This window comes from Nannobrachium achirus (genome assembly GCF_963921795.1).
Source record: "Nannobrachium achirus genome assembly, chromosome: 1".
NCBI classification, from domain to species: domain Eukaryota; kingdom Metazoa; phylum Chordata; class Actinopteri; order Myctophiformes; family Myctophidae; genus Nannobrachium; species Nannobrachium achirus.
In genome coordinates this window covers 38,821,018-38,963,116 of record NC_137810.1, presented here as the reverse complement: position 1 = coordinate 38,963,116, position 142,099 = coordinate 38,821,018, and the positions used below count along the sequence as shown (strand labels likewise).

General features: G+C 42.6%; 3 protein-coding genes across 7 annotated transcripts; 2 read left to right on the top strand and 1 right to left on the bottom strand.

Annotated features, from left to right (window-relative positions):
* The first annotated feature begins 20,474 nt into the window (after window positions 1–20,474).
* On the top strand, window positions 20,475–34,914 carry LOC308282255 (uncharacterized protein). 2 transcript variants are annotated; one of them, XM_080722601.1, is made up of 15 exons: window positions 20,475–21,108; window positions 24,484–24,595; window positions 26,223–26,278; window positions 26,786–26,823; window positions 27,744–27,784; window positions 28,357–28,504; window positions 29,033–29,195; window positions 29,399–29,621; window positions 30,573–30,592; window positions 30,883–30,925; window positions 31,340–31,382; window positions 31,745–31,907; window positions 33,608–33,641; window positions 33,777–33,817; window positions 34,562–34,914. In XM_080722601.1, the coding sequence occupies exons 1-15, from the start codon at window positions 20,508–20,510 to the stop codon at window positions 34,597–34,599; spliced, it is 1,764 nt and encodes a 587-aa protein (XP_080578727.1). In that variant the 5' UTR covers window positions 20,475–20,507; the 3' UTR covers window positions 34,600–34,914. The 2 variants fall into 2 exon arrangements, with proteins under 2 accessions (XP_080578727.1, XP_080578726.1); XM_080722600.1 differs by having other exon boundaries at window positions 30,570–30,592.
* A 1,359-nt stretch (window positions 34,915–36,273) lies between these two features.
* On the top strand, window positions 36,274–42,409 carry uba52 (ubiquitin A-52 residue ribosomal protein fusion product 1). 2 transcript variants are annotated; one of them, XM_080724055.1, is made up of 5 exons: window positions 36,274–36,318; window positions 36,768–36,879; window positions 39,534–39,620; window positions 41,338–41,440; window positions 42,258–42,409. In XM_080724055.1, the coding sequence occupies exons 2-5, from the start codon at window positions 36,777–36,779 to the stop codon at window positions 42,349–42,351; spliced, it is 387 nt and encodes a 128-aa protein (XP_080580181.1). In that variant the 5' UTR covers window positions 36,274–36,318; window positions 36,768–36,776; the 3' UTR covers window positions 42,352–42,409. The 2 variants fall into 2 exon arrangements, with proteins under 2 accessions (XP_080580181.1, XP_080580182.1); XM_080724056.1 differs by having other exon boundaries at window positions 36,292–36,333.
* Window positions 42,410–46,067: 3,658 nt separating this feature from the next.
* On the bottom strand, window positions 46,068–133,701 carry LOC308293194 (homer protein homolog 3-like). Of its 3 annotated transcripts, none has more exons than XM_080735629.1 (10): window positions 133,319–133,701; window positions 129,931–129,985; window positions 100,821–100,977; window positions 99,768–99,899; window positions 98,774–98,881; window positions 77,373–77,512; window positions 74,058–74,217; window positions 57,388–57,498; window positions 52,466–52,546; window positions 46,068–49,945 (listed from the first exon to the last, which is right to left on the bottom strand). In XM_080735629.1, exons 2-10 carry the CDS (start codon window positions 129,951–129,953, stop codon window positions 49,760–49,762), a joined length of 1,098 nt encoding a protein of 365 aa, XP_080591755.1. In that variant the 5' UTR covers window positions 129,954–129,985; window positions 133,319–133,701; the 3' UTR covers window positions 46,068–49,759. The 3 variants fall into 3 exon arrangements, with proteins under 3 accessions (XP_080591755.1, XP_080591756.1, XP_080591757.1); XM_080735630.1 differs by having other exon boundaries at window positions 74,058–74,214; XM_080735631.1 differs by lacking the exon at window positions 129,931–129,985.
* Window positions 133,702–142,099: the final 8,398 nt, after the last annotated feature.

The window sequence follows — 142,099 nt, the reverse complement described above, 5'->3', positions numbered from 1 at the left end:
AATTTAGAAGACGCTCTTATCCAGAGTGACTTGCAAGTTTGAGATCGGAAACGGTAGCGTCGCTCAATAAACAAGGTAAATAATCACATGAATAAAGTGCAGAGTGAACTGTGTAGTGCCTCAAACTAGTATACACGTTGTGAGTCTGTAGATCGGCTATTTTAAGTATTCAAAATAGTAAATAAAAAGGCAAAGAAGTTTAGGATAAGGGGTAAGGCATGGACGAAAATAGGGCCCAGTAGTGTGTATAGGTAGTATAGGTGTAAACAAAGGCTGAGGTGTCATCTGCATCCACAAAATGAATTCCCTACTGAGACATACCGGTAAACATCAGTCCATCAATCAATCAATCAATGGATCAATGAATGCTGTGTGTTTCCTCAGGGTCTAGAGCTAGCTGGCAGAAGCCAGGGGAAGCACAAGCAGAGAGTCTGGCTGAAGATTTCCACCAGCGGGCTGAAGATCGTGGACGAGAGGACTGGGGTGAGTGACTCAGTCTTACTGGAGCCCGTTACCAAACACGTCCTGGTGCCTCACGGCCCCCCGGACTTCCCCTGAGCCCCCAGGAGGCCATGAACCCTTGCTTAGAGACCGCAGCCAAAAGCAACACATACAGTAGTTACACAGCAGGATGTTCAATATTAGGTTGATTTGTGCCATACAATTTATGTTTTTATATCATTATTATTATTATCAACCTGCCCCCACCTTTCACATTCTTCATATCCAGGGAGGCAATAAGTGATGACTCACATCATGTACTAGTGTCTGTCTGTCTGTCTGTCTGTCTGTCTGTCTGTCTGTCTGTCTGTCTGTCTGTCTGTCTGGTCTGATCTGTCTGTCTGTCTGTCTGTTTGTCCAAGAGATGTTTTGTCCTCCTATTTTAGTCTTCTTAGAAAGTAGAGCGAGCCGAAATAAAACATTCTATTCTAAAATAATGTAGTTCTACAGAAACTCCATCGTGGCTTGTTGTTCCAAAGAATAATCATATTCACGGTTCCTTTGGGAAATAATAGTGTTTGAACTTTATTACTGCTGTAAAGCTGCTCTCAGTGGTCGGCAGAGGGTTTTTTAAACCTTTGGGTTTGACTTTTGTTGTTATGTTGACCTACCCTTGGATTGAGTTCACTTGGGTTGGTATGTTCAAAAAATAACCGCACACTGTGGAAAATATTATAAATATTATACAATGTCTTATTCCTGAAGTTCATGGTGATGTGGCCTCTTGTTGATTTAAGCGGGAAGAGCGGGAACGCATGTGTGTCGCTTAAGATTTTAACCACTTCAACCATTTTTATTTTATTATTATTATTATTTTTTTCTATAATATTTTTATCCCATGTTTTTTGCAACCCATTTTTCTCACCCAGTGCCAACTACCTAACCTGTAGTCCTGGTTTCCACTCTCCCCCTGCCGCGCCCTATCACCAACCCCACCTAGCATTATTTTATTCTTTAGCTATTCAAAAATATCAGATATGAATGTAGAAAGATCACCATAGTGTCTTCTTTGCAGTCTGCACCTTGTCCTTCTTAGTCTCTCTAGTCATCTCATGTATGCCCTCTGTCCGCTTACTGTCGCCTCCAGTCACTCTGAACAGAAACTCACAATCATGTACTGCATCTCAAGGCTTTGTTCAGACTGCAGGCAAATCTGATTTCTTTCTCAAATCAGATCTTTAGGATTGAAGCTATCAGCTTAGTTTTGATCACGTCAACACTCAACAGTCCAAACAATACCAAAGAAACCAAATTGACCAGTTTCTAAACCATATTCCTGTGGTTTGAAATGAGATTCATTAATGCCTGATTTATACTTCGTCTTAATGGTATCGCTCGCTGAAAACTGCCAATCTGCCATAAACAATCAGATTCCAATCTGGGTCAGCTAAAAATCTGATTTGTGCTGCCAGTGTGAACATAGTGAGATCACAATGTTGTTTGCAAATCATCAGTTAAGATTTGTGTATTCCGACATCATCAACCTGCACTGGTTGCTGTGGTAATGAGCTTGTAGATCTGCTATTCTCGCGAACCACTCCATCATACGACAAACATGAATCACACTTCAGTGGCCAGAATGTCTGAGACACATCTTTAGCAATGGGATTTGAATCACATTTCATACATGTGCGTGCGTACATACGTGTGTGTAGCTGTTGGTGTTCAGACTTATATACTGTAACGTAAAACCATGATAAAACCAATCTATTTCCAATCTAGATATAGGCCAGAAGTAGGGCATTCACGAATAGTGATTTTTAGTATTCAAATTATTCGAATAGTCAAATATTCGACAGGAAATATATTTACAGTATATTTTTTCATCCATTAAAAACACGCAATTCTCGGTCTAGTAGTGACAGTTGTATTAGCGGGCTCTTCCTCCATCATGACATCCAGTTTGCAGGCTGGCTGTTGTTTTTCCCACTGGTAATTAGTTCCAGGAGATGAAACGAAACCAATCCATCCACCAGGGGCATTGACAACTCATTCTTATGACTTCTTATCTAGCCAAGCTGTATAAACCATGAAGAAATAATATACAAAAAAAGAGAGGAAAAAAATAAGTGAATATTCGACTTCGGTGAACAACGTCAAACAGTGTCTTTGATTTTCCAATATTCGGTGAATGCCCTAGCCAGAAGGTGTTAAAGGGAGACATCCTTTGGACATTGTGACATGACATCTCTGTCTCTTTCAGGTGGTGGAGCACGACCATGACAGTGACAGGATCAGCTCTCTGAGGAAGGACGAGTCTGACCCCAGAGCGCTGGCATACATTTACCACCAGCCTCAAGGATACTGTCTCTTCTACATCAAGACCGCCAACCTGGTAACACTGCCCTGGAACACACTCACATCTGGGGATGGGACCATATGAAAATGTCATATCACGATTATTGTGACCAAGGAAATCACGATTTATGATATTGTCGCGATAATCCAAATATCCCCAACATCCATTATCCTAGGGCGGAACATTTGCCAAACAATAGCAGATCTACAAGCTCACAACGCATTGTGTTGCAACACGTTGTGAGCTTGTAGATCGACGATTTTTTGGTAGAGAGTGAAAAAAAGACTATCAAGTACGTATTTTACAAGTACCTTTTACCAATAGAGGGTTTAAATGGTGCCGGATATGCAGCTCAGCAAATAAAAGGTGAATTGATCCCAGTGCATGACGGAGGACGATTTTACGATAAATTAAATCTCCACGATACGATTATCGCGTGTATCACGATAAACAATAATATCACTTAACGTCCCATCCGTCCTCACATCCTCCATCTATTCTACACATTTGCTGTATAAAGCATTCAGCAGTGGTCTAAATACATTTACTCAAGTACTGTACTTACAGTAAAGTACAATTTTAAGGTATTTTTTTCTTTACTGTAGTATGTCCAATTTTCAGTACTTTTACTTCAAAGCCACTACATCTCAGAGGCAAATATTGTACTTTTACTCCACATGTCCAAATGTCCTTGCTTAGAAAAGCAATTCAATTCAATTCAATTCAAAGGAGCTTTATTGGCATGAGAAAACTATTAGGTTCCGAACGGAACCCTGTTTATTTAAAACCGGAGGACAGGGTCCCCCTAAGGGGATAACAGCGCCATCTGATGGCGCAACAGAGTAAAACTCATAAGCTCCCGAACGTCAAATACAAAATGTCGGGAGGGCTGTCAATCACAAACGAGGGCACCGCCCCCCGAGTGTATAAAAGCCCCCTGGGCCAGCATAGCTTCCTCTAAAGCCGCACCTCTGCCCGCAACAAGCGAACCGAGGGGCTTAAATCGGGGGACCCTGTCCTCCGGTTTTAAATAAACAGGGTTCCGTTCGGAACCTAATAGTTTATTGTCAAACCTCCAGACAGGGTCCCCCTAAGGGACTCATAAACACCCCGAGAAGCCATGCACCGACAGAACTGTCGTGAACCCAGACCACAACCTGAAAGAGTCACCGTCAACCGACGTGACCCCTCCCAGGAACCGGCCGACCCAGACCCACAGGGCCTGGGCGTGTCCAGACAGTAAAAAGACCCTGACAGACCGAGATCTGCCTTATGCACTAATAGCAGACATAGGTCTGCCTTATAATACTACAGTAAGATAAGGAAACAGTCAGGGTCCCCCCCAAGCCACCCAGGAACAGCGGCACGCTGTCCCAGGAAAGGGAGAGAAGAGAGCCGTCCCACTACACAGTAGATGGGGCAGCAGCACCCAGGACCGAATGCGCCAAAGCAGAAAGCGCAAGGTCCAAGTGATAGTAGGTCGCAAATGTGGAGGGCGAAGACCAATTCGCCGCAGCACAAATCTCATTAATGGAGACCCCCTTGGACAAAGCCCAAGAGGTCACCACACCCCTAGTGCTATGGGCCTTAAATGCCACCGGCACTTCAGACCCCGCACGGGCGTAAGCCAACTTAATAGCGTCCACAATCCAACTTGACAAAGTTGGTGTGGACACCGCTTTTCGTTGCCGAGCATTCAGAACAACAAAAAGCTGAGAAGTAGACCTGCTGTCCGCCGTCCTGTCACAATAGGCCTTCAAGGCCCTAACAGGACATAGACAATGAAGACGCCTATCCTCCTCCGAAGCAAACGGAGGAGGATGAAAAGCCGTCAGAACAACAGGGTCCTTCGGGACCACCCGGTTCTTCGGAACAAAACCCAAATGAGGTTTAAGAAGAACCCTAGAGTCATTATTGAGAAACCTCATACAATCATGACTCACTGAGAGCGCATGAAGGTCGCTCACTCGCTTTGCCGTGGACAAAGCCAGCAAAAGAGCCGTCTTGAAACTCAAATGCTTCAAGGAGGAACTCTCAATAGGTTCAAACGGTGCCTTGCATAGGCCCACCAGAACCACCTGTAGATCCCAAGAAGGGAACAACACTCTAGTCACAGGTCTCAAATGGTCGACACCATGCATGAACTGGACCACCTCAGGGATTTTAGACAAGCCTTTGCCTGCCACCCCCAGGTGACAGGCATCCAAGGCCGCTAAATAACCCCTCAAGGTAGAAAACGCCAGACCCAGGTCCAGGCGGTTCTGCAAGAAATCCAACACCCTCTGGGCTGGAGCCAAGTGAGCCACCACAGGAGGATCCTGAAGCTCACACCAGTCCAAGAAGGCATTCCATTTTCCATCATACAAAGCCCTAGTAGAGGAGGTTCTAGCACTCTGAATAGTAGCTACAACCGCTGGTGAGAAGCCTGCTGCCAGCAGATTCTCCCTCTCACGGGCCAAACCCACAGGTCTAGGACCCGCGGGTCTGGATGGAAGATCTCGTCCCCTGCCTGGCGTAGCAGATCCCTGTGCAATGGGAGCTGCCAAGGGGACCGATAGAGCAGTGGGGTGATCAAGGACCTCCACACTCCCCAGGATGGTGCCACCAGAAGAACCTCCAGGTTGGCACACCTGATCCTCTCCAACGTGGGAAGGATCAGCTGCAGGGGCGGAAACGCGTAGAGAAGGCCCACCGGCCACTCGTAAGCGAACGCATCCGTCCCCAAGGGAGAAGGCCCCCTTACTGAGAAGTAAAGGGGACACTTCGAGTTCTCCTGGGAGGCAAAGAGATCGATCCGAGGCTGCCCGAACCTGGAGAAGATCTGCCTCACTACTGCCGGATGGAGTGACCACTCCTCGTAGCGAGGCTCCCCCCTGGACAACAGATCGGCGCCGCCGTTCTGAAGTCCCGGAACATGGGAAGCCCTGATGGACCTGAGACGCGGCACGCACCATAGAGCCATCTCCCGAGCCAGCTGATCCAGCGTGCGCGAGGATAGGCCGCCCTGTTTGTTGAGATAATACATGGCCGCCGTGTTGTCCGTCCTGACTAGGACATGGCAACCCTGGAGAAACGGTTCGAAGTACTTGAGCGCCAAGTAGATCGCCATCAATTCCAGATAATTGATGTGAAACTCCAACATAGCCGGAGTCCACAGACCCCTGGCTGAACGCCCCTCGTGGGTGGCACCCCACCCCGAGCGGCTGGCGTCCGTGGTAATCACCTTGCGTGACACCACCTCGCCCATGGAGACTCCAGTTGTCAACAACGCCTGATCCCTCCAAGGAACCAGAGCGTCCAAGCAGACCTGGCTGACAACCACTTTCCTGTAGCCCTGCCGGGAGGAAATCCTGAGTGCCAGTGTCCACCGCTGGAAAGGTCTCATATGAAACCTGCCCAAGCGCAGAAGTTGCACCGCTGAGGCCATCAGCCCTGCTAACTTCATACACTCCTTGTATCTGACCACCTGGTTCAGCTGAAAGGAGCGGAGACAAACCAGAAATCTGTCCACCCTCTCTGGTGAGAGGCGGGCAGACATCTCCACCGAGTCCAGAGATATCCCTATGAAGGAAATCTGCTGACAGGGTGTCAACATGCTTTTGCCAAAATTGACGTTGAAACCCAGAGACTTCAGGTGTGATAACACCAGATTGGTATGACGCGCCGCTTCTGAGCAGGAGGCGGCTGAAATCATCCAATCGTCTATGTAGTTTGCGAGTCTGACCCCCTGTCGCCTCAGTGGAGCTATGGCCGCTTCGGTCACTTTCACGAAAACCCGCGGGCTCAGGGAAAGGCCGAAAGGGAGGACCGTGTATTCGTACAGGCGCCCCTCGAAGGCAAACCGCAGGAACTTCCTGTGGGGGGGATAAATAAGGACGTGCTGATAAGCGTCCTTTAGATCCACTGAACAGTGGAAATCCCCCTGCCTCATTGATCTCATCAGAGCCTCTGACGTCAACATCCTGAATTTGAATTTTTTCAAGTGCTTGTTCAGAGCACGTAAATCCATAATCGGACGTAGCCCCCCCCCTTTTTTGGGGACCAGAAAATAACGGCTCCAGAAACCTAGACGGCTCTGATCCCGAGATAGCTCCACTATAGCGCCCTTGCGCAATAGCGAGCTTATCTCCTCTCTCAAGGCCTCTGCCTTCAAGCCACGGGCTCGAGTGTAAATAACCTTGCTGGAGAGAAAGGGTACTTCCGCGAACTGTAGCCTGTACCCCCGTGTCACCGTCCGAAACACCCATTGATTCGGATTGCAACATTTCCAATGCTCCGCACACCGAGCCAGCGTGTTGTTGAGCAAAGGAGAAGCCTTGGGGTTGTACAGAGTCCGCGTGACTAAAGGGTCGCGAGGAAGAGGTTCCGTTCCCAGAAGAGAAGTTTCCGTATCCGGTGGCCACCTCGCTGCGCAGCGAGGGGTCTCCGTGTCCGGCACTTTCATTTCCGTATCCGGTTGCCATCGCACCGGAAGGCGCGTGACCCCCGTATCCGGTAGGTTCGTTTCCGTATCCGGTAGAGACCAGAAACGTAACGCCCTCCTGGCCCCGCTCGTTAAGGATGCAGGGGGAACACAACGAGGAACCCGGGGGACAGGTTTTATTACATAAGAAACACAATCCCTGGCTTGGGGAAGTGTGTTTACGTTTAATACCTTTTCTAAGGCCTTTATTTTCTTCCTTACGGGAAGACGAGGCCGACCCTGGTTGTTGTGAAAAGCTGACTTCTTCCCTAACGTTAGCACCAAACCCCTGTCCTGTACTAAACTCGGCACTGCAGTGCCGCTCAGTGGAGACAGAGGAGTATTGCATAGAAGAGGAGTTGAAATGCTGTGAATAGGATCTAACGTAAGAGGAAGCATTTTGCAAAGAGAAACCCCTGGCTTGTACCCCGTCTGCCTGACTGGATAAAGCGGTGCTTTCTGAGCTGATAGAAAATCCAACCTGGACTTCTCTATACTGGCTGTATTCATGCAAAATGGAGTCGTCTGTGCTAATGCAGGAGGAGTCGAAATAAACAGGCATTGTTTCATCAACATACTCTTTATTTTTATTGGCACTGGACACAGAGGAGGAGGCAAACATATTATTTTCTTGGCATGAGAAATAATTATATTGTCCACCCGCCTGCGTTTGATAGGGGGGGTCCCCTGAAAATTCAAGGGGGCCCCGCCAAGGTCCAATGTCACTTCCGCGACGGCTTCCCACGGGCCCTGTAGGAGCCGCTCGGTTTCCCGCCCCTGTGAGGGGGGCGAGGCTGTGAGCGGGCAGGAGCCCTCACCTCTCCGCGGGTGGGCCCCGCAGAGGAGGAGGGGGTCCTGGGGGGATGGGGTTTTCCCCTGCTGGAGGAAGAGCGCCCTCTGTCAGCCTGACCTTGGGCCTTCCCTCGTCCCTGCCTGTCAGGTTTAGGCTCCTGTTTGGGCTCGGTGGTAGCCTCCAGGAGCTCCAGGGTGATCCTCTTGGCCTCCACCTCCTGGCGGAGGAGATCCAGTCCACCGCCCATCAAGGTGGTAGGGTGTCCGGGTAGGTCCTGCATGACCTTCGCGGTCTCCACCCCCGAGGAACCAGGTAGCTTGACTTTGTTGAGCCACCTTTGCCTCTCCGCCTGCATCGAATAGTCCATGCCATGTCCAAGCCATTCGATGGCATGGACATTCAGGTCCACCAGCATGCGGAGGGTCTTGTCCAACTCGGCTGCTGTGTCTTCAGGGACCCCCTCTAGCTCACCGAGGAGGCGCCTGGTAGAGGTGAGCAACAGCTGTGTAACGTTCAGTCCTCTGGCGGCCAGCGCAGAGGATCTGTAACAGTTCCTCACCAAGGCAGACTGTTTGTCGTCAAAATCAATGGCGAATCCAGGCGCCTTGTTCCCGACAGCCAGCTTGAATGGACAGCGACCGCCCGGTCCCGTCCGCTCGTGCTCTGGCTTGATGTTCCCCGCAAAGGACTGAGCGAGCAGCTTATCCATGGGGGGACACAGGGGGATCCCTATGCTCTCCGCGTTGAGGCAGTCAACAAGGAAAGGGAGCTTCGGGGGGTCCTTGTGAGTGGACCAAGTGGAATGCAGGGCCTCCGCAAACCCAGGCACCACAGGGATCTTCGCCATGCGTGGCGGTGGGGAAGGCTCCACGTCCTGGCCTAGGATGGGGACTCTGTCCCGGGGTCCAAGCGCTGGGGCTTCGAGCGGCAGCTCCAAGTCACATCTGATGGCGGCGCGCTCCAACACCGACAGCTCGTCCAGCGGGATCGAGTCTGGGTCGGGTGCTGTTGTTCCGCTCCCCCCTACTGGCGTAGTAGGGGGGATGGGAGCAGTATGGGCCGGGGAGAGCACAGCGGAGGAAGGAACCTCGGCATGAGGGACCTCCTTGGCTGCGTCTCCGCCCTGTCCGGAGGGGAGCTGAGGGTCTTCCTCCTCATACTCACCCTCGGACCCTTCCTCCGACATCCCAGGGTCGTAGTCGTCCTCCGCCTCATCTCCATCGCTGTCGTGCCAGGAGGACTGCATGGCGCGCTGCTGGGGGACGGAGAATGACTGAGGAAAATCACCGACGGTGAAGTGGCCAGAAGCACCGGGGTGGAACTCCTGGAAGGCGGCCTTCGTGGCGGGAACTGGCGGTGAAACCACTCCGAAGGCGGCCTTGCATGTCCTCTTCTTGGGCACGGCCCCAGTGCCAGGAGAGACATGAGCAACAGTGGAAGGGACCTCCGGTGGAGCGGGAGTGGAAACAGGTCCGCTAGCGCCGGGGCTACCGGTGCTAGAAAGGGCCGCATCCGCCGGAGGCCCAACCTCGTGGCGAGTAGCAGCGCTGTGGCGTACAGCGCTGACCGGCACACTAGGAGGGGTAGAGGGGGAAGGTCCAGCGACGAGAGCGGTGGCTAGGCCGAAGCCAGCGGAAGCGATCTCGTACCGGGCCCGGAGGGCTACCTCGTTGTAGCGGAGGCAGTCCACGCAGTTCACCCCCAAGGCTGGAGCTGGCGGAGACAGAGCAGCCAGGGCATGTCCTACCCCCTCGCAGACGATGCAAAAAGGGTGAGTGTCCTCCCTTGCGATGAGTCCTCTGCAAGCAGGGTTCCCACACTTCTTGGGCACCATAGCCAGCAAGTGGCTAGGGCTCGGTCCTCTGGGTCGTGGCGCAGACATGCTAGCGAGCTAGCTTAAGCTAAGCTAAGCTAAGCAAGGCTAACGCACAATAGACCGTCGAGAGAAGAAGCGTGAAGGAGAAACAGAGGAAACAAGAGAAAACAAGGAGAATAACTGAAGAAATTAGACGTTAAAGTGGGAGAATATTCTAAAGAGGCCTGTGGCCGACTTCCTAGCCGTCGCTTTAAGCTTAAACTTTAAAATAATAATGGCTGAGTTCGCAGTACTCTAGTTGCGGTAAGCAGAGGTGCGGAAAGAGGAAGCTATGCTGGCCCAGGGGGCTTTTATACACTCGGGGGGCGGTGCCCTCGTTTGTGATTGACAGCCCTCCCGACATTTTGTATTTGACGTTCGGGAGCTTATGAGTTTTACTCTGTTGCGCCATCAGATGGCGCTGTTATCCCCTTAGGGGGACCCTGTCTGGAGGTTTGACAATAAACATACGTTTACATTGCCAAAGCAAGTTTCAAAACACAATAAAAACTGTTGAAAATTGGGAACATAATAATTAGGGAATGTAAGGAGCCCGTTTCTACTACCGCGACGTGAGGCGGGACTACGGCTACTATGACGCAATCGACCGTTGCGGTCCAAATCGTTAAGCAACGTGGAAAGGGACATTCTGCTTCTGGCATAGTTCAGACGGCTGCTGTGGCGGCCGTTATCATCTGCCATCGCCGTACTAAGCTTAAATAGGCTATTTACAGTTGGAGGGGGTACAGCATTGTGTAAACAGAGCTATGTCACATTTTGTCGTTATGTACAGTATATACAGGGTATGAAGCTTTTTGGAACAAATATCAGCTTTCTTTTTTTCTGGGCTTATGATGCAACGGTCACTAGTTTGAATCCTGTGGGGTGTAATGGTGGCTGGGAAACCAAAGCAATGGGATTGTTCCTGCCAGTACCTGTGTACTGTTGTTATTGAACTGGGACAGTATGGTACTGTACTGGAGAAATGTTAAGTGTGCGCAAACTAAGTTCTGTTGTTGTTAAACTAGGACAGTATGGTACTGTACTGGAGCAGCAATGTTCAGTGTGTGCAAACTAAGGTTTGTTTTGCTGTTGAACAGGCAGACCCTGTCCTGGATGACATCACGGCCGTCTGCCAAAGTCTGGACCAGGAGACAGCTGGGACAACAGACACACACATCCAGACAGAAGGAACACAAGACAATGTCAATGTAAATATCACTGTTGATGCATGTAAATATACATTCAATGATTTTTCTTTAAAGCTTTGAATTTTCCAATACTAACCTTTAATCCCATTCCTGTTCCCCCTCCAGAACAGTTCTTTATTACTTCTGGCGGACGACACAGCAGATTCTCAGCCAAAGGTAATATAATATACATGGGAAGAAATGGAGAGAGAGAGAGAGAGAGAGAGAGAGAGCTTTAGAAGTATTTAACCTCAGCCTAGATCGGCCCTATGCCCTATTTCTAAACAGCCCGTTAATAAACACAAGTTCTCTCCCCATTCTTCAAGTAAACCGTTCCAACCCATTTGTTGAGGGGTGGCTGATCCAGTGTAGCTCTAGAGCATTCACTTTGTCATCTGAAGACTTCAGTTCCATTCTTAAAAAAATAAAGAAAAAAATAAATAATAGAAAACGTTCAAAAATAAAAAAAAACATGGCAAACATTCATATTGTTTTTGATTGATTGATTGATTGATTGATTGATTGATTGATTGATTGATTGAAAAAAATATATAATCCAGAGCATAGCACCAACACATTTATTTACAAAGTGGTCCTCGGTGTAAAACAAACAAACGTGACACATGGAAATAAATCATTCTAAAATAAACATGTAACAGATAAAATCCTCTAATGTGTTTTATGATTTTGTGTCTTTGTGTTTATAAAGGTCCCAGATGGTGTAGACACATTCAGCCCTCTACCCGGCTCCCCAACAGGACCACCAATGCAGGTATAATATAAAATGTACCGTGACTTAATGCAGTGGTTCTCAACCTGTGGGTCCCCAAATGATTTTGGGGGGTCCCCAGATGATTACACTTAATGTGCAACATTGTTTTCCTCACTCAACAGTAAACAAACCAACATAACGTTTAAGTGTATAGAGGGTATCTGCACATTTCTAAAGTGACAATTTAAGGACTTTTTAATACCTCTAAAATGACAAATTAAACATTGGTCAAATTGTCAAATATTAGAGGCAGAAATTGTGAAAATAGGCGGTGTGAGCATGTAAATCTTCGATTTTCACAATAGAACCGATGTTATTCTAAAAGTAATGGCTCAACTCTTAGTGCTCATCAGGGTGGGGGTCCCCAGTTAAAATATTATTATTTTGGGGGTCGCGGCCTGAAAAGGTTGAGAACCATTGCCTTACCATACCGATATGTCCATACATGGTCATGCCAATATAGGCTACAGGTTTTTGGGCATATACTAATATATATACTGTATACATACAGTATAAGGGCATAAAGGGGACACAGGTAGACAGACAGATACAAAGACACAGACAGACAAGTACAACGGGTACCCTGACAAAGCCCTGTAGTGGCTGTAGTGGCTGGAACCTCTAGTAAAGATAGATCACCATAATTGTTGTGTGCTTACAGACATCATCTAGAGATGAACTGATGGACATCTTCAGTGTTTCTGAGCCGAAGGAGGAAGAACTACAGCCAACCATCACCTCCCCTCCCACCTCACCCAATGGTCCACAAGGTGAGTTAGTTAGTATTGTACATGACCACACTACATGAGTCATAATCAGCAGGTGACAGGTGACAGAGCAAATAACTAGCAGTATATTGGGCAATTTCCTAACCTAACAATAGCTGTGTTTTCCAGAACTCAGCACGTACTGTACTTCATTTAGAGAGACCTTTTGCGACTGTAGGGAGCAGTTAGTATCAAAACCTCCGCCTCATGTCAATGAGTGAGTCTCATGTCACGCTCCATACAGTATATGGCCATTCATTTATTATAGAATTAATTTTCCGCATTGACTTGAATGGGGAAATTTAAATGGTAAGACAGAATTAATTTGCACTTGTGTCACGGCAACCACACTTGAAAATTAATTCTGTCCATGTCCCTTTTATGCCCATATATGGAGATCCCCGATGTCATCAATATTAAGCCCATATCTGGGAATGCCCATATATGGATAGATTGTGTCAGTCTCATGATAACCAGTGGTTGCCGTGACGCAAGTCACACTTCCAAATGAATTACGTCCTTATCCCTTTTATGCCCATATATGGAGATTTTATGCCCATATATGGAGATTGTGACCTCACCCTGCTTCTTGTAAAATCATATATAGAAAATAACATGGCTGGTTACCTTCCAAACCTGCACCCACAATCAAAAATTACAATTTCGGTATATATATATTTACGATACCAGTTAGTTGACATACCGGTACTTGTGCTCTGAGCTCATCTGCCTGCAACAACATCTAATAATGAAAAGAATAACATACCTCAATGTCAATATTATCATTACTATGCAGGAAGTCATCACACTGCAAACATTTAATTGCGACTCACGTCCTCACATAGCCTCTGCGAGTGTGTGAATGTGTGTGTGTATGCATGTGTGCATACTGTATATGGATGCATACTGTATATGGATGCATCAGTGTGTGTGTGTGTGTGTGTGTGTGTGTGTGTGTGTGTGTGTGTGTGTGTGTGTGTGTGTGTGTGTGTGTGTGTGTGTGTGTGTGTGTGTGTGTGTGTGTGTGTGTATACTATGCATGTGTGCATACTGTATATGGATGCATCAATGATTGTGTGTGTGTGTGTGTGTGTGTGTGTGTGTGTCTGTGTCTATGTCTATGTGTGTGTGTGTGTGTGTGTGTGTGTGTGTGTGTGTGTGTGTGTGTGTGTGTGTGTGTGTCTATGTCTATGTCTATGTGTGTGTGTGTGTGTGTGTGTGTGTGTGTCTATGTCTATGTCTATGTGTGTGTGTGTGTGTGTGTGTGTGTGTGTGTGTGTGTGTGTGCACTTATATGTATTTGTATACAGTAGATACAGTATGTGTATATACAGTACACACATGCTCGCTCGCACGCACACATGCATGCACGCACGCACGCATTCGCACACACACACACACACACACACACACACACACACACACACACACACACACACACACACACACACACACACACACACACACACACACACACACACACACACACACACACAGCATATTCCCATGACCACATGGATCAGGTCCAGTATGGTATCATGGTTGTTGGACAGTGTCAGTGTTTACTGGGCATCCATCAGAAGCCGTCTCAGGAAGCTCTGTTCCCACGTTACACTGCACAGAGACTTTATTTACAAAGACCCCCCTCCTCCACCCCCTCCTCCACCCCCCATGGAAGAACAGCACATGATCCCTCTTCTGGCAACGCATGAGGGAACCCATCTCAAATATTTAACTGTCATAACAAATGATTGTAGAGGTTTTTTGGGGGCAGCTATATCTGAGTGGGTAGAGAGAGGCCGCCTGCGAATGGGAAGGTCGCTGGTTCGACTCCCCAGGGCCCGCTCAGCATGCGTGTCGATGCGTCCCTGAGCAAGACACTAAACCCCTAACTGTTCCCTCCCCATCATGGCCATTTGAACAGCCATCAGCTGGGGGAAGCTGTAAAAGCAATTTCTCTTCCCCCGGGACCCCTTTTCCTAAACTGCAAGGCAATTAAGCTTATTCATCTGTATACATTACACACACACACACACACACACACACACACGCACACACACACACATACACACACACCTGTTTTTGCATCATAATTGATCAGGTAGTAGGAGATACAGTAGGGGTTCAGGTCATGTGGCATTTGATAAACAGCATCATGGCTGTTACTGGGATTGAATCTATGACGTTAATAGGTGCGTCAGTCGCTTCCTGTATAAAAGACTGTACGTGACAATGTGCTGCCGCTGCTACAGAAACATGTCCCACAATACTTTGTATATTTGCCCAAAAGCCTGCAAACAAATGAACAAATACAATTTACAAGAACTTTGCAAGAGCAGAGAAAACGGTGTCTCTGCCAAGGAATGAAGGAGATAGGAAGGAGAAGAGGAGACCAGGCTAGATAAACATCCCAGCTCTTCTTGTGTTTTCTGTCTCCTCTCTACTCCAGGTCCCCCTCGGCCGACCCTGTCCAAATCTCAGATCCTCGCCAACTACTCCAGCCAGCCAGCAGGGGGCTCTCCATATGCATCTCCCACCAACATGCCCTGGGGACAGCAGGGCCCGTTCCCCACCAGCCTGCACGCTGGCACCACCAGCCCCTGGTTCAGCCCTGCATCACCGTGGCCCGCCCAGCCTGGGGGAGGCATGGCGCCGTGGGCGCCAGGAGGTGGCATGATGCTCCCAGGAGGTGGCATGATACCCCCAGGAGGGGGTGCCCCTCTCCAGTCTTTTGGTAATCCTGGGGTCCTGTGGGGTCAGGCCACCCCTGTTACTTCTCTGACCACCATGTATGTTCCGTCCGGAGGCCCCGGGCCCCAGCAGCAGCCTGCGGCCCCCACCGCCACACTCCACCAATCCTTCCTGGGATGATGAGTTTGCTTTCTTTTTGCTCAGAAGAACACGTCTCTGTGTGGTCCAGTTTTATACATTTACATTCAAATGTTTGTTTGTTTGTTTGTTTGTTTTTTATTTGAATTTAGTTTTTTCTAGTAGTCTAGATCTGTGGTTCTCAACTTTCTCGGGCTGTGATAACCCAATATACTGTAATCATATTTGAACTTGGGACCCCCCACCATTCAACTTGGTTTGACGATAAATATTGTGAAAATATCACCGTTTCGAGGCGTTCTGCTATACTGCTATTTTCATATATTTCATATTTCTAACAATTTGGCCAATATTTGACCAGTTGTAGTATAGTTTGTCTGATGCAATAATGGTCTTTTTCTTTCTCCTGACCGACAGGTTAAGAACCACCGGTCTAGATCTGGTGGTTCTGTTTCCTTTTATTGTGTTTTACTTCTCTCTTATGTAAAAATCTAAATATTTTCCTGCTACACTACAGTATGTATAAACAATTAATCTGCTGTATACAGTATGGTTGTTTTGTAAAGATATTATCATCAAAAATAGTTAAAGAAAACAAACTAAAGATGACAAAGGACTTTTAATTTGTTATGAACAGAGCACGTTAATTAAATCATTTATCAACTAGGCTATAACTGGTCAAGAACTCTGGAAAATGAGTTGATGGTAAGTCAGGTACAGCTGATTGTCATTATTTGGCTGTATCGGATTAAATCGGTAAACTGATTAACCAACTAATGATCATTTTAATTGTAAAGATTTTATCCTAATAAATTGTCATATATATACTGCCAGGTGGTTCTTGGTTTCTCCCGCACAAACACTAGCAACCTGGATGAAAAACGGACGCTAAAATAAAAATAATGTTTCAAAAATATTTTATAAAAAAGATTAAGCTTCATATGTGTTTCTATTAAAGAATTACCACAAAAAGCGTAAAATAATGATAAAATAATCATTTTGGCCATTGTCAGGCTGACTTTGTTTACATCCCTTATCAATCCATATAAAAGAATAGAAGAGGGATGTAAACAGTCAGCCTGACAATGGCCAAAATGATTATTTTATAATTATTTTACGCTTTTTGTGGTCATTTTGTTATTGAAACACAAATATGAAGCTTAATCTTTTTTATAAAATATTTTCGACATTTTTATTTTAGCGTCCGTTTTTCAAGAAAAAGTTGACTATAGCTCCTTTAACTCAGTAAGACGATACAAACTGTGTATTTAAGATATTAAGAAATTATACCCTCGCCTCCAAAAAGGGGACAAGTACGCACACAAAATACTCAACCCCAGTACAGATGCTCCTGATCAAATATTACTCACCCACAAGTGAAAGTTGCTCAGCCAAATTTGTACTTGAGTCTTGCTTTTAGAAATACTGAAGTATTCAAAATGACAAAGTACATTTTCTTTTGAACACAAATGAATTCCTGCATTAAAATGTAGACATTTCCCCCCCAAGTTAGGATCCCGGGATCGCCTTCCTAGAAACGTACTTCCTTGCTGTCCAGTCACCATTACACAGTTCCTCTATTGTTGGTGAAAGAGTAAACACTACACAGTATGTCACTGTGTTTGCCACACAGTCATTTATAAAGTACACTATTTCCTCATTTACAGTGAGCGTAGCTAACCAGATCACATCAGTCTACAAAGTTACAACACACTGTGCTGAACATGGAGACATTGATTTACAGCAAACTTTGGTAGAATAATAATCCTAGCAAATATGGTAAGTACAAATCTACTTTGTGTCCATCTTATTCTCTTTTATTTAATCAGGCTGTGATTGTCTTGTTCTGTCATACTGACTCTCTCTCTCTCTCTCTCTCTCTATCTCTATTGTAATGTTTTAAATTAGCAGTTTGGTGTTACCAGCAAGGTGTGTAATTATGAGTTATGAAAGTGTAATGCCTCTCACCACATGTTGACACTTTAGTGATCGTCAGTCCCAATTTAGACACTGAGAAGTCCAGTATACGAGCAAAGGTCAAAACCATACCCGCTATACAAGCCATGGACCACCATAACTCTGAGAGTGTATACATTTGTACACTGTCAGACAGACTGGCAAGGGTCATTTTGGTTCACATAACTATCAATCATTTACCGTTGCTGGGGACCCTCTGGAACCCCCCACGGACCCCTGTGGGTCCCCGTACCCCACCTTTTGAGATCCATCCTTATACAGCCCTGGGGGACTATGGTCAACTAAATGGTTAATATTTGACAGGGGCTGTGAAACAGTTGGACCAGATTCAGATTCACTTTGTTGTCATTTAGATGCACTTATGCACTGTATGTACCTGGTTATGTACATAAATAAGTGTGAAAAGTAAAACCCTATACGCTCTGAAGCCAGACCACAGGGCTAGCAGGTGTGAGTGAGTGTGTGTGAGTGTGAAGCAGGCTGTTGCTGAAAAAAGGAGCTCTCATGTTCAGAGAACCTACAGTACCCTGGATAAATAGAGCCATAGCATCCCTCTTCTGGGCCTGTCTGTTGTAATAGACTAACTGATTTGGCAAATATGGCAGCTACAGCAGGCTCACAACGCATGGAGTTGTGAACCGTTGGTGAAGGTGTTGGTGGTAACTAACACATTCATATTGTCATGAAAATACGCCTTCAAGTTCTCAGTCGCCATGACTGATTTCAGTCATTTGGATTCCACCGAATCCCACAGCATGTCTTGTATTTATAGCATGTTGCACACTGACAATAGCAGATCTACAAGCTTCTGTGAGCTTGTAGATCGGCTATTTTCGGTTATCAGTTATTCTAAGATGAAAGAGGTCAAACTAGCAACAGAGTACGTGTTCAGAACTTAGAAGCATATCTTCTATGAACATGAATGGCCTCCAGAAAGGTCATAAAACAAAGGTTAATGCCTCAAATCTGTGATTTCTTCAACTGACTGACTGTCCGGTATACTGTAGGGTTAGAATGAGAATACCTAAACATCCTTTTATTATTGCTTTATTCCATGTGTAAAACTACAGTTTCCCCAGCCAGTGTTATGGGATAAAAAGAGAACGTGGTTTGCTTCAGTAAAAACATCTCAGCCTTGTTTGAAATCTTGGCTCATTTCAGCCGCGGTGAAGCAAATCATTGACGTTATAGGAAAGTAACATGTGTAAAGAATAGCACCGCTTTATTCAGATGTTATTCATTGACTTGCTGCCGCTACTGTGCAGCATTCTTATAGCCTCCCTAATAGTCTCTTATCCTTATCTCTTTGTGTGTGTGTGTGTGTGTGTGTGTGTGTGTGTGTGTGTGTGTGTGTGTGTGTGTGTGTGTGTGTGTGTGTGTGTGTGTGTGTGTGTGTGTGTGTGTGTGTGCGCATCCATGTTTAGCGCGTGTTTGCCTGGTATTTATTGCACAATGTTATTGACCCTTCCTTTTCTAAGAAAAAGGAATAGAAGTTAAATACCATTCCAGTTTCACTAAGGAAGTCCTGGATTATAGCTTAAGAGGCATATCTGGACACACACACACACACACACACACACACACACACACACACACACACACACACACACACACACACACACACACACACACACACACACACAGTACATTTACAAGATCACAATATGTCACAGCGTGACACTGGAACACAACTATAAGTATAAATCAGACATATAACCCCAACCCTAACCTATAAATGTATCTAATTTCAAGCTTACTCAAAAATATTCTACTTCTATTCTAATTCTACTATGCTTATGGGGACATTTGGCACTCACAAGTATAGTAAAACAAGTACACACACACTACACAGCCCTTTCAGTCTGTATATTGCTGTGCATTGTGCGTTGTGGTACATACAGAGCAGACACACAGGTTCCATCTACTTCCTTTGTCTTGTGTGATCAGAGCGACGCTCCTTAGCAGAGCATGCAGCTCATTGGTCCAAAGTGTGACAGCGAGGGCCGTTGCCATGGTTACAGGTGCAGAGCACACTAGGTGTGTGGTCACACTGCACTTCCTGCTCATCCCGTCATCTTCTATCTGTTGTCACTGTCGGTTTGTTATGGTTACATTCTGCATGCTTAAAACACAATAGAGCAGTGGTTCTCAACCCACATGCGTCTTTGAGGGGGTTCCAGGGGGTCCCCAGCAAAATGAGCTAACATAGCATCAAAATCAGTTTAACCATTCTAATCGGCTATTTGAAAATAGATGCTCTACAAGCTCATGCGTCGCGAATATGCAATGTACTGTGCTCTTGTACGGTTGATCTGCTATTTTCAAAACAATCTTTAAAATGTGTCTACCCAGAGTCCCCACCAGCTCAGTGGCCTTGTGGTTAGAGTGTCCGCTCACAGATTGGGAGGTTGGGGATTCGATCCTGGGCCGGTCGTACCAAAGACCCCCAAGAGTTATGGGCCAAATGGGAAACGGCCTTTTAGTGCCACTGTCAGACTGATTTGTAAAATGTGGGGCAGAGGTTCTTCCTTGGCCTATACTGTGCATTATCATTCTTCAACATATTGATGTTTCTGTGTGCGTAGGCACTGTTGCGCAATCTTTTTGTGCACCGAAAATAGCAGATCTGCTATAGATCTAACAAGATCAAGTTCACAATGCTCTAAAGTGTAAGCGTGTAGATGGTTAGGGTTGAAAATGACCACATTTATTTTAAGGCATTCAAAAAACCAATGCACTAAAACATGCATGTCCTCACAAGTATTCAAATACAAACTTGTGTGAGATGTGTGTTTGTGGTGTGTGTGATGTGTGATGTGCTGTGTATGGGAAGGAGTTGGGGGTTGCCTTGCACTGCTACGTTGCTAACTTCCGCTCTACAACAAAGCAACGGAGCAGCAGCTGCATTTGAGTTTCACCTCTCGTCTCGTTGCCAGGCGGGGAGCGTGGACGTCAAGGCTCTGAGGGACAGACTCCACGCCAGCGCTCAGATGGCCCACAGCAGCCGTGGGGACACCGGACCAGCCAGATATCCCCTCCCTGGATTTGGGAAAGAGGTCCTGATGCGGCCCGGACACGCGGGTGTTTCACAGAACGGCGTGGCCCGTCACAAACTGCCCCCTATGGTTCCTTCCCCTTTCCCTTCAGGTGGGTCAAGCCCCTCCCCCAGGTTCTCTGGGCCTCTGAGGACAGAACCAGGAAGCGCCGGGCCTCGGCCGCCCCCGCCGGTGGGAGTGTTCCCTCGACCGCCGGCCCCTGGAGGCCTGGTCAGGGCCGCTCCTCCCCAGCCAGCCCCTGGAGGCCTGGTCAGGGCCGCTCCTCCCCAGCCAGCAGACTGTGGCCGGGTCAGGCCGTCCGGTGAGCTGCTTCAGAACATCATGCTGAGGCACCAGAGGCCGCCCCCATCCTCCTCCTCCTCCTCCTCCTCCTCCTCCACCACCCAGGCGCCCCCCAAACCCCTGACCACCGTCCGGCCCCTACCGGCCAGCCAGAGGAGCCAGGTGGAGGTGGCGCCACTGAGGAAGCCCCTGCCCCCCGAGGGGCCCCGGCCGCCCAAACCCAGGCGGCCCCCACGCGTCAACCTGGAAGGATGGGCCCTACGAGGGCCGCCACCGCCACTGCCGCCGTCACCTGTACGCTCTGCCCGCCTCAAGAACAACGACGGTAATTCACTTTCAGAAGCAATTTTTCTTAATTTTTTGTCTGAAATATGGAGAGTGTGTTTTCTCTTTGTGATTGGTGATTATTTGTGGGGAGGCCAATACTGGAATGATACCGGTATGTCACCGTCTAATAGAATAGGCATTTTGAATGAGATGAAGATGTTTATTGGGACTCACTGCTTGACTAAGTTAACAAAGCATTACAGTGACCCAGGAATATTTGTATGTGCCTAATTAGATAATGTGCTGATCAAAACGTTAGAGGTGTAATTAAACAATTACACCAATTACATCCACAGGCAGATTATCTAAAGTTGTCAAAGGTCCTGAATGCTGATTGTCCTGTTGCATGACATGTGGTGCCATCCAAACTTTCACAGCCAAAATGCAGTCATTGCAGATAGATGTACACAGTAGCTGAGTAGGGATGGGATGATAATCGATATTATCGTTTATCGTGATAAAAAACACCAATAATCATATCGTGGAGATTGAAATTTATTGTGAAATTATTCTCCGTCATGCACTGGGATCAATTCATCTTTTATTTGCAGAGCTGCATATCCGGTACCATTTAAACCCTCTATAACTGTTAAAATTATAGAGGGTTTGTACTTACAGTCTTTTTTCACTCTCTACCAAATCTCTTCGCCAAAAAATAGCCGGTCTAAAAGCTCACAACGCATCGCAACTTTTTTGGCAAATGTTACGCCACAGCATAATGGATGTTGGGGATATTTTGATTATTGCGTTAATATCGTAAATCGCAATTCCTTTTGTCACAATAATCGTGACATGAAACTTTCATATCGTCCCATCCCTATAGCTGAGAGTCAGTCATCTGAATAAAAATGAAAAGTTAATTCAAGAGAGATAAGAAAAGGTTGACTATCCAAACTCTCCCATGTGTTAGGGACCATTCAACAGTTTTCAAAAGGCTTTAAAATACTAGAATACGGGAAAGCCTCTGACCCTGCATGGGGCCATGTTACACTGAATTCATACCGGCAGTGTTGAGCAGCAGATGTTCACAAATTGTGAACATTCGCAAAATGCAATAAATTTAGCATGACCGAGGTTATGAATGACACACTCTCATAAATAAGTGAGTTGTGCTCCAGTCAGAGCTCCAGAGGATAAGAGCAGCAGCTGCAGCCGGCTGGGAGCTCACAGACAGGCAGGAGTCAGGAGAAGTGCACACTTGATGCTCATCTCTGATTGTTTGTAAAGGATTTATACATTTTTGTTAAGAAATAGGCTAGGTCATGCACTGTAGTTGCTCAAACTTGATTAATCTACTGCTAGTTTAAGTATTAATACCTGAGGCTGATTCTATAAATGCCATCTAAATCAATAGTTTACACACTTTCAAGATTTGTCAAAAAGGTTCAAAATAGCAGATTTACAAGCTCTCAGCGCAGCACAAAGTGATGCGTTATGAGCTTTTATATATATAAATATATATATATATATATATATATATATATATATATATATATATTATTTGTTATAATATTTGTTCTGTATTTTGGAGTGTATATTCGTCCAAACCTAGTATAGCACAGCATGCTTCAGATATATATATATATATTATTTGTTATAATATTTGTTCTGTATTTTGGAGTGTATATTCGTCCAAATCTAGTATAGCACAGCATGCTTCAGATTTGCTTGTCGCTCTGTCTGGAAGCGTCAAAATTGCTGATAAATTGTAGTGTTCCAATCCAAGCATGACAGTACATTTGATTCAAATAGACTATATGCTGGGTTGAACTGTATAGGAACCTGTATAGGACGAAATAATGAACAATATTCTTTATTTAGACAATTTGGATAAGGTAATCTCTCATTCTCAAGAGAGACAGCAACAATCACACAAAGTTACAGACGAACAGGACAATTGAAACGGAGAGACATGATAACATCAGAAGCGGGTGCAGCTAAAGGTGATAAAAATAAAGCGTCAACCCAACCTCATCCTGTTTTGCATTTATATTTGTCACTGTGGTTGAGCACACCCCTCTTACCTCCCTTTTGTTTCATAGTTGAAGGCATAACGCTTATCTACATATTGGTTGTATGGGGTCAACTAACAGTGACCCGCAGCAACAAGCTGTGGTTGTACCGGGCAACTCTCAGTGACCAACAGTAGAAGGCTGTGGTTGTACTGGGCAGCTCTCAGTGACCAACAGTAGAAGGCTGTGGTTGTACTGGGCAGCTCTCAGTGACCAACAGTAGAAGGATGTGGTTGTACTGGGCAGCTCTCAGTGACCAACAGTAGAAGGATGTGGTTGTACTGGGCAGCTCTCAGTGACCAACAGTAGAAGGCTGTGGTTGTACTGGGCAGCTCTCAGTGACCAACAGTAGAAGGCTGTGGTTGTACTGGGCAGCTCTCAGTGACCAACAGTAGAAGGCTGTGGTTGTACTGGGCAGCTCTCAGTGACCAACAGTAGAAGGCTGTGGTTGTACTGGGCAGCTCTCAGTGACCAACAGTAGAAGGCTGTGGTTGTACTGGGCAGCTCTCAGTGACCAACAGTAGAAGGCTGTGGTTGTACTGGGCAGCTCCCAGTGACCAACAGTAGAAGGCTGTGGTTGTACTGGGCAGCTCCCAGTGACCAACAGTAGAAGGCTGTGGTTGTACTGGGCAGCTCCCAGTGACCAACAGTAGAAGGCTGTGGTTGTACTGGGCAGCTCTCAGTGACCAACAGTAGAAGGCTGTGGTTGTACTGGACAGCTCCCAGTGACCAACAGTAGAAGGCTGTGGTTGTACCGGGCCGCTCCCAGTGACCAACAGTAGAAGGATGTGGTTGTACTGGGCAGCTCCCAGTGACCAACAGTAGAAGGATGTGGTTGTACTGGGCAGCTCCCAGTGACCAACAGTAGCAGACATCTTATTTTACTATTACTATTTACTATTACTATTTACTATTACTATTTCTAAAATTTTACTGTTATCGGCTCTGGCCGTAAGAGGTGGCTTAGAGCAAGTCAAACTTACAATCATGGGTAACTATCGGCTCCATCTGGCACTGGAGTCACTCAACTTGCTATAAGTATGTCCCCTTAATGTTGTACTGTACTGTTTTGTTTTGTTTTGTACTATATTGTATGTATTGTATGTTTTGTAAGGATAGCCTTACCATCACTTTTGTACAGCCTGCCCAGGGACTACAGATGAAAATTAGTTTATGGCTAAATCTGGCATATTTACATTGATGTTGAAAAACTGACATGTTGATCAATGTGCTTTGTCCCTGACAAATAAATAAATAAATAAACATGTGGTTGTACCAGCCTAGCCTGGAAACCAGATGAATCTGCCAGTGCGGAAAAAGTCCTAAAACAGAACGGTGATGATCTTGTGGTTCCTGTCCAGGTTCTCTGTCATCTGGAGGCAGTAATGTGTCTCTACCTGGGTTGGTCAGTCCTGTTGGACCCCCGAGACCCCCCTACAAACCCAGCAGCCTCCCCCGCCAGCCCACCTCTATGTGAGTACCACTGGTGGAAAGTAACTAAGTACATTTACTGAACTTTATAGAATAGATAGTAATAGTATATACTATAGTCGATAGACAGGAAATGAGAGAGAGATGGGGAGTGACACGTTGAAAAGGTCGTCGGGATCGGGACTCGAACTCGTCAGAGTCGCCAAGGCCAGCGGTCCGAGCCAGTTCTGTACTTTCACTCAAGTAAAAGTGTTGCAACCTTTACTTACTCTGTGTGAGTGCTGTCAAACAGAGGTGTTACCAGTGAGACTTTGGAAGGCTCTGTTCCATTTAGTGTAGCACAGTGGTTCTCAAACTTTAAAATTTCAAGGACGCCCAAAATTCTGAGAGTGTACAAATGGAACCAAATGGGTCGGGTCGGTCCATTTGGTTTCATTTGTGCAGTACACTCTCATTGTTACCATTCGGAACCCCCTCAAGGAACCATTGGGGTTCCTGAAACCCACTTTGAGACCCGCTAGCAGAGTGTTGTGAGCCAACATGCACAATATCAGCACCTTGACTCTGTTTGACCAGAATGGAACACAAGCCTTAATTAGTATAGCTGGTAAGACCTGTGAAGATGCCCAATTTCTTTCCAATATGTCTTTTTAACTCTGAAAGTGCACATAAAACAAAATGGTCCATTTGGTTTTATTTGTAAACTCTCAGTTAAAACAGAGTTACAAATGTATAAATCAACAATGAGGATTTTATTGTGTGGACCTGTAAATGAATAGCCTACTCTGGATTTAGCTTCTAAATCACCCATAAACCGGAGAAGACCTATCTATACTATAATTTTGTGAATGTCTGTCTGTCTGTCTGTCTGTCTGTCTGAAACAGCGTTTCTCCTCAGTGGCTGGAGCAATTGATCTGAAATCGCATCACAATTAGCATATGAACACACCTAACATAACTGTGAAGCCCGTTTGTCACTTTCACAAATCGTATGCTGTATATTAGCATTTTTATGGTGTATCTACTATCTATTCTGCATCTAGCATGAGGCACATCTATTCTGCATCTAGCATGAGGCAACATGTTTAACCAGCTCTCTCTGTGTGTGTGTGTGTGTGTGTGTGTGTGTGTGTGTGTGTGTGTGTGTGTGTGTGTGTGTGTGTGTGTGTGTGTGTGTGTGTGTGCAGGCAGGCGGGTGTGTGCGCAGGCGGGTGGGCGGGTGGGCGGGCGGGCTGGGGGGGGGGGGGGTAGCCATTAAACGAAACAGGTATTTCTTACATTGATGCTCCTACATATTATCATGCAAGCACCAGTTAAAGTTACTTTCCATCCCTCATATACTGTATGCACAGTGCACATCCCATAACCCACACACTGCACATCATTTTGGAGCTCATATCTTTGAACGGGTAAGGGCTAGTAACCTATAGTTTGGGAATAAATGAAAACCATGTCTCTGTACCAACAAACTGCTGCTACAGCCTAAAATTTCAGAATGATCTATAGCCTACTAAAAAAGAATCCCAGATGATATACAGTAGATTTGTAAAGTCAATGCTGTTGACTTTACAAATGCTAATGAAAAATGATTGCAACAATGCTTTGGTCATAATTATATGTATTACTGTATTTGTTTTAATTCACCTCTTCTTTTGTCCACGGACTAAAGTCAATTTGATGATGACCAGGACACCTATGATGACATAGATACCTTGGAGAGGAATGGTATGTGACATATAGCTCTTCTGCTTTAAACAAATAAATGTGTTTCCTATTATTAATATCTATTGTTAACATATTCTACATCCATGTATTCTTTCAAGACAGATTTCAAAAGATCAGTTTAACACACATCTCCCTTTCTTTGTGCTGAGCTACTGCAAGGGCAGTGAAATTATTTAGTTAAAAGACTTGCAACTCAATTGTTTATTGCTCCATAACTTTATTCAAACACTGTTTGCCCTGTCTGAATAAAGTTTGCAGTAATAGAAAAGGGAGTTGCAGCCTTTTTCCTAAATCCTTTCAATTAATGAGCATACCATGTTTTTACAGTGTTATAGGCTACATTATTTATTCTAGAATCTAGATATAGTATATTAACACATAGTTTTTATTGTCAACTTGTTTTAGTCCATTATACTGTTGTTTTCTTTAATCTTATTCCTTCTATTGTTTTTATCTTATTTATATAGCATCAATATAGTTTCTGTTTTATTTATGTTTCATCCACAGATACCTGGACGGACAGCAGTTCACAGCATTTGACTGGAGTGAGGACACAATATTAATAATGTAGTAGCTACAATCATAACACCAGATTCTTAAACATCAACATTTTTAGGATGTATAGAGTTTGGAAACTATGCAGGTACAATAGAGCAGTGGTTAAAAGATCTATAAGTTCACAGTGTATCGCAATGTGACACATTGTGTGAGCTTGTAGATGTATTTGTTTAATAGCCAAAATAATAAAAGTGCTAAAATGATTTTGATGCTATATTAACTATTTTAGCTTGGGGCTCTGTGGAACCCTCTCAAGGACCCCATGGTCCCTGCACCGTCCAGACCCCACTTTGAGAACCACTGCTCTAGACAGTAAACCCCTTAACACTCACAGTTTTGATGGGCAGAAGAATTAATTGCAGTTACAAGTGGTTGCATGGTGGCACAGTCAGTGATCGCAGTGACACCATTCTCCTTATTCGCAAGAATACTAATTACAATCTAACTCAAATGTCTCTCCTCTGTCTGCCCTCAGTTTCCTGTCTCTACTCTCCTATCAAAATGAAGAATTAAAAACTGTCAAATAAGAGAATAAATAAATGTCAGCTACTGAAGCTAGGTTTATCCAGGACAATTTCATGTTGAACGTGCACTAGACTAGCCTTCTCATGGTGGCCCATGTAAAGGGCAATTAGACAGTACCCTGAATCATGAAGACAAGATGTGTTTAGTGTTTAGAATAACTATGTGTACGTGACCGTAAGAGGGGGATGACTAATTCTAATAACAGAATAACAGACTAGAGTACCGGTATGTGTGGTTATTTACAGCAGACATGCTTTGCTAAAAAAGTTTACAGAAGTGGGTTGTGATAAACTAGATGAGGCAGGTGTTTAATGTAAGCCTCAATCATTGTATAATGATTATCTTCACATCTTTAACCTGTTCATGGACCTTTTCTTTTCAGGGGAGTGATGATGACAGTGAGGTATATGAACTCATTGATGAGTAAGTGTAATACTAATGCAAATACTACTTCTTATCCAAAAAGATATATGAATGAATTAAATTAAATTAAATTATAGAAATGAAACGCCTAGAAAACTGTTTTAGGTACAGACTTGTGCTTTTTCTCACTTGCACTCTCACCCACACTAAATGTGCAGGTGCCAGTAGTGTGAACTGAAGTAGACCTCCTAGGAAAGATACAGGGAGGAGGACCCAAACGCTTTTTTGATCAACATTGTCATATTATTTTCAAGGGCTTTAATGCATCAATGTTATAACAGATGAATGCAATTTCTTTTATCCGGGGGCTTTAGATCCGGGGCTATTCAAAATACGTCCAGGGCTGTAGATCCGGACACCCACCCTAACAATATCCTGTTGCTCAGTGGGGTCTGAAAGTGGGGTCCAGGGACCCCCATGGCCAAATACAAATTTGGTGTCCTTGACATGAAAACGTTTGAGAACCTCTGCTGCTATATAGCACCCTGCTGTACTGTATCTATTAGGTTCCCCTGATATTTGGCAAGTTTTTGTATGCTCAGTGTGATATGTTTCTCTTCATATTCTGAAAGACACCAACTGGAACTGAAGAAGGGGTTCTCTGAGGAGAAGAAGACAGAGGTGAAGCCGCCACAACAACAACAACAGCAGCAGCAGGAGGACAAGAGACAACAAAAGGAACGACAGAAAAGGGAGAGTGAGTTGCGAAAGAAATTCCAGGTAGGATAGTGGAAATGTCCATCTGCTGCAAAGACCATGTATCTGTCCATGAACAGTAACCAGTGAGAGCTGTAGGACACGTTTGTCGTTCTCAAAGTGGGGTCTGGGGACCCTCAGAGTTCCCTGAGTGGCTCCCAGTCGGTCCCCGGCAAAAGGAGGAACAGTCTAAACACAAATTATATTTGGCTAGACAAAAACACCGATCTACAAGATCGCAACATGTTGCACTTGTGAGAATGTATATTTTCTATTTTTCCAAAAGATATATAAATATTTTATGTAAAAAAGAAAAGAAAAAAAATACATGTTTAATTTATTCCAAATGCATATCACTTTGGGAGTCCTTGACAAGAGAATGTTGGGGAACCAATGCTGTAGAAGATGGTGAATGTAAAATGAGTGTTAACTCACAAATGGACTCAAAAGGGTTCATTTGTAAACCCTCAGAGTTTAGTTAATATTAACACTCTTGTATTGTACTGTGTAAGTGTTAACATGCAGTGTTTGTGTTCGTCTCTCCTGCTGCAGATCAAAGGGGAAGTGGAGGTTCTCTACGTGGCCCAGGTGCGACAGGACTGGAACGGTGGTGGCAAACTAGACCTGAACGTGCAGCAGGGAGACAGAGTGGAGATCCTTCGGGTGAAGAACAACCCGGGCGGCAGGTGGCTCGCTCGCACCCTCAGTGGAAACTGTGAGTTGTTTGGGTTTGGCCTGGGCCTGGGCCTCCACCCACCCTAAACCCAATTTAGAACTATTAGCGGACTGAAAATCTAGTTTCACAAGCTCAGAATGTGTCACATTGCAAGCCTTGTAGATCAGCTAATATCATTGTTCATTGTACTGAAAACGTAAATGGAGCTTAATGCTTATGAGAGTTTATTGGTCGTCTTGCAGATGGTTATATCAGTAACACCAGTGTGGATGTGGACTATGAGGAGGTGAAACGTAAAGTTCGTCAAGCCCAAGGGTTGGACGCATCTCCGCTACCACCGCCTCCACCCGACCCGGCCCGCTTACCTCCACCTCCACCCGACCCCCGCCTACCGCCGCCTCCACCCGACCCCCCTCTGACTGACGACATCTACTACGATGTGGAGTCAGGTGACCACATGGACAGGTGAGGGTCATAGGTCAAATGTATTTTCTTAGCTATTATTCTACCAATTACATTTTTGATTAATGTAACTAGAGATACATGCCCCCATTGGGGGCCTTCACAATTTTACATCTACAGATTTATCAGATCGCTACTCCAGTGATGAATTTACCATGGATTTATATAGGAAGGGGAGCCCCACGCGGCCCTCAAGTATTAAAGAAAAGGAAAACATACGGTATAGACTCAGGGTGTTCCTGCGCTTGCCATCCCGGCACAACGAATTGGGGGATTCTCGAATTATAGTAGTAAGAGGGATTCTTTGTTTGTCCCTGTAGCAATCTCGCATGGCCTGTCATATTGTGATGTCACAGGCCATGCCTCCGGTAATATTGTGATGTCACGTGAAGCATGACAATATTGTGATGTCACGGTCCATGCCTCTGGTGATATTGTGATGTCACGTGAAGCATGACAACCAAAAAAAAATGTAAAAAGTTAAATTACTCGTCCAGTGAAGGTAGGAAAGATAGCCTATAACGTGGCCATGCCTCTGGAGAATATTGTAGGCTGATTGATTGGTTGATTTTGAGTGTTCCTGCGCTTGCCATCCCAGCACAACGAATTGGAGGACCCCTCTCGAATTATAGTAGTAAGATAATCAAGTTTGAAATGTATGTAATAGATTTTTACATTTTTGTTGTTAGATTAGATTTAGTACAGGTGTCTATACTGCAGGTGGAAAGATACCAGTGGAGAGAATGAACCCTATGATCTGAATAGTCATTCCCTCGTTTCCTAAAATGTTAAGTACAAGAACAAAACACAATTTCTGGTGAAAGATATATAACAATTTAGGCTGAGAGTTCAATGAGGTGATATGGTGTATAGATATCTATTAAGCCCTGTACATTCTGTATCCTGCCCAAGTTGAGTTCTTTATTGTTTTTTTCTGTTTTGTCATTTCAGCAGCAACTGGGCACAGGAAAACGGTGAGTGCTGACTGCATCAGAATGGCTCATATTCCCAATGTTTATGATAGACAGTGGTGGTGGTCAAGTACTTTTTATACATTTTCAACAGGACATTCTTCATAATGAGTACTTTTACTTTTGGTACTTTTACTCAAGCACATTTTGAATTCCAGACTTTTACTTGCAGCCGAGTATTTCTGCATTGCAGTATTGCTGCTTTTACTTAATTGAAACATTTGAGTACTTTGTCCACCAATAGATGAAGACTGAGTGAATCAGCTATCCATCTCTGTCTCTGTCTCTCTCAGTTGCTATGCCAGTGGATTTCCCCCCGCCTCCTCATGAAGTCAGGTACCGGCATGTCCAATTGAAGTTGAGCAGCCAGCTCATTTCATTGTGTTTCAATTCAATTCACAATGTCTTAAGACTGTTTATCTACATATACAGTAGAGCAGAGACCCACTATTTTCATTTAGCCTAATTGTTTAACATAAAGCTAAGAATCATTTTAATGTAGGTGAGCTATTAAAGCTCAGCTTCAATTTCGAACTTATTCTAATTAATAAAATGATATTTTAACAATCTGTATGTTAGATTAAATGATATTTTACCAATCTCTATGTTAGATTGTTAATAAATGACTAGCACTTCTGCAGTTGTTGGAGGTTGTCTCCTGTCTATTACTAAAACAACTGATCGACTTTTTGGCAAGCAACACTGTTAGCACTACAAGGTAAAGCTTGTGTTGTTGCCATTTTGTTTCAGGATGGATCCTAAAGTGGAAAGGGATCTGAGAAAAAGGTTTAAGGTAAATATCTGTTATAGTCCTTGTAGTTATAGGATGTGTAAATGTAGAGGACAAATTTGTGCAGATTATACAGTGTAAAAAAACACACCCCAAGGAGTAGGGACTATTCTATTCTACCAGTGGTCAGAGCATGTACAATAAATGAGGCTGCAGGTCCAATCAGTACCAAACATGGCACACAAACACTGTTCAGGAACAGAATGGTCACACCAAAAAAACGGAATTGCAGACATATGTGGCACTGTATCAGTGTTTACAGCACTGTTTAACACTTCAAATTGCAATCACTCCATGTCGTCGCTAAGATAATAATTGATGGTTTCAGTCCTACACTGGTTTAAACCTGAATGTTCTCTTCCCAGTATGAGGGACCGCTGACGGTGCTGCACACCATGATGGTGGACCCCAACGGCATCATCAAGAAGCCAGGGGCGAAGGATTTGGCCGTCGCACAGGGAGAGATCCTGGACATCATCCAACTGACCAATGACAAGAAAGCCCTTTGTCGGAACCAGTACAGAAGATGTAGGTTCAACGTCACACTACTCGCTGTCTGAAAAGTCTTATTTTAGGTCACCTTTTGGGTGAACTACTCCTTTAATGGGTCTGTGTCTGTAAGAGTTAATTAACACTGAGGATTTTACAGTGTACATTGGGGTCCTGCGGTAGGAAAAACTAAGCAAAACAAAAGCAGTTATACGGGGGTCCAATGTCTACTTCTCTGCATCTCAAACTGGGGGTCTCAAAAGGTTGAGAATGACTGTTTTAAGTAACACCCATCTTATGTCAGCCTGCATGTTTAATACACTAAAACACCATCTAATTACAAATTCAATATCAGCGGTGCAACAGTTTATTGAACTAATCAATGATTTTAACAAACAATAATTGATTTTAGTGATCTATGGGACGCTGCAGGTCGGTTATTGTTGTATGATAAGTAAAGTATCGAGTATAGGCCTTAAGTGGTTAACCAGACTAATTGATTCAGTCGATTATATTATAATAGATTGTTTTTGTGTTCATATAAAATAAAAGTAATTGATAGCCCTATTCAAGATATACTCATATTTACCATTTGTACAAGGGAGGAGTACATGAACTGATTGATCACTCAATCAGAATCAATGTTTAGACATAGAAATGATAGAAATAACAAGCGTGGGTAAAATGAATAAATAATAACATTGGTCATCAGTAAACAGCTGTTACATTACAGTCACTATCATGGCTTGTACTTCAGCAGACAGTACTTCATGCCCAGTGGATCCATAATGCCCTCTTGTGGCAGGGGTTATGAATTATTTTCTACCCTTAAGTTCAAACCAGACCAGACAGTAGAAATAAGGTCTACAAGGGAGAGAACAACTGATGTAGAAGAAAACATTCACATAATACTGAAAGTATTGTTCATCCAGAAGAGAATGTTTCACTGTCACATCATTTTTGGACGCATAGCTTTGTTGAAAATTAAACCAATGTGCGATGGAGTAGAAGTTTATCAATTTACAATTTGGGCAACAATATACTAAAGTTATGTGTAAAGTATATTGAAACTATAGAAACTACAGGATACCAGGTTAACCAGCATCTGTCTAAGTCTAAATTAACCTTTGCATAAGTCTGCATGCTCATCAAGGCTAGACAGGGGTGTCGCACCAAATTCTGGGCCCTGGGTACAAGGATTCACTGCGGGCCCCCCATGAATGTTAACTATTGAAAAATAGCAGATATACAAGCTCACAGCGCGGCACCGAGTGCCGCGCTGCAAGCTTGTAGATCTGCTGTTTTTTAAAAAGTGTGCAAGAAACCCATGTTTCCATGTCAATGATGCTCAAACTTTTTCATGTGAAGGACCCCCAAAATGATATGAATTTGGCCACGGACCCCCATCTCAAAATTTTTAGTTCCAGGGACCCCCCCGGAAGCAAAATTTGAGTTACAAATGTCCGCTTAAAAATACATATTCAAAGATTTGCACACATTTTCACGACTTTTCAAAAATAGCAGATCTACAAGCTCGCAGCGCGGCACACGGTGCCGCGCTGTGAGCTTGTAAATCTGCTATTTTTCAATAGCTAAAGTTACTAGGGCCCCTCCACCTTGGGCCCTGGTAACTGAGTCCCACTTTCCTACCCCTTGTGACGCCCCTGAAGGCTAGATCAAGTCATACAGTAGTTAATGCATTGTTATTTGAAGTCTTCGCCTTGTCTTTTTACATACAGATGGATATGTCTCCAGGGCTCTGCTTCTCCCAATGTAAGTCTCCTCCGCCCGTTTGTTCAAATAATATTTAACTAAAAAGCTGCTCTGAATTTGATTTCTCTGCTGTAGAAAAAAGGCAAGTTGTTTTTGTCGTCCATTCATGTGTTTCAATGTTCTTTTAATGTACAGGGAAGGGGACGATATTTATGATGACGTGGACACTTTTAACGGTATGTCCTCCCAGACACATCATTTAAAATGTTAACGCACTTCATTATTACTTCAACAGGCAACTGATTCTTGTTAGTTGTTTTTACTGATTTTCCTAGTGTAATTCTGGGAAGGAAAATCAAAGATTCACATTTATACATAATATAGAAAGAAGGTATGCACATGAGGTTTTAGTTATAGTTATAGATGTAGTTATAGTTTATTTTGGTGCTTTGAACAAACATTTATAAGTACTGTATTGCTTCTGAGTAAAAAAAAAAAACAGTAACCAGGTTAGACATGAGGTGAAAAGAGTAGCAAGTATGAACCTAAGGTTAGATACTGGATAAGGTCCAGGTAAAAAACAATAACAACAAAGCAGCAGGTACAGGACATGAGCTACAGTACAGTACTGGAACGGTAGATGTATTAGTCTCATCTGCAAGTAAAGTGACATTGTCCACATGAGGTTAAAAAAAAGATAAAGATAAATGCTTCCACATAGGAAGGTAGTCCGCATAAGGTCAAATCCACAGATAAAATCCACATGGTAAATGGTAAAAGACTCAATGAGAGAATCCATTTGCTTACACAATCTCTTTTTGGAGTTATGGAGGGGGTGTCCATGGCTTTAGCTTATAATGCATAATGAACTGGGGGTCCTTGAAATATAAAAGGTTTGTCTCCTATACCCTCCTTTGGTAAAAATGAAGCTTTTTTTATTATTATTATTTCTCACCTGTTTTGATTTGGTCTCTTTGCAGATGGCTCTGACATCTATGACAATGACAACATGCACTGATCCATCCGTCACTGTCTACTACAGCACTGCTTCTCAAAGTGGCATCCGGGGACCCCCAGGGGTTCTTGAGGGGGTTCCCATGTAAATTATTGATGAACAAAATGGAGCCACTGTTGCCTTACTGTGAGCTTATACAAATTGAACCAAATAAAGCTTACGGTCCATTTGTACACTCTGTGTGAGAGTTATGGGGGTCTGTACCAAAGGGAATTAATTAAAAGTTTGAGAACGAACTGTCTACAAGAAACTGTGTAATGGAATGACTATCAAGCTATTTGAACAACAACAACCCTACAGAAGGACCCTAATGTTGAGAATTGTGGTAAACATTACTAATTGACTTTTGATGCTAAATTCTAGATCAATTTACAATAATACACTATTTGCTTTGTCTATTGCCTATGATATGTTGAGATCATTTTAAATAAATAAAATGTCTTTTTGTTATTTGATTGAGTCATGTTTTTATATTGATTTGAAAACCACCTTGCGGGCTCTATACTAGGCCCCCTCCTTTTTTAACTCTGCAATAAACATCTTAGGCGAAAATAGCAGATCTACAAGTGGTCAAGGCATTACCACATTTAATGCAGCCTGACAGACAACCTTTGCGCCTTTGTGTCACACACTGTTTCCTGTCAATCTCAACTGTAGGCTACTATTCAATAAAGGCAGAAAAGCCCCCCAAAAAAAAAATTCGATTCAGGAGTCATCATCGCAGTCGGCAGGGCCTGAGGGCCAGCCCTGACGATGTTCTCATCATATGTCATCTTCTATAATATGACACTTTCAGGGGTCTTCAACAGGGGGTCCGGGACCCCTAGGGGGTCCTCAGAGTTACTACAGGAGGGCCAGCACCAAATCCTTGTGTGATAGGATAATTCTTTTCAATTAAAAACTTGAACCCTCACATCCCTAATCTGTGGAGAACTTTAGCCAAAAATAGCAGATAAGCTCTCAACGCCTCGCGCTGCTAGGTGTTGAGAGCTTGTAGATCGGCTATTTTCAGCAAATAGGTTTGGTATAGAGGTAAAAGAGAGCAGACCAAGTAGCCTACAGAGTGAAAGGTAAAGTTAACTAAGTATTGACAATTTAAGTGGCTAAATGTCTGAAACACAAATCCAATATAGACTGATGACAGTGCTGTCAAGTGTCAAACAAGTCGATGGAAATAACGCATTTATACAATATGTAGAGGGGGTCCCTATAGTATAGGCCCCTATATATATATATATATATATATATATATATATATATATATATATATATATATATATATAGACCTATATTTATATATATATATATATTTTTTACGGTAGGCCTACACATTTTGGAACCAGGCAAAGACCCGGCCATGCTTGATGCTAGTCCTCACTAGACCACACTTTGAAAACCACTCACAGACCCGTAAAAGTGTCCATTTGGACAATAGATCAGTGGTTCCTAAAAGAAATACGAGATTAGATGTTTGCCTGGGACCTAAACTAGTGAAAAAACACAGCTTCTTATTTATTTATTTTATTTGTGAACTGAAATTTCCCCAAATGGGTGCTGTCTGCTGTGCTGACCCCGCAGTTTTGGAAATGTTTGGACCCTATGGTTTGGACCCCTGGTTGGGCCCCGGACCAGAAGTTGAGTGACAGCAGGAAGTGACCCAATAGAAGTTCCGCTCGCAGCGCGCATGCTCTCTCTTTCCGTGGAGGCTCAGCTGTCGGCCGGGTGGGTTCTCTTCTCGTGCGTTCACATAAAACACGTTTTTAGTTATGAATAAACATACACAGACTGTTATAAACACACTGTTTGTTCTTCGTTAGAGTTTATGTTCATATTGAACCGTCGGGAGTTCGTCGTCACACCGAAAATGACTTAAAAAGCAACGTTATTTCTACCCAACATGTGGCGAGGCCTCGAGCTAATGCTAATGCTAGCGCTGCCAGTTTTACTTTGACGGGCCGACATTACCTTTAGTTAATGTTGGCTTTAATTAATTAAAGCTCTTGTATTAACGAATCCATTTGCTTATTTATTAATTAAATGTAACGACCCCCTCTTATGCTTGTTTTCTGTATAACGGGTTACTCCAAAAAAATAGCAGATATACAAGCTCACAACGCGTCTCATTGCGACACGTGTAATATTTTACTAACGTTGATGTGTTTTGATCTTAGCCTGTCAAGATGCAGATCTTCGTGAAGACCCTGACGGGGAAGACCATCACCCTCGAGGTGGAACCCAGTGACACTATTGAAAATGTCAAAGCTAAGATCCAGGATAAGGAAGGTGAGTTGTACACCGTTAAATCATTTATCCTGTTGCGTTAACACTTAAAAGGGTCAGTTTTGTACACTTTGGGAACTTGTTTTTGACACAAACCCCAGTGTTTCTCAAACGTGTACATTTCAAAGTCTCCCCTTAACTCTTAACAGCATACACATGTACACATTAATACATTTGTATGCTGTTAGAGTTACAAAGTTGTGTGGGTCAATTTAGACCCCTTTAAAGGAACCCGCTGAGTCCCTGGGATCCACTTTGAGAACCACTGCACTATACTATAGCGTTCCTATGTCTTAATTAGGCCAGCCATCCTGCTGTGAGATTGTAGATTCATTGTCCATTTTGGCTTTGGGGATTTCATTTGGTGTAAAAGGGGGAAAGGAGGTGACCCCTGGGGTACAAACTAAGTATAGGGTGTGCCAAATGTAGTTCTAATGCTGCATTCACACTGCAGATATATAGTTGAACGTTTTGCTTGCTTGGTCAATGTTATCTCAATGGAAACCAGCTTTAAAGATAGAGGACATACACAGAACAAAGCTTTGAAAGCTTTAAAGCTGGTTTCCATTGAGATAACATTGACCAAGCAAGCAAAACGTTCAACTATATATCTGTAGTGTGAATGAGGCATAAGAGTGGCCATTTCTTGGGTAAACACAGCCTTACACAGGTGTTCTGATTAGACTATAGCATTAGTTCTATGCAATCAAACAATTGAAACACCTGTGTTTTGACCCAAGAAATGGCCGCTAAGGACTACAATGACGTAGCCGCTGGCACACACTATAGCGGGTGGGTTAAGTGGGTATACAAATGAAATGCTTGATTAATGTACTGTAACTTAAGTGTAGCCTCCCGCCACTATGCCAGTCTGTCAGAGTGACTGAGTATAATCCAGTGGAGGCTCAGAGAGACCCAGCTCTAGGAAGCAGGGCTGCCTACATGAATGGGCAACTCTGTGCCGAAAGGCCTGGAACACTTGTTCATCCTGAGACAACCACAGGTAGTTTAGTTACTTGAGTAGATGGCTATGGTTAGGGTGACCATACGTCCTCTTTTGCCCGGACATGTCCTCTTTTAGGGGGCTGTCCGGCCTGTCCGGGGGGGTTTTATAGATTCCTTCAAATGTCCGGGGTTTCGCGCATATCAGCGTTAAATCATGGGCATTTACAATGCACGTTCAGTGGTTCGTTTGTAAACACAGCGTGAAAGACGGATTTCCACCCCTTAACCCCGGAACGTGTATTATTCATACTACTCTGCTGTCTCCGCTGCGATCCCTCCCTCCCTCCCTCGTTCAGATGCGTCGCTGTTCAGACCAGACTCAGAGCAGAGCTCGGCAGCTTGCGCTGCGCAGAGCCGATTCAGCCGAACGATAGCACTGCAAACGCAATTAATGCTGGTTTACACTGATGAAATGCACGACAAGTGCCAGTGTTTTCGTCTTGGTGACCAAATGAGAAGCAGAGCGTTCACTCTGCAGTCTGCATTAAAAGCTGGCACTTCTGTGTCCATTCCATCACAACTAAAGGTATTTAGACACTGCAAAGTACAAGACAGTCTGTGCGAGGTGAGAGCTCTTCTGCTAACTAAATTGACAGAATATGTTTTTGTTGTAGGCTACAACCTTGTAAAGCTGAAGATACGGTGGTTTGAAGAAACCACCGTATATTTTATTTAGTTTCTTTGTAATACAAAGCTGAACGTTCATACAGGAGTCAAGAGCACTTTAAATCAGTGGATCTGTAAAGGGTCAATTTGGAACCCCCTCAAAAATAAATACATAACTAATAATATTAGTGGTATAGGGCAGTGGTTCTCAACCTGTGGGTCGGGACCCAGGGGGGGTCTCCAAATTATTTTGAGGGGTCCCCAGATGATTAACTTGATGTGCAACATTGTTTTCTCACTCAACAGTATGAGTACCTCTAAAATGGCAAATTAAACAAATATTAGAGGCAGAAATTGTGAAAATAGCCGATCTACCAATGTAGATCTGCTATTTTCTCAATAGAATAGAATTATACAAAATGTAATGCCTCAACTGTAGTGTTTGTGCTCGTAAGGGTGGAGGGGTCTCTTGTTTAAATATGATTATTTTGGGCTAATATATATGTGTGCGTGCGTGCGTGCGTGCGTGCCAACGTGCGTGCGTGCGTGCGTGTGGTATGCCGGGTAGAGTGTCCTCTTTTTGGGGATTCAGAATATGGTCACCCTAGCTATGGTCCAACAGCACAGAACACTTTTTCTGCTAGAAATGAATTCAAGGAAATCGCACAATGCAAAATATATTTCCATAACCACAATGTGGGCACAACTGTGACTAGCAGCTCTGACTGTATCTTAGCCTTGTAAGGTTGCATTTTTAAAATGTTGATATGTATAATATATGTTTATGATATACTAACTTACTGTAGTCAGTCTGTGTATCTCTGTGGCATGGAATTGGACATTCTGCATAATAAGTATTTTACCTTTAGGGCTGTGAGTTATGCCAAATTGCCGATACTTGGAGTATTTCTTTTATATTGCTGCTTATGTACAACAAATCTTGTACTACTTGCACCACTGAGAACCATTTGAGTGGCTAAACACCCTCTGAAATGGAGAATGGCTCATGCTGGTTCATGATGGCTATTTTGTTTTGATGTTTTCAGGTATTCCTCCTGATCAGCAGCGTCTGATCTTTGCCGGCAAACAGCTGGAGGATGGACGCACCCTTTCAGACTACAACATTCAGAAAGGTGAGAGATGAATTAACTTTCGCTGCAATGCCAAGGCCCATTAGCGCACAGATGTGTGCAAATCACCTAGTCCAGGTGCAGGTTCAAGTTTAACTCCATGAAAAGATATGATTGTTATACTTATTAATTAAGAGAAAATTACACTTGTAGCCTCCCGCCACTATGCCTGTCTGTTTGAGTGACTGAGTATAATCCAGTGGAGGCTTAGAGAGACCCAGCTCTAGGAAGCAGGGCTGCCTACATGAATGGGCAACTCTGTGCCGAAAGGCCTGGAACACTAATAAAGTGTTAAGTCTAATCTGTTCTTATATTTCCCAAAAAGAAGTAGTAGTATCACAACTCGATAAAAGTAGTTGTTGAGTTGAGACTAAGGAATGTTTTGATCAATGTCTGATGTATTTTGTGTAGCCATACGTTCTCTGTACTGCCTAATACATCTTGGAATATCTAAATTCTTTGAATGGACTGAAAGAGAACAATAATTGGTGATTTCAGTGAAGTGATTTTTGTGTAGAAGGAAGAGGAGAGGGCGTAGTATAGATAGAGGACTGGGGGACACCTTGTCGATTTTGTCATACAAAGGCGTTTTTCACATTGAAGATGTCCGTTTGAAAGTAGTTTTAAATCAAGACTGTTAAAAGAATGCTATGCTGTCTAAACATAATTTATACTCTGTAGTACGACAGTGTCATGTTTCTGTTTAAAATGATTGTTAAATATCTATACTGATAGTAAGCATTGCTATAGAATTTGTGAAGGCGTTAACCGCTGAAATGCATTTTAAGGGGTTACCCTTGAAATACATTTTTAGGTGAGGATGGCAATTTAAACCAATCAGGGATCAAATCAAACTCGTACAAGATGAAATTGGAAGTGATGAAACAAAAAGGGCAAAACTGAAACAGGAAAAACTACAATTGAAGTCGATAAATCGTCTTTGTTGCATGCTCTCTTCTGATTGGATATTGGTATAATGAGAATATAGAGCTTTAACTTTTTAGCAAACTTCATTGAAGTAAGCAATTTACCCCGAGTGAGAGGACATTATGCTCTCATAATGTCCGCAGTGATGGTGTTATCGGACGAGGCGCAGCCGAGTCCGATAACACCATCACTCAGGACATTATGAGAGCATAATGTCCGACCTTGAGTGGTAAATAGCTTTTCTACCACTTTTTCCCGTATACATGAAAGAAAACACATAGTTGTAACTTGCAAGGATCTTAAGTTACAATCATTATTGCCTATAAAACTTCCGCGAGACAGCAGATAGTTCCACAAACAACATCTTCTACTCACCAACAGATGGCGCCAACTCCATACTAATCCATGCGTGTAGCTTACAGCTAAGCTAATGTCAGTTAGAAGTACCGTTCCGGCCGTAAATAGAGGCTGTTCGCTTCCAGAAAGGCATAGGTTCAGAGAAAAGGGGCTTTAAAGTTGGCGGATTGCATTGGATCCAAATAAATCGGCGACTATAGCATGCACGTTAGTAAACATAGGACCGTTGCCACCGTCATTTGTTGGTTGGGGGAAAGGACCTCCTGAAGTCCCCGGATGTACACTGAGGCGCATTGATCTCGGACACACAACTTTGCGGCAGTTGTCCTCTGATAACCTCCGGAATTTAGCCAATCAGAATCCAGTATTTGAACACGTGACTCGAAAAAGTGGTAGAAGCATGTTTAAACCTTGTGCTCTACTCTCTCTCCACCAGAGTCCACGTTGCACCTGGTGCTGCGTCTGCGTGGTGGTATCATCGAGCCATCTCTGAGAATGCTGGCCCAGAAGTACAACTGTGACAAGATGATCTGCCGCAAGTAAGTACAACAAAGAAAAAAAAAATCATACTACAGTTTTATATGTATCTTAATAAAAGCTTCAGAGAAAATGACATGTAGCCTCCCGCCACTATGCCTGTCTGTCTGAGTGACTGAGTATAATCCAGTGGAGGCTTAGAGAGACCCAGCTCTAGGAAGCAGGGCTGCCTACATGAATGGGCAACTCTGTGCCGAAAGGCCTGGAACACTAAAGTCTAATCTGTTCTTACATTTCCCCCTCTAAAGAAAAATAAAAAAGCTGTATTGCAACTCAATTAAAGTGTTGGGGGGGGGGGGGGGGGGGATTTGTTTGTCTCAAACACTTAATGTCTTCCTACTACTAATACATCTGGGAACATATAAATTCATGGAATAAGCTTGAACTGCTGAGAAAATAAGTCTTAACTGTCCAACACATACTACTCTGAAAACCAACCCTGATACTATCCCAATATGGACAACCCTAAAGTTTGAATTGGTATTTTTTTCAAATCCTCCTAGTTAATCCATTTTAGCCCATTAATTGAATTTGGATGTAGGCGGAGAACTAAGATCATCTCGCTCAGAAGACTGTCTGAGGGGAAAACGCTGTTGTAAAACAAGCTGCTGTGATTTGTTTTGCAGTTAATTACTTAACATGTTTTCAAAAATAGCGGAAATGGATGACCTACAAACTGACAAAGCATTGAGGAGTTGTGAGCTTGTAGGTCTATGTTCGCTATTTTTTTATGATTATGCGAAATAATTATGATTTACGTAAGGTTCAAAAGATTCCCCCCACCCATCCCCAACCATGACCACTGACCTTGTGTTTCAGGTGCTATGCCCGCCTCCACCCTCGTGCGGTCAACTGTCGCAAGAAGAAGTGTGGACACACCAACAACCTGCGCCCCAAGAAGAAGCTGAAGTAGATGACCTGCGTGGTTGTTGGCATTATCTTTTTGTTCAATAAATGGTGAAATGGTTCAATGATATGCGTGTGAAATTATTTTGATCATTTAGTTAAGGTGGCATAAGTGGTGTTTCTTTTTTGGTTAAAGCAAATATAATTTTTTGGTGGGAGTTGTTTTTAATCCTTGCTCTAGTGTTTGTTCTTTCCAGCTCTTTAAACAATAAAATGTAATGTTAATTGATTGAAACCAACACACCAACATTTCAGGTGGGCTGCAGACTTATCCAGTCAGAGCGGACCCATTTACCAGCTTAAATTTAGTGTTACAATTTTAACTTGTCAGCCCATGTCTTTTTGTTTAATCTCTTGTCTGTCCTTTATGAGGTTTCTGCTGATTGGATGAAAATGGTATCCTGACTAAATCAAAAGCCTCAAGAATTAAGTTCCCATGTAAACAGCCGAATGAAGAGCTGCATTTCTAGGGTTAAAGGAGTAATTCACCCCCAAAATGACTTTTTCTATTGATTACTCCCGCCATGGAGACTAGCGTTCAATAATATTTTTAGTTTTTTGTCACATTCCTAAGACCAAAAAGTTCGAGTAAATTTACCCCCTGGATGTTTACTTCTGGATGGGGACCCCAATCGATTTCGGTCCCTATCCGGAACGAATGGGGGTCAATTTATTATCACATTTTTGTCTTAGAAATGCGACACACAACTAAAAATATTATTGAACTCAAGTCTCCATGGCGCGAGTAATCGATAGAAAAAGTCATTTTGGGGGTGAACTACTCAAGTGTTTGAAATGTTCTGTCAAAATTTGACGGATTGAAATGTAAAATCTTTTTGAACTGATACCTTTCCTTATTTTTGTGTCTAAATGACATCCTACAAGTTCAAACGGCTATAATAGCGGTTTTTAACCACTTACATCCCTAGTCTAGACTCTAGACTTAAAACTTAATTTTCTTAGAAATAAGGGACGCCCAACGGTGTGGGCCCATACTTGCCAACCCTCCTGTTTTAGGAAGAAGTCTGTTATTTGACCATGTCTCCTGTTCCAGAATGTACCCCAAAACAGGAGATTTTCACCCTTTAGTAGTTTTTTCTTTTACCATTTCTCATTTCACACTTTTTGTGATAAGTAGGCTAATGTGTCAAAGACCCACTGATATGCAGCCACGGCCATTATACTGTAGTTCCTTGGCTATTTGATATGGGGGGGGGGGGGTTATTTGATTGTTCTTTTTGTTGAAAGGTGTGAGATCTAGCGCTCTCTGGTGCCGGCTACACAGAGCTGGATATTTCTGAAGCTAGACATTTTTTTGTGCTGTTGGGGCTTGCAGCCACACAAAGCTGGATATTTCGGCTGTGAAACTGGATATTTTTTAAACCGGATAAATAAGTGGAGAGATTGAAAAATATCTGATTCACTGGATCCGTGTAGACGGGGAACCCGGATATCTCTGAAGACTTTACTGTGTGTGTGCTTGTTAGACCTAGATATCTTTGTCGTGTGGACCTAGATATTTTTCTATGTGGATATCTGAAAAACCGGGATATAAAAATCCAGCTCCGTGTAGCCATGGCCTACAATCAAGGTGAAACACCCGGAGGAAAAATAAACCTCATGCATTTGACCTCATTTACATTGGACCTCATTTCATGAGTTTTTTTCCCCCTCCGGGTGTTTCGCCTGATGGGACTCACTTTACTCCGGGTGTTTCGCCTTGATGGGACTCACTTTTCTCTGGGTGTTTCGCCTTGATGGGACTCACTTTTCTCCGGGTGTTTCGTCTTGATGGGACTCACCTTTTTCCAGGTGTTTTGCCTTGATTTTGGGACTCACTTTTTTGGGGATTTTTTTGGTATTTTGGGACTCACTTTTCTCTGGGTATTTCGCCTTGATGGGACTCACCTTTTTCCAGGTGTTTCGCCTTGATTTTGGGACTCACTTTTTGGGTGGTTTTTGGGGATTTTGGGACTCACTTTTCTCCAGGTGTTTCGCCTTGATGGGACTCACTTTTCTCCGGGTGTTTCGTCTTGATGGGACTCACCTTTTTCCAGGTGTTTCGCCTTGATGGGGACTCACTTTTCTCCGGGTGTTTCGTCTTGATGGGACTCACCTTTTTCCAGGTGTTTCGCCTTGATTTTGGGACTCACTTTTTGGGGGATTTTGGGACTCACTTTTCTCCGGATGTTTCACTTGATGGGACTCACTTTTTTCCAGGTGTTTCACCTTGATTTTGTGACTCACTTTTTGGGGGATTTTGGGACTCATTTTTCTCTGGGTGTTTCGCCTTGATGGGACTCACTTTTTTCGCCTTGATTTTGGGACATACTTTTTTGGGTCGGTGGGGGTCCACGGAACTCCACAAGGAGGGTCTGGGGTTCCCCCCAAAACTTCTTAACAGAAATATAATATTTCCCTGTGTTCTGTTACATTTTTTTGATACTTTTATCAGGCTTGCTTTAGCATGGGTACAATTTCAGCCTTAAAATGCCAAATGGTGTACAGATTTGATACAAAGTAAGACATCTCTTGACATCTTTAAGTCATTACTTAAGTGAATATCTGTATGATCTTGCATGCATTGCCCACACACCCCAAGCAGACCCCACCTCGACCATGGCCAGATTTGAACAAACCTATTAAAGGTATTCTACTTCACAGACCTCATTACTAGTCCGCTGCGCTAGCACGGCGAGGTCATCTCACAATGCTTTCTGAACTGGTTTTGAAATTATTCTGCTGGAAATCAGTCTTTAAAGTAAGATCTTCATTGGGGCTTGAACCCACATCCTCTATCATTAGCTCAGTATCCTAACTCATTAAGCTACTTGCTGCTTGAAACATAATTGTCTATTTTCTTATCAGACGAACAACAAACAAATTGTGGGAATTTCTCCTGGAGGTGGCAAACTCCCAAAATTCACCAGAACACTGGAAATCACATCTACTATGTTAATTATTTTCTGGGGGAGGACCACCAGACCCCCCCCCCCTTAAAGGGTTAGGGTTAGCAATTGCATGCTGTCACAGATATTCATTTCATGACTGCATTATTATTAAATATGGGTCTTACATTGCTTAAGTCATCAGATCAATTTCTGTGCGCCTACTTTTTGCATTCATGACCCCCCCACCCACCCTCAAGAAATCTCCCGTTTTCTGACGGGCTGAGGTTGGCAGTTATGGTGTGAGCCTTGTTTGAATGTCAGGTAGTTTGCAACCCTATTTGAAGTTAAAAGTATGACAACCTTGTGGAGTTAAAACCAGTGGTTTGGTCAACATTGAAGAAACAAGAAGAAATCATGACTAAACACCATAAGGTCTTTAAAAACAGGTTTCAACCAACTTTTACGGTTCGGAACCAACTCGGTTCTCGGTGGAAAAGCTCACCTATGGTTCATCCCATAGGCAGGAGAAAGACCCCGAACCGGTTCTTTTCTGGTTGAAAAGCACCCATAGGGGCCTTTTCCACCAAAAGAACCTTGGTTCAAGAACCAGTGTCCTTCAACTTTCTTGGAACTTGCGAACCGGCTTGCGTTTCCTCCAGATTGAACCAGAGGAACCAAGGCTTTTGTGGTCCCCGTTCCGAACCAACTTTTACGGTTCGGAACCAACTTACATTTACATCTCTAAATTTAACATGTTCAAGTCAGAAAGATTTGAACCTCTTCCCACTGTCGGCCTCAATAATATCAGACAAACAGAAACGTAACTCACACGGTTGTTTTAACCTTTTTATTGAATACAAATATAATGGAACTCCTAGTTTACAATAATAGCATCAGATCCCACACAAACATCCACAAACCAGATTCTCAAAACAACGTAAGAAAAAAGAAAAAAATGCAAATGTAACCTTGGTCAATGCCAACGTTGTTTCTTTCCCCATCACGAACAAACCACTGGAGTGTAGATATGTGTTGCTCTCAAATCTGCCCTACATGATACATGAGACACAATTATTCTGAGGTATTTCTGAGCAGAGAAATGTTTTTTAGGAGGACTGTGAATGGAGCGATTCACTTCATGAGCCATTTTAAGACAATCTAGTGAGTTGTTGCAGATCAGTTTCATTCGAGATGGTTGTGCTTTCCAGTTAAGAGTGGGAGAGACCAGTATAGTGCATCTTTGGTGCAGAGATCGTTGTTCCTGCGACGTTGGCACAATGAAAACCTAACAGGTACACATCGTTTTAACAAAGACCTATTACAGGTGCACACCATTTAAACATAGACGTATTAGAGGTACAGAGAAGTTGCTGGCGCGGTATGAACTTCATTTATTTAAGGACGGAGGCTGATGATCCATCACTCCCCTAACAGTGCAGGTAAAGCCAAGAAAGCTAAACGCTGCTTACTCGATAAGCACTATATTCTTTAGTTAAAATATATCTGAGCTGGCTTTGGTGAAATCTAGTTACTTACAAAAGTACAGTATCTGCCATTTATTCACTATAAACAGGAACTAAGCTAGAAACATTATTGCTAAATTTGACAATGCTTGCACCTTATTTGTACCAACATTAATGTGAAACGCGATTTACACTTTGTTTTACAGGTCGCGTCTTGCACAGAAAATAGACAATCAAAAAGCTTGCGAACTTGTAGATCGACAATTTCCAGCGTGAGACACCGTCATGTAACAAAGTATACATCAGAGGAAATGATGGTTTATGGGAAAAAATTATGTAACATACAGAGAATGTGCATCAGAAATTCACATACTAAGTCATCAAGTATGTTAAGTAGGTACCCATTCACTAAAAACTACTTTAAATTGTGCTTTTAAATCTAGTAGTTAGCAGTTGCGCGGAGCTTGGTCATGTAACCAAGTCGTTCCCAACCTTTTCTGAATACCATGCCATTTTCTTTTCACATTGTTTTAATATTACTGTAATATTATCATGTTAGTGTTTTGCCAATTATTTATTATATGCAATACCCTGGCGGCCCACAGGGCCCCGCCCTGCTCACAGGTTGGGAATCGCTGATGTAGCCTACAATTACATACATACATAGTTTGACATTGGTTGTTAACCTTAGATCAGCAAGGCTCATGCACTGTGTTCTTCTTATATACCCATGGTGACAAAAAAATACTCTCTCTATGGTTATATTTATTATTCTTATGGCAAACATTAGTGTCACATAACAGAAAAGGAGACAAAAAGGAGAATGTGATCTTCTGAACATGTAGAATCTAAACGGTAGTTTGGCATCGACGTCAACGAGTGCATTCTATCCATGGAACGGGAGCTATTAGGTGTCCATCGACTCTTGTCAGTGAAGATTTTGAGTGAAAAAAGAAAACGTACTAGTATAGAGCGCTGAGGGACTCCGCTCAACAATGTATTGTATGGGGTTTAAGTGGTTAAGATCCGATTAGCAGTTTGGGGCAAAGTAACAGCTTGATGTGAAATATTCGCAGACGCATTTTCCGATTGTTTAATCATCTCGTCCTCGATGTGTAAGGACCTCGATGTGTAAGGACCTTTTAAACTTGTCAGTCATCCTCACAATCAACTGACATTTACCCGGAGGACATTTCTCCCCAACTATAAAGAACTTATATAAATCAATGCAAATAAACAATAGTGTACATAAGAATGTTCATTTTTAAACATGAACAGACATCCACACGTTCTCACTCCAACTCTGCTGGTTTTAAGCACTTTCACCCTGGTGTCCCTATCTTGGGCAAAGGTGGAACTGCCCTGGCATTTCCCCAAATTTACAGAAAGGTTCACAAATAGTGGAAAATATCCGATCTACAAGCTCATTGTGGGCTATTTCCGCCTAGAGACAACAACGTCAAAGTACAAAATACGGCTTACTTGGTTACGGTGAATAACACCAGTTATGTTGTTTATTGCAAGAAAATGTATGTTGATGTTTATGAACACCCCACCCCCGCCCTCTCCATTTTAAGTGTTCCTTTTTCGAGTTACTTATGATCAAGGAAAGTGCAAAGCCATGACCTCACCAACTTATACTGAGTAAAATGTACCGGTAGAGATGTGTTCTAGACTGAGACAGTCACTTTCCTGTCCCCATCAATTCTAAATGTATAAATATGAAAATATCTTTATGACATAATATAAGAACAGGAACATAAATGTCACCGGTACAACATTGTTTTTGTTCTTTCTGCTTTCTGAGATGTCACAGGCGTTTGTTTTTTAATCCACGCTCGCAACGAAAACTAAATGCCTCACATCTTGTGCAGAAGGGTCTGTCCACGGAAAGCATTTTTTGAGATGCCAGGGTCTTTCTGCCATGCCATTTCTATGGTAAAGACCTTTCTGCCATGCATTTCTATAGTAAAGACGCATCGGAGCGATCCTCTTCCCAGTGTATTTTGGCGGAGCGCCCTGGGCCTTCTAACAGAAAATAATTCAACTTTTGGAGAGGCTTATCATGTTAGATCCTTCCTGGCTGGAGTCTGGCATCCCAGTGACTTAGGACCTGATTCTGTTATCGTAACCATCAGAAGTTCATAATGTTTACATTATTTCAGCTACTTGTGCTAATAATAACTGTTGATAGTCGTTGTGCTCCTCTGCTCATAAAGCGTGTTCTGTGGACAAAGCCCCTAATGACCTGATTTCAGTGCAACAGACCAAACTGCATACTATATAGTATATCGTTGCTGTCAGGCAGAAACCTTGTTCAACTGTTTATTATTGACAGACTTCATCATACTACAGGGTCACACAAAAGTATCCCACCTGCGAGCTAAAATGATCTTGTAGACCGCCTATTTTCGCTAGTTTTGGACAACATACTGTATTATAAATCAGTCTTTACTCATCCTTCAGACGTGTCCTTTCCTCCCTTCCTCTCCTGTCGGACATCTTTGACCACTCTGCTGCAGGAGAGAGGAGGAGGAGAGAGCAAACAGAGCCCAGCCTGCACACTGTTGAGACAACAGTGTCCCCCGGGGGACGGAGACAACTGTTGAGATGTGACATATATAGATGTGTGATATGAGTGTAGGGGGCTGAACCACTGGTTCTCAAGTTCACAAACTAATTTTCATTTATTTATCTTTACGCCCCACCATTGTACATCAAAGTATAGCCTAACAAAACAAGGCTAAAGAGGTTAATCAGACTAATCGATTTTGGTCGATCATAAAGAATCAATTAAGAATGTTGTGTCAATTCGTTGGATATTCAAGAAAAATAAAATGGCCTCTTGATTAATCGATTAACCTACATGAGCACGATTAGCTGCCCAGCCCTGCTATAGTTATCCTTATAGTTATAGTGCTTTGTGTGGACGTCCCTTTAGGGTCCATTTGGACCCCTGGTGGTCCCCATAACCCGATGTTGAGAACCAGTGGACTGAACCCTTACAGCGTTGGGGAGGGGTGTGTGTGTGTGTGTGTGTGTGTGTGTGTGTGTGAGGGGGCTATTTGTCGACGAGTTTGGCCAGGCTTTGTCTGAGGTCTTTGAGATCGCAGATCTTGACGTCCAGCACCGTGACGAGGGTCTGTAGCTCCGTTTCGGCCTTCTCCCTCTCCTCTCTCTTGGAGGTCAGGGTGACCTCTGCCTCCTGCACGCGCTCCGTCAGCTCCGCGTTACGACTCTCCACTTCCTGGTGGAACACAACAAAACATTCATAAATAACAATAACAACAACAATAAGGTTATTGCGACCAGTTTAGTATCAAAACCTCCACCGGCCGTCCGTCCGTCCGTCCGTCCGTCACACGTCACACCTTTGTTTGTGTACGGTGTGATGTCATACTGATGTCAGCAGTGTGATGTCATACTGATGTCAGCAGCTATGTCTCTATATATGGAGTTATATGTTGTTCGTGTCCAAATATGGGGCTTGTGAGGTCAGACTTAGTGAGATTCGTCGGTTATATTTGTGGAGATAAGCGACCAACGGTCGCTTATCTCCCGATTAGGGAGTCTTACTGGTCTCCCGATTAGGGAGTCTTACTGGTCTCCCGATTAGGGAGTCTTACTGGTATCAAAACCTCCACCGGCCGTCCGTCCGTCCGTCCGTCCGTCCGTCGGTCACACGTCACACATTTGCCCTGCTCATATCTCCGCATCAGTATGACATCACACTGCTTGGTGTGTGCCGTCAGGGTAATTTGTGTACGGTGTGATGTCATACTGATGTCAGCAGTGTGATGTCATACTGATGTCAGCAGCTATGTCTCTATATATGGAGTTATATGTTGTTCGTGTCCAAATATGGGGCTTGTGAGGTCAGACTTAGTGAGATTCGTCGGTTATCTCCATATATGGAGGGAGAACCAGCTTATGAGCCGATGAGTTGTGTCAGAGTCGAGATCCTGCTTGCATCTAATCTGTCGGTAGATAATGCCGGTCTTATATAAGGGTCATTTGTGTACGGTGTGATGTCATACTGATGTCAGCAGTGTGATGTCATACTGATGTCAGCAGCTATGTCTCTATATATGGAGTTATATGTTGTTCGTGTCCAAATATGGGGCTTGTGAGGTCAGACTTAGTGAGATTCGTCGTTTATCTCCATATATGGAGGGATGTGTTGGTTATCTCCATATCTGGAGATTCAACCTTCAACGATTTTGACATCTTGTTACTAATCTGTCGGTAGATAATGCCGGTCTTATATAAGGGTCATTTGTGTACGGTGTGATGTCATACTGATGTCAGCAGTGTGACAGGACCCGATTAGGGAGTCTTACTGGTTTATTATAGAGCATTTTTTTAAAGGAATGTTATAGATTAAAACAAAGAAATCTAAACATTTCATAAAGAAAAAAGAAAATAACCAATCTTTAAGCTGTGTGTTGCATTGCGATGCGTTATGAGCTTGTAGATCGGCTATTTTAACTAGTTTGGGTTCTGGGGAGACGTGATGAAATGTCTCTTTTGGGTCTGGAGCTAAAAAGTCTGGGAACCACTATACAATTATACTGTCGAATACAGCCTGCAGGTGGCACTGTTTGCTTGTTAATGTTTGGAGAAACCAGTCATATCCTTGCCATTCCTGTGTCTGACTGTCTTTTCCTCCTACAACATAATCAGGTATTGTGATTATACTTTGAGGAAGATTCTTTTCTCCAGGTTGGGGGCATGCATGCATGCATGCAAGTGGCTAAATATGTCTTTTTAGACACAATAAGCCCATTCCCAAGATGCACCGCAATCTTTCATTAGCAGATGTGAATTATGGGGGCTGGTGTAAATAGTAACAAAGAAACTGCCGGCTTATTGTCTCTAAAAAGACATATTTAGCCACTTGTACGCATGCCCCCACCCACTGAAATCAAAATACTATAATTGCTAAAACATTAGAAAGCAGTTCTTTTCTCTAATTACAATCTAAAATATGAACCATTGTCTTTAACATGGGCCTCTCACCTGAAGCCCACCCAGATATAAAAATCACACCTTGTGCGAAGTGAGCGGTGCAAACACGACACACATGCATCTCTCCTTGCATGGGCCGTTCTGTCTGTGATGTCAGTTACTTTATGTGTATAAGCATGGACCTCCATACATGGAGATCTGTGCAATCTTTTTTGGCTAATACATTTATGCTATCCAATATCCATACATACATGGAGGTCAGTGCTCATACCCACAATGTGAAATGTAGGAGCGCATTGCACCGCTGCAAAACGCACACAGAAGCTGTGCTCCCGGCTCGCGATGCACATGCCCCAGAGCTGAAGGAGGTGTCTACCTTTCTATGTCTATGCTCTCACCTATGCGACCTGGCATTTCCCAGGGACCCTGAGCACAACGGTAGGGGCAAGGAGGTAGGGAGCGCTTCGCTGTGTTCACTTGGACCGCATGGAGGTGCCGAAAGTCAGGGGGACAAAGATTTACAATTCTGTCCATAACAGCACATAACTCGGTAACAGCGCCGAGTCGGCTCATGCGACCGTCGCGACAATCAACACGGTGACTCGCTCGCTCGGCGGTATCTCACGTGGCTCATGGTCGCCTGAGACGGCACGCCTCCGTTGTCATCACCGAAAACAAGCGCTCCAGTCCTTTCCCTTGCAGCCCCCTGCACCCCCACCGTTGAGCTTAGGGTCATTGGGAAAAACGTGGACGCCTCACCTATAAGAGCTCTCACCTACACAAGCCTCTCCCCTCTCACCTGGAGTCTGTGTAGTGCCTCCTCTCTCTCTTTCTCCAGCTCACTGGCATCTGATTTCTTGTCCTGCAGGGCTTGGATTTCCTGAAGGAAAGAAAAAATAAATAAATACAGAACTGCATGCTGTCTGGGTCCTCGTCGATACACACGCCCAGTTTGAAGTCAGTCAGTCCCATACAGCAGTAGTTCTCAACCTTTTATATATTTTAACTGGGGACCCCCCCACCCTATGAGCACACTCTAAGAGTTGAGGCATTACATTTTGTATAACACAGTTCTATTGTGAAAATAGCAGATCTACATCCTCACAACTCCTCGCTGTTGTGAGCATGTAGATCGGCTATTTTCACAATTTCTGCCTCTAATACCTGACCATTTGGCCAATGTTTAATTTGTCATTTTAGAGTTATTAAAAAGTCCTTAAATTGTCACTTTAGAAATGTGCATATACCCTCTTATACACTTAAACTTTGTTGGTTTGTTTGTTGAGTGAGAAAACAACATTGCACATTAAGTTAATCATCTGGGGACCCCCCAAAATAATTTGGGGACCCCCCTGGGGGTCTCAACCCACAGGTTGAGAACCACTGCATACATTCATGTACTTTTTGTGCGTTTGGGTCTTTGAGGTCTCTTCCCATAATATCACCCGAGTAAAAATAAAAAAAGTAAAAATACTTTAGTAAAGTACTCAGGTAAATGTACTTCATTACTGTCTACCACTGATACAGTATGTTAGTTCCTAGGCCCTGTTCTAAAAGCAGCCGAGTCATTTGTCACCTGCTGGCAGGATGAAACAGCAGTGTTGATAAGATTTGGGACACCTTGATGTCCCCAGGGAACACTTCTTATGGTTTGGTCATAGTGTACAGTATGTGAGTGAGTCTCACACTATGTGGAGGACAGACACACAGACCAGTATGTGAGAGAGTCTCACACTGTGTGGAGGACAGACACACAGACCGCACGCTAAAGGAAGACGCCACAGCCAAGGACAGAACCTCTGCACACACAGCAGTGATTCTCAGAACTTTTAACCACATGAACCCAAGCATCCCTTTTCTGCAGGGCGAACGTTCGGGGAATATTGCAGATCTACAAACTCAGAACATTGTTGGTTCTGGTGTAGAGGGAAACACGTTTCGCAGCGGAGATACAGACATTAGGGTCCATTTGCTTCCCAACTATCAATCAAGTCAATAATTATTGAGGATCCCCCTCAAGGACCCACAGGGGTCCCCGGACCCCACATGGAGAACCAGTGAAGTAAAGGTACATTTGAATTTAGATGGAATGTTTTGGCTGAGTGTGCTTCTGTCACTTCTGAATAATAGTTCTGTTCTTGTTTCGTTCGTTTTTACCATTTGCATAATGATGCCACACAAAAAAGTGTTAAGATAATAGTGTTCCCAAAAATGCAAGCGTCAAAAATATAAAACAAAACAATAAACAGGGAAGCAACTGTGTATGTAATGCAAAATACAGCTATTTAATATGCTCTTCAGAGCATTTTATATGAAACGCTGTAAAGAGCATATTTGAATGTATGAAATAATTGTATTTTTCTTCCCTCCGTAGTTTGGGAACCCTATCTTCCACCTTTTTTGTGTGGTACATAATGCAAGTGCAAAACATATTTATTTTTATTGTGCATTTTAGTTGCTGCCGGGTGCCAACCTTGTATGTCCCAAACAGTTCATTTTCAGGAGATGAAAAACAAAAACAAAACTGTGTTCTAATGTAAGATATTATTTAGTCACAAGCTCTAGCATTTTTTTTTTCCTTGGTTAAATATTCGTAGAATCCACATAAAGAAATCTACAAGCGCATGGTGAGACAACTGACCTTGTAGATCGGCAATTCTCACTACTTTTGCACCACACCAGTAGTTCTCAACCTGTGGGTCGGGACCCACCAGGGGGGCCCCAAATTATTTTGGGGGGTCCCCAGATGATTAGCAACGATAATCAACATTGTTCATTGTTTTCTTACTCAACAGTAAACAAACCAACATAAGGTTAAAGTGTATAGAGGGTATCTGCACATTTCTAAAGTGACAATTTGAGGACTTTTTATTACCTCTAAAAAGACAAATTAAACATTGGCCAAATTGTGAAATATTAGAAGCAGAAATTGTGAAAATAGCAGATCTACATGCTCACAACGGCGTTGTGAGCATGTAGATCTGCTATTTTCACTGCACTACACGATGAAGTTTACAAAAAAAGATAAAAAGGTAGAAATATGGAGATACTGTACAAGGTTTGTGCCAGACAGCAAGGATTTGCATATTGTCCACTCAGCACCTACTGTCTGTCTGTCTGACCTCCTCTTCTGTGATCATTCCACAAGAATCCTCATTTTAGTTCTCTATAACAGTGGTTCCCAACCTTTTCTGGATCAGGGGTCCACTAGAAAATCACGAAAGCGTTCTCAGCCCACCCATCTGACCACCTAACATGGTCAGATGGGTGGGCCGCGAGCATTTTCAGAACATGTTTATTTTACTGATCAATCAACCCAGCTTGGATCAATGGAACTGACATAGTGGACTTTAAGTTCCTCTTATTAAACACAATTTGGCCCATTTACAATATCCTCACCGCCCACTAGTGATCCCCAGGCCCACAGGTTGAGAATCACATCATTCCTTTTGCACACCTACGGAGACGAACGCATAAGCCGAAGCGATGAACTTGAATAGTAGAAGAAAGAGAGACCTGCACAGTGCACACGGTCTTCACTTTCAAAAAATATATATTTAATGGTCCAGATACAACCTTCCCGTCACTCTGACCTTCATCAGGCATAACCTAAGTGTGCAGGTCCGCCAGGACTCCCTCCCCCTCCCTCTTCCCTATTTCTTCCACTATTGAATTTGAATCCTGAAAAGTAACAGTTTTGGACATAATGAGGTTTCCACCCCACAGAGACGATATTGTTAAGTGCTTTGAATAAAGGCACTACTCTATATAAATGCACCATTTACCATTTACTTACTCTGGGGAGAAATTAAATGTTGACCTCAAGGCAGTACCATAGAAACACAGTAGTGAATCTAAATGTCTCAATAGAAGAGCAGGGAGACCAATTATAACCAAGTTATATTGTATTAGCATATTGTCTACCATACAAATTGGTCAAAATAATATATATATATTTTTTTTATTGATTGAATACAGAAATGTAAACAGCATGAGGTACAGTCAGAGATTTGGGCTAAAAGGATAACACAAAAAAAGTGTTTCCATTGTGGTCCTCATCACATACACAAAAAAAGGTTACATGGAGTAGCTTTAACTACAGGCTCTATCCATGTTGTTTTGTGTCTTAGAGGTGCGTGGTTGATATTGTTTTTGTCCGTTTCTAATTCCAATACAGATAACCCCCAAGGGCCACAACATCCCCAAGTGGAAACATGAGATGGTATTTTATTCAGAAGAAATTACATTCTGCCTTTAACCTTTCAACACAATCACGGGATAAGGTGAAAGAACAGCTGCAGGGTCCCATTACAAAAGGACAGAGCAGTGAATCAGGGAGCAATGAAAGATTAATCCAGAGCCTGGAGCCAAGCGAACAGACTTTAAATCACTTTACAGGACAATTTAAATACACTAAAGTAGACTTAATACACTAAAAGAACAGTAGATCTCAAGTTCAACCACCGCCCCCCCTTTCCAATATCGCCCTCCACACCTCCAACTGTAACTTAGGCTAAGTTTTTGCTTTGAAAATGTAAGTTTATAATCTCCACCAAAAGCTTCTTCTCTGTCCGTCTGGTTGTTTGTTGGTAATCTCAGAATCAGTGGACCGATCGGTGTGAAACATTGCATGCACACTCCCAGTATAATGATATTTAACTGGCGGCCCGCAGGCCAAATCCGGCCCAAGCGGAGCTCATTTGTGGCCCCTGGAACACATGCCATATGTAAAAATGAATCTAACAAATTATTATTGGATGGTGGGTTGTACAGAATGACCATTTTTGAATGTTCCTCATTACCACTAACTCAAGCTTGTTAAGCAACCATTAACGGATAAGAATAAAATGTAGGCTATTGTTTAGAATGGAGGAATGTTTGTGACCTAAATTAATATCCAGTACTGCAGTACATAGAACCCCTCTTTAATGAGTATGTATTTCTTAATGTACTACTGTAGATCTGCAGTGCTGCAGTTTTTTTCCCTCTCTTTTTCACCATGTAGCTACTTTTCAGTAGCATCATCAAACTATGTTGAGTGCATTTCATCCATGCCATCCAGTTTTGAGTGGCTGTTGTCCATTACACCAAAGAAAGAATTCTCCGTCTGCATCCATTAGCCATTAAGAGTGGATTTTATCCATCTTTCATCTGCTACTTCTTCATCCACTTGTAGATTTTACACAGTGTGTTTCATTCGATATCCAATATAGCCTTCCTGGGCTGACCCCTTTTCATGGGTCATTCTCAACTGATGGTTCTTGGAAAGAGCTTTTGCTTTTATCAGCCGAGCGCTCAAAAGCATTAGAAAATAAAAATAAAATCCTTCATACGAACATGTAAACACTTTCACCTTGCCAATACGCCTCCACCACTCTTCTCACAAAGATGCCTCCATGCCAAGGGCCCTTGCACAGAAAACACTCAAATATCTACTTCCCATTTTCTCTATATCCAAATCAAAGCCTGTGCATTATAAAGAACGGTCAAAGTCATCCTGTCAAACATCAAAAGGCATGAATGCTATAACATAATGGACATAATATGACCATTGTTGTGTCCAATAGCACACACAACACACAGCCATACAGTTAACCACGAACACGGCCTTGTGGCCCTCGACATTTTTTGCAGCTCCACTAGTTAGTATTTAGTGTAGCTATGTAGTTAGTATGTAGTGTAGTTGTTAAAAGTGAAGTGTAGAGTGGAGTGTGTTCTTACTTGTTCTTTGTCCTGTAGCAGAGCTTGCAGCTCCTCTAGGGATCTACTCAGCTGCTCTCTGCCGGGGTCACTGGATGCAGGACGCCCACTCTGAGCCTCCAGCTCTGACACCTGCGCACACGCACACGCGCACGCGCACGCGCACACACACACACACACACACACACACACACACACACACACACACACACACACACACACACACACACACACACACACACACACACACACACACACACACACACACACACACACACACACACACACACGTGTCAATACATTGCAGATACTGTACACACTGGCACACACGTCTGTATATACTGTGTGTATTCAGACACACGCATATACAAGTTGCATGTATTGGCAGGGTTTAACAGGAAAGCAGGGTAGATATTCTCTCAGCTGTTGTGTGTGCAGTGTTGTTCATGGAGAACAGGAGTGTCAGCCATCTGCTGTTAACCACTCTCTGACAACATGTATGTCTACTGAAACATTTACACTCCTTTCATCAGCCTCCCACATCCACATGGAGCGCAGGAACGTCTCTTTAATGAGCACGTCCGTCCGTCCGTACGCACGCACGCACGCACGCACGCACGCACGCACGTACACACGCACTCACTATAGTATACTTGTGTGTCCATCAACATGAAAGCCAATTTGACCAATTTTAAAGCTAAACCTAAAGTAAAAAAAATAGCTGATCACCTACACACTGTGAGCTAGTAGATGAGCTATTTTCAACCTGAAACTGAAGTATAAGGCAACCATTCCTCGCAATGTCTATTTTTTAAATTATAAATAATAATACTCTTATTGTAAGGACATTTGTCCCTCCAAGTATAGCAATACACGCACGCAAACGCGTACACACAGACCACACTGCTGAGTCCTGGGAGGAATGAATTTTACGTTACAGAAAGGCAGCAGCCGGCTCTATTTGCTGGTGATTAGCATATCAACTGTGGGGCTTAAAGAGTTGAGTGGCAGTCCTACTAAAACGGGTCTCTGAAGTGAAAACTTCCATCGACTCACATCTTCATTCATTGATAGCAGATCACAGAGGATGTGTGTGGAACAGTTATTGCTTCATTTAAAGTCTTAAAGTCTTAAACACAGCTTATGGTCCACACAGACAAACAGAGGAGGCATGGGAGGTCAGCAGGGTCATCCATCGCCCACCACTGGACAACAACTAATAGTCCAGAAAGTACATCGGAAACCTTGTACAGTATCTTCAAGTTTCAAATGTGTACGTTTTTTCCTGCTTCATCAGACAAGGCCGTCGCACAAAAGTAGTGAAAACAGCAGATCTACAAGCAAACAACGCCTTGTGTAGATCGGTAGATCGGCTGTTTTCACTAGTTTAGTAAAATGTTTTAAATGATAAAAACAAACGGTTTTGGACATACAAGGTTTACACCCGACAACGACGACATGCAAGGTCAGATGAAAGTCAGACACAGGGCTGGGCAGTTAACACACAATATAACCAAACAAATATGTACAACCAATGATTGAATAATCGAGAAGCAAGGTTTTACTTGTTATATATTGATATATGATGTGTATTATATATCAGATATCAATCAATCGGGGGAAAAAGTCTACCAAATCGATTACTCAGATTAACCATTTAACCCTGTATTATACTTTGTTGTACAATGGTGGTGTACAAAAACAGCTAAAATAGGTGACCTACAAGCTCACAACGCATCGCATTACGACGCGGTGTGAGCTTTAGATCTGCTATTTTCGCGTATTTTGTTTTTTCACTCGAGCAAAGTACCTCCAAATCCAGCAGAACTTGAGTAAATGTACTTAGTTACTTTCTCTGCTCAGACCAGACATCAACACTTCCACCCCTCACCATCCTCTTTTTCCTCTGTCAGACGGATTCTCCAAGCGTGTCTTTCTGTAACACGGTGCTGTCCATCTGATCTGTGTGTGTGTGTGTGTGTGTGTGTGTGTGTGTGTGTGGCCCTCTCACAGCTGTCTGTGTCAGACCCTTAGGGGGCCCCTGATGCTAATGCTAGCTGTACAGCTCTCTATCTATATGTCAGTGTTGCCATGTCTGCTTATTATAAGCGACGTTGGGCTTGTTTCTCTGTAAAAGTTTGACCGAAGGTCGGAGTTTAGTATGAGAAACGGCATATCATGTCTCCGTCCGGACGTCTGTCTGTGTACGTTTTTTTACGGTCTATGGGTTTGCCGCTCTGACATCACTGTGATGTCAGGGGAACCACACTAATCCCTTTAATGCCAATATATGGAGATTCCTGATGTCATCTCAGCTTGTCACAGTACCCACCAGGGTGACAGAGCACTCTCAAACCCTCATAGATCTCGTCGTAACCACTGACAAGTCCAAAGTCACCGCTAGCGGGGCTATTGTATGCGGTCTTAGTGATCATTATATGATCTACTCTACCCGAAAAATACACAAACCCAAGGCTAGTGGCCACAGAACTGTCGTTGCTAGAAGCCTGAAGAACTACTCCAGTGAGGCTTTTAATCTCAAACTAGCGGGTGTAGACTTTTCCCCAGAGCTGCAGTGTACAGATGTCGAAGAAGCATGGCGCGGTTTTAAAACCAAATTGACCAATGCTCTAGACGACGTGGCCCCCTTGAATACCACCAGGGTTAAAGCCCGCCAAGAGCCATGGTATAACTCAGATATTGCAGAATCAGCTAAACTCAGAGACAGTGCTGCAAAAAGCTCAGGAAAAAATTCAACCCTGGCCTCAAAATCCACGTTGAGCATCTTACTGCTCAATGCAAGAGACTTAGAAACCAGACAACCGCCCTAGTTAGATCCGCCAAAAAAAACTACATCGACGACAAAATCGATGAATACAAAAACAAACCACGAGACCTATGGAAGTTGCTTAACAACCAATTAGGCTTAAAATCAAAAACCATATGCCACAACATAAACATCAAAACGGACGCCGCTCTCATTTCTGACAAAGGTGAAGTGGCTACCCATCTTAACAAAACCTTTACCACCACAGCCCGTTCACTGGTCGCCCCATCTGGGCAGTATGGTGAAGAATTTGTTAAAAAATTCTACAAAAAACTGGGCGTCAAAAAAGACAGCTTTAAACTTTCCACAGTGACAACTGATGAAGTGTTTAAAAAATTGAGCGCCCTACCTCAGCACAAGGCCACTGGCCTTGATAAAATCCCAGCTAGATTTCTCAGAGATTCAGCCGCCACCATTGCTCCAATCATTACCCACATAATTAACCTTTCCATCGAACAGGGTCATGTCCCCCAGGACTTCAAACTAGCAAAAGTAACCCCCCTGCACAAAAAAGGTAGCAAACTAGACCCTGGAAACTACCGCCCCGTTTCCATTCTTAGCTCCATATCCAAAGTCATGGAGAAAATAGTCTACGAACAGATTGCAAGATATCTCGATGAGAATAATCTGATTTACGAGTTCCAATCTGGATTCAGAAAATCCCATTCCACTGACACATGCCTTCTCTATTTGACTGACCAAATCAAACGCGAAGCGGATCAGGGCAAATATAGTGGCATGGTCATGATGGACCTCCAGAAGGCATTTGACACCGTGGATCATGCTATTCTGATTGAGAAACTAAAAGCCATCGGTCTTGACAGCGCAGCAGTGAGCTGGATGCAATCTTACCTGGTGGGGAGGGAACAGGTGGTGGAGATTAACGGTACCCTGTCCCCCCCCCTCCCAGTAAGCTGTGGAGTTCCTCAAGGTAGCATACTGGGACCTCTGTTGTTCCTAATATACGTGAACGACATGGCATCTGCTTGCGACTGCAACCTGTTCCTGTTCGCGGATGACTCGGCTCTCCTAGTCTCGGGCAAGGACCACTTGCAGGTTGAAAAGACACTTAACTCTGAACTGAGTAAGATCTGCACATGGCTTAACGACAACAAATTATCAATTCACCTGGGCAAAACCGAGTCCATCCTCTTTGGATCAAATCATAACCTCAAAAAGGTAGAGAACTTCACAATCAAAGTGGGTGACAAGGTCATAACACGAAAAAACGAAATCTCTTACTTAGGATGTATCCTTGAAGCTAATCTTTCCAGCGAAAAGATGACTTCAAAAGTAATACAAAAAATCAACCAACGAACTCGTTTCCTACAGAGGATCGCCCCAATGGTCAACTTCAACACACTGAAGACCATAGCTGGTGCAATAATCCAGCCCCTCTTTGACTATGGAGTCCACGTATGGTATCGTGACGCCCCACAAGCCCTAAAAACTAAACTCCAAACAGCCCAAAATAAACTAATTAGGGTCCTGCTTAACCTTCCCAATCAGACTCACCTCACCGCTACTCACCAGTTAAGAGTGGGGTGGCTCAGAGTAGATGACAGAGTACAGCAACTTGCAATGGGACTGGTGTACAAGATACACTACACCACTATGATACCCAAGTACCTGTCAAAATACTTTATAAACGTTAAGGATGTCCATAATTACAACACCAGAGGCAGTGCCACAGATCACGTTCAACCCAGAGTCAACTCAAAGAAAGGGTCGAACTCGTTCTTCTGCTATACCACAAAAATGTGGAATGCCTTACCGAAGGCCATAAAGGAGTGTGGATCACTAGCATCCTTTAAAATTGCCCTAAAAAACCACTTACAGGCAGCAGCCGTTCACAACTGGTAAAAACCTAGCCCAACCCTACCCTCCCTGCCCCTTCCTTGTATATACTGTACATACTGATTGTTTAGACTTACTGTTACCTGCCCCTTCCTTGTATATATTGTATATACTGTACTTACTGATTGTATAGACCTACTGTTTTCTTTTTCTTTCTTTTTTTCTTTACATGTCTACTGCATAGTACTGTGTTCTATTTGTCTGTCATTCAATGTTATATGAGATACTTAAATGGTTTCCTGTTGAAATAAGCTTAGTCTTTTCATGGATCTCCTTTTAGTAGACCTTGTACCAGTGAACTGTACCGTCATGAATCTGTACATTTTCCTATGCAAACTTCTAATAAAGCCTTCAATCAATCAATCAATCAATATTAAGCCCATTTCTAACAGGACCTTATATGGGAATGCCCATATATGGAAGCCACATCGGCCACGTACCACACTAACAGAATACATATATGGCCAAGACAGCCCATATCTGTGTGGGTGGTTCTACTTGATATATGGGCATAAAAGGGATTGTATGTATGATGTCAAATGTCATAGACGTCATAGGACTTCACAACGAATAACTGAGTAAGCATGTTTGGGGTCTCACAGCATATTTCCATATACAGTACATGGATCTCCATATATGGGTACCGGGGTCTCCATATATGGGTAACTGGTCCGATATACATCACTGGCCAGATGGCCAAGACATAATGGCGCTTGTCGCCCTTAGGTGTCTCATTGGTAAACTTTGGTAATTGCGGGTAGTGGGATGTTGTTTAAATCAGTGGTTCTCAAACATTTTCATATGCACAGACCCCCTTCTAAAGTATTGTGTGACCCCTGTACCAGATTTGTGTTGTTAAAATGTTTCAAAATAATATTAAAAATGTTTATATGTATTTACAATACAAGCTGTGTGCTTGTAGATCAGCAATTTTCAATATCCGATGTCTTTCAAAATGAAACATGAATTCCACGACCGGGATGGTTTACCAAGCCTCTACTCATATGCGGCCCAGAGCCATAGAAGAAGAAAGTCGCGACACGCTTTGATCTCACCGCTCGTTCTATTGAAGGAGTTAGTTCCAAACATTGGAACTATCCCATTGAGATAGAATGAGCATGCCATTCTTACAATGGGAGTCAACGCTAGTGTTGTCACTCTCATACTGTGGCCTGTAGTCGCTTCTTTTGGGCTGGTTTTCAGAGACCTAGTTGCTCATTTCCCTAGCAAAATCTGGCAACACTGAGCTCACTCCATCTCTGTGCTGCTCCACAGTTCCACATCACTGGTCGGTTGCCGGGGCGGCGCGGCTGTGTTCCAATGGGAGTCCTCCTCTCAAAGCAACAGCACAATTATAAAAGCACATTAATCCCTATTGTTGTTGTTGTTGGGCAGGAACCTCTTATCTCTCCATACTTTTACTTTTTGTTGTCACATCCGTCACACCAAAGCATAAAAAGTAGCAGATCGGCAAGCTCGAAACACTGCGCTTTTCTGCTACTTTTGCGGCTTGTGAATCTGAATCCTGAAAAATAACAGTCTTTGACATTTGAGGTTTCCATCTGACAGACAATTGTTGCACGAAGATTATGCAGAAATAGCAGATCTACAAGCTCACATAGTCATAGTTATAGTTATAGTGCTTGGCTCACACACAGACAGTACAGTAGGAAAAGGGCCTGGGCGGCGTCTACACACAAGAACGCACACACGAACGGCCCTTGATGTCACATGGGCGGACCACATCAGAAACACCTTTAGCGGAGGCCTCCCATGGGTCACAGACAAGATCAGAGAGAGAGGAGGATGAGGCTGGCTGGGCACTGCATCAGGCATCCGGAACTGTCTGGCGGAAAGCTAACTGACGCTGTGGGAGCCAACCCAGGACACAACTGGGAAGGGAAAGAGGCAACACCACCTACTGTATGTATGTAGACACATATTGCTGTCACGATTATGACATTTTACATGACGATTCATTGTCACTCAAATAACTGCGATTAAATGAACGATTTCATTGTGTTTTTGTCGTTGACAATTACACTTCATCTTGAGATCACCAGCTACTGGAGTAAGAGAGGAAACGACCGCTTTGCCTACCCAGGACGGAGATGCGAGAGATTAGGAAAATCTTTTGTACCGGCTGCCCTTAAGCTGTACAATGAGACACATAACGGACGACTGAAAAGGACTTCCTTCCTAACTTAGACTGACGGAACTATTGCTGTATTGACTTTGACCTCTAAGGACCTTCCAGGGAGAGTGCTCATGTGCGTCTTGCGGTGACATGCTTCCTAGTTTCTTCTTCTCTGAGCTGTTTTTTTGTTTTGTTTTTTCGCACTGAAACTAATTTCACCCACTGTTTTACACCTGTAAAGTTGTCATGTGACGATAGAGTTGATTCTGTAACTGTATCTTAACTCATTTCCCGCGATCCCCGCCGAAACCGTTGATTTCCAGCTGTACCACGCTGCGATGCCTGTAGCAGCAAGAGCCGTTGGCCGCCGCGTCCACGTCCATGGACGCGGCCGTGGACGCGTCCATGGACGCGGCCGCGAAAAAAACGTCCGTGGACGCGAGGCCGCGTCCACGGACGCAAACGGCCGGCCGTCCCGGCCGTGGACAGGGCCGTGGACGCAGACGGCCGGGGACGCGGCCGTGGACGCGGCCGTGGACGAGGCCGCGGCCGTGGACGCAAACGGCCGGCCGTGGACGGGTCCATGGACGAGGCCGCGAAAAAAAGGCAGCGAAAAAGAAAAAAAAAGGTGGCTATTGTATGTATTTTTTGATGGAGATTTCAAATATGACCTTCTTTTTTGCATAGGACAACTCTAACCTGCATCAATTGGTATTTTATAATTGCCAATTGTACCCCATCCATCTAAAAAACAAATTGGATGTCTATTGTATGTATTTTTTGATGGAGAATTCAAATATTAATTTCTTTTTGGGATAGGACAACTCTAACCTGCATCAATTGGTATTTTATAATTGCCAATTGTACCCTATCCATCTCAAAAACAAATTGGATGTCTATTGTATGTATTTTTTGATGGGGAATTCAAATGTTACCTTCTTTTTTAGATATGACAACTCTAACCTAAATCAATTGGTGCATCAACCTACTTACTATCTATCTATCTATCTATCTGACTATCTATCTATCTATCTATCTATCTATCTATCTATCTATCTATACTTCACCTTTAGTCCAGAAGAGAGTTCAGCCTCAGGAACTTGCACACATGGAACTGTGTCATGACTGTGTCATGGAGCTAAAACAGAGCTATGTTAAATACTCACAATGACTCTGATGGACCAATCAGGGTGGTGGTGGGGGGAGGGATCAACAATAGACAGAAACTGGATAATGCTTTGTTAACTGTCCCACCTAAGTCCCTGCTAGTCTGAACAAACATCACCTTCCCTCTCATAACACTACTACTACTACATTTATATAAAGCTGCTCTTGCATTTGAATTCAAGTCTGACACAAGTTAAGGTTAACTTAGGTAGTATTTCATTTCGCTGGCTTTTAGGGTCTGTGTGAGTGTGTAGGCTCACAAATTATTATAATTGTCATTAAGTGACTCTGAGATCTATCCATCCATCCATCCATCCATCCATCTATTTATTTATACTTACTGTTTACATTTTCTATAAATATTTATTTCTATATAAAACTCAGTTGTGTGGAGTTATTGTGTGCCCTTTCTTGTTGCTAAAGAGTCCATTTGTTCACTAGACATTAAGTCAAGGTTACTATTTTGAGTTGAAGCTAAGTGTTTTATTGCTTTGTGGTTTAACATGATTTAAAAGGCAAATTCATTGTTATGGTTACTTTAGAAGACTGCTTTTGCATTCATGAGTTAAGAGAGCCAAGCTAATTCAAAGAGTTAGGTTAAAGGAACACAAAACATGACCTAACTCACAGCTGCCATTGGACAGACAGTTACAACATACTCTTATCTTTCACAGAACAGACAATTATCATTTATTTTATCTATTTGAGACTATGTAGCTGCTCTAGGGGAAATAGAGCATTATATCAGCCTATTCAATTGATAATGACCAATGGGTGCCAGTTTCTAAGTAGTTAAAGCATATTAACATAACAATATATGTGGCCTAGACATGGATATTGCCCAATCAACTCGTAATCTACAGAAATGTCCACCACATCACACAGTATAAAACCTAGTAGGCTTAGTGGATTACCTATGTTAAATCATGTCAGGTTAGTTTGGTTCAAGGTTCAAGTATAATAATTTATGAGCCAAAAATGTGCACAAATGTACAATCACATCTAGGCTAGAATGATAACATAAAGTCCTGACTACTCCTTGTTATTGTGGTCCTAAATACTACAATGATTAGTTTGGATGCATTGCTTCTATCATGTCCAATTAAAAATAAATACATTACATATACAGAAATCTGCCTTCTCCTGTATTGTATTAGTGACATTCATTATAAATAGTAAAATAACAGGACAGAGCAAAAAAGGCCTCTGCAAAAAAGGCCTCTGCAACTAACCTAACCTAACACACACTATGTGTTAATGTTGATCAATATAATAATGTAAAAATACAAAGTTAAGTAGACCTAAGTAAGAAATAGTAAATACATTGTAATAATACATTGAAGGGGAAATGTAGGAAAACAAATGCAACTCAGCATTGAATTTATGGCAAACATTTTGCTACTCAACCCTTTCCAAATAATATACAATTAAGAAGTGGGATGTTCCACTTAGTAAGAGAAAGAATTAATGACATATATTTTTTTTAAAAGCTAGAAGACTCACCTATTATAGTAACCATGTGAATTGCTAATAATGTTATGGGTCAGATGTGTAAAGATCTATCACATTGTATTGTTCTTTTCAGACTCAACAATAATAATGATGATGTTACTTAAATGCTGATCAATGTGTGAATCTGGCTCTTATCAGGTGTGTGTTTTCTCTCCCTGTCCTGTGCTGTCCTCAGTTAAACCAAGACAGTACTGTTGTGACCAATGTGGAAAAAGCCTTCAGCTCAATTTATTAACTCAAAGTAGACCAGAGAATTCATACCGGAGTGAAGCCATTCAGCTGTGAACAATGTGGGAAGTATTTTGCTCGTCTGGACAATTAAAAGATCATAAGCGTTCACATACTGGAGAGAAACCTTATTGTTGTGACCAGTGTGGGAAAAGATTTGTTCAAAAGGGGATTTTAAAAGAACACCAGAGAATTCACACTAGAGAGAAGCCCTATTGCTGTGACCAGTGTGGGAAAAGCTTTACTCGATTGTCTTATCTCAAAATACATGAACGAATTCACACAGGAGAGAAACCGTACAGCTGTGTCCAATGTGGGGAAAAGTTCAGTTTAACGGCTGCTCTGAAAGTACACCAGAGATTTCACACCGAAGAAAAGCCTTACTGCTGTGAACACTGTGGCAAACGTTTCACTGTAAAATCTAGCCTCGTACAACACAAGAAGATTCACACTTGAGAGAGACCTTACTGCTGTCACCAATGTGGGAAAAGGTTCACTCTGAAGACGGCTCTGAAAAGACACCTGAAAATCCACACTGGTGAGAAGCCATATACTGCTGTGTCCAGTGTGAGAAAAGGTTCAGTGATATTCATCATCTCAAAGCACACCAGAAAAATCACACTGGAAAGAAACCTTATTGCTGTGACCAGTGTGGAAAGAGCTTTCCTAGACTGGAACATATCAAAATACACCAACAAATTCACACCGGAGAGAAACCTTATATCTGTAACCAATGTGGGGAAAACTCTGTCAGGTACATGTCTACCGTTAGAGGCCACTGGCATGAGTGCCTTTTTAGCTCTGTTGGGGCTTGGTGAATGTACTCTGTTGTTGTTTTTTTAATTATTATCTTTGTAATGTATGGTCTTCTTACCCTGTGGGCCTTGAGCCTGTAATAAAGTATTGCTGTGCAGTGTGAGTGTCTGATTGCATGTGATCAGATAAAGACACAACAGAGGCCTTTTTTGCTCTGTCCTGTTATTTTACTATTTATAATGAATGTCACTAATACAATACAGGAGAAGGCAGATTTCTGTATGTATGTAATGTATTTATTTTTAATTGGACATGATAGAAGCAATGCATCCAAACTAATCATTGTAGTATTTAGGACCACAATAACAAGGAGTAGTCAGGACTTTATGTTATCATTCTAGCCTAGATGTGATTGTACATTTGTGCTGTTTACATTTTTGTCTCATAAATTATTATACTTGAATCTTGAACCAAACTAACCTGACATGATTTAACATAGGTAATCCACTAAGCCTACTAGGTTTTATACTGTGTGATGTGGTGGACATTTCTGTAGATTACGAGTTGATTGGGCAATGTCCATGTCTAGGCCACATATATTGTTATGTTAATATGCTTTAACTACTTAGAAACTGGCACCCATTGGTCATTATCAATTGAATAGGCTGATATAATGCTCTATTTCCCCTAGAGCAGCTACATAGTCTCAAATAGATCAAATAAATGATAATTGTCTGTTCTGTGAAAGATAAGAGTATGTTGTAACTGTCTGTCCAATGGCAGCTGTGAGTTAGGTCATGTTTTGTGTTCCTTTAACCTAACTCTTTGAATTAGCTTGGCTCTCTTAACTCATGAATGCAAAAGCAGTCTTCTAAAGTAACCATAACAATGAATTTGCCTTTTAAATCATGTTAAACCACAAAGCAATAAAACACTTAGCTTCAACTCAAAATAGTAACCTTGACTTAATGTCTAGTGAACAAATGGACTCTTTAGCAACAAGAAAAGGCACACAATAACTCCACACAACTGAGTTTTATATAGAAATAAATATTTATAGAAAATGTAAACAGTAAGTATAAATAAATGGATGGATGGATGGATGGATGGATGGATGGATGGATAGATCTCAGAGTCACTTAATGACAATTATAATAATTTGTGAGCCTACACACTCACACAGACCCTAAAAGCCAGCAAAATGAAATACTACCTAAGTTAACCTTAACTTGTGTCAGACTTGAATTCAAATGCAAGAGCAGCTTTATATAAATGTAGTAGTAGTAGTGTTATGAGAGGGAAGGTGATGTTTGTTCAGACTAGCAGGGACTTAGGTGGGACAGTTAACAAAGCATTATCCAGTTTCTGTCTATTGTTGATCCCTCCCCCCACCACCACCCTGATTGGTCCATCAGAGTCATTGTGAGTATTTAACATGGCTCTGTTTTAGCTCCATGACACAGTCATGACACAGTTCCATGTGTGCAAGTTCCTGAGGCTGAACTCTCTTCTGGACTAAAGGTGAAGTATAAATAAATAGATGGATAGATAGATGGATAGATGGATGGATAGATAGATAGATAGATAGATAGATAGATAGATAGATAGATAGATAGATAGATAGATAGATAGATAGATAGATAGATAGATAGATAGATAGATAGATAGATAGTAAGTAGGTTGATGCACCAATTGATGCAGGTCAGAGTTGTCATATCTAAAAAAGAAGGTAACATTTGAATTCCCCATCAAAAAATACATACAATAGACATCCAATTTGTTTTTGAGATGGATAGGGTACAATTGGCAATTATAAAATACCAATTGATGCAGGTTAGAGTTGTCCTATCCCAAAAAGAAGGTAATATTTGAATTCTCCATCAAAAAATACATACAATAGACATCCAATTTGTTTTTTAGATGGATAGGGTACAATTGGCAATTATAAAATACCAATTGATGCAGGTTAGAGTTGTCCTATGCAAAAAAGAAGGTCATATTTGAATTCTCCATCAAAAAATACATACAATAGACACCTTTTTTTTTCTTTTTCGCTGCCTTTTTTTCGCGACCTCGTCCATGGACCCGTCCACGGCCGGCCGTTTGCGTCCACGGCCGGCCGTTTGCGTCCACGGCCGCGGCCTCGTCCACGGCCGCGTCCACGGCCGCGTCCCCGGCCGTCTGCGTCCACGGCCGCGTCCACGGTCGCGTCCACGGCCGGGACGGCCAGCCGTTTGCGTCCGTGGACGCGGCCTCGCGTCCACGGACGTTTTTTTCGCGGCCGCGTCCATGGACGCGTCCACGGTCGCGTCCATGGACGTGGACGCGGCGGCCAGCGGCTGTCTCTCGCCTGTAGATCCCGGAAATGTAATTAGCTTTAATCATTATGAAACAATTAAAAGTATGATCGCAGTATATAGCCGTTTCTGAGTCTTAGGCCCGCCTCCTAACTGTATCCTGCCGTATTTCCGGTTCTGACCGGATCTAGGTTTCCGTATCCTGTCCAAGGCCCAATCGTAGCTTCCGTCCCATATGTTTGCATTGTAAACAGAGGAAGGAGCAGCACAGTCATTTCATCGTCTTTTTTCACACGTTTTCTTTTATTTGATAGCTGTTTGATTCTTGTGCCCGCCTGGCATATGATCCGCGCACATATCGTCTGCTATGTGCGCGAACGTGTCCACGTGTTACCATAGCGCACAGCTGGCCGTTTCCAATGTTTTCTTATGTAAATACTGACGGATACAACGGATTTGTCTATTCCAATGGATTTTCTTTTTATTCGAAAGCTGTCATCTTGTCTACCGGTCTACTACATGAGTTGCGCACAGATCATGCACTATGCGTGCACGTGCCCACGTTAAAAGGTAAGGAAGATTTGGCAGGAAAACAGTTCAGCCTATGTCTAAAATAGCAGCATATGAGTTAAGCTGCTGTGCTGCTTCTGGCCACTGGATTTCCCTCCAGGGATCAAGTCTCATCTTATCAATGATGTAGGACTCCACATTTGGGCAAAGAATTTAGGCCCAATTTACTTCCATGACAAAATGTAAGTTCAGTATTTCAAAAGACATGAAAACAATTGGTGGAGGTATTTCTGTGGCCTACTGGCAGTGTGTGCAATATACGTTTTGTCGCTGAATGATTCAGCAGTTTTTCAGCAGTAGTATTGTTACAATAATAAAACAAAATAGCTACCGTTTCAGAAGTTCTCTAGCGCAACACAAAATCAATAGACCACCAGTATTGGTGTAACATGGGTGATATAAGCCCAATTAGCCCATCGGCTCGTTCCTGCAGCAACGCAGGAATGCCGATAATCATGATAACACACACCCTCTGGTGTAATATTGCTTCAGAAAAAGCTGATGCCAAACATTGGAAGCAAACGATGGAAAGCCAACAGACTGTATTTGCGTCTGGTATTGCTGTGCTCCTGTCCAGCACAGTCCACAGGTATTCCCTCTCTGTCAGGTGGAAACCCCATACTGTACGTCCAAAACCAAAATACTTTTCAAAGATTCCCCCTTAAAGAAGTGCAAAAGAAGCAGATCGACAACTTCTTGATGATTTTGTGTGACACAGTGGTATGATCGAGTGGAGTGTTTGTTTACGAAAAAACACAAAAAGTTAGAATATGGAGATAGGAGGTTTCTGCCCGACAGCGACAATTTAGTCAAGTATTATATTTAAGGTCAATTCTGGGATGGAGGCAGTTCAGTGTGAGGTTGTGGGATTCACAGATAGAGCACCCTGGTCAGAATAGCCGATGAAAACGGCATGAACCTACAGACACCGGAAGTGACGGAAGTGCTGCGGTTTGACAGAATCCATGTTTTTGTTTGGATTATGTTTATTACGAGCGCAACCGATGGGTCAGGAGAAGTAGAACAGTTTTTTTCGCCAGCGGGGAATATGAAAAAATAATAACATCCGGTGAAATTCTCCCGGCGGAAGTAGCACCGTTTCATGCCGTTTCAGCCTATGGTCTTGACCAGGCTTTTCTCTTCGCAGATGAGTAAGCCTGGCTACGCGAGGCTACAGATAGAGGCAGTTGACTCTGAGAATCCAGCAAACTGCTCCAGAGTCCAGACACACAGTAAAGAAGTACATTTTTAACTCCACTCCACTTCTAGGAGAGGGAAAAGTACATTTGCCCTGAGTGAAAATAGGTGGCCTACAATTTCACAAAGCGTCACGATGCAACATGTTCTGAGCTTGTAATCAGCTATTTTCAATATTATTGATTTAATTTCTTTCCTACGATTTTCTTTTCTTTCTCCAAACACGGACAAATTTACATTTGAACCATTACATTTGCTCAATATTATGAACGACACAGAGTCACATACCTGACAAAACACAATTCTTATATGACGTTATCTAAGATTTTCCAACACAAAAAACAACTCTGTGACCCAGGGGTAGCAGGAGTGACGTCAGGACTTTATTGTGACTGCCAGGTCGCAGTTAGTATGAAGTCACGCTAATACTGTTGTATTACACGGTGTATCTCACTAGTATGGGCGCGTCGTTGATTTCCTGCACCCGCCTGCTGTACAACACAGTTTAACGGACTAAAGCTCTGTCAGCTGTGGCGGTCCTCTCGCAATTAAATGCTACGTCTGTTTGTGTGTGCATCTCTGTGTGTCCGTCTCTGTGCGGTGCCAGAAGCGCTGTTGTTTCATCGCGACCTGAGGGTCGCTTCTTGCCGTTAAGGCGTGTTACTTGTTACACGCCCTAACAGCGTGTTACTTGTTGACGGAGGCCTGCTTGCCTGAAGACCTGAGACCTCCTGCCGACCAAGAAAAGAATAAAAAACAACAACTTAGCTGTAGGTTCACCCTCTCATCCCTGGATAATGTGTCTTTTTCTTGTAACTAGGTCAGTGAAAAGGGATGTGCTGTGTGTGTGTGTGTGTGTGTGTGTGTGTGTGTGTGTGTGTGTGTGTGTGTGTGTGTGTGTGTGTGTGTGTGTGTGTGTTTTGGAGGGACATAGAAGGTGTCCTATCCCAAAACAGAATTAAGACGCTTGTTTGTCTCCAGCTACGCTTCGCCAAACCCTGGAGGAGTGTCCCAATTCCTGCCACCTGGCTGACTTTGTCATGGAGGAGAGGAGAGGAGAGGAGAGGAGAGGAGAGGATAGGAGAGGAGAGGAGAGGAGAGGAGGTTCAAGGGGGGATAACCTTTCCCTGGCGATGCTCAGAGAGATGGATGAGGCACCTTGGTTCAGAGTAGAAACAGAAGCAACTGTCTGTTTAATAAATATTATATTTAAAGATCAGATCACATAAATTAAGCATCTGTGATTTACTAGACAGCTTAGTAGAGAGAGAGAGAGAGAGAGAGAGAGAGAGAGAGAGAGAGAGAGAGAGAGAGAGAGAGAGAATGAGAGAGAATGAGTGTGAGAGTGTGTGTGCGTGTGTATGGTTGCTTGACCAGAAATGTTGTTTTTGGTAAGCTCCACCCATTAGTGATTCTCAAACTGTTTCATGTCAAGGAACGCGAAATTAATATGCATTTGGCCGCTGACCCCATCTGAAAAGATCTTGTGCCAGGGACAAAATTTGTGTTTAAAATCTGTGTTGAGAAGCCAATCTACACAAGCTCACAATGCACTGCCAAAGTATAAAATAGGGTCAGAGTGGTTTGATACTATATAAATGAATTTAGCTGGGGACCCCCTGGGGGTCCTCTGACCTCACTTTTAGAACCACTGCATTACATTGGTAGCACTAGTCATTTGTGGCACTTTGCTAATCTGCCTAAATTGTAAATAGTGTGTGTGTGTGTTGTAACTTAATGTGCCTCATTAACACAGGCTGGTGGAGCCTGACCAACAATCTGTGTGCAGACTGAAGATTAAATGTTTATATTTATGCTCTGTGATTTTAATCCAGGCCATGTCAACAACAACGACAGAGATGAAAATAATATCCAAAAGACCATATATCTTTTATGGAAGATTAAAAGGGATATTTCACTTTCAAAAACATTTGTATTCATTATTGATAAAAAATGCTATTCCCACTTGGGGAACACAAGTAAAAAAAAGTCTGGAGAAGATCATTCAAGAGCAAGGCAAAAGACAACCAGACAGCGTGAAGTCAATTTTGTTGATAGTGACCCTCTAGGAATCAATGTGGGGGTCCTCGTCATGAAATAGTTTGAGAACCACTGCCCTACACAGGACACACAGGGGCCTCACCTGGCTCCGCAGTCTGTCCGTCTCTTCCTGGTACTCGGCTAGCTGGTTCTTCCATTCCTCCACGCTGTTGTTAGCTTCTTGCAGCGCTGCTACCAGCTTAGCATTACTGTCCTGAAGGGTGAACAGCTCTGCCTCCAAGTTGATGTCACACACCGAGCTGCTGAGAGACACATAGCACCATTATACCACCACACATTCTGCAGATACATAGGCCTACACATACCACACACAGTGACACATACTGTAGATACACACATACCACTCAGAGACACATACCACGATTATACCACCACACATACTGTAGATACACATACCACACACAGAGACACATAGCACCATTATACCACCACACATACTGTAGATACACATAACACTCACAAGATACAGATATAGTATAGTATTGTGTTCACAGTAATAATGATCATCTGGGACAGGAAAGGTCAGATTACGCAGCTGCTGCTCAAGTCGCTTCCGAACTACGTTATTTCAGACTAATAGAAGTGAGTCAGCCAAGGAAATTGAACAAGTTTTTTTCTTTTCGTTTTTTTCGTTTTTTTTTTGCAGTGGACTGTGAGGAGGTCTTGAGCACGCTGACACTAGAGCAGTGGTGCTCAAACAGTCCTCCCAAGGACCTCTTAGCTGAGAGAGAGAAAGATGAAGCAGGGACCCCCACTACATGGATTCAGGTTTAATGCGTGTTTTCAGACATTTAACCACTTAAACCCTCAATACTTTGTGAACTTGACCTTTGGCTCGATACTCTGTCTGCTCTTTTTCCCCTGTACACCAAACCTCTTTGCCGAAAATAGCAGATCAACAAGTTCACAACGCGTCTGTGATACTACAGTATATAGCAGTGGTTCCCAACCTTTTTAGCCTGTGACCCAAAAGAAAAATTAGACGTTTGCCTGGGTTCCCAAACTAGTGAAAACAGCAGATCTACAAGCTCACAACACGTCGCTTTGCGCCGCATTGTGAGCTTGTAGATCGCCTACTTCCACGACTTCGTAGACATTTGTTTTCTAATTTATGGAATTTCTTAGATCTTTCTTTTATTTTATTTTTTTAATTCATAAAAATCTTAGCTTTTTTTGCATGAAAATGTTTTGAAATAATAATTAAAAACAAAATGTAGGAAACCAAAAAATTAAGGGACCCATAAAAATGTGTCCGCGACCCACAAATGGGTTCCGACCCAGCGCTTGGGAACCAGTGCTGTAATATATGTACTAAAATACTTTTCAAGATTTAAATTCGAAAATATCAAAAGTAGCAGATCAAAAAGTTTGAATATGGAGATAGGAGGTTTCTGCCCGACATCAGCGACCAAACGTTCTGGGGAGGTGGGATGGGATGGGGTGGTCCTGGAAGATTGTTCAAAATACAAGTTCAGAGCTCAAAATAGGTTGCAAAGCATTGCACTAGAGCAGTGGTTCTCAACCTTTTCAGGCCGCGACCCCCCAAATAATCACATTTGAACTGGGGACTCCGCACCCTGACGAGCACTTGGAGTTGTAGGAGTTGCGGCATTACAGCACGGTTCTATTTTGAAAATAGCAGATCTAGATCGGATACTTTCACAATGTCTGCCTCTAATAATGACAACTTGGCCAATGTTTAATTTGTCATTTTACAGGTATTAAAAACATTGTCACTTTAAAAATGTGCAGATATAGGTAGGCTAAGTGATTTCATTTAATTAAAATAATAACAAAATGGGTCTATGTTCTGATACTAGATACTATAGAGCGTTTGGTCCATATTTGGACTTCAGACTTATCCCCTGTGAGGAGAAAAAAAGCAGTTTCAGTTTTGTTGGAGGAGACAGGTTTTCCTCCAATCAGGATAAGAGTGGGGCCTTCCTCCAATCATGGTCGAGTGGGGGCTGGCCTTATGCGCACCAAGGCCTTCCCCCACTTAATCATGATTGGAGGAGGGCCCCCACATGTCGCCTACATGAAAACTGAAACTTAGCCTACCTTTAAACTTTATGTTGGTTTGTTTACTGTAACAATGTTGCACATTATGTTAATCATCAGGGGACCCCCCCCAAAATCATTTGGGGACCCCCACTGACCCACAGGTTGCAAAGAACTGCGCTAGAGGAGAATTAATGCTAACCATCGGCCTCGACTGACTCCAGCTGGCTGATCTACAATCCGGTTTCAGATCACATACGCGTGCAATACAACTCGGCTGGCTCACTGAGGGTTTGCAGCCACAGTGAGCCGTGCGGATCATAAATAATGATGAAAGCTTTAACGATCATTACAACTACAGTCAGTACAAATCAGCACTGAAACTTTAATCATTTTAGGGGCAAGGCCACTTAGCCTTTTTGGTGTTGTCCATTTGTTTCTGAGGGCACAAAGGCAAAAAGCCAGGGCGGCAACGGCATAAAAGAATAAGGAAATAATAATTTCAACTTTAAGATTTCATTTTTAATACATAGTAGGCCTATAGCTAATGAAATACATAAATTAAACAGACAAAACATCCGGTCGTACGAGGAGCACTGTTGCTCTGATCCACACAAAACTTGGCACAAACACTGTTCAGGAGCCTGCCTGCCATATGGGAATAGTCACACCAAAAACAAAACAAAAACAACAATTGCACACATAAGGGGCACTACAGCAGTGTTTAACACTTCAAATGATGGCCACAGCTATATATAGGACTGGATTTAAATCTCTTGAGTCTTGAATGAAAAATGTAAACACCCGATTTATGCTTATTTAGTTGTTTCCATATACACAGCAGCTACTCAGAGTCTGCTTAACTGTCTTGTTGCTATCAATTAAATCTCTTTAAAAGTCCAAGATGCCATGGTCTCCATAGACTTCCATGTAATTCATAGTGCACGCACTCCCATGCCTAGATCATGCACCACGTATGTGCACGCTGTTCACAGCTTTCAAACAAAAAAATCTGCTTGGAAATCCATTAAGGCATTCATGAGATATCAGCCATTATGTTTTTACATTATGTAAAGAAAAATGGCTGCCATGTTTGAAAGATGGGGTTTGTTATGGGGGTTAAACATGCAATTTCGCGATCGTTTTTTTTTTTTTTTTTGCCCAAACTCGGGAAACTCTGGGTTGGCACAGGTAGGGTACCTACAGTATATAAACTCGGGAAACTCAGGGTTGACACCAAAAGTGTTACAAATATGGCTTGTTGTTTGAGATAAAGTTCAACTCAAAAAAAGAGTGTGGTTATGATCACTAGAACTAAGGATGATCAGAAGCTCACCTTTCCCACACCCCTAGTCTTGATGAAAACCAGTTCCATGGAGTATTTCTTTATTCTTACCCTTCTGACAACATCTTCTTGATCCTCTCCTTCTCGGAGGTCAGCTCCACCTCGGCGCTCTTACTGCGCACCAGTTTGTCCAGTTCCCCTGGACCGTTGACCGTCAGGAGGGGCGGGGAGTGGCGGTCCTCAGACAGCTCCTGAAGCACAAAACACACCCACGGGTACGTGCCGAGTCAATGAACAGCTGGCATGACTCTGCGTTTACTTTACAGTAGAAGGGTACAGGCCCATCACCAGGGTTCCGACACATTTTTACCAATTCATTTCCAAAACTTTTCCAGAATATTTAACACGATTTCCAGGACTTTATAACAATAATTCAGCTCAATAACAAGTCGCTTACTCCTATGCACAATGCCCAAAGACAGGTAGTGTATGGCAGTGGTTCTCAACCTTTTCAGGCCGTGACCCCCGAAATAATCATAGCCGTAGTCTATTTGAACTGGGGACTCCGGCACCCTGAGGAGCACTAAGAGTTGAGGAATTTTGTATAACATGGTTTTATTGTGAAAATAGCCGATCTACAAGCTCACAACGCCTCACGTGGTTGTGAGCATGTAGATCGGCTATTTTCACAATTTCTGCCTCTAATATTTGACAATTTGGCCAATGTTTAATTTGTCATTTCAGAGGTATTAACAAAATCAATAACCAAAGACAATGCATGGCTATTTTTTCCAGGACCTTCCAGGACCCTTGATCAATTCCAAAACTTTTCCAGTACTGGAAAAAAAAAATCTAATTTCAAAATATTTCCAGGAATTTCATGACCGTGGGAATCCTGCATCACCATCATGAAATGATCTACTTCAGTAGTTCTCAATCAAAATGTATTTGAGGTATTGACCCACATCTGAAAATATTTTGTGCCAGGGACCCCCCCAGAACAGATATTATTAAAAAGTATATATATAAATTATTCAAAATTTCCCAACATTTCCAATGTTTTTCAAAGGAATCTTAAAAAATAGCAGATGGACAAGCTTGCAGCGAGGCACGAAGTGACACGCTGTGAGCTTGTAGATCTGCTACTTTTGAATAGCCAACCATTGAAATGGATAAAGTTGTTAAAATGATTGTGATGCTGTATTAACTGCTTTTGCTAGGGACCCCCTGCAACCTTGGGAGTGGGTGAGTCTGCAGGTCTGACTGCATTGGGGAGTTATTCCACAGTTTGGGAGACAGGAATCTGGAGCGGTCTCACTTTGTGTAAAAGAACGCAGTATTAACACCAGAACTGTGGTTAATTGCGACCGTAAGGTCGCAGTTTAGTATCAAAACCTCCACCGGCCGTCCGTCACGTCACACGTCACACCTTTGCCCTGCTCATATCTCTGCATCAGTATGACATCACACTGCTGACATCAGTATGAACCTTTGTGTACGTTGCTGTGGCAACAGTCTGTTGTTGCTGGTCTGTTAGTGTACGTTAGCAACCACCTTAGCAACCATGGTTTTACCCTAGCAACCAACTGTTTACCCTAGCAACCAACTGTTTACCATAGCAACCATGTTTTTTTACCCTAGCAACCAACTGTTTACCATAGCAATTATTTCTTTACCCTAGCAACCAACTGTTTACCATAGCAACCATGTCTTTTTTACCTTAGCAACCAACTGTTTACCATAGCAACCATGTTTTTTACCCTAGCAACCAACTCTTATATTGGTAAAACAAACTTTTGGCCTATTTGTGGAGACTAGCCCTTACCCGTTCAAAGATATGAGCTCCGAAATGATGTGCAGTGTGTGGATTATGGGATGTGCACTGTGCACACAGTATATGAGGGATGGAAAGTAACTTTAACTGGTGCTTGCATGCTAATATGTAGGAGCATCAATGTAAGAAATACCCTTTCCATTTAACGGCTACAGAGATACTGTGTACCGATCTGCATGATTTTGGACAACATATGTAACAGGGCCAGAACCCCCCCCCCGCCCGCCCGCCCGCCCGCCTGCCCGCCTGCACACACACACACACTCCCCCCCCCCCCCCCATGTGTGTGTGTGTGTGTGTGTGTGGGTTTGTGTGTGATTGTGCATGGCCTGAACAACAGCGCCCCTCCCTTAACATGTGTGGTGACAAAAGGTACTGTAGGCTAAATAGATATAGATACACGATAAAAATGCAATTATACAGCATACGATTTGTGAAAGTGACAAACGGGCTTCACAGTTATGTCAGGTGTGTTCATATGCTGATGGTGATGCGATTTCAGATCAATTGCTCCAGCCACTGATGAGAAACGCGGTTTCAGACAGACAGACAGACACTCAGACAGACAGACATTCGGAAAATGATATGTTAGATAAGCTGGCGATAAGGTCTGAGTCGAAGAAATGCTTCTTTCCTGGCAAGAATTGCCCCTTTATACTGTAGGGCTCGTTTGTGTATTGTATGACATCACGCCACATCATCGGCTGAGGACTGTGTGATGTCATCATATCTCCATATATGGAGACATAAGTTGCTCATGCCCAAATATGGGCTGGTGAGGTCAGACTTAGTGTGATGCATAGGTTATCTCCATATATGGAGATTCAACTTCAATGAGTAACCATGGCAAACTGTCAACTGCCCGTATGTCTTGATAATTGGTAAAACAAACTTTTGGCCTATTTGTGGAGATAAGCGACCAACGGTCGCTTATCTCCCGATTAGGGAGTCTTACTGGTATGTTTATTACTGTTATTTCTGAAAACAGCGAAACATATTCCAAACCAAATGTTAAAAGTTGTTTTGCAAATAAATTATTGAATCTTGAATCTTGCAGATGCTTGGAGAGCACACACTAAATAATGTATTAATCCAGACTTCTGAAGATTGCTCGGTTTTGCAGCAACATTGCACTACGACAAGTTCTCCATTACTAGACAAATCTGGGCTGCATGCGCTGGCTTCAGTCAGTGAGTGGCGTGGATTCCAATCAACAACAACAGTCAATCCCCTGGAGCAGACTGAAAGCATGGCGGTGTGCTGTAAGCAACATTTACATTCCATATTCATTGGCCCGACGCATTAGACGCCTTCAGCAAGACAAGACAGTCACAGCATCTACTGTATGTCTGTTCTTGCTATACCGTTACAGTATATAGTCTCTGTAAAGGGGAAACATCATATGTCCAAAACTGTTACTTACGTGACATTGTAATATGACAAAGTAGGGCATTAATTTACAAAAATAAAAACACAAAAAATGTAATTATGGAGATAAGCGATTTCTGCCCGACAGCAACAGCATTGTAGCTGTAGACATTGTAGCTAGACAGAAAACTTGTATCTCCAATTTAACATGATTTTATGCCACACAACGTAAGTAGGTCGGAGAGGCTTATTGTCGGTATCAGCCGATACATCTATCCCTGTTAAAACGCGCTAGATCCCTGGGAGATGGACTGCTGAGGTGGAGCGCCACGCCTACCATCAGCTACCCGCACTTAGTTAGCACAGGCCTTGCCGAGCACCCCAAACCATGCTACTCACACACTGAGTTGGTGGTGCCCATGACCTTAAAGGCCCACTTCACCTCTGGGACAACCAGATCTTATTTTATTGTTGTTTGGGACACGACCAACACAATCCTGAGTTCTTTTTTGTGTTCAATCTAGTGATGCATTTTGCATCATATGATGCAGCATGATGCATCATATGATGCAAAAGGCGAGAGCCATACCGACTCAGCTATCTGCTCGGTAGCAAATGGACCCATAACAGGGTACATTTGGATCCATTTGTACACTCTCAGAGCTACAGACCTGTACGGGTCTATATGGTTCTTATCTATCAATCATATAGCTGGGGACCCCCCCTGGAACCTCCCCTCAAGACCCTTGAGGGTCCCCAGACCCCTCTATGAGAACCTCTGCTCTGTATACATATAACTCTTCATAAGCTAGCTATAAATCTATAGATATATAATCTACATAAGCTATAAGCTATAACTCTATATAAGCTATCGTTCCAAGCATACAGTTATATTAGTCATACTAATATGAGTGTATGGTTCTGAGGAGGAAGCCCAGCTGGTCAGAGTGCTATCTTGTGCTGCAGTACAGCAGATGGCTCATGAATGCTAATGGGATTTACATTCAAAGGAAGACTGGCTCAGGTTATCTGAGGATTCTCTGTCCGCGCAAACACAGACTGTCGTGTTTGTTATGGCTGAAGATGAACCCCTGGAACCCCAGCATCCATATTCTGCTAGACAACAATAGCAGAAGTTCTACTGTTCCTTGTATTGATCAGGGTTCCCACACATTTTTACCAATTAATTTCCAAAACTTTTCCAAAACTTTTCCAGAATATTTAACACGATTTCCAGGACTATACAACAATAATTCAGCTCAATAACAAGTCGCTTACTCCTATGCGCAATGCCTAAAGAGAGGTAGTGTATGACAGTGGTTCTCAACCTTTTCAGGCTGTGACCCCCAAAATAATCATATTTTAACTGGGGACCCCCCCACCCTGACGAGCACTAAGAGTTGACGAATTTTGTATAACACGTTTCTATTGTGAAAATAGCAGATCTACATGCTCACAACGCCTCGCAGCACGTAGATCTGCTATTTTCACAATTTCTGCCTCTAATATTTGACAATTTGGCCAATGTTTAAATTGTCATTTCAGAGGTATTAACAAAATCAATAACCAAAGAGGCTCTGAAATCATGCTCTGACGTCACTGTGATGTCAGGGAGACCACACTAACAGAATCCCTTTTATGCCCATACATGGAGATCCCTGATGTCATCAATATTAAGCCCATATCTAACAGGACTTCATATGGGAATGCCCATATATGGAGGCCACATCGGCCACATACCACACTAACAGAATCCATATGAAGTCCATATGGCCAAGACAACCCATAAATGTGTGGGGGATCTCCATGTAGGGGCATAAAAGGGATTGTATGTATGATGTCAGATGTCATAGAACTTTCACATAATGAATAACTGAGTATATATACATATATATATATATATATATATATATATATACAGTATATGGATCTCCATATATGGGTACCAGGGGTCTCTATATATGGGTAACTGGTCCGATATACATCACTGGCAAGATGGCCAAGACATGGCGCAACCTCTCCCTTTTGCATGTCGCCCTGTGGAGTATTGTATGTCTTCAATCATATGTCTTGATGAATTGAATACACATGACCACAATGTAAACAAGCTGTCGGGCTTTTTCGTGTTATCCTTTTAGCATTATAGTATAACTGTACTGTATATCTGTAAAGTACAAACTGTTAATAATTGTATTCAATAAAACACATTTTATTCAATAAAATGTGTTGTGAGCTTGTAGTTAGGGATGGGACGATAATCATTATTATCATTTATCGTGATGAAAAACACTCTTGTCATAATCTTATCATGGAGATTTAAATGTATCCTGAAATTATCCTCCATCATGCGCTGGGATCAAGTCACCTTTTATTTGCTGAGCTGCATATCCGGTACCATTTGAAACCCTCTATAATTGGTAAAACGGACAAGTACTTGATACAGTCTTAGTAAAGAATAGCTAATTATGTACATTAATCATAGCACTCTTTGAGGTGCTTTGAAGGTGCACAGTGTAGTGTACACATGCGCCCAGATCAAACAATATTGTTACTCAGTCCTTCAACGGGTCTGGTGTACAGCGTATAAACATAAGCATGAGTATGTGTGTAGTGTGTGCAGTGCACGACAAGTGCATACATTTATTACACTTGATTAGACTCGTTTGCATGGTTGGATGTTTGTCTGCATCATTTGAGCATCTCTTGGACACGACTGATATGATATGACTGATATAGGGCTGCACCTATCCTTTATTCCTCTTAGTGATTATTCTATGCATTCCTTTTTGATGAATCAAAAAAGTAATCGATTGAATAATCAATATAATGTAACAACATATCAATGTTGTGAAAAAATATATATTTTATCGATTTTTATATATTTGACTAAATTGATTAGTCTGATTAACTACTTAAATAGAATGCTCTATCCCGAGTTTCCCAAGTCATTCCCGTTGTTAGAGGACGCCACGGCCGGAGTTTCCCGAGTTGGGACCCAAATTGCATTAGGTAGATGCCTATCTACTAGGCATGATCGCGATCGCGAAAATACACGTTTGACCCCCAGACCAACCCCATCTTTCAAACATGGCAGCCATGTTTGTTTACATTTGAAGAAAACATGATGGCTGCAATCTCATGATTTTGTTTGAAAGCTGTGAACGGCGTGCACACACGTGGTGCATGATCTGTCCATGGCTGTGCATGTTCCGTGCACTATTGTGCACGTTAGTACTAAATCGTGGCAGTTCAGCAGTAAGTCACCATTTTTTAAATGGCATCCAATTTGTGTTAGAGGTGGTGCCATAGTTTTGTACTTTTTCTGGTTTTCATGTGTCTAGGAGGTTGACAGTACTTCATTAGACCCCCTGGTGTGGTTGTTATGAGCAATTATGCATTCTCTTTTTATTTGGGTTTTTAGCTGGAGGATGCCACCTGCTGGGTCAGACGTGCCGTTCCAAAAACACCCATACTTATTACATCATAGAATCAACCCCTCCCCTAATGACCATTCACCCAACACATGTGGGTGTGGCTAACTTCAGCTGGGTCACCACCCACCATGACAACCACGCATACCAATGAACTGGTGGGTGTGGCCACATAAAAACATAATTTTAACTCTTTCTGTACACGTTTTTGGAAATAAATAGTAGATAATCATGTGAGGGGAAAATCATGGCACCCCATCTTTAAGACCTATTTTAGTGAAAATAGTAATATTTCATTAAACTCAATAATTATTTTTAATTGTTAGTTTGATTAAGTGTTGCACCCTTATTATGACTTGTTAAACGTATCATAGTTCTTCAGCACTGTAGGTTGATGCGACGACAACACACAAACGGTTTAGTTTACCAACATCTGTCCGACCTTTAGGCTCTGATGTCTCTGTCTCTCTTGGCCTCAAAACCAACGCAGGTTTCATGCCTCACAGATTTCTCTACAATTTATCGCAATAAGAGGCTACAAGCCAGTTCCAGCCCGTTCCAAAAAAAAAAAGGGAAATCAAAAGGAAATCAAAGGCTGATATATTTCCTCAAGTACATATCTCTCTCTCTCTCTCTCTCTCTCTCTCTCTCTCTCTCTCAAGGGTCTTCAACGTTTGCAGGTCAAGGACCCCTTAGTTGAGAGAGAGATGAAACCGGGACGCCCACAATCTGTTCATAGTTTCCATAGTTCCATTGTTTGACAACACGATCATCAGTGTATTTTGGATTCGGATTTGGATAGTGACATGTTAATGTCTGTTTTTATTTAACCACTTGAAACGTCAACACTTAATAAACTTGACTTTTCACTCTATAGTCTTACTCTGTACTCTTAGTCTGCTCTTTTTCCCCTCTACACCAAAGCTCTTTGCCGAAAATAGCCGATCTACAAGCTCACAATGCCTCGCAGCACGAGGCGTTGTGAGCTTGTAGATCTGCTATTTTTGTCTAAAGTTCTCAGAATATGGACTCTAGGGTTCAAGTGGTTAATATAAAAAAGGAAAAGAAAAAAAACAAGTTTCTATCACACAAAGATTTGGATGACCCCCTGTAGTAACTCTGAGGACCCCCTAGGGGTCCCGGACCCCCTGCTCTACAGTTAGGGTTATACAGTGTGTCCTACACAGCGGCCTTGGCAGCAGCAGCAGCAGTAGAAGATGTGTGTATTATTAATTCCATCCTACTCAGCCTGCCTCTGTTCCCCCTGAGGACATGTGCTTTGTTTTCTCCAGCCCGCCTGCAATGCTCTCTGGCTATCTTTAGCGAGCGCATGCTTATCGTCTCTGTCGGGCGGAAACCTTGTATGTCCAAAACTGTTACTTTTCAAATGTAAAAAAATAAGTAGCAGGTCGACAAGCTCGAAACACGGCACGAACGGATCCGCTGCTTCTGATGCTTTTGTGTGGCGGTGGTATGATGTGGTATGATCAAGCAGGGTGATCATTTACAAAAAAGAATCAGAAGTTTGAATATGGACATGAGAGGTTTCTGCTCGACACCAACAATATCTTCGACGTCTTGTGGATGTCCAAAACCGTTACTTTTCAGGAAATGGGGTTACAAGCTCTTGTTAATACTTTTCGTTGTTTCAAATATATTTATCAAACGTTAAGTCACACTTAACCATTTCACTTTTCGATTGGCTATTTTCGTTACTTTTGCGTGACACTCATGTACAACAAAGTATGGCATTCATTTACGAAAAGAAGCTTTGAAATATGGAGATACAAGGTTTCTGCCCACAGTGAGGGTGTGGGATGAAATTCATTTATGAAAACACACAGTCAACTTGATGCAGGCGCTCAAAAACGAAGGGAGAGGAGAGGAGAGGAGAGGAGAGGAGAGGAGAGAGACAGTCATCCACAGAAGAGGAGGGAGAAATCAAAGCTGGAGACCAAAGTCAGCAGGCTCGCCTCAGGCGTGAATTATTCATACTCGGCATCATGTTTAACTCATATATGGGATTACAAATGTACAAACGTTTCCCGTCCCCTTCTCTCGTCTTTGACCAACGAGTCATAGCCGGGCGGAGAAACAGAAACCTGATGTGTGCCAATGACCGACACAATCTGCTAATTAGTCTGAGCTGATAAGAACTCCTCTAAAAGCTCCCTCTGTCAGTGGTAACAAGCTCGAAACGTGGTGCGAAGGAACGTGTTTTGAGCTCGTAGATCTGCTACTTTTGCCATATCTGAATTTGACTGTCTGTTTTGGACATAATGAGGTTTCCACCAAAATGAGACGATTGTACTTAGTAACATTTTGAAGTACTTTTACTGAATATTTAAAAGTTTCGATAAATTATACTTCTACATCTTAGAGGCAAATATTGTACTTTAGACTCCACTACAGTTTAGAAAACTTTAGTTACTACAGTAGTTACTTGTAGATTTAGATTCTTATTACAATTGAATACATACATTAACGACTTAAACTATTCTTCCGCTATTTTAAAATAGCCGATCTGCTAGCTCAAAACACGTTGTGAGCATTTAGTTACTGTATCTACTTTTTGAAACGTTTGACATATATTAAAGAAATTGTGAAATGTGCCATTCATATGAGAACTTTTACTTTTGCACTGCAGTGCAAGTATATATTGATGCCAATACTTAATACGTAATTTTATTGAAGTACAATTGTGAATACAGGCCTTTTACTTGTACCAGAGAATGTTTATGTTGTGGTATTACTACTTTCACTGAAGCAAAGAATCTGAGTACTTCTTCCAGCACTGCAAATGTGTTGTTTTATTATTTTCTTCACGTCGTTTACACTGCTCCCCGCCAGCAAGTGTCCGCCAGCGTTTTGAAGTCGACTTTTATCACGCAGCGACTACATTATTGAACACGGAGCAAGTTCAAGTAACGATGTTGAACCCTGAAATCCCAGAGAAGATCCATTATGCAGGCAGAGGGGGGTTCTGGGAAATACGTTTACAACAAGAGAGCTCTAATAGCATGACCCCCACTTCCTGTGTCTGCCTGGGGACGGGGGAGAGGGGGAGAGGAGGGGGTCCAAACTCACCTGGGACAGCTGAGAGATGAGAAGTTTCCATGATGCAACACCGAAGGCACAGGGGACGAGAAGAGAAGAGAAGAGAAGAGAAGAGAAGAGAAGAGAAGAGAAGAGAAGAGAAGAGAAGAGAAGAGAAGAGGCCATGAGCATATTTCTAACTCAGTGCAGTACAGTTTGCAAGCTTATTTCACCAGTCAGATAAATATTGGTTCACTGACAGACAGTCTCCAGAGAGTTTGTTTTCTCCTGGGTTTAGCTTTCTGTAAACTGGCATCATAGAGATGATGTTAAACTGTTCCTTTTAATTAAGACAGACAACTGTAAAGGCTAAAACACGGTGGTTGCGAATGATGCGTTACTTAAAACTGTTATTGTCTTGTGCCCGAGACTATGTTTTCACCCCCGTCTGTGTGTGTGCGTGCGTGCGTGCGTGTGTGTGTTCGTCCGTCCGTCCGTCCGTCCGTCCGTGTACAGCTAATCTTCGTCACCATTGGACTGATCGGCATGAAACTGCTCCTCGGAGACTGACCAAGGAAGAATCTCTGCCTCCAATTTTTCACATTGGCCTGTTATAGCTTCAACAGGGGGCAGACTTTTTTTAAACACATTTTTGAATATTACTCCTACAGTTTTTGTCAAAACATCACACAAAATCATTACACATCATCTCAATAGTAATTTAATCAAGACAGATCTGTCGGATTTTTAATATTCCATCCTGATTGGCTAAGGGTGGTCCATTTTGAACAAAATGCCTCAAATCATGACACAGCGTTTTTTCTTTTTTTAAACACACTTTTTGCTACTATTCTAACAGATTATGTCCAAAACTCGGTACACACTAGCTCTGGGGTCATGTGATCAAGATGTAAGATTGATTTCTCATATCCCATTCCAAGTGGCTATGACCAACGTTTGCGGGCCATGGCTAGGCAACCTGGCCTGGCGGAGACCTGTGGTCCGAGGAGCACTCTTTTCTAGTTATATTGGAACACAGTGTTCCAATACAACACTGTTGTAGTAATTTCTTTTCTTATTCTACCTTTATTGATAGGGGATAGCTAGGCCAGCGGGCACCCCCCACGGTTGTATTTCTAGGCGTCAGGGTGCAGTGAAAACATATTTTTGTGTGTTCTCCCTGCAGCGCAACGCTTTCAGTTGATGCTGTGTATGTGCGTCACTTCAAGCACGCCAATCGTCCGCAATATCCGCAGCGTTGGCGGTGTGAAATTGCCTTAATACAACAGTGTGTCAAAGAGCGGTTGCCAGGGTTCCTTTCCATTTCGAGTCCTTATGTTTGTCTACACATGCTGAGTTGTTGTTGCTTGAAGAAGTAGTTTTCAGCTCAGCAGGTCAAAAACCAAAGCCAGACAAACAAGCTTGTTTCAAGTGTTCCTGAACACCAGGACACTGCTACTACATTCCACACAGTTTCTCTATTCTTCCTATCCTGTGTTGCTGTTATACCCTGAATCTCCCTCTTAATAAAGTGTTCAATCTATCGATCCATCAATAAAACAGCACCCATGCTGTGTAGAGTCTCTGTGGAAGATGAAATCCCTCCATATTCTGGGTTGTAATGATCATAATAACCTTTTGAAACACATGAAAACCCAGAAGGAATTGGTGATTCAGCATCTGCAAATATCTCTCTCTCTCCCCCTCTTTTTCTCTCGGGTGGAACGTGCTGCCCAGAGGCAATATACAATTACACCTTTCCAATTGTTTTCAGATTGCTTGCAATTATAAAAAGGCAGGGGGGGGGGGGGGGCTTTATAATAGAGGATTCTAATCTAATTATGAAAAATTTCAAATTAATTCTCTTTTACTTTGTACTGAAAAGATTAAAAGGAAGGCTGTAATCTTTACTGTCCTTGTAAATTTGTTTCCTCTGGTTCACATAAAGTATTATCTATTTTAGGGCAGATGTGAGTGAAATGTCCCCAGGCAGTAAGGTTTTGCTAGGCCGCCCCATCTATGATTTGAGAAACCTTCGCTTTTATGAAACATCCAAGATCATATAGGGTTTTATCACCAAGCTGAGACCGTACCAGAGCTGTGTCCTCCTGTCTACCCTGCTATACGGTTCAGAATGTTGGAGAAAGACAGCAAACGATCTCCACAAACTGTCAACCTTTCAAACCAAAAGCCTACGGAAAAAACGGAGAATATTCTGACCCCAAAACCATATCCAACCAACATCTTCTTAGCCTGTGTAAACAGGACAACGTGGCTACAATTAGCCTGGGAAGTGGGAAACAGAAATGGAACTTCCACACCGAAGTTCCAGAATAATATCTACGGGTGGAAATGGACTGGGCATGTCATCCTTAGAGAGCGGCACAACATCACCCAAAGTGCCCTTCACTTGACCCTCAGACTGACAACCTAAAAGGAGCCGACTGAAGAACACCAGGCACGTTGGACAGTGGAGGGAGAGCTGAAGACCCTGCATCACACCTGGGGTTCTATAAAGCTGATTTGCACTGTACTTGATGAGTTATAGCCGTTCTACAAGCTCACAATGTGTCACGTTGTGACGCGTTGTGAGCTTGTAGATCGGCTATTTTTGGTGAACTTTCCCCCCAGAATATGGATGCTGGGGTTCAAGTGGTTAAACGTCAAGTATAAAAGTTATTTTCAGTCAGTTCTGAAACGGATATTTCTCCGTGACATAGCCTACCGTATCTCAGGTGGAAAGATGTGCATATTTACATCACGTAATAGGATGTACGTTTCTAAAAATTTACAGTGCAATTCAGGGGTGCCGTGGATGAAAATTTTATTTACAGAGGTGCCCTGAGTGAAAAAAGTTTGAAAGTCCCTGCTATAAAGACACTGGCCCAGAACAGACAGGAGTGGAAATCCTTTGTTGCTGCCCCACATGAAAAAGTGGGACTCCATACGCTCCTTCAAAACCACCATAAAAGAGCACCTGTCTGAGCACCTGGACCTGGAAAAGTCTTCTATCTAGCTTGCCAAAAGAAACTTTCGCCCACTGTCTTTCTGTAAAGTTACTTTTACTGCTCCTAGTGTTGATAATCTCCTGTATAGTGCTGTATATATGTATTGATGAATTGGATACACAGGACCACAAAGGGACCTCAGGGACTTTTGTGTTATCCTTTTAGCATTACTGTATAATTGCACCTTTTGCAAACTGTTAATAAAGTATTCGGGAATAAAGGGTAGTAAGTAATTCATTAGGGTTTTATGGAAGATGCTTCTGAACATCAATTTACAATTTAAGCCATATAATATGTTATGTTATTTATATGTCTATTGCTACTTTGACCCATTATTATACTCTTTAATCTCAGAAAAGTGTCTGAAATCCATGTGATCTCCAGCTCCACTGCTGAGCCCTCAAGCTCTTTAGTTCCTCTAGAAGATTTCCAAAGATTTCTCAGAAATGTGCAAATTAGTGTGACAACCCGGGAGTCATGTTTACATCACACAGAGACAAATATTAGAGGGTGTTAAGAGTTATTTTTTCATCCAGTGGGAAAGGTGGTAAAATGACAGCACAGGACGCTAAAAAATACCAGCAGAAACCATGAAATATTAACCATGTAAACCCTGTATATACAAAGCCGACCAACGTCCCACCGGGCTCTGTACTAAGCCCCCTCCTGTTTTCGATGTACGCTAAATATAGACTATGACGAACATAGCCAACCGAAGCTCACAATGCGTTGCAACAACTTGACGCATTGTGAGCTTGTGGATCTGCCATTTTCGCCGATCGGTCTCCAACACAATAGGGACGCTAGGGAGGCGTTTGTGTTGTTTTCAGACCCTTTTTGAGCCTACTAGCATGGTGACATCACTGCACCAAGAGCCATCTAAGTACATCTAAAACCTGTTTATTTATTTATCTGAGAGCCGCCCTGCACTCGTTTCCTTGTCTTGTACAGAGCTACAGTTGCTACAGATTTCCTTTCATTGAGACCCCAAACCCCTTATCATTAATTCATGGCCGGGTGCATCACAGCTTACATTCCTACACACTGCACCTTATACCGTGTCTTAAAAACACTGTGGCCTATTTCCACTGTTGCAAGACTTTGCGAGAGAAATAAGCAACCTGGTTCATGAAAACAAGCCCAAAAGTAGCAACTATATAGGCCACATGAGCACTTTTTCATTTTAAATACACAAAACTTGCATGGGTGTCCCTTTCCTTGCGCAAAATATTCTCCACGGATAAATACTGTACATTTGAATTTTGGGGGTCCTTGAAATGAAAATGTTTGAGACAAAACAATGACAACAATCAATTGAAAGAAAGCTCAAATAAGCAACTACACAAGAAACAAGCCCAAAGTCTGGTCATGCAGACATGGCAACACTGTATCTGCTGGCTTTCTTAATCTGTCCAGAGGCCATTTGAAATATTGATAAATGCTCTTTTCAGGGTCCTGTGGCGTCTCTCCATCCTATAGGATGCTGTCGCGTAGTTGTGGGGAGAAGCCTTTTATCTCCATATTCTAACATTTATTTATTTTATTTTTGTAAATTGACAGCGTAATTGATCATTATACAGCGTCACACAAGAGGATCAAAGGTAGCAGATCCCCACGCCTGTCAATCTACTACTTTTGCCGTTTTTGAATTAAAGAGTAACAGTTTTTGGACATATGAGGTTTCCACTAGACAGAGACAATGGGTAACAGAGCCAGCAGAATGACAATGATCACAGGCAGCACGAGTCGCAGTAAACAGAAAATACACTTTCTTAAAGGAATACTTCAAACCCAAAAATATGACTTATTTGCTATAAATTACCCACTCCATGAAGCCTTGAATACATTCATTGTAGCACAAAGAGGCAATAAGCGACAATTATCACACACGTACACATGTGTGATAATTGTCACTTGTCTCTTCGTGCTAAAAAGAACCCCCTTTAGTTCTAGCGATAACTGCCATCTTGTCGAGGTATCGACGAAAAACAACAACAAACCACAAATTCCGGCAAGGCAAGGGAAGTAAAAACTGTGAAAAACATCAAAAGGTAAAAACTAAACAAACAAACAAACATCCCACAGGCAGCTACTGTAAATGGTACAGGTCACTTGAACACGTTTCCAGAGGCAATTATAACTTCATATGTAGAGTTTGTGCATAAAATGATAAAGGAAACAGAAAGACCATTAAAGATTTATGTGACAGTTTGCTTATCTTAGCTAAGAATACTGTGGTCTTCTCTAGATAGATTGGTTTTTTTTTTGTCATGGATTTTTCAAGGTAACAAAGAAGAATGATGAATCACACACCATACGTTGTTGGTCTCCACAGCACAGCAAATAGTCTATTGAATTATTGGCTCAAACAAAAACTCAATCTCCATGAATTCAAGGTTTCATGAGGAGAGTGATTGATTGAGTGATTTGGGTTAAGTATTCATTCTAAGTAACTTTATCCATCACACAAAAAGTCCATGTGCAGCGATATCTACCATCCTCAACATCCTAATACCAAAAATGCACAAGTACACTCAATTCACAAACCACACTTCATTTGACTTCAGTGTTAATGAAAGGAAGTCTAGTATGAAATGAAGAAAATATGCACTTGTATATATTAAACTAGCAACCCCAAGAGAACCCTCAGCACCCCCTTTGAAAATGATTTCTTCTAATACAGACGAATTCAAATCATACTGGGGTCCTTGGGATTTGAGGTTGAAAATCATGCTTTAACCATAGAGTTATATATAAACTAGAAGGCGGACTGCCCTAATCCTTACATACCAGAGCCTCTTCCTATGTGCCCGCTTCAAGGCCCATAGGAGGAATTCATCCTTGTGAAAAAAGGTCATGGGTATAATGATAAACTGCCTCTTTCTCTGCATACTTGGTAGTAGCATCAATTTAGAGGCTTGCTAAGGCAAATGTTGTTAAATATATACCGGTATACATATATATATATTTTTTACTCAGTAGATCTGTGTCCATATCTTTTATGACAATAAAAGTTGTGAGGATACCTCATATGTCCAAAAGCTCATTATGTCCAAAAGCCCTTGCGGATCTGCTACTTTTGTGTGACGCTGTAACATGATTAAATTACGTAGGACGTTAATTTATGAAGGAATTTAAATCCATCTCTGATTAAGGATACATTAGGTCTGGTGGAGCGTTGATATGCTGGGCTTGCTGTGACAGGGGTATTGTGCTTATGCAGATTATTTGTGTCATGGATATGTGGTGTTTGGCTGATGTTGTTTTGTTTGGCTGCTGTAGTTTTTTTCTATAATTTTACTGTTTATCTAACCTGTGTTCTCTATGTTTTGAGTGTTTTTGGTGATAACTCGTTTAATAGCAAATTTTGTATTTGATGGATTGCACTGGAGGAAGCTATTACTTGTCTGTATTGTAGCAACGTTGATTTTAATGCTAAACAAAGTTTAAAAATAAAAAGTTACAAGAGGTTGATAAGAGGTTTCTGCCCGACAACGATTATATGCTAAATAGATTGTGATATCGGCCCAAGCCCATTAACTTCATGTGTCCTCTAGATATACTGTAGGCTATACTGTTGATAACAATATTATTCAATATTTCATTACATGATATCACACTTAAGATTAGATAATATTTGAAGGAGAAAACAGAGCAGTGTAGACTAGGTTCAGTGTAGAGGTGTGTCCTTAGCCCTGGACATTCGTTCATTATGTTTCACATCAATGACTTGTCTTATCTACTAATCGATACTAACCAGGCTGCATTGTGTCTGCTCAGCCGTGTACTGGAGTGTGTGTGTGTGTGTGTGTGTGTGTGTGTGTGTGTGTGTGTGCGTGCGTGCGTGCGTGCGTGCGTGTGTGTGTGCATGCGTTTGTGCGTGCTGATGAAGGGGTGTAACGGTTCCATGGGTGGACAGAACAGAACCAGGCTCCACTGCTCTGAACTGGGTCACCCGGTTGCCGTGGTGACCTTGTGGCAGAGGTCTGTGATTGGATAAGGCCTAGAAGAACTTAATGATTGGTTCCACTCGCCCTCGACTGGACAGCTAATTACTGCCAATTGACTGGCTGATAAATGTGACCCTGTCCTTAACTATAGCTGTGTGTGTGTGTGTGTGTGTGTGTGTGTGTGTGTGTGTGTGTGTGTGTCAGTATGTGTCACTTGGTGTCACTATAGATCCAATTCAAGTCAAGGGATTAACATTTTCTTTTTATCAAACTACTTAAAAGTTTTGTCAGGCCAAAGGCCAAGTAGCAAAAATAGATCGGCTATTTTGGCTACTTTTTGCGCGACACTCAAGCACGATGATGTACAGTAGGACATTAATATATCGTCACTGTTAGGCAGAAACCTCTTATCTCCATACTCTAACTTTATGTGTTTTCTTCATAAATTAATGCCCTACTTAGTACTTGATCATACTACAGCGTCACACAAAACATCACAAGTAGAAGATCATCTGCAAGCTCAAAACGCAGCTCAAAGTGGGCCGTGTTTATAGCTTGTAGATCTTTTTGTAGTTTTTGACTTTGAAAAGTAACAGTTTTGTAACTACGGTTGGCAGATCACAGCTTGCCCTCAGGACAACATGCAGCCCATGGTCTGGTGGTCATGCTGTGTACCACAAATCAACGCGTAGGGAAACCGCAACTGCACTGACTGGATACATTGTACTAGAGTACTAAAACACTGCAGTGAATTTATTAATGAAGTAAGAGAACACCAAACCCTTGCGTACATGCTTGCGTACATGCTTGCGTGCGTGCGTGCGTGCGTGCGTGCGAGACGTTGGAGTGGAGCGAGGTGAAAGGAGATAATGTTTGGGAACTTGACTCTGTAATCTTAGCCATTGTTTCCCCTGTCATGAAGACAATGATACCGCCCGGCTGGGTTGTTGTCATAACGATGGTTCAAACCAGGTCACTACAGTGTGTGTATTTACATTGCTGTGTAGCGTGTACACACAATGTCTTGTTATGATATGTGGTTCAAAATGTAAAATTGCCAGGGAAAATTGAGTGAAAATGAATAAGGAATTTGAAACGTTAATGATGTATTGCAGCATAAACGGCACACCTGCATCAGTCTGGTGAACCAGAAAGCACTAATAATACCAGACAGTACACCTGCTGTCAACAGCCTGCAACTCCTTTTTCTACAATGTCACATTTCAGACAAAAAATGGTCAGCATTTCTATAGCGGCCCCTTCATCCAAAGTGCTTTACAATGTGCATGACATTCTCAGACACACACACGACGACACACTGACAGCAGAGAGAGAGACTATTCAAGGTACCATCAGCAGCAAAAGAGGTCTTGCTACACTTCGAACCTGTCACTGCCGCCCCAAAATATTTAATAATGGTTAAAATGCTGCTGCTGAAAGAACAGCATCTCTTTTATATGCGCCATTATTCTGCCCTGTGCCTCTTCTTGAAAACGCAACTATACTGGGCTTGAAACCCGTAGACAACACTCTCCTAACAGTTAATTACACGTTGGCAGCACACTGTGTCCTAACTTGCCGTTATCTTCAACTGGCTAATACACACACACCATGTGCTCCCTACACTCACGCACACACACAGTTTTGTGCGCACACACACCCTCTGCTTTGCCATTATCCAGTCTGCTTCTTCTTTCTCAAACCTTTTAAAATGAACTGTTCTGCATTGTTGTAACCGAGTACAGCATGTATTTGGCTGAGAGACATAGAGAACCATTAGAGAGAGAGAGAGAGAGAGAGAGAGAGAGAGATGGAGAGAATGACGTTCACACAGCTATCATCACACTTAATTATCAACAGGTGAACTTCATTCTGTCTCGCTGTCTCTCTCTAGGGTGATACAAAATAATAAAGTGACAAAACCAACAGCGTCCCATCATGTCTAGTACTCAACATGAATGAACATGTCCAAGTGAAGTGCCTTACAAGTCTGTATCTCTGCCAGTGTACACTGTCAGAGTTAATGGGAAGACCACTGCTATAGTGTGTATAATGCACTGGTTCTCAAACTTCTTCATGCCAAGGACCCCCAAATTGATATATATTTGGCCACGGACCCTCCATTCTGAAAATGATTTGTGCCAGCAACCCCCGCCCCTCCCCAGAAAATGGAAATAATTCAAAATCTTCCAAACATTTTCAATATGTTTCCAATTTTACTGTACTGATGTACTCGACACACACGCACGCACAGGCGCACACACACACACACACACACACACACACACACACACACACACACACACACACACACACACACACACACACACACACACACACACACACACACACACACACACACACACACACACACACACACACACACGTTATGCTACATTTATTGTGAGACTAAAAAAATAAAAAATAAAACGTTTTTCTTTGGTATTTCATCATTTAGCATAATTGAGCATAAGCCTCTTAATATGCATCATGCCCTTTTCAAGTGGCTCCTCTGGCACAATGCATAAATAATTGCAATGATGATATCATAAATTAAAGAATCCCAACAACACAATACTGTCAACAGACAAACAAACTAACTTCTGACACATTGTGTAGAAAGTGAGAGTCTGTCTCCTGGAACCGCCTGGGAACCCATTTGGTTCCATTTGTGGACTCTGAGTTATATTAGAATTGAGGATTTTTACAGTGGGCCACAGAGATAAAAACATTTATGAAATGGGGGTCCGTGGTCCAGTGCATATCAAACTGGTGGTCCTTGAAATTAAAAGTTTGAGACTGACTGTTGTGGTATATGGCTGGCATTAGGCAGATAGGAACATTAAATGATGCCATCAGGTATTGAGGTGATTAGAATCTGGTTAATAGAAACATCTTCGGGCTCCTCGGCCGTAAACTACGAATGAGTTAAAGCAGTGGCTCTCAAACCTTTCAGGCCGGGTTAGTACCTGATACAGTCTTTTTTTTCACACTCTACCAAATCTCTCTGCCAAAAAATAGCCGATCTACAACCTCACAACATGTCGTGTTTGGGATGCGTTGTGAGCTTTTCTTTGTGATTTCTTTGGTCACAATGATCGTGATATGAAATTTTCATATCGTCCCATCCCTAGTCCCCACACCCTTGGAATTGTAGGAGTTGTGGCATTACATTAAAGAAAGAAAAAAAAAGAATCTTGCATTACATTAAGTGTGCCTCAAAAAGTACCTAGGTTGACTCAAAGAGCAGTAGAGCACAGACCCTGAATCTGTCCCCATCCAGTCACAGCCAGTCTCTGTCAGGCCGACGGGGCAAAACCAAATTGACTCCCTATTTTGTGGGGAAACCCTAGCCCATCACAATGAGCCGTGAGCTTCTAGATCAGTTGTTTTTGTTATGCAAGGATGTCATATGATATCCTCACTGTGGGGCAGAAACCTTGTATCTCCAAGTTTCACATTTTGTATGTTTTTTTTTCATAAAGTAAAGCCATTCTTCATCATACAAGACTGTCGCATGAAACTAGTGAAAATCTACACAAATCTACACAAACACAGTTGTGTGCTTGTAGATCTGCTATTTTCACTATTTAAAATCATTTTTAAAATGATAGATACAAACACACACACACACACACACACACACACACACACACACACACACACACACACACACACACACACACACACACACACACACACACACACACACACACACACACACACACACACACACACACACACACACACACACACACACCTTATCTTATGCAACTTTTCTGTGTTCATCATTTAAGAGGATAAGCCTACTAGCCTAGGCATCATGCCCTTTTCAAGTGGCTCAAAACAAGCAGATTTGGACATATAGTACAGCACACGACAACAGCGTTATGCTTACAGTATGTGTTTAAAACCTGTGGGGCTTCTCTGCACTGCTCTGAATGTAACCTCTCCGTTAGGTAAGACCAGATGACTTTGCTGTCAATTAACACAAGGTCTGTGTGTCCCGACTGCTCCTAATGTAGTTACTGGATGGGGAAATGCAAATTTCACACATAATTATGACACAAATATCTCAAAGGAGAGGGGAGCAAGAGAGAGGAAACGGGAACGCACGCACGCACGGCTGAGCAGACACTATACAGCCTGGTTAGTATCAATTAGTAGATAAGACAGTCATTGATGTGAAACTAATGAATGAATGGTCAGGGCTGTAAGGACACACCTCTACACTGAACCTTCTGTTGATTGTGCTGGTTAATATCAATATCGCCATTATTTACAACGTTTTATGCACGCGCACACATACAGTTTTTATTGCATTCCTTAGCCAATAATTTGATCCGTAGACTCTGCCGGTACTGAGTCTCCTATTGACCGATGATGACCCGGTCATTGAAATATTGGCTTAGGAATGCGACAAAAACAAATACATCTCCATGTATTCAAGGCTTCATGGGGTGTGTTAAGAGTACTTCAGTAGCAGCTCTTGACCAGCATAAAAATACCCCATTCTCCCTGTTATGTCCGGTACTGTACATCAGTGTACCCAGAATGGATTTACCTTACCAGTGTGTGCACTAAGACTAAAAGGCTCACGTTTATATTCAACATGTTTGATATTGGAAGATTTTACCGGAACGTAAAGTCAAGAACATAATGGCTTCAGAGACAGCTCAGACTGAGTTTTATGATCACTTTACAGACAAGCAATCGAGATTAGGTCACACTTCACAACCATACCGCAACGCTCTTGGTTTTTATTCCGACGAAGGAAATGTGTCTGTGACAGTGAAATTGCCTGAAAGTGTGTGTGGTGCAAGCTGCACTGACACAGTTGAACTGTGTAAATAATAATAAACATTGAAGCATTTCCCAGACTCACCTGAGGGGCGGCGATGTTGAACGCAGGGCTGGACAGCTCAAACCTCTCCTGGGCCTTCTCTCTGGCCAAACGGGCCGCTTCCTTCACCTCTTTAAACTGATCTGAGAACTGTGGAGGGAACACACAGGCTGTCAACTCACTGACTTCCTTCACCTTTTTGAGCTGTGCTAACCGCTCCTATGGCTGGCTTTGTGTGTAGGTATGAGTGTCCATATGCGCACGGAACTCCATGTATGGAGATAAGTAACGTCACGGACAGAATGGCCAACAAAAGGAGATATGTCGTGTTTGATACCATGCGAAGTGAGCACCGCTCAACTCGCACAGGTGCAATTGTTAAACCATTAACGACCTGAGGTAAAGAAGTCTAAAAGTGAAAAAAGGCCACGAAAAAGGATCATCTATTGCAGTGGTTCTCAACCTGTGGGTCGAGACCCCCAGGGGTTTCCCCAAATTATTTTTGGGGGTCCCCAGAGGATTACCTTAATGTGTAACATTGTTTTCTCACTCAACATTAAACAAACCAACATACAGTTTAAGTGTATAAAGGGTATCTGCACATTTCTAAAGTGACAGTTTAAGGACTTTTAAGAGCTCTAAAATGACAAATCAATTGTCAAATATTAGAGGTTGCGAGGCGTTGTGAGCATGTAGATCGTCTATTTTCACAATTTCATGTTATACTAAATATAATGCCTCAACTCTTAGTGCTCGTCAGGGTGGGGGGTCCCCATTTCAAATATTATTATTTTGGGGGTCGCGGCCTGAAAAGGCTGAGAACCACTGATCTATTGAATACTGACGTTTCGACCTGGAAAGGTCTTCTTCAGGGATTGAGGGAGTGCATAAGAAAAACAATTAATTAAATCCATTATGTGTGCATGAGTGTACCTGTTGTAACTGTTGGTCTCAGGGGAAGCCCAGTCCATACAGTGTGTGTGTGTGTGTGTGTGTGTGTGTGTGTGTGTGTGTGTGTGTGTGTGTGTGTGTCTACCTGCTGTAGTTGCTGCTCAGTGCCGAAGCCCAGTCCGTACACAGTGTTGGCTCTGCTGTCAGCCCACTGGCCGAACTTCTGCGACGTCTTGGTGAACGTCATGTTGGGTGTGATGGTGCTGTTGATGATGGCCTGACACACACACACACACACACACACACACACACACACACACACACACACACACACACACACACACACACACACACACACACACACACACACACACACACACACACACACACACACACACACACACACACACACACACACACACACACACACACACACGTAACATGATTCATTTATGTCCATTTAAAGCAGGGGTGGGCAACTGTGATGATGGAGAGGGCCACTATATTTTCACACTCACTCCAGAGGGCCACAATGCATATACAGGCAAACATTTTTGAATTGGAATCCTGAATTATTTATACCTTTTTTTTTTTGTATTGGAATCATGAAAAGTAAAAATGTTATTCAATTTCAAATGTATATGTTCAAAAATATATGTTCTTCTGTTAACTTTATGAACTTAAATATAAATGCATTGGACATAAAAAAAGTACTAGTCATTGAGCTACTAATATAGACTGAAGTAATTAAAGCGGGTCATGTTTGCATGTTTGGAATTATAACGGCTGAAATCAATAATATATATCACTATTCCGATATTAACCTGCAGGCCGCATTAAGTGAAGGTGGGGGCCACATGTGGCCCCCGGGCTGCCAGTTGCCCATGTATGATATAAAGCATAAAAAATGTGGTCATACATGGCCATACATTACTGCATGAGCAACATATGCAGGGACGCAGCAGAACAACTACAAGGTTTGAAAATGAAACATTTCAAATGAGGAATTGAATGTCAGTCTGACTCAAACTAAAAATGATATGGTGACTGTCACTGTATGCCTGCGTGTTCTACTTTATGTGGACAATGGACATAAATAAATGGTTAAAAATGTCTTACTAGGGAGTTGGGGTTACCAGAAAAAGGAGAAAAATTACATTCATAAAGTGTGTGTGTGTATAAGTGGGCGGGGTCTCACCTTGGTCCCGCCCACACTGATGATACGGTAGACACTGCGGCCGGCATCGTAGAAGAAGGACACGGTGACAGCGTGCTTACTGGCAGGGAGCCAGTTCCTCTTAGTGGCCGGATCGATCTGGAACACATGGGCTCTGCTGCTGAAGATAGGCTGCTCCCTGGATGCACACGCACACGCACGCACACGCACACGCACACACACACACAGAAGGAAAGATAATTAAGTGATTAACATATCGTTACATATGGAGAGTCAATTACATATACGCTACCCTACATGTTCATTTAGACTAGAGATAAAGAAAGTCATCATAAATTTCATCTAATTTTAGGTTGACCTCTGGGTGCGAAGCAGTCACTAAACAGAGAGATATCATGAGTGTCACAATGAGTTTTTTTCATCTCTTCCCCTCTGGGCACCAATACAAGTTTAAGCCGTCTTTTTATCCTCAATGAAAAGTGGTACCCTTACGTTTTCTGATACTAAAATGTTACCTAGTGTCATATCGTCTGCTACTTTTGATGCTTCGGTGTGATGCTTTAGTATGATCAATTAATTTACGATAAAGTATGGAGATAAGAGGTTTCTGCTCGACAGCAACGACAACATTCGACTGACAACAAGAGCTTTGGAACGTTGAAATAACATTGACACTGTGAACCACAGATCCAGGGAGGATGTTTTTGGCTGTATTTGCAGAGCATGTTAGCTTTGTGTGTGTGTGTGTGTGTGTGTGTGTGTGTGTGTGTGTGTGTGTGTGTGTGTGTGTGTGTGTGTGTGTGTGTGTGGTGAGGGAGGTCAGCTCGGGCTGTCAGTGTAATGAGCCACCAACATCCTCTAAACATTATGGTTCCACTCCATTGATCCACTGAGGTCTCTGTGAAGAATGGATGAATGTAACCTGTGCTTCTGTGTGTGTGTGTGTGTGTGTGTGTGTGTGTGTGTGTGTGTGTGTGTGTGTGTGTGTGTGTGTGTGTGTGTGTGTGTGTGTGTGTGTGTGTGTGTGTGTGTGTGTGTTTGTGGGGTGGGGGGAAGCGTCATGATATCGCTGTAATGAAATATACTACATAATGGCTTTCTTTATTTACTTATAGTGTAGGTTGGCTATTTGTTCGTTGCACAATGCCTGCAGCGTGAGACTAATTATGAATCCAAATCCGAACGCAAAAAAAACAAGAACACATAAATGAATAGAAATAATAACTGTGTTATGCCTTCTTATATATACCAATTATAAATTGTTGAGAGCTTGTGGGGGTGGGGTGGTCCTTGAGGACGGCTCGAAATATCCTAGTGGTCCACAGAAAAAAATACAAATAAAAAGATTGCGTGATGACTTCAAATAAATATCATGATTATTTAAAACTTTTGCCTCGATTGCAATTTACGAAAGATTTTAAAAAACATCACCTACTGTACATGCTCACGCGTCTGCCAATTACAACCATTGTACAACAAAGTATAATACAGGGTTATGTGGTTAATCATACCAATAGATTTAGTCAATTATAAACAATCTGTTTTGAATTTGTCCCTGTCGATTCGCTGATATATAGGAGAACCTATATAGTTGTAAAGTAGTGGTGTAATGATCCCCCAGCATGCTCTACTAATCACTACTGCTTCCCTGCATTGATCCATGCTGTCTCTGAAGAGCACATGAACCAAACCTCTTGATATGACCCATGTACATTCAGCTAAAAAGATGCCGATGGGAGGAATCAACAAAGCCTAATAGCCTCCACATAATGATAATGCAATGTTATCGTCGTTGTTGGGTGAAAACCTTGTATGTCCAAAACCGTTCGTTTTGCATTTATCATTTTAAAAATGATTTAAACTAGTGAAAACAGCCGATCTACAAGCACACAACGCCTCGCACTGCGAGGCGTTGTGTGCTTGTGGATCGGCTGTTTTCTCTATTTTTGCGCGACAGCCTTGTATGATGAAGCAGGGCTTTACTTTGCGAAAGAACGTACACATTTGAAACTTGGAGATGCAAGGTTTCCACCCGACAACGACGTTATGCATGTGTGTTGCGCCTCATTTACATGCAATGAGCATTATTATTTTTGCCACAACAAGGATGCTTTGTTCTCGGCAAAGTGCGTATAAAGCACGTCTCTATCTATATAGGCCAAAACCAGTTGCAGTCAACTGGAAGGAACAACGTTTGCACGTTGGATTTGCATAAGAACAACAGAACAAGGCATAATGATTTGTTTGGAGCACGGCTTTAGTGAACCCAGAAGAGACCAGAGACAATAGAGAAGAGAGAGAACAGGACTAGGGATGGGACGATACGCGATATTATCGCTTATCACGATAATCGTATCGTGGCTATTTCATTTATCATGATATTGTCCTCCGTCATGCACTGGGATCAATTCACCTATTATTTGCCGACTGCATATCCGGTACCACTTAAACCCTCTATAATTGGTAAAAGGTTTTTACGTTTTTTGCCCCAGGATAATGGATTTTGATTATCGCGATAATATCGTAAATCACGATTTCTTTTGTCACAATAATCATGATATGACATTTTCATATCGTCCCATGATCCCATCCCTAAACAGGACAGAACATGAAGCACTAGTACATTCTGAATTCAACAACTAATTAGGGTCAGAGGAAGCCTAATGGTTAGAGGGGGTCAACAAACGAAAATCTGTCAAAAAAGGACAGTGAAATGTGTGAGCCGTTTCCCACCTCATATCGATACAACACCGAAGTCTAACAATCTTAAATCCTTTCAATGGCTCCGTCCCTGTGCACCTAGCCGAACTCTAACCTCAGCTAGAGCAGTGGTTCTGAGCCTTTTCAAGCCGTGAACCCCCCCCCCCCCCCGTCCCCCCCCCCTTAACTGAAGTGATATTGATGAATTCCAAATATTATCTGCGGCACCCCTGGACTTGCTCCACAGTAACCTAGGCCGAGTGCCACCCACTTTGAGAACCACCAATAACCGCGGTTGTGTAATTCATACCGCGGTGTAGAGTTCATAACCGCAATTGTTTTTATAACAAAAGATATTATTAAAAAAAAACATTCTAGCTTAAGTGGATGACAGAGTTCACACCATAACTATGACGACAGTTATCGTTCTAGTGCTTGGTGTGAACTTCCCGTAAGACAACTCCTTGCAACAAAACCGTTGCATGCAACTACTTGCAATTATCCCCAATGGCTATTGCAAGGAGTTGCATTGGTATTCATGGCCTTAAAACTGTTTTGTTGCGAGTTGTGACTATTTGCAAGAAGTCATATTGGTGCGGTGAGGTCTAGGGCTGGGTGTAATAACTGCAATACAGCAGTTGTGTAATGCATACTTTGTGTGTGTGTGTGTGTGTGTGTGTGTGTGTGTGTGTGTGTGTGTGTGTGTGTGTGTGTGTGTGAGTGTGTGTTTTTGAGCGGTGGTCAAGCCTGAGTCTAGCCTGCCCTGAGCATCAACTGCAATACCAGTGGTGGCCTGAATGAGCAAGTATGGCTCACACTCTCTCTCACACACACACACGCGCGCGCTAGTTGACCTTGACACTATGGTGTTTGCTGTAGTAGTGTAACTGTATACCGTTGTTGTCATAAAAGCTTCTTTTTTATTTCATCTGTGTTCATTTTTTGTTTCCCTCATTTTGTTACCGACTCTTTCGTGTTTGGTTCTGATCACTGAACCTGCAACAGCACTTTGGTCCGTTTAAACATACTTTATAAATTGTCTGTCGGGTGGAAATGTCCCAAACTGAGTCTGTTACTTTAAAAAAGAAGGCAAAAGTAGCAGATCTAAAAGCTTGATCTAGCTTGTAGATCTGCTACAAAGTTAGAATACGGAGATAAGAGGTTTCTGCCCGACAGCAACAAAATAAAGTGTGGCGTCGAGCTGAGTTTCCTGGTCAGCAGGAACAGTACAGACATGAAGTGGGACAGACATCTTCAAAGCTTCAGAGACAACATCAGTGTGTTTTGAAAGATGAAATGTGGACTATAGCCTGATGTATGCTTTAGTCGTACGATGGCGTCCCAATCCTAAAATAGCCGATCTACAAGCCCACAGAGCGACGCGTTGAGGTCTTATAGATGGTCTATTTCCGGCGAGGGACACCAGTGCAGGACGATATATCAGATTTAATCTTATCAGTGAAGGGAAGATGCTGTGCTGTAAGATCTTATAAGTGATCTGTTTCAAAGTGACAACCATAACGTTCCAACCCCATTATGAACCCCCGCTTTGTTCCCTGGACCTTGTGCCGTTTACATTTCTGACTAATAAAGTATTCAATCTATCAATCAAAAAACAAAAACATACTTGTGAAAAGATTATTGCCACCATAGGTCGCAGTTTACTATCAGAACGGTCACATCTTGACCGTATCTGTCTGTCTGGGTAACGCTTGTCTTTTTTGTTGATTGACTCTCACGCTCTGACATCCGCTCTGACATCACGCTCTGACATCACTGTGATGTCAGGGGAACCAAATCCCTGTTATGCCCATATATGGAATTATGGAGATCCCTGTGATGCCAGGGGAACCAAATCCCTTTTATGTCCATATATGGAGATATGGAGATCCCTGTGATGTCAGGGGAACCAAATCCCTTTTATGCCCATATATGAAGATATAGAGATCCCTGTGATGTCAGGGGAACCAAATCCCTTTTATGCCCATATATGGAGATCCCTGATGTCATCAATATTAAGCCCATATCTGTGAATATCCACGGGTACCTACCAGGAGTCTCCATATATGGGTAACTGGTCCGATATACATCACTGGCCAGATGGCCAAGACATGGCATGACCTCGCCCTTAGGCATCTTACTGGTAATACTTGGAGAAAATGTTTTATTGGCGCGCTTGTGGACGAGCAAGGCCATCCGCTGCTCAGCGTGGGCACTTAGTGGCTGGAACAGGTGTGCCTCATGAGCATCAAGGCTTTGCTATTTCTGTTGATTTGCATACGGTTGGCTTCAGTATAGAGCCTTCACACACATCCAAGGACTTTGGCGTCAGTAGCTTACTACACACATCCAAGGACTTTGGCGTCAGTATATAGCTTAGTACACACATCCAAGGACTTTGGCAAAAGGAGAGTTGTTAGCATGAAATTGTCTGCACTGCAGCATGGCACCAACTCATCCCTGTGGCTTTAATAATACTCACTGAACATAATAAACATACATTGGAACAAAAAGGAGGCTCTTAACATGGCTAGTGGTCTCCTGTAGATCAGCTTTTCTTTTTGGCTAAGAAGTTTGGTGACGTACAGGGATAAAAAGAGCAGGACTAGTATACTTCACCTTCAAAGAATAAGGTATTCCTTGGAGAATAACGAGACACAATTCGATAAGGTTTGGCTGCCCCTCATTGGTTACCGGCGCAGTAAAACTTGAAGGACAGGACACCATAGGTTTGGTCCACTACCTACCTATTATCATCTTAACAAGAGTCTGACTCCTTTTTGTTTTCCATGAGGAAAATATTTGATGTAATATCACTGAACAGTATGGGAGTATGGGGAGGGATTGCGTGTTTATTTTCATTTTTCTCTCTCTCTCTCTCTCTCTCTCTCTCTCTTATGTTGTATAGAAACAATGGAATTTACACTGTGCTACTTATATTACATTTTGTGATCTTTTGTTCTTAATAAATCATATTTGCCAAGAAAGTCCATACACCAAATGACGTACCGTATTCAATCATATCTAATTTAAAACCCCTCCCTTATACGAGCCACATCAACCTGCTGCACTAACAGTTACAGTTACTGATTGTTTCCAATCAGTTGTGCTTATTAAAACTAATCATTAATGACAGCATTGCACACATACGCAAGTCATTTAATTATAGTTAATTATATTCATATTACTTCTGGATCCTGCTGAGATTTACATAATTGTCTCTATCGGACAGAAACCTTGCATCTCCACATTTATTTTTTTGGGAAACTATTACTAATGCCCTACTACGTTAGACAAGAGTGTCGCACAATATAGACGCCAATTCCGCTGCTTTTGAGATATTTTTGTGGGTTTTATGAATATTTAACCAATGAAGTATTATGTTTGGGGTTAGAGCACATGGGTTCTCAAACTTTTTCATGTCAAGGACCTCAAAATTGATATATATTTTGCAGCGGACCCACATCTGAAAATGTTTTAGATGGACCTCACCAGATGAGAAGATCAAAACATCCAAAATTCTCTTAATTTATTCCCCCCCAAAATAGCAGATGTACATGCTCGCAGCGTGGCACGAAGTGATGCGCTTTGAGCTTGTAGATCTGCTATTTTTGAAAAGCCAGCGTATATAAATGAATAAAGTAGTTAAAATGATCGTGATGCTATTTTAACTACTTAAGCTGGGGACGCCCTGGAAACCCCCTCAAGGCCGCCACTTTCAGAGCCACTGCTTCATTCCATGCCCTAGAAAGTAAGGGTTATTATGGACATACCAGGTTTCCACCTGACAGTGCGGCCATTTCTCTGGTTAATGAGCAGAGATGAATGACGGCTGTGGGTCTAGCTGTGTGTCAGCAGCTCATAACAAATATTAATATGTGCTGTCAGTCTGAGGTCCTGGAGATACTCCACAGTGGTGGACAGTAACACTGTCGGGCAGTGACACGCTGTTTTGGGCGTGACACGCCCACTTAAAGTAAGCATGTACTCTTGAATTCTTATGTTTAAAAATAATTTACTCTGCCTTGAGGAAAAGTCAGGTTATATTGGTAATATTTGACCAGTTATCTACTTGGTCTCCAATAGTGGGGTAGACAATGACATAGTAGCTCTGGTGAAAAGTAAGGTTTTGTGGACATATTAGGTTCCCACCTGACAGTGACCATTTCTCCTCTTAATGAGAAAATATGAGTGACGGCTGTGCGCGCAGCTCTGTGTCAGCGTCTCATAAAGAACATTAAGCTACTGTCAGTCTGACGTCCGTCTGTCTGTCTGTCTGTCCTGTAGATGAGGAGGAAGTCTGTCCTCTGAGCTCTCGTCAAGCTAATTAACCCTGACAGACAGACGGTCTCTCTCTCTCACACACCCAGGAACTCGCCTCTAGGTTGTCTGTGGGTTTTATAAATATTGAACCAGCGAAACGTATTAATAAGAGTTTTGACTAAATAATAAATACATTGAGATTCTTATTTCCCCCCCATTTCCGTAAAAGAAACAGTTTTGGACATACATGGTTTCTACCCGACTGAGACAATATATCGTCACTGTCGGGCAGAAACCTCGTATCTCCAAGTTTCAAATTTGTAAGTTTGTACGTGTGTATGTTTTTCGTAAAGTTATGCCCTGCTTCATCGTACAAGACTGTCGCACAAAACTAGTGAAAATATTTTCAATAGTTTAAATCATTTTAAAAATGATAATTACAAAACAAACGGTTTTCCACCCAACAACAACGATATACTCTTTCAAAGATTTTGAATAGCTGTCTAATAGCGGCCCTATGCCATGCAGCACCGTCCCCAGCAGGTCAGTGGAGGGACAGAGGAGCATGCATATTTCACATGTTATTATCACATCTGTCACAGGGAGCCTTGGGGGGGTTAGTGACACACATTCAGGCAGGCCTGGACCTGGACCAGCCAGCTGGCACCTTACAAACCTTACACTGTACCAGCCTCCAGGTTTGAGCCTCATAGGTTAGAGCAGGGGTTTTCAAAGTGGGTGACGGAGCACCCTGGGGTGCCGCGACGGCAGTCCAGGGGTGCCGCGAGATCATTTGATAATATTTGGAATGTATTTGGACACTTGAAAAAAATATTTAGTATCATTTTTAAACTTGAAGTACAAACGTATTTTCAGTCAGTTCTAACCAAATTGGCTATTATCTCAACGCTTTCCTCGCAACATAATCACTAAAATATCGTCACTGTAGGGCAGAAACCTCGTATCTCCAAGTTTCAAATGTGTACGTCTTTTGGTAAAGCAAAGCTCTGCTTCATCATACAAAAAATTGATGGGGTCGCCAAAAGAATCCCTCATAATATGGGGTTGTGCTAGAAAAAAGTTTGAGAACCCCTGGCCTATAGGGTTTTACTGGTTAATTGCCACAAAACGGTCCATAATACATGCTCACGAGCTAGCCAATCTATAAGCTCAGACCCATCGCAATGCATTGTGAGCTTGTACTGCACATCCAATATTTTCACTGACATTTGTATGCATTGTTTCAAAGTGTTTTGCCTATAAATGAAAAGCCCCAAATAAGGATGCCAGGGTGAAAGTGTATTTTAAAAAAAGTGCCCCGTGTTGCTTGATTTTGACGAAAGTGAAATTGCTCTACTCATAATATATTATCCTCTGAATTTGAAAGAGAATATTCAGTCCAATGTCAACATTTTCCGATGTTCCAAAAAGAATCCTATAGGATTCTGAAATTCCAATAAGAATCGGGTGGGATTTCACAGAAAAGAAAAACAAGCGGAAATCTTGTTTCCTATGATGTCAGAGGTCACCCATTAGGATTAATGTGTTTATTACTTTAACGTAGACATGACTTGATGTATGGAATGCAGCATTACATGCAACACACACACACATACCCCCCCACCCCCCCACCACACACCCACACACCCACACACACGGATGGTGGTGTTCATATACATTATTGTTCATCTACTCCAGCTCATATACTCTACACACTCACCCATCCCCCTCCCGTGACATGCTTTTAGCTTATTAGATCGGCTATTTTCGAAAAGAAATATTTTGAAACCAATACTTTTGTACTCCTCTTACTCAAGTAATATTTTTGAATACAGGCCTTATACCCATAAGTAATATTTTTGAATACAGGCCTTACACTCATAATTTCTTCTAATATAATTAGTGGTGTTGCCACTTTTACTCAAGTAAAGGATATCTGTGAACTTCTTCCACCACTGGCTACATGCAGCGAGCAGGCTGTGGTGTCCATATAGATTATTGTTCATTTCCTCAGATCATATAAACACTCCCCCCTCCCCCCGTCGTGTCTGGATTGAACTCCCTGCTACCCTGCCAAGCATGAATACAGGCAGATAACAGCGCCAGTGACGCAGAGAAATGTGAACTAAACTCATTAACCTGAGTGGAACACTGTTATTATGTCCATAATAATAAGTCAGGCAGCACGTTTACAAAGCACGAGTAACACAAAAGGAATGAAACCAATATGATACAGTAGCTATTGTTTACAGTATTGTTTGGGGATAAAGAAAACGAGGCGAGGTTGACTCATAATCACAATAATTATATAATCGCCTAATCGCAATTATTTGAGATAATCACAATTATTTTGCATAATCATCATAATCGTTTCCATGTTGAAAAATGTTCATATATTTTCAAATATTTTCAAATAGCAGATCTACAATCTTGTAGATCTACAAAAAAGCTTGGAGATCGGCTTTGTCCACTATTCATGTTTTTTTTTTTTTATTATTATAAAGTAATTAAATATGTCATTTCTGGTTATTCGTCATTATCTGCCATGTGCCACTTCAAAGCCAAAAAGGCTAAACGGAAATGTAATTTTTATTACAATATTTTACAATATTATCATTACAACATCGAAGGTATTTGTTCAAAAGAATCCCGATATCTGATATAACTCATATCACCCCGCGTGTGGCTAATGGCTGTCCTGTGAACACCCTATTGTCTACCAGTGGAATCACTTAGTGCGTTTAGGATAAGCGATTGAACGTATCTGGTCTTCCTCAGTCTGGGCTGACCACACACTTAAGTCTCAACTGTCAGATTTCTGTCACAGCAAACAGAAGAACACCAGCTAATCCCTAAAGAAATCGATCACACCAGTGACACCACTGTCTGCAACTGATTCAGAACACACTTTACATACACGGTCTGACTGTCAGAGGATTGATTTCAAAATGCTACTGTTGCTTTATAAAGCGCTGGCTTTGTATTGATGAAACTGGATAGGATGACCACATTCTTTTCTGTCCATTGTTCTGTTTTCACTGAAACTTAACTCTTTAAAGAACAAAACTGTGTTTCATATGCGCCTTATACACTACACATTGCTTCTCTCTGTACTAAGAAGAAACCATGAAGTATGAAAGAGCTCTTGTTGAAAAAGGAGTAGGACTGTCTACACACTATAACGTTATCTTTTCTTTATGTATTTTTTAAATGAATATCCTCTACAGTAAGTGCCACATTCAAGGATGGTGCCTGCACAAAATGAATACACAAGCATTTCTATCACACCTATGGCATTTGATAATGCACATATTTATTCACACTATTTATTTATTAACTTTTACAGCAATATAGCTATTATTGTCTCTGTCGGGAGGAAACCTCATATGTCCAAAATGGTTACTTTACAGTGTGTGTCTAGGCTGCTCGACAGCTCCACTTGGTCACCAGGGGCATTGCAGCTTTTCGTGCTGCATAGGGACACCACACACACCAAGTCATGAGTAGGAGGAGGCAAAGAAAATGGTCTGGATTCAACTGCTTCACTGACAGATTACTGTCACAGCAAACAGAAGAACACCATGCTAATCCCTAAAGACATCGATCAGACCACTGCAGCTGATTCAGAACTACACTGTACACTGACTGACTGACTGTCAGAACATTGATTTCAAAATACTAGTTGGTTCATAAAGTATTACTATTGAATAAGGCCATATACATTTCTGATCTTGTGCTACATTGTGGGACAAAGGTGTGAGGGCCACATAACGGTCCAAACTCTAGATATGAGCATCTACTACTTTTACATTTCTTAAGTCAAAGTCATAACTATTTTGAATCATATCCAAATGTCCTCTCATAATGCGTTTATTTAGGATTTTGTCTTAATGAACTTAATGTTTTGTTCAAAAGGACTGGCCTGAATATCTTTGTTGTTTAACTATACAAAAAACCTCGCCTTGACTTGGTATCCTCTAGTTTCTTTGAAGTACTAGATTGCTCTCTTGGCACTCTACTAGGTGACCATTTACTCTTATTTGTTCACTTGGGTTGACGCCATTTACTGTGATTTCAGTCTGGATAAGACTGAGTGTCCGCTAAAGACCTCTGAAGGATCAGGGACAGGAGAAAAAGTTACAGTCGATGACTATGTTCATCAAACATGATGAGAAAGGACACTGAATTTGTGTCTTTTTATACACGTTGATAAGCTTGACAGTTCCTAGTACAGTACATAAACTGTTGTATAGAAGATACTGTGAAGTTGTTTATGTGGCAGCCAGCTACTGATAAATGCTGATGGTGTATATGTTACAGTATGTTTAGGTAACTCAGGACGTTCATTGTAAGAGCGCTTGTTTTGTGTTCACCACACACTAATCACCACCAGATGGCGACGACAGCCCATAGACAGCCATTCACTAGTGCAGGCGCTGACGTCACTCGTTTGCGACTCTCTTTCTTTATTTACTAGCCTAGCTGGGCGGTGTTTAGCCATTAGCTTAGCCATTAGCTTACTATGAGCGTTTATCGTGGGCTTGCCCAGGCCTTACGGCCTGGGCATAAATATAACGATTGCATTCACCACGGCTTCGTAACTCGCGCGGCCGCTCTTCGCGGCCACTCGCGCCTGCGGCGCTCGGGGGCGCCGCAGGCCAGCGGACCAAGGTCCGCTGGCCTTCGCGCCGCTTGCAATGTCGTGGACAATCGAGTGGCTCCGCCTGGAGGACGTTGTTGTGGGCGACCGCTTGTTCCGCCCCGTGCGGCACCACAAGTGCTCCGTTTCTCGACCGTCCTGTTTCTCTAACAAACCGTGACATATATATTATACCAAGCATATACTTACACATTGTCAGTGGTGTAAAGTAACAAGTAGATTTACTTAAGTACTGTACTTAAGTACAATTTTGAGGTATTTGTACTTTACTTCAGTATTTCCCATTTCCAATACTTTTACTTCTACTCAATTACATCTCGGATCCAAATATACTCCACTACATTTGAAAACTTTAGTTACTAGTTACTTTGCAGTTATAAATGATTATTACAAAACAAACATTAATACACTTTAGCCCTATTTTATACCTAGGCTATTTGAAAATAGACGATCTACAGCTTGTAGATCTGCTATTTTCAAAGATTTTGTACTTTTACTTTTGGTACTTTAAGTATATTTTGATGACAATACTTTAGTACTTTTACTAAGTACATTTTGAATTCCAGACTTTTACTTGTAACAGAGTATTTCTACATTGCAGTATTGACTTTTTCCACCACTGCACATTGTACATACGCTGATCTGTTTTTATTATGCTATTAGTATAAAACTAACTATTACCTTTGCGGCTATATTGTCCAAAGGGGAGTAAAAAAAAACCCTCTCATGTACCTGAGCACAAGACGTAACAATAAAGTACAACCTTGAACCTTCCATTCACTCTACCTCCAGAGCTACTGCAACCCCCACCGCCTCCCCCCACCCCATACAACATCCAGTATTTACCACCCCGATCGATACAACATCCCAGTAGACACGCATTTCATGAGGAAAAGCTTTCTGGCAGCAGATTGCAGAGCAGAGAGGCTTTCTCATCTGAAACGAGTTGGAATCACTGACATTTCTTTAGCAGGCACTCCTCCGGGTTACAGGGCAAGTGCTTCTATAGCCATTAACCCGTCAAGACCTGAGGTTCTACAAATGAATGTCTTCTAAATGTTGCTATCAGTATTGCTCAATGTTTTTCATGTCAAGGACTCCTACAATTATATGTACTAGCCCTTACCCGTTCAAAGATATGAGCTCCAAAATGATGTGCAGTGTGTGGGTTATGGGATGTGCACTGTGCATACAGTATATGAGGGATGGAAAGTAACTTTAACTGGTGCTTGCATGATAATATGTAGGAGCATCAATGTAAGAAATACCCGTTTCGTTTAATGGCTAACCCCCCCCCCCCCCCCCCCCCCCCGCCCGCCCGCCCGCCCGCCTGCCCGCCTGCACACACACACACACTCCCCCCCCCCGTGTGTGTGTGTGTGTGTGTGTGTGGGTTTGTGTGTGATTGTGCATGGCCTGAACAACAGCGCCCCTCCCTTAACATGTGTGGTCACAAAAGGTACTGTAGGCTAAATAGATATAGATACACCATAAAAATGCTATTATACAGGAAAGTAACTTTAACTGGTGCTTGCATGATAATATGTAGGAGCATCAATGTATGAAATACCCGTTTCGTTTAATGGCTAAACCCCCCCCCCCCCCCGCCCGCCCGCCCGCCCGCCTGCCCGCCTGCACACACACACACTCCCCCCCCCCCCCCCCCCCCGTGTGTGTGTGTGTGTGTGTGGGTTTGTGTGTGATTGTGCATGGCCTGAACAACAGCGCCCCTCCCTTAACATGTGTGGTCACAAAAGGTACTGTAGGCTAAATAGATATAGATACACCATAAAAATGCAATTATACAGCATACGATTTGTGAAAGTGACAAACGGGCTTCACAGTTATGTCAGGTGTGTTCATATGCTGATGGTGATGCGATTTCAGGTCAATTGCTCCAGCCACCGAGGAGAAACGCTGTTTCATACAGACAGACCCTCACTCACTCAGACAGACATTCGCAAAATTATAGTATAGATTTGTCCACAGACCACCATCTCAAAATATTTTGATATAGGGACCCCAAGTAGCAAAGATTTGATTTAAAAATTATCGCTTTAGAAATATATTCAAAAATTTGCTAAATGATTTTTTTTCCCCCAAAAAATAACAGATCTACAAGCTCAATCGTACTATGAGCCCTGCAATTTTTTGGATAGCTCAAGTATAACATTTTGCTTAAGTACAACATTTTGTGCGTGAGTGATAGTCCCCAGCTATCCTTCACCTGCATCTGTGCGCTTGGCTCCCAGTACAACAATAAAGGACTGTTGTTGTACTGGCCAGCTCCCAGTACAACAGTAGAAGCCACAATATGCAAGCTCAGCAAAACTACCATAGGATAACATGTATTATACATCTCATCATACAGTATATAAAAGCTCATTCCTGAATCACTGAGGCATGGCATACTGTATAAGACAAGTGATGTAAAACAGGTCATAACGTGGGAGTGACATCAATAAAATGTATGCATTATTAAGCCATATAAAATAGAATATAAGTAATTGGTTACTGTAGTCCATATGATGTGTCTTGGAAAATCCATGTTCATATAATATTAATCGTCTTTCTGTCTTGTATTTGTAATAAATATTCGCTCATTTAAACCACAAACTAAATTATTAACTCATTGGCCGCCTCCCCCGATAGTCACGAGAAAATTCCAATGTCGCTCCCCGCCAGGCCCGATAGTCCCGAGAATTTGCTTTTATATAATGTAATGTTTAATTACATTATTCTGCAGCCCGTGAAAAAGTTTGAGCTTTCAGTCATATAACGAACCAAAGATATCACTCATCACAGTAAGTGTGTTTGAAAACAAGAGTGTAATAACGTATAAATCTCAATAGAAATGAATAAAACTCCCAATAAACCACAGTGAATGCATTTAGCGTGGCAGAGCGCAGCCCGCAGAGTGCAATCAGCGGCACACTGGCCACACGCATGTAAAGGGATGTGGGGCAGGGATGTGCAGAGAATATTTAGAGAGGCAGGGGCTGACATTTCTAAAGGGGCCTTTTGGTGGACAATTCTATTGAATGCAGCCCTCAGGGGCAGGGGCTCAAGCCCCCTTTGATGTCTATGTGTGTACATGCCTGGTGAAGGGGCTGGCAGAAGCGACAACGGAGCAGCTGGATCTGAGACCATTTTGCACAAATCAAACAAAATCCAGTAAAATGTTCACTTGGAAAGCCATGACCTGCCTCATTGGCCAACAACACACAGCTTCATCATAACCCCCAAAGTCTCGACAACAAAATATTATGTCCCAGGCAGCCAGACAACAACGAAGATCAGAAGATCAGATCAGCAGGAGCGTCACAAGGGAAAAGTGGGACGAGTCTGAGTTACTAGGGCCCAAGGTGGAAGGGGCTTCATTATTTTATACTTTTGCTATTGAAAAATAGCAGATCTACAAGCTTGCAGCGCGACACTCGGTGCCATGCTGTGAGCTTGTATATATCTATTTTTTAAATCCCCCTATGTAGAAAATTCATGGGGGGCCCGCAGTGAATCCTTGTACCCAGGGCCCAGCACCGACACCCAGTTGGAACAGATCCTCAGCCCACTACAAACACACGTATAGAAAGCCTGGTGAGGCGAGGTTACAAACAACACAATCACCTACTGGACAAGATGCAGCGCCGTCGGCCGGTCCAGTCGACCACCAACCGATCTTCAAGCCCTGCTACGGGAGTGGAGAGGAGAAAATATCCCCCCCCCCCCCCGGCGGAGTCCTCAATCAGGCGACCATTGTCTGAAGAAAAGCAACGTGTCGCGTCCATATAACTTCCATCGGTATGTAACAAAACTGGTGAAAATAGCAGATCTGCAAGCACACAACGCCTCGCATCCATGGAGCCTGATGGGAGGAGGAGTTCTAGGTGTATTATATTCCAGTTCTCAGGAAAGGGTCGCGTCCAAACTCCCAGCGGTGTAACAAAAAAAAGGAGTGAAAATAGCAGATCTACAACGCGTCGCGACGAGTGGAATCCAACGAGGAAGAAATGCAAACACGGCGATCGTCATTGTCAGTAAGTTTACTGTTGTTGTTTACATCCAAGCCTAAACTACTTTTCTTCCTCCTCACTTGGCTGATGCTGCAGCGTGCGTGCACGCGCAATCGCGCATGTGCGCGTGTTTGAGGCGCGCCGCGCAACGGCGCAAGTGCTTGCAGCCTGAAGGAAGGAAACGCGCCTGGAGAAATATCACCACTGGCCGTGTGTGATCGCTGCAGTCTGTTCCGTTCTAAAGCCCGCCTACTGTATCCGGTTATGTAACACTCACATGCATGCAAGAAACGTTTCCGCATCCGGTATAGACCCAGGCCGGATCAGCAACAAGCAGAGTAACTTGATTCCTATCAGTTCTCTACGAGGCCACTGAGCAGGGGCGTCAATTGGGTATGGCAGGGGTATGCAGCTGCCATACCTTGGCTACAGGGGGAAATAATAAAAATGTACTTTTCATCGTGCCTGTTGCTAAGGTATGGCAACATGACTGGTGTCTAGTCATGTTGCCATACCTTACCTTTTTCTGAACTGACGCCACTGCCACTGAGGCCAGCCAGCAGTTTGCGCACATCAACAGAGCATGAGAGCGATTCAATTCAAAGGAACGTTATTGGCATGAGAAAACATAGGCTACGTTTACATCGCCAAAGCAAGTGCCACAAATAAATAAAACAGTTGAATATGGGGAACATATTTACAGTTATACACATAGGCTTTGCCTTATATAAAGTTATAAGTTATAAGTGTGTGTGTGTGTGTGTGTGTGTGTGTGTGTGTGTGTGTGTGTGTGTGTGTGTGTGTGTGTGTGTGTGTGTGTGTGTGTGTGTGTGTCAAAATGTGATCTGTGCAAAATAAAACACTTGAATGTGAATAAAAGGTAAAAAGCTTATTTCTATTTGTGTGAAGTCAGTATGACGCCCTAAGGGCAAGAGGTGACCTATTACAGCCCTATTACACTATTCCAGTTATTGCCCTATTACACAATTACACTTATTACACTAGTAAACTTATCTGATAAGTGGCTGACGCCATAAATACAAATATCAACTGAATTATCCACTTGAAAAGCGATCGATCACAAAAAGGTCAATATCTCCAGTTTTATCAATTAGAGCTGGATTTTGGTCAAAAATGGCTATTTTGAGATGGCTGCAACTATAGAAAAAAAAGCTTTTTATTTTATTTTTTTATTTTTTGGTGAGACTAGAGGTTGTCTTCTTTCTTTTCAGGTACTGTAAGACATGGTCGAAAAAACACAGAATTTAGGAAAAATGTCAATATAAAAAAAATATATAAATTTTTTTATTAAACAAAATGGCAGGAGAGCCATACAGTCAATGTTAAAATGGCGGCCAATGTGTTAAGATATTCCTCAATTTTGAATGAGTATTCTACTCAGGCCTGTCACGATTATGACATTTTGCTTGATGATTCATTGTCACTGAAATAATTGCGATTAACGAGTCTGTTGTTGAACATTGGAACATTATGAACACAAATTACATTGCTTTTTGGCTTTTAGGCTTCATAAGATATGACAAATATCATACAAATTGAATTAACGACCCACTTGATTATACTACAGGGTCACACGAAAGCATCAGAAGTACCAGATCCACAATTTATGTATAGGGATTAGGAGAACACTACCAGAATCCACTAGTACAGTACAGACAGCTTGCATAGCCCTCAGCTCTTGAACTTCCTGGGAATTAGCATTGCATGAAGAAAAAGCTATTAACATGTATGATATTGTATGAGTGTACCGGTAGTCCAACAGTATTAACAGAAACATTTTCCAAATTGTCCAAATTGTACATGGAAAGAAACAGTAGCCTAAGGCAGTGGTTCTCAACCTGTGTGTCGGGACCCTCGGGGGGTCCCCAAATAATTGTGGGAGGTCCCCAGATGGTTAACTTAATGTGCAACATTGTTTTCTCAATCAAAAGTAAACAAACCACCATGAAGTCTAAGTGTAGCCTATAGAGGGTATCTGCTCATTTCCAAAGTGACAATTTAAGGACTTTTTAATACCTCCAAAAAGACAAATTAAACATTGGCCAAATTGTCAAATATTAGAGGCAGCAATTGTGAAAATGGCGATCTACATGCTCACAACGTGTGAGCATGTAGATCTGCAATTTTCAATTGCAGATTGAAATGCCTCAACTCTTAGTGCTCGTTGGGTGGGGGCTCCCCAATTAAAATAGGATTGGGGTTGCGGCCTGAAAAGGTTGAGAACCACTGGCCTAAGTCATTATGTTAATTCCTCTAGTTAGGTAGCTTGTGTATTTTGCAGCCATTTCAACGCAACATGCCCAGGTTTAGGTGCAATACTTTCACTTCTGTCCATCAACACCAAGAACCTGGTGTTGGGATTGTGTTGGGCTCTTGTCTGTCCAAGTGAACAACATGAAGGATGACTTCTCTAATCCTCATAGAGAGTCTGGCTCTGCTGGGACTCCAGGCTTCACACACAACCATCAATTTCCATTTACCAAGGGCAAACGGACAAACAGACACGTTTCATCTACCAAGCCGTCGTGACTGTTTGGTGACTTCTCACAGCAGTGCATCCGGCCATGGGCTAGTTACAAAGACTAGGAGCTCTGCGTGTGACTATCTAGCTTATCTGCACACAAACAGAAGCAATGAGCAGCGGGACTCATCAGGGGATTACGTTCAAAACTCTGAATGAACCATGAAAACATGGTGGTTTCGACGGTGCGGACTCTACAGGGGGGTAGCCATTTAAAGGACGTTGCGTATTTGTGTGTGCATGCGTGGCATAGCTAATCTCACAAACCACTGGGCTGACCAGTGCAAACGTTCTTGTGCCCACTGCCAGTAGGCTACAGAATTACATGTACCTCTACTAACTCTACTAGGACTACACCAGTAAGACTCCCTAATCGGGAGATAAGCGACCGTTGGTCGCTTATCTCCACAAATAGGCCAAAAGTTTGTTTTACCAATTATTACACTCTATGTGAACATTTACATCAACAAATCCCAAGTGCTATGCAGAACGACCCATTTCAAGTTTTTAATGTACAACAATATTTAGAAAATAGGTCTACAAGCTGACAGTCCTCGTCCCTTATATTCCCATAGGTTATATGGAGATCTCAGTGTTTGTCAGTCCTTGTTCATTTATGCCCATATATGGACATCTCTATATCTACTGTAACAGTCCTTGTCCCTTTATGCCCATATATGGAGATCTCTTAACTGTAAGTCCTTGTCCCTTTTATGCCCATATATGGATATTCCTGATGTCATCAGTATATGAACATATATGGGCTTTCTGATATGCCCATATATGGAGATCTCTTAACTGTAAGCCCTTGTCCCTTTTATGCCCATATATGGATATCCCTGATGTCATCCGTATATGCCCATATATGGGCTTTCTAATATGCCCATATATGGAGATCTCTGTATCTCCATATATGGGTATAAAAGGATACTTCAGGTCTGACATCAGGTTTGTTTATATTGGGTTGCTAGGTTTGACATCACAAACTCTATGGGCCATCTGACCTAGAAATCTATATTTGGGCATAGATGACTCATCGTGACCTCATCACACGTCGACCGCACGTGTGACGTGCGGTCGACCGCACGTGTGACCGACGGACGGCCGGTGGAGGTTTTCATACTAAACTGCGACCTTACGGTCGCAATTACACGTCATACATAGGCCTACTGTATTGTCACTGTCGGGTGGAAAACCCTGTAAGTTCAAGACCGTTACTTTTCAGGGAATGGGAAAAAGAACCTGTGTTCCAATGGATCTAGTCTTGCGTTGAGACAACTATTCCACAATCTCCGAAGGCTATATAGAGTGGGTGCGTAGAGTTGTAACGATGTCCCATTGTTCCAACGTCCCATTAGTGAGATGATACCCAACCCTAACCTCAGTAAAACTATGCCTAAACCTAACCTTAACCCCAACCTCAGTAAAACTATGCCTAAACCTAACCCAAACCCTAAACCTAACCCTAAGTCGGATAATGGGACATGGGTCTATCGAGATTTTCTCATATCCACCTGTTTCCGCGGGAGTTTACTGGAGATTATTTGGACCACACTTCCGGTTTAACAGCAGACATACAAGCTCACGTCACATCGCAGATGCAGCCCCTTGTGAGCTTGTAAATCACACTCGGCTGCGGCGCCGGTAGCTCGGTACAACGTCTGCGCAATGCACTATGGGGCGTTGGAAACCCGTGGATAGAGTCTGTAAAAACACCATAGCTCTGCTATTTTTTTTACTTTTGGGTGACATTATGAATAAACAAAAAATGTTTACTATAAAATGTTGTTTTTCTTTTCTATGTTTTTTTGGGGGGGGGGGGGGGGGTAACAATATGCAGCTAACATAATTTGAGTTCAAACAGGTGTGAAACCTTTTCTCCTTCAGTGGCTCAGGAGGTAGTGTAGGTAATGAGGTTTCCACTCGACAGAGACGATATCTGCTTTCAGTGCTTTGTTTTGAGTTCACAAACAGACCAAACTCAGCACAGAACAGAACGCAGTCATTGGAAACCTTTCATTTTCTTGCAGTGAAACATCAGCGCAGGCTGGGTTGGTTTTCTGTTCCTTTTGTTGCATCATTTCCCTGATCTGAATTAAACGCTACACAGCACAAAATGTCCTGACTCCTTAAAGTCCTGACCACAACGCGTGGCAACAAGAGAGGAGAGAACTCATACAGGATACAAGAAAAACAAGTGAAATTGGAAAACAAAATAATGAGCAGACAAATGGAATTGGGAACACTATCAAATTGAAGCTGATAAATGGGTTCCCTGGGTTCTCTCTACGGGTTGGATAAAATTGACATCCCACATGAAAATGTATGTTCTGTTTATTAAAGAGCTGGAGAGATGGGGGACCCCCGTTACTGAACAAACACTCAGACACAATGACTACTATCAGAGATATAACCTTTTAACCCAGACATATCACCAGTAGGGTCAGGAGACCCCCAGAATGGGTTCCAGCCAGGGTATCACCATCAAAATATGTCCAGCCACCCTAAATACACAGGCTATTTGAAAACAGATGATCTGGATTTTTCAAAGATTTAATATTTTTAACACATTTTAAAACACATGTTGTATAGAGGTCCCCCAGGTACAAAATAATTTCAGATGGGGGGCCGCGGCCAAATGCATACGTAAATGTGGGGATTCGTTGACATGAAAGTTAGAGTACCCGTATTGTGGTGGGGAAAGCTTTTGCAAAAAATAGAAGATCCACAAGCTTACGAGCTTGTCGATCGACTATATTCAGCGACAACATATACAGCTGCAAGCGTGTAGCTCTGCTATTTCGTGAAAGTCGTGAAAATGTGTGCAAATCTTTGAATATATGTATTTTTTAAGCAAACAGTTGTAACTCAAATTTTGCTTCTGGGGGGTCCCTGGAACTAAATATTTTGAGATGGGGGTCTGTGGGCCAAATACATATCATTTTGGGGGACCTTCACATGAAAAAGTTTGAGCACCCCTGACATAGAAACATGGGTTTTTTAAAATTTCAATATTTCAATTGCTTTGAAGCATTTGAAATATTGAAAAGGCACACATTTTCTAAATTTTTCAAAAATAGCAAATCTACAAGCTCGCAGCGCGGCAAGCTTGTACATCTGCTATTTTTCAATAGTTAAAACACAATAATGCGTAATAATGCGTTCCCAGTCTAAATGTGTTAAAACCCCGCAGTGAATCCTTGTACCCAGGGCCCCTGAGGGACTGGGCTCAACAACGTATGGGGTTTGAACTTGAAGTGGTTAAGGTAGTTCCTGCTCCCTGCCTCCCAGGGTGCAGGCAGGCAGACAGAGACACACACCCTGCAGCCAGGCACATTCCTGAGTCTGTCTAAAACCCAGACCAGCAACCTGACACTGGACAACTGAGGACCAGAATAGCAAGAAGAGGCCAGCCGCTGCATTGGCCAAACTGCTGGCTCACAACTATACTCTGATACAACAAAGTTAAAGGAACAGGCCGCTATGGGAAGCTGCCCCACCCCCACCCCAAACCATGCTGATATTGTATTCGTAGGAGGCGAGACGTAAGGGTGCGATGTTTTAGGACAGCCCTGGCGGAGGCGCGCCGCCTGAAGCGTACTTGAGGCGCGGGCGAGCGAGCTCAGGCGAGTGAGTCGGCGTGCCGAACGTTGCAAAGTCTGCATCAGGCGAGTCAGCACACTTCCGAGTTACGTCCTGATAGGGACAGAATCGAAAATCTGAGTACAGAATAAGGCTTGAGTGATTAAAAGCAAGAAAAGAGAAGACTTATGCCAAATCACAATGTTGATATGGATATCATTTTGATATATTGCCCAGCTGTAATAATACTGCTTCAAAACACTGTCCAAGTTAAAAGACAAGTTGACGTGGATATTCAAAGAAAGATAATTGAAAAGATGCCATTTTCTTCTGTGCAAACCTGTGTGTGTGTGTGTGTGTGTGTGTGTGTGTGTGTGTGTGCGTGTGCGTGCGTGTGTGCGCGCGTGTGTGTGTGTGTGTGTGTGTGTCATATGCTGGCAACAGGTGACTGTTGCAAAGGATTACAACATCAAACCATACTCAGAGACATCAAACAAAGGAAAAAACAAGAAAAACATGAAACCTGCGCTGCAGGATGCAAGAACACAAAAGTTAAAACGAGCTTGAAGCGGCAGGGAAAAACAGCAAGACTGGTGACTGATGATGACCTGGAGGTTCAGGGACAACATTCGGCGCTGTTGGACAGAAACCTCGTAACTCCATATTTCAAATTTGTACGTTTTTTTCGTAAAAGTGAAGCCCTGCTGTCGCACAAAACTAGTGAAAATACAGCAGATCTACAAGTGATGCTAGGCGTTGTGTGCTTGTAGATCGGCTATTTTCACCATTTTATATCGTTGTTGTCCACCCGACAACTCGAGCTTTTAGCTATTTCTAAGACTTTTAAAAGTGGAAGTGGTTAAGTGTGTCTGTGGGTTTTATAAATATTGAACCGATGAAAAGTATTAACTGAGAGAACAAGGCAACCAGGAGCTCACCGGAGACGTAAATATCAACAGAATTCACCCTTTGTCAAGTCCCGCCCCTCTTCGCACCCATTGGTTCCTGTGTCTTGGTGGGACAAAAGTCTGTTCTCTCCATCCACTACCATTGTAATTCAGTTGCTTCGAATTGTTATTCTATGTATTCAATTCTCATTTTAATCTTGGTTTCAGTAAAAAAGGAGCCTCTCAGTGGCAGTATAGTGACAGGGCATTGTTTTTAAATGTTTTTATTCCGCCAAAAATGTTTTAGCAAATTCAACAAAAAGGCAAAACCAGGGCGGGACAAGGCAGAAAGAGCCTGCTGGTTGGTCAGTCAGGGACCATCCAGAAGGCTAACAAAAGGTGAATTAAAATAGTAAAAGGTACGTGCTCCTGGAGCAAGCAATACAATAACTAGGCTACATTGGCTCCACTAGAACACAGACTCTTTAAAAAAAGAATTACATTTCCTGAAAGGTGAAAGATTTTTGGACATACAAGTTTACCACCCGACACAACAACGACATCTCTGTGAGCAGGATTTTTCTGTTATGAATATGAATTAATCTAAACTGCACACGCACAGGTGACACATCTAAAATGACATTATGAAAAATAACAAGTGCTCAGAAACGTCTGTTTGACAGGCTGGTGACAACAAAAGAGATGGCAGCAGCCTGTCTGGAAGCAGCAAGTGACAAATGAGTGATGTTGTTTCAATGCACTGCCACTTTCAACAGTACAGTTACTGGCCACCACTTAAGTCTCTGAATATCAGGCCGTGTTGAACAGCAGCAATGATAGGGAAGGGATCATTATTATATAAAAATAAATATAAACTCACAATAACCGTATTACAGAGAGATATGCTTCAAGTGGTTAACAAAAGTTGCATTTTAAGAGTTTTAAGCATATTTGGATTGTTGCTCTAAAATGAATTGTTAACCACATTATTTTGGCCACAGTAATGGTGACATAAAGTGTTCATACTATAGCATTGTCCCATCCCTATCCTCAACACATAAAGTGTTCATAGCGTTGTTCCATCCTATCCTCAACACAGTGACTGAGGGTCATAAAGTGTTCATAGCGTTGTTCCATCCTATCCTCAACACAGTAACTGAGGGTACATAAAGTGTTCATAGCATTGTCCCATCCTATCCTCAACATAGTGACTGAGGGTCAGCCAACATAGCGGTCAGGGAGGGAACCATGAGTCACTGCTGTGATGTCATCACATCAACATGAAAATCTGAACAGAATGGGGTTTGTTTTGTTTAAGGGGGGGGGGCAGGGAGGGAAAAACAGAGAGAAAGTGAGAGAGAGAAAGTGAGAGAGAGAGAGAAAGAGAGAGAGACAGAGAGACAGAGAGAGCGAGAGAGAGAGAGAGCGAGGGAGAGAGAGAGAAGTGGTAGAACTGGGTGTCTTTTCCAGAGTGTTAAGCCCCATTTATAGTACACGCCATCGTACGACGGTGTGGCACACCAAAAATAGACGATCTACAAGCTCACAACGCGTCGCATTCGTGCTGCGTTGTGAGCGTGTAGATCTTCTATTTTCGGCGACGGAGCAATGAGCATACATGAATCCGGCTTTACAAAGCAGTATTTTGTCCTTGGAACGGTTGAGGACAGATGATCAACACACCATGTCATTATGCAGCACATTAACACACACACACACACACACACACACACACACACACACACACACACACACACACACACACACACACACACACACACACACACACACACACACACACACACACACACACACACACACACACACACACACACACACACACACACACACACTTTAGAATGAAGCCATTTTATGAATGCAATGCTTTCAATAGTTTTTGCATTTTTAACTGTAAGCCTGTAGCCATTCTTCTACTATATTTGTGGGGACATTTGGCCCTCACAAGTATAGTTAGTCAGTCACACACACACACACACACACACACACACACACACACACACACACACACACACACACACACACACACACACACACACACACACACACACACACACACACACACACACACACACACACACACACACACACACACACACACACACACACACACACACACACACACACACACACACACACACACAAATTTCACCCACTTCTTTACTTCTGTAAATCTATGATGTGGCAATAAAGCTGATTCTGATTATGTGGTGTTAATATACATTGTATACAGTATTTTGACATTTTATACTTTGTATCCTTGTTTGTTGCACTGTTGTTTCTGTGTGTCTCACCCACTTGGCGTTATTAATTTGATTTACTGCTGTAATTAAACAAATGTCAATAAAATATTCAATGAATCAATCCAAAATGTAACACTGAACTACAAACGAATCATTTACATTAAAGGACGACTTCAACCATTTTCAACTATCTTCATAATAATTGGTATAATAAAGAAGATCTGTGTTGAGGGCTGTGGACACTCCAGAAACCCCACCCCCTGGTGACATCATCATTTAATAGGCAGATTCAAATGTTGTATGCAGGTTTCTATAGACAGGTTTCTGGTCCACGTTACACTGATAAAACTAGATGCGTGCGCAGGGTCCGTACCAAAATTAGCCAATGAAACCAGCGCTCCCCAAAACAACAGGTTTGGGGATTGGACGGAATTGATTACATGACACAGTCAGCTGTGCATTTAGTCTCAATGTTTGTAAACAAGAAACCCGTCTATTAAAGTGAGAAGAATGGCTTCCATTATAGCATGCCAACTTCCTGCAGTTTATATTAACTTAGATTCCCATCGATGATGTCACTGGTAGGCGTGTGTCGGAACGGTCCACAGCGCTCCTCTGAGACACAGACCGAGTAGACAAAAATTGTACCATATTATTAGGAGCATAAGGGAGGACCAATTATATGAAGACAGGTTGAAAAAGGAAGTCGTCCTTTAACATAAAAATGTATATACATTTTCTATTATCAATAAAATCTTGTGTGTTTTGCCAGTTATTTGGGGGCCCACTTAGCCTGATTTCAGACCCAGCTGACGCTTGAGTCTGACACTGTGCCCTATTCTGAACGATTTACGGAGAGGGACTTTTGTGCTAGCGAGCTCGCGACGCACGGTGATCGCGGCGCACGGTGATCGCGACCCACGGTCGCGCGTGCGTGTGTGTGTCTGTCTGTGCCAGTGACTGCTTCCACACAGAACTGCAACCAGAAACATGTAATCAACATTAACAGCTTGGTGAAATCAGCACGAGCGCGCGTGTGTGTGTGCCTGCCTGCCTGGATTGAATCAGTTCAACTGCTGCGCGGATTGGATATTCGTTAAACCCACCCCCACCCCGCTCGCTCATTGGAGGAGCCACAATTTTGGTTTGCTAAACTGCCGATTAATTTACTCAGCTCCAGACCAGAGAAACAGTCCACTCTTGAGAGTGGGCGGGGTCTATGGGCTGGAACCAGGCTAGGGCCCACTTGCAATACCCGCACGGCCCACCAGTGGGCCCCGGCCCACAGGTTGAGAAGCAGCATTCTAGGAGGCATTCTGCCCTTTCCTTCTCAGCACGGAGCAGACAGGTTCATGTTCCTCTGCTGGAGCATGATCTCCTGAGCCCTGATGATTGATGTGTTCCAACAGTTCTCCACAGGTAGGCCCTACACGCCCCCCCCCCCCCCACCATGACCACACACACACACGCTCTACCACCATGATCACACACACACACACACACACACACACACACACACACACACACACACACACACACACACACACACACACACACACACACACACACACACACACACACACACACACACACACACACACACACACACACACACACACACACACACACACACACTCTACCACCATGACCTCCTCCCACACAATTATCTACTGGTACAGTACGCTTTTACCCACACACAGGTAGATGCTCTAGTCTACACCATGACCTTGTACTTCCTGCACAATGCAGCCTATCGTGGTGCTTTTCCATTGCATGCAGGGCTGCAACCTTTACTTGTTTGTTTGAGCGCAGAGAAGCTTATTTTAGTTTTTTGCGTTTATATATTTTTGAGCGGTGGTTAGACGCTCCTTAGCATGGGCGTGTGTGTATGTGTGTCTCCGACCGTCCGTGTGGGTCTGTAGCCTGTATGTAGCCTCAGTTCCACTGAGTGACCAAAGAGGGTGCTGATGAGTCTAGCCTGAGCATCAACTGCAATGCACGCACACACACACACACACACACACACACACACACACACACACACACACACACACACACACACACACACACACACACACACACACACACACACACACACACACACACACACACACACACACACACACACACACACACACACACACACACACACACACACACACACACACACACACACCTCAGTTCACACAGGTGTGATTTTTTAAATATATTTCTAATATATTTATTATATTTCTAATTTATTATCTGATTATCTACACGTTTTATTTATTCATGTAAGTTTAAACAAAACGGCATAAGAAGTATTTCTGCCTTCCATATTAAGATTTTCTTCCTTTTTTTTTATCATGCACCTGTATAGGCCTACTGGACATAACTCTCCCTTTCACACATGTGATTTGACATAAAAGTTGATTCTGAAAATATTGCATTTTACTTCCAGGAGGGTGTAGGTATACTCATATGTGTTGTGTAACATTGCCTTTCAACATATAATCAGACATATCATTACCAGTAAGACTCCCTAATCGGGAGATAAGCGACCGCCAGGTCACATGTATACACAAATTGGCCTCTGCAACCTCATGGCTAGAAGAGGGGCATGTGAGAAATCAGGGGTGGAGGTTGTGGTTTGCCAGCCAAAGAGTGTGTGTGCAAAGTTTGACATGGATAGGGGCAACGGTGCCGGACAGACTGACAGACAGACAGCCGGTGGAGGTTTTCATAGTAACTTGCAACCTGACGGTCGCAATAATGATATTTCTTGTATTGCCATGTTTCATTGGTAAATGATGCATCAAGAGTTTCTGGATCATTCTGTCACATCGTCTCTATCGGGTGGAAACCGCATACGTCCAAAACAGTTACTTTTCACGGGAGGCTCTCTCCATTCCGACATGTCGCCACTCCGAAATTGACTTCTTATTGTCGGAGTGGCGACACTCCCATGGGGGGGTTTTTTAGGGTTAGGGTTAAAGTCGGAATGGAGACATGTCAGAAAGGAGACATGTCGGAGTGGAGAGATGCACTCACTTTTCACGATTCAAAAATAGCAAAAGTAGCAGATCTACAAGCTTAATAGTATGATCAAACACTGCGTTCATTTAAGGAAAAACACAAAGTTAAAATATGGAGATACAAGGTTTCTTCCGGACAGGAACAACATACTAGGAACGCCTGAAATGTCTTATTTGTAGAGAGAGAGATATAGCAGAATGTGTTGGGTTTACAGAGGGGGTGTAACGCATTGCTGTGTACTGTTAATATTTGTATTGTACATATTTACATTTCAGCCCTGTGGCGGACCCACACAGAAAATAATGAGAGGGACACGTTCACTAAAAGGTCAAGGACACTAAGACAGGCGGTGGGTGAGTCCCCTTCACCTGGGCTGGTGACATCAGCAGTCTCATGCCAAAAGCTCACGATTACGAAAGTTGCTTTGCGACATGTTGTGAGCTTATAGATATGCCATCATCAGTGTGAGACACTGCCGAGAAAATAAGTATAAGTCAGTCTTCAAGGGCCCATAGTATTGTGTTCCTGTACTAGTAAATAAGTAAGTGAGAAGCCTTGAGAACCAAGGGTTTCCGAGCCATGGAGCCCACAGGTCAGGAGCTAATATCTCCTGTTTCTGTAGGCATCTTGATGTACGAGTACAGCCCCTGGACATGATGCTAGGATGTCACATGATGTACAAGTATACCCCCTGGACATGATGCTAGGATGTCACATGATGTACAAGTACACTGCCTGGACATGACGCTAGTATGTCACAGGGTCGTAATCCAATCAGCTCTATGCATAACTGTAGTCCCAGTTTTGTGAAGTTGGTTTACCTGTTTCCTGATCCAGTTTATTTTCTGTTGCTTCGTTTGATTGGCTCAGCGGTAACGGATTTCAACTGGAAACATCTTCTCGTGTGTTTCCACTTTCCAGTTCAAATCTTCTGCTGAGCCAATCAAACAGGAACAGGAAACGGGTATATGACCCGGCCCGGGGATTGAATCCCGACTTCCCAATCTCAGGTCGGACACTCTTAACCACAACGGGCACTTCTACTGCTCCCAAATAAATATTGTGACCACATAAAGCCATATCGCCTCTGGTTACAGTGTAGTTATATCACACAGATAGAGCTAATGAGGAATGGGATGGTGGAACTAACAGATGAGAAAAAGCACAACACAGAGTAGGGTGCCAGCGGCAGCACCCAGCGGGTGTACCTCTCTCGATGTAGCGGAATCATTTTACACCTCCTAGTCCTAGACGACTCCTTTTCTGCAGCACAAGGAGGAGGAGGAGGAGGAAGGAGAAGAACGTCAAATGGGGACAACGTTTCTCTTTCAGTTAAACAAAGTTAGTTTATTATTCCAGCAGAAGAATTCATGATTTCTTTCAGGGTCAAACAGAGCCTTTTATAAATAGGCAAGAGACAAAGTGTTTCATCAGCAACTTCTGCAGTCCATCCCCATTGTTCTCCCACCGGCTCTTCTCTCGCAGGACTAACTCTCATCACATTATTAATTCAACGAGGCAGCATAGATCTATCACTGCTAATGACTTTATCTTCACTGAGGCCTCACATGCAGCGGCCCGAGCACTGACACACACTCCATATTTAAGTACACCTGACCACACAGAAGAAAAACACTCCACAAATTATTATAGAGAAAAGAAGGGTTACAGCGTTCAAGACTTGTAAAGAATTATTAGAAAATGCTCTTTGGCTCAGAAGGGGGAAACATATAAATACCTAAAAGAATCCTGGGCACTCTTCTTTATGTTGAAAAAGCTTTAATGCCAGGCTTAGTTCAAGTTCCAAAATTGGCAAATGTGTATAGTAAAAACCTGTAGTATAGAACTCTGGGAGATTCCCAAAATATAATAGGATTTAAAGGCATAGTATGTAACCTTGCTTTTTTAACATAACAAAACAAATAACTAGGGATGGTCCGATCAGGTTTTTTGGAACCGATCAGCGAGCACCGATCACAAAAGTTTGATCACCCGATACCGATCAATCACCGATCCGATCAAGTTATTATTTATATTTTCTAAATGTTAATGTTTTAACTTTAATTCATTCATTCACTCATGAATTCATTTATATATTTGCCTTATAGTTATTTACCAGCATTACTATGTATTTATTATCATAGCAGTAAGTAACTAATTATTCCTTCAGCACTGTGGAAATCAATACCCCAAAATGGCCTCAAGTGGGCATACTGAACGTCTGGTTGATCGGATGCACCGATCGGTGAATTTACCTTTTGATCTAAACCACCGATTATCGACGATCACGCTTTGATCGGCCCGATCCGATCCATTGCCGATTGATCGGTAACATCTCTACAAATAACTATTTTACCCATCATTTCCCTCTATACCAGTGCTTCCCAATTTGGGGGTCAGGGCCCCCTCACATTGCCTCGCAGTGCGAGGCGCTTGTAGTTCGGCTATTTTCACAATATATATCTGTGGAACCGAGTCGAAACTAAATGTAATGGCTGTACTGCCGGGGCCTGAAAGGTTGGGGAATCCTTGCTCTACCAGAAACCATCAGCCACTGGAGTAATGTGGTTGTGTTTACCTGCAGAAACACTGCCCTCTCTCTCGCTATACTTTGGTGTTTTCACTGTTTGTTTTGGTTGACCCAAAAACATCCCTGTCTACCAAAGAAAACAGTGAAAACACCAAAATACAGCGAGAGGAGAGGCGGTGTGTTTCTGCAAGTAAGCACCAACACACTACAGCAGTGGCTGATAACTGCTGTGCTGGTATAGAGGGAAATTATGGGCAAAATATATATGTATTGTTTGCTATTATATGTAAACATAAGACATAGCTACATACTATGCCTTTAAATGTAATTAGTCTATTTTATGTTTAGTATTGTAGGCTATTGGACTGGAACAGACCGCAAATCAATATGCTCCGATTCTGTGTGTGTGTGTGTGTGTGTGTGTGTGTGTGTGTGTGTGTGTGTGTGTGTGTGTGTGTGTGTGTGTGTGTGTGTGTGTGTGTGTGTGTGTGTCATCTTGCACCATATTATGGGTATACACAGGAATGCATTCAAGCATTTTAAAAGCAATCACATTTATAAATAAACCATAGTGCTGGATATCAAAGCTAATCCTGCGGTCACTTAACTGCCAGCGTGGAAAAGGACATTGTCATCGATGTCAGACCCATGAAATGAGGTCAGGTTCTCTCGTCGAAAATACAACAGTTTTACATTTTAAATATCCACTGCATTAATGGTCCCACCGGCCACAGTCCATAAATTCCAAACTACACCAGTGGTTCTCAAACCTTTTTCATGTAAAGGACCCCCACTTTAAAATGCATTTGGCCACGGACCCCCATCTGATATTTTGTGGTAGGGACAACTAAGATGTGTGTTATTAAAATAGCAATTTCAAAGAGCCTATAAGCCGGGCCCTAATACTGCCTATTGCCTATAGGCTATTTGGAATAGAGTTAAAGTGGTTTAACTGATGGTGATGCAATATTGACTAATTTTGCTGGAGACCCCTTGGAAACTCCCTCAGGGACGCCTGGGGGTCCCCAGACCCCACTTAGAGAACCACTTTGTGCTGTTTGTGAAAGGGAGAGGATCTAATCCAGGGATTCACAACATTTCAGACTACCCATTTTGTGATTTGGTGTAATAATGGTCTGACTGTAGGTATATGGGCATGTTGTGTGGCCCCTATAATTAAGTGTTCCTGTATTGTCTTGAAAGATCTGATTCTGAATCATTCTGCCTGTCCATACGGCTGTGAAATAGATCTAAATAGTCACTCATTCTTATTTTATATGTTCTGTAGTTACTGTAGGTACTGGATGGATCCAATTTGAACACTGAGAGGGCACAACAATGTAACCTACTACGGGGTCCATTTGGTTACACCTCTCAGAGTTAATCCTGAGGATTAGGCTATTGTGCAGAAACGGAAAGTGACAAATCCCACTTCTCCTTTTCAGTGCTGATGACAGTTCATTTTCAGGAAACCCAGGCTGTCTCCTCATAAAAACACTGGTTCCCAAACCTTTGAGACCCAAAAGAGAAACGATACGTTTGCCCTAGGCTGCGATCCAAACTAAACTAGTGAAAGCAGCACAGCAGATCTACAAGCTCACAAGTCACAACGCGCGGCGTTGCTTCCAGTCAGGTTGTGAGCTTGTAGATCGGCTATTTTCACTACTTCTTTAATTTATGGAATTTCTTAGATTTTTCTTTTATTTAATAGTGAAACATTTCTACTCAGTAAAATCATTGCTAAATGAAAATCTTATTTATTGGGGGGGTTGTTTTTATGTTTTGAAATAATGGACCAATTAAAAGCTAAATATAGGAAGCAAAAAATTAAGGGACCCATGAAAAATGGGTCCGAGACCCAAAAATGGGTCCCGGCCTACTGTTTGGGAACCACTGATCTAAACGACTTTGTTTGGTTGTATAAAATAAACCAGTTAAATGTTTTCACCCAAGCGACACCCTCGTACTATGAGACATACACACACACAAAAGCCCCGCAGGATTCAGCCTTGAAGCACAGAAGAACGAGAACAATACAAGCGTTTGTAGTGTGTTGTTGAACTCACCCCATTATTGTGTGGAGAGAAGATATGGAAGATGATCTTTATGGGACAAGCAGACACAGTGTGGAGATCCAACTGGATTCCTCCCCAGATAGATCTCTGAACGGATCCCCGAAGTCTTCTTTCCTCCACGTTTACATTTCGTTATGAGAGAACTAAAACATAAAAAGAACCCCCGGAGATAATAAACCAATTCCAGATTATTAGACCCGAATCTTGTTTTGAAGTACAGTTGTGTTTAACCAGCAGCTCCCGTCCGCTCCTTTGTTTTAGCAGACACAGACAGGACAAAACAGCGTATATTCTGTGTGCAACGCAACTCCTGGTTAAATGTGAGGTGAGGAAGTATCGACGGAAAGTGTGTCCCCCTGCTAACAGCACACTGAAGTGAACTGTCGACTCGAGTTGCACAAAATGAAATGGCCTTCAGCACTTCTGTGTAGTTGTGTTCTGTTGGTTCCTCCTCCTCCTCTGCGCTCCCAGACAGATCACCATGGACTGGACTGTCTGGTCCCATTCATGGATGTGAGTGTGTGCATGTGCACATCACCGCCACCGTGTGGCGGATCCAGGTGGTGAGGTCAGAAATAAGAAAGTACAAATTTCACTTTCCATTTCCACTTAATCTCTTGTCTAAATGCAGGGCAGGCTGTGACCCCCCAAAATGATTGATTGATTGATTGATTGATTGATTGATTGATTGATTGATTGAATACTTCTAAGTACTTAGTACTTAGACAGAAATGTAAACAGTAGAGGTACAGAGGTCAGACATTACGGCTAAATGGATGACACAAAAAGGTCCTGTGGGTTTGTTTCCTATGTATTCTATTTAATCAACATAGCCTACAAAAATAAGACAATAATGCAGGTCATCAACAAATACAAAACACTATATGTAAAAAGGAGACAAGGGGAAAATGCAGGCAGTGAATGAGACTCCTGTCTATGGGATTAAATTGCATTCACCTCCCTTATCTCCCCTTGTGGTCTCCTGATAGATGGTTTTTCAGGCCAACTTTGAAAGAAAACAGTGATTTACATCTTTTAATGGATGGTGTCTGTCAGGGCATTCCACATTTTGGTGGCAGAGTGGCAGAATGAGAATGTTCCCATATGTGTTCTATATTTGGGTTGTAGCCTACCAGATCGTTGTCACTCCCTCCTATTGTGGCTGTGGGTTTCACTCATTTTGGAGAAGTAGTTACAGGTATGAGGGTATTGAGGGCAATGCCCCTTGGACTATCATAAATACAAATCCCATTTTAATTGCTTAACCCTGTCTTCTACCCTGAGCCATCCCAGACTAGCAAATTGTGTTGGAATTAGGTGGGCCCATGGGCTTTAGGCAGAGAAATGATCAAATCCGTTTGTTTTGGAAAATAATCCTAATAATCATCATAATAATGGGACCACCCACCCTGATAAGCACTTGAAATAGGAGTTGAGGCATTAAATTCAGTTTGACTCGGTTCCACAGATACATTTGGTAAAAAATAGCAGCTCTACAAGCTCACAACACAATGTTCTTTTTTTGAATAATGAAAAAGGTCTTACATGTCCTTAAATTGTCCATTCTCTGTCATCTGGGGACCCCCCTGCCCAATCATGTGGGGACCCCCTTGGGGGTCTCGAACCACAGGTCTCGAACCACAGGACTAACGCAAGCACCCACACAGAGGAATTATTTTCCACAATAGATTCTTACTCTCTTGCTACTATCTTCAACATAGACAGACTAGCTCTGGTGTGATCACACACACACACACACACACACACACACACACACACACACACACACACACACACACAAACACACACACACACACACACACACACGCGCGTGTGCGCACACACACACGCACACACACAAACAAACACACACACGCACGCACGCACGCACGCACGCACACACACACACACACAAACGCACACAAACGCATACGCACGCACACACACACACACACACGCACACACACACACACACACACACACACACACACACACACACACACACACACAATGTAGTTAAGAGTAGATACCTTCCAATAACGGTAATTTTATTTCTTTATTTCTTAAACAAATATTATTTTGGAGATTAAGATGTCCTTATAATATAAACCATTCAGTTCAGTGGAATAATATGGTAACATGAATGCAAGAGGCAGCACATTTCTTCCAGTGTTCCCTGCAGCTTACGGTACATGAACTAATCATGTTGCTCAGTGGCCTGTTTCAGACAACTGCTCTGACTGAGTCAGTGGGGAATACAAATGTACATATAATATGTGTGTGTGTGTGTGTGGGGGGTGGGGGTGGGGGGATATATATATGCTGTATCGTAGATTGTCTCTGTCGAGTGGAAACCTCATGTCCAAAACTGTTAGGATTCAAATGAAAAAAATTGCAAAAGCAGCAGATCTATCGACGTTTCAAGCTTGCGGATCTGCTACTTTTGATGCCTTTGTGAGACACTGTAGCGTGATCAAGTATAGAACCATAATTCATTAAAAGAAAAACACGAAAAGGGTCCTGGACCGCTATTAAGTTGAAATATGTAGCCTGACAGCGTGTCGCGTGTTCGATGACCTTTGACCTTTGCTATGCGTGTCTCTCCCCGTCCCTCTCTGCCTCTTTCCTTCGCTTACAATCTATCAATAAAGGCAGAAAAGCAATAAACAATAAACAATCTTAAAGCTAAAACACACCAGAAAGTTAAAACATGGAGATAAGAGGTTTCTGCCTGACTGCAGTAATGATATGCAGGTTATGTGTGTTCGCTCTCATGTTCATTTAACCATGACATTCCATCACCTGGTCCTCAGTGATGCAGGCTGGAGTCAGAGACCATCTGGTGCACAGGACCTGACCATGAGGACATTCATCATGTCTGGCAGGCCAGCCTGCAGAGAGGAGAGCAGCCCTGCATCAGCTCGCTCTCTCTGGAGCTGATTGGAGCTGATTGGAGTTCTTTCTTTCTTTCTTTCTTTCTTTCTTTCTTTCTTTCTTACGTCAAATAGTTCTATATTTCCACAGTAATCATTGGCATACAGCTGTGGCCGTTAAACCTTTCAGGGCCCGCATTTGACTGTAGTGTAATGGACCAGTAAGAGTCCATTACACTTCCCCAAGTTACAGACCAGTAAGGGTCCATTTGTGTCCATTTGTACACTCTCCAAGTTACAGACCAGTATTTGGGTCCATTTGTACACTCTCCAAGTTACAGACCAGTATTTGGGTCCATTTGTACACTCTCCAAGTTACAGACCAGTATTTGGGTCCATTTGTACACTCTCCGAGTTACAGACCAATAAGGGTCCATTACACTCTCTGAGTTACAGACCAGTAAGGGTCCATTTGGTTCAATTTGTGTACACTCCCTGTCTGAGTAACACATTTCATCCAATCAGGAGAGAGTGGTGATGAATTGGAAGTGATGAAAACAAGGAATTGGGGGGACAGAATTGGAATTGGCTGATAAATGGGTTCTCTCTCCTTATTGCATGAAATGTATTTTCTGTTTATTAAAGAGCTGGAGAGACGGGGAGAAACAAAGTAACACTCTGATGAAATACAATATAGAATAGAAACACAGAATATAGAGTTTAGGGTGATCGTAATAACAATGCTCATTCCTGTCCATTGTCCAATCCCAGTGACTTATGAGCTTGTAGATATACTATGCCAGTGGTTCCCAAACCTTTTAGCTCAAGACCCAAAAGAGAAATTTGCCTGGGACCCAAACTAGTGAAAATAGCAGATCTACCGTACAAGCTCACAACGTGTCGCTTTGCTTGTAGATCAGTTATTTTCACTACTTCTTCAATGTTTTATTTTCAATTGGTGGAATTTCTTAGATTTGTATTTTATTTCTTCATGATATAATTTCTTCAATGATATAAAATCATTGAATCATCATTCACTTCAAACACATCTTGTGCTCTTATCAGTCGGGTGCTCAAAACAAAAGCAAGAACCTTTCATTCATACGAACATGTAAACACTTCACCTTGCCAGCCTGCCTCAAATACTCTTCCCGCAAAGACACTTGAATGCCAATGACCCAGAACATACTGAAATACATTTTATTTTCTTAATATCAAAAGCTAAGCCTGTGCACTATTAAGGACTGGCACAGAAAACATCAAAATGCATGAATGCAGTATGAAGCAGGCCCTAATAAGTCACCATATTGGACATACATGTCCATTGTTGTGTCTTATCGGTCAAACGGTTAACCATGCACATTTTGTTAATTTCTGTTGTCACAGTCTTGGGGCCCCCGACTTCAATTGATTTTACAATTGTTTCCCGCTGCCTAATCTAGTTGAATACCCCTGCTATACGGCCATACTGACCAGTAGCCTCCTGGCACTCAGCAGCCAGATCTATAGTGCTTTCATGCGAATCATGCCTCAATGAGGAATACAGCGTTTGCCTTGGTGGACCACACTACAATGTCAGCGGAGTGGAGGAGAGACGTGGTGGTAATCTCATTGGTCACTGGGTGAACTAGTGATGCCTGCTGACATCAAATCTCATCTTCCATTCCTGGTAGGAGCAGTGGTTTAAAAAGTACTCAAATGTTTTACTTAAGTAAAAGTATCAATACTGCCATGTAGAAATACTCTGCTACAAGTAAACATCCGGAATTGAGTACAAAAGCAAGCTCACAATGTGTTGCATCGCAACGCATTGTGAGCTTGTAGATTGGCTATTTTCAAATGAACAAAAATTTACAAAATGTATATAAAGTTGAAGTGGTTAGTGTGTTTTGTAATAATAATCAAAATCTACAAAGTAGCTGTAGTAACTAAAGTTGTTAAATAATTGCAGTGGATTAAAGGTACAATATTTGCCTCTGAGATGTAGTGGAGTAGAAGAAAAAGAACAGAAAATTGGAAATACTCCAGTAAAGTAAAAATAGAAAATACTTGAGTAAATGTGCTTACTGTTACTTTATACCACTGCAAATATAACCACTTAAACTCCAGCATCTGTATAGTGGTGAATGCTTTCGATCTGCTCTTTTCCGAGAAAGCTTTCCCTCACGATAACAGAAAAGACACTAGTATAGAGTCATGTCTCCATCTGCCTTTGTCCAAAGTGCTTTACGATGTGCAATATACATTCATCCATGCACACACTCATTCATTCACACACGATGGATGGCAGAGGCAACCATGCAAGGCTCAAACGTGCTCATCAGGAGCAATGAGGGTTCAGTGTCTTGCTCAAAGACACTTCGAACCCCAGTAGGAGCCATGGCTGGAACCGGGGAACCTTTCTTCAGACTCCAAAGCCACCGCTCTACCTCTTAAGCCACTGGCACCCCTAATTATGTTTATTTCTATCATATGAAACAAACGAGCAGCATTTCTCGTTCCAAGCCATTGATGAAGGTTCTGAGGAAAGGGAGAGTGTGTAAAAATGACTTGATGAGGAAGCTGTTGGTGCCTTAAGTTGCCTGGGGATCTTATCACATGTCTGTCCAACTGATTTTCCACTCAACAACTCCTTCCCAGGTTGTCCAGCTTCCTAGTTGGCCATGTGACACAGCCTTGATCTTGTAGCGCTCTTCCTCCCTCCTCGTAACCTCGGACACCTCCATCTCCTTCCTCTCTTTCCGGTTGGCCTGAGATCAGAAACGTGGTGCTTCTCTCCACCCCAGTCCTGTCCTTCCTGTTTGGACTCAGAGTACTCTGATTTTTTACACTGCAATGTAGAAACACTCACTCTGCTACAAGTAAAAGTCTGGAAATCAAAATTTACTTGAGAAAAAGTTGAAACGTATTGGTATAAAATTATAGCCTACTTAAAGTACAAAAGTAAAAGTACTCATTATTAGTCGGAGACGTTAGGGAGATGACATGGTAATGTCGTGCTAATTAGTCTAAAAGCGCCAAATTTTGTACAGATGTAGCCCAGGGTATGCTCTAATGATTTAGCTAGGGCGCCCGAGTCTGCGACATTCGGGGTCACCACAGCGGCCAAATCAAGTTGGGCTCCCATCGACTTTCAATACAGGAGGAAAATACCCAGAAAAACACTTTTTTTCTGGGTATTTAAGTAGGATGTGAGGGGTCTAACTAGGGGTTTTTTCATGATGCTGAATCCATTGCAAGCATTTGTTTTGCACAAAAAACATTCCTTGGGCTAGAAATGGCCTCAGAAAATGATGCATATATGGGTGAGCATTCATGTTAGTCGGAGGCCTTAGGGTTTTTTTTCTCGTGCTAATCAGTCTAAAAGCGCCAAATTTTGCACAGATGTAGCCCAGGGCATGCTCTAATGATTTAGCGAGGGCGCCCGAGTCGGCGACCTTCGGGGTCGCCACAGCTCCAGAAAACACCTACAAAACTCTGAAAAGTGATGACTCATCACTTTTCATCACTAAACCATCGTTTTATGGGACCCCGAAGGTCGCCGACTCGGGCGCCCTAGCTAAATCATTAGAGCATGCCCTGGGCTACATCTGTGCAAAATGTGGCGCTTTTAGACTGATTAGCACGAGAAAAAAAAACCTAAGGCCTCCGACTAACATGAATGCTCACCCATATATGCATCGTTCTCTGAGGCCATTTCTAGCCCAAGGAATGTTTTTTGTGCAAAACAAATGCTTGCAGTGGATTCAGCATCATGACAAACCCCTAGCTAGACCCCTCACATCCTACTTAAATACCCAGAAAAAAAGTGTTTTTCTGGGTATTTTCCTCCTGTATTGAAAGTCGATGGGAGCCCAACTTGATTTGGCCGCTGTGGCGACCCCGAAGGTCGCCGACTCGGGCGCCCTAGCTAAATCATTAGAGCATGCCCTGAGCTACATCTGTGCAAAATTTCGCGCTTTTAGACTGATTAGCGCGAGATATCCTTAAGGCCTCCGACTATATGCAGAATGTCCCATATATAAAATGTATTAAAATCTTTTGAAAATAGCAGATCTACAAGCTCACACTGCATTGCATCACAACGCAGTGTGAGCTTGTAGATCGGCTATTTTTAAATGTCCGAAATGTATATAGGGCTGAAGTGCTTTTATGTTTTGTAATAATATAATAATCAAAAATCTACAAATTAATTAGAGTAGCAAAGGTTTTCAAATAATTGTAGTGGAATATTTTCCTCTCAGATGTAGTGGAGCAGAAGTAACAGCACTGGAAATTGGAAATACTCCATTAAAGTCAAATTTGTACAGTAAATAAATAGTACAGTATTTGAGTAAATGTAGTTACTTTACACCACTGACTCTGACAACTTGGTGTTGCAGCCTACCAAACATTCAACCTCAGCATGGAATTTCCACTTTTGGACAGTGATAAAGACTGACAATCTTTAACGTCAATATTTAATGACATTACAGAAAATGACTTCAGGCTTCATTTAATGTCTGCTCAGGCTTTTGTTTTAAATTGCTTGATTCAATATCCAGATATTTGATTTAATTTAACTAATTTATATATATATATATATATATATATATATATGGTACTTTTTTTGTTGAGCTGCTATTTTCACTAAAGCCCCTTTTCCACTGGCCCAACACCACACCACTCCACACCACACCGCCCACTTGTGCCAGGTTTTCCACTACAAGGACCTGGGTAGAGTGGTGTGAAAGTGGTACTAAACGGGGTACTAAAAAGTATCCACTCTAGAGTAGGTCTGAGCTAGGCCACGCAGGGCCAAACACATCATAATGACTGACCACTCACTGGGTTTTCATTTAGACCACCAGGATATAGTTGTAATACATGATAATAGATTCTATTGTGTTATAACCACTATTATAATCTATTATAGTATATTATAATTATCATAGTAATACATTAATACTTAATAATGTATTATAATCACAGTTATAATCCATTATAGTGCATTATAATTAGGATAGTTGTAATACAAATGTATTATAATCACAGTTAAAAGGGTCAATTTGTTTCTTACGGATAGGGCTACTTTTGTGTAATGGAAAATGTAGATATTTTTATGTGGTGTGGTGTGGTGTGGTGTGGTGTAGTGTGGTGTGGTGTGGTGTGGTGCTAAAACTGCAGTCGAAAAGGGGCTTAAGTAAGTAAGCCTTGCTGAGCCACGAGGCCCAGAGGGCAGGAGCCTATCTCCTGATTCTGTAGCGTGACTGAGGCAGCTTGACGTAGCCTACACCCCTGGACATGACACTAGTATGTCACAGGGACTCGGATATTCAGGTACTACCAGCTCAGTGGTCTTGTGGTTAGTGTATCTGCCCTGAGACTGGGAGGTCTGGGTTTGAACACCAGTTGGGTCATACCAAAGACCCAACCAAACCAAAAATGGGACCCAGTGCCTCCCTGCTTGGCACTCAGCATCAAGGGTTGGATTGCAACATTTTCACTATAGGCTAATTTAAATTGGGCTTAAGATATTATAACTACCCAACCGTTCCATACTCCAGATTTGAACCCAGGTCCCTGAGCTAATAGAGGCTGCCTGCTTGCTCTGGAGAGAAATTTAATTATGACCCTTAGGTCAAAATTTGAGTCAAACCAGAAGCAGGATCAGGTCAAAGTTTGTGTCCAACAGACAGAGGATCCAATATACAACCACTCAAATTGAAAGCTATTTTGCCTCTACTGGAATATTGTATTCACAAAACAAGTTACAAAATACAGCTTGTACTTCTTTCCCATCTTAGAAATGTAGAGGAGTCAAAAGTACAATATTCTTCTTTGAAATGCAGTGGAGATGCTAACTACATGACAACACATTTGTTTGTACAACAGTGCCATCTGCTGTTTATGGAGGATT

Excerpts from the sequence above, each read along its gene's own strand:
- LOC308282255 (XM_080722600.1), top strand. The coding sequence starts at position 20,508 with ATGCGGCCCGGACACGCGGGTGTTTCACAGAACGGCGTGGCCCGTCAC. Across the intron at positions 28,505-29,032 it reads AGTTGCGAAAGAAATTCCAG|ATCAAAGGGGAAGTGGAGGT; the intron begins GTAGGATAGTGG and ends CTCCTGCTGCAG. Across the intron at positions 33,642-33,776 it reads AGGGCTCTGCTTCTCCCAAT|GGAAGGGGACGATATTTATG; the intron begins GTAAGTCTCCTC and ends TTTAATGTACAG.
- uba52 (XM_080724055.1), top strand. The coding sequence starts at position 36,777 with ATGCAGATCTTCGTGAAGACCCTGACGGGGAAGACCATCACCCTCGAG. Across the intron at positions 39,621-41,337 it reads AGACTACAACATTCAGAAAG|AGTCCACGTTGCACCTGGTG; the intron begins GTGAGAGATGAA and ends TCTCTCCACCAG. Across the intron at positions 41,441-42,257 it reads GACAAGATGATCTGCCGCAA|GTGCTATGCCCGCCTCCACC; the intron begins GTAAGTACAACA and ends CTTGTGTTTCAG.
- LOC308293194 (XM_080735629.1), bottom strand. The coding sequence starts at position 129,953 with ATGATTCCGCTACATCGAGAGAG. Across the intron at positions 52,547-57,387 it reads TGCTACAGGACAAAGAACAA|GAAATCCAAGCCCTGCAGGA; the intron begins GTAAGAACACAC and ends TCTTTCCTTCAG. Across the intron at positions 49,946-52,465 it reads AGGCACTACACAGACTCCAG|GAAGTGGAGAGTCGTAACGC; the intron begins GTGAGAGGGGAG and ends GTGTTCCACCAG.